This window comes from Adiantum capillus-veneris, chromosome 3 (assembly GCF_014529385.1).
Source record: "Adiantum capillus-veneris isolate H3 chromosome 3, ASM1452938v2, whole genome shotgun sequence".
NCBI classification, from domain to species: Eukaryota; Viridiplantae; Streptophyta; class Polypodiopsida; order Polypodiales; family Pteridaceae; genus Adiantum; species Adiantum capillus-veneris.
The window spans coordinates 82,469,528-82,613,706 of NC_140933.1; the positions used below are offsets into that span (position 1 = coordinate 82,469,528).

At 44.1% G+C, this 144,179-nt stretch overlaps 1 protein-coding gene and 1 pseudogene across 1 annotated transcript; one reads left to right on the top strand and one right to left on the bottom strand.

The window, feature by feature from the left end:
• Positions 1 to 8,688: 8,688 nt before the first annotated feature.
• Positions 8,689 to 120,034, bottom strand: LOC147461195 (importin beta-like SAD2). Its single transcript, XM_086508812.1, has 22 exons — positions 119,798 to 120,034; positions 92,829 to 92,964; positions 92,668 to 92,749; positions 82,334 to 82,492; positions 81,586 to 81,748; positions 81,239 to 81,423; positions 80,951 to 81,124; positions 80,724 to 80,869; positions 80,488 to 80,611; positions 79,592 to 79,772; positions 79,320 to 79,479; positions 58,746 to 58,787; positions 58,547 to 58,665; positions 14,635 to 14,833; positions 14,422 to 14,553; positions 11,695 to 11,798; positions 11,420 to 11,599; positions 11,189 to 11,328; positions 10,945 to 11,093; positions 10,701 to 10,852; positions 10,496 to 10,625; positions 8,689 to 9,207 (listed from the first exon to the last, which is right to left on the bottom strand). Exons 1-22 carry the CDS (start codon positions 119,885 to 119,887, stop codon positions 9,059 to 9,061), a joined length of 3,096 nt encoding a protein of 1,031 aa, XP_086364938.1. The 5' UTR covers positions 119,888 to 120,034; the 3' UTR covers positions 8,689 to 9,058.
• LOC147461196 (uncharacterized) lies at positions 21,721 to 24,396 on the top strand (annotated as a pseudogene).
• Positions 120,035 to 144,179: the final 24,145 nt, after the last annotated feature.

The following is a 144,179-nucleotide window of genomic DNA, read 5'->3' on the forward strand; positions in this document are numbered from 1 at the left end:
TTAAAATTCTCTCAACTGGTGCATTAGTTAACTTTGCAGCAGAGTAATAAAATGTTCCCCTGGTCATATCGAAGGTAATGACGCGAACACATTTCACGGCCCAAAATAGCAGTCCCCTAATTTTTAGGAGATGCTTCTGTTGGGCTCCCACCGGTCTTCTGACCATCTATCCTCATTGGGACCGCATCCAAAAGTGCAATGCGGCCCAAATGTCGGATAATTTCTGTTGGTAGTCCCACCTTGACTTTATGCCTTTATTGAGTTCACTTCCTAGTATCCACCAACTTGCTAAGTGTGACGGGGGGACCTACATGATCTTGAACTGAGCCTAGACATCCTTTTACTTTACGAGTTCCAATGCTGACCAACTTCCCGTATGTGGGTGAAACTACCGTCCAGATTGGCCATACAATGTACCATTGGCAACTTAAAAAAGAGGGTCTCAAAAATTAAACAAAAATCATTGGAAAAAAACCAACAACTGAGGTTAGCAGTTGCACCGTCCTCGTGAAAACTAGCAATTAATAAGTCATCACTCTTGTAGTGAGTGAGCTCGATGTATAAGTGTGCCATCACTCCAGTAGATAGACCAAGTTGGTGTAGTCAAGCATACTATCACTGGCAAATATATGCATATCCACATGTTGAGCTTGATATCTTACCACTCTCATCAAGCTCAATACCATCTCTCCTATGCCAAGTGTCACTCAAAACCACCGCAACTTCTATGCACCAAGGGCCTTCATGAGGATATCTGCAACCTGCTCATCCATTGTCATGTACTCAAGGTCGATGTCGCTAGCCAAGACCCTCTCTCTGATGAAGTGGTAATGCACCTCAATGTTCTTCTTCCTTGCATGAATCATTGGGTTTCAAGCCAATTGTATACTTCTAAGGTTGTCACAATAGATGACAAACAACCTCCATACTACCTGCACTCCAAAGTCCTGAAGTAGAAATCACAGGCATGCTACTTCACATGCAGCCATTGCAGCACCCCTGTACTATGCCTCTATACTTGATAGAGCAATCATAGGTTGCTTTTTGTTGCCCCATGTGATAGCAACACTCCCAAGTAAAAACATGAATCCGTCGATAGACATGTGATCGTATGTTCTATCAACCCAATCTGCATCTTTATAACCATAGAGCTGCAACTCAACATCATCCTATAAAAGAGTGCATAATCCAAAGTAGCACTTAGATAGCACAATGTGCGTCTCACTGCATCCAAGTGTGGTTTCCTAGGAGACTCCATAAACCGACTCACCAATCAAACTGAGTAGCTCAACTCTGGATGTAATATAGTCAAGTACATCAAGCTAACAACCATCTTTTTATACATGCTAGCATTCTTGAGCTCTTGACTTGCATCATTTTCCATTTTCTAATTTTGATCTAAGCGCATTGCAGTTGGCTTACAATCAGCCATACACCCTCTTTTATGCGAACAATTTCAATGCCCAAGAAGCACTGCAAATCTCCCAAGTCTTTCATCTCAAAATACTCCATAAGTAGAGCCTATACACACTCTGCTTTAGCCACATTATCACCTCTAACAATCAAGTCATCCATATAGATGCATATCACCACAATTCCTCCTCCATTGTTTTGCACATACAATGAATGATCTACATCGGACATCTCAAAACCCAAAGAACATTAGGAATGCCACAATCCTCTCATACCAAGCTTTGGGTGCTTGCTTCAACACATAACCTGCATACAAGATCATGTAGCCTCTATTCACATAACCATGTGGCTACACCATATACAAAGCTTCCTCCAGGTCTCTGTTCAAGAAAGAATTCTCTACATCCATCAGTTTCAATACCCATCCTAAAGTTGCTGCCACTGTAATAAACGCATGAATGGTAGCCGTCTTTGCTACACATTTGAATATCTCCTCATAATCAATACCATACGTTTGTGCATAACCTTGTCCACAAGCCTTGCCTTATACATACTCACACTGGCTTCAAAACTGTGCTTTATCTTTTACACCCATTTGAATTCAATTGCATTCTTTCTCTCTCAAGTAATTGAACCGAATGACATGTGCCATGTGTATCAAGGGCAGCCATCTCCTCATCCATAGCTTTTCGCCGTTTTTAATCTTTGATAGCATATTCAAAACAAGTGGCTACCACTTCCTATGTAATCTTCACCATATATGCACAATGATGAGCCACATAACTATCATAAGTCAACCTCTGCCTAGGATTTCTTACTCTCTCATGTCCACATGGGCTAGGATCACTTCCACGTGCCATATTCGTTGCTTACATCCTTCTTGCACCTGGATTATCCATAGAGGGTATGCCAAGTTCTCATCTCTCTTCTCAGAACCATAGTTGTCATGTTCATCATCACAAGCACCAAACTTGGGCAACTTCAAGGCATCATCAAATTTTTCCTTCCCTTTTCTTGATACATTTGACAAGCTAGTATGACCCGTTCTATCATGCAATATGCCACTCTATGGCTTCTCACCATAACCCGCACTGGGTAACCCTTGTGGGGCCGGCGCAAAACTTGTGAGACTGTGCACCTATATTTTTAGCTACCACATTATCTCTTATATTAGCCCCTAAGTCATTCTTCACATCATCATACCAACTCTCCATTTCATAAAAAACGACATCTTTGCTCACTATTACTTTACTTGTAACAGGATTGCATTTATACCCTTTTTGCTCAAAATACTAAAAACCTCAACCCAATAACAATGAGGCATGTTGTTCTCATTCATCAATGCTCTAGCAATTTCTGCTATGTGCCTATTCTTCCACTCAAAAACACCATTTTTCATGCGGAGTATAATGCATGAAAATTGCCTCTGAATTCCTATACTTTTTCAAAAAAATCTTGAACTAATTGGAGGTATTCTCCCCCTCTATGTGACCTCAGACACTTTATATGTTTTCGAGTCTATATTTTGACCAAGTCCTTGAATTTTTGGAAGTGCACAAACGCCTCACTTTTCTGTTTCATGAAATAGACATATACCGTCCTTGTATGGTCATCAACAAATCTCACATAGTATATTTATCCGCCCATAGACATAGTCCTTTCCAGACCCCATACATCTGTATGTAGTAAATTCAATGCATTTCTTCTTACATGCTTGTCATGAGCATGTGATGCTTTTTTTTGCTTCCCAACTCACAAGACTCACAATTTTTTTCATGGAAGAAACTTTAAATCTTGGAAAACCTGCAACCATCTCTTTAGTTTGCATCGTCTTTAGCCTTTGCAAGCTTACATGACCAATATGTTTGTGCCAGATCTCAATATCTAAAATAACTCTTGCACCTTGTGCAAACATGATAGTATTCACCTTGGGCACATTTAGATTTGAAGTAAACCTTCCGCCCACTTTCTTTCCTTGCGCAACCAACTTTACATCCTTCTTATCGTCTTTAGCCTTTGCAAGTACAGATCTCAATATCTGCAACAACTCATGCACCTTGTGCAAACATGATAGGTAACCTTCTGCCCACTTTCGTGCATGTGTAACCAACTTTCCATTCTTCTTATGGTCTTCATCAAAGAGACCATCAAAGTTAAACCTAACTTGCAAACCTTGCTAAACCATCTCTCCACCAACAGAAACCAATTTATTCGTGATATTAGGTACATGTAGTACATTAAGCAGGTACTTAACTTGACCATCTGCAAGTAGTCTAGATGTAGTATCACTGACGAAGATATGTGTATCCACCAAGGTGCACCAATGATTATGGGTGTCAGTGACTACACATTGAGCTCAACATCTCAACATTTACATTATCCACTTCAATCTCATGATTTTCACCAACAATAAATCATCTATATAAATGTATGTCATCAAAAATTTTGAATCATTTGTGATCAAATAGGCTACAATCCTCTCATGCCAAGATCTTGGTTTTTGTTTCAGTCCATAAAGTGCTTTTTTCATCTGTTGTACATAGTTGAATGTCTCACATCCCTATATCCATGTGGTTGCTCCATATAGACCTCTTCTTGCTAGCCACCATGCAAGAATTTATTATGCACATACATTTCATGCAGTACCCAATCTTTTGTTGTAGCCAATGCAATGATGGTACGAACCCACCTGGCCTTTTAACCCTTCAAAATCAATTTGACATGTGAACCATTTATATTTTTCATAATCAAGCAGAAATTGAGCTTCACACAAATGATGTATCCACTTCTTCAAAGCATACTCTTTAGCATAGAGTTCTTGTTCATAGTTCTATTGAGCTTGACCAAGTTTCTTACTGAAAAAATCCACTAGCCTACCATCTTAGAGTAGGCAATGTGCCCCCAACCCAAAAACTAGCATCAGTTTGTAGAAGAAATGGTTTAAGTGGATCAACAATAGCTAGTATAGGTGTTATGCTAAAGATACCTTGACGTTCTAAAAATCTTTCATGTTGATCTCCTCCCATCTTACTCCCTTTCATAGATTTCCTTGGATCAACTATCATGCCCCCTTGCCATGCATGCCTCGTCACATGCACAGCTCCACAATGGCTCCTACCCAAGACTTGTAAAGAGGTGATTTGTTTGAACAAGCATATGTAAAGGCAAGGTTCAACTAGGAGCCACATATACAACATGCATAGCTTGGGGTCTAGTTGACCCAAGAAGCTCTACTCAAAGGAGTTGAATGGGAGGAGATCTGGATGCCAGTACCCCTAGTCTTACATTGCAAAACGTAAAGACTTTCCTTCTTTGACATCATATGGCCAAGGACCTTCTTTTGTCATCCTAGTCTTACATTGCAAAACATAAAGACTTGCCTTCTTTGACATCATATGGCCAAGGACCTTCTTTTGTCATCCTCAGAAATTGATTATTATGAACCCTCATTATCCCTTAAACCATCTATATAACATACATTGGTTTTCAGCACTATCATGTGATTGTTTGTTTATCCTTTCCTTTATGGGTATGATATTGCAGAGATGATGCAACCTATGGTGAATACAACTCACAAGACTATAGGAAATGGCTATTTTCCACTAACAAAAGCATGTTTGATCTATTGCTAACAAGGCAAGGCTCGTATGTTTCTAGTTTTAATATTACTGGATTTGGATGGTAATGGCTTTGTAAGCAATACCTTGTAGTCGCTAGTTCTTATTGGAAGAGTAGCCTTTTTTCAAGAGACCAAGTCTCTCTTACTTTAGTCTGTGTAGATCTACTGGCACCAATTCATGGGGACTCCTATGGATCATGAGGATGAAAGTATTGAGCATGGATGTCTAAATTACTAACATTGTTAGATGATACATATTCCACATGAGTAAATATGAGTTCTCATGGACCAAGATATGGGTTCCTATATTTAATATACACTATCACAAGTCCCATGGTGCTCTTCGTTTTCTTTTGAAAGGACCATTTTAATCACATTTAACGAACCAAATATTATCGGATACAAATGCAAGTAAAAGTTTGTTAATGTAACAAGTTATGATTATGATTGTTTCTGCAAGATAGTGGCGCTTGTATTTTTTATGTGTCATGACCAGTCCCATGGTGCTCGTCTCTTCCCATTTGAAAGAACCATTAAAATCACAAGGTATCTAGAACAATTTAAATGCCCAAAGAGTATAAAAGCATGACAACCTCATGGATGGTTGGTCTAAAAGAATATTAGGATGCAGACAATGCATATCTATAATGCATATAGCAAGCCCTGTTTGATGTGAATAAAATTGTTTTCTTTGTTGATTTTAGGTGTGATCTAAGTTCATATTATGTTTATAGCATAACTATTTTCCAATGATTGTTAAATTTAATCTTAGCACTACTTTTAACTAGTAATCATAGATTACGAAGGTCATACTTGGGAAGTTTTTATTTATTATTTCTTTCAGTAGCTGTTTAAACAATGAAAACCTTTGTTTTTGAGGAGAAAACTCTTCTCCAAGGGAGAAGTAATGCCAATTCAAGTGTTGTGTGATTGCAAGGCCCGAGCATGTGTGGCTAAGGGCCACATGTACAACATTCAATGGCTAGGGGTCCCGATAGTCGAGCCAAGGGCTCTACTCAAGGGAGTTCAATGGGAGGAGATCATCATGCCACTACGCATGGTCTTATAAGTTAGTCACAATAACATTTTTTTGTTGGTATGTTCTTACAATACTTTCCTGTACAAATTTTGGAACATACTTTTGGAACATCTTAAAAAACAATTACTTTTGCAAAGTTGTCTATGCCACCATTTTATGTGCAGGTACATGAGAGAACATCTTGCAGCTCTTGATTTTTTCAAGGCCATCCTCAAACCAATGTTTTATCATTTTTGGTCCTTCTTAGGAAACTAGCTGATCATTTTAAGGCCATAAGAGGTATACCCTATGTTTTTGGGTACGTTGATGGTTGACCTATTCCTAGTCTTGCCTCAAAGGGAACCATGTGTATTTTCATCAATCCTTCCATTCAACATTGTGCAATAAGTAATGTAAAATTGTTTCTTAGGGAAATAAGATGTGGGATGGGCAACGCCAATACATAACTCTTTGTCAAAGAGCTTAGTACAAAATGTCTAGAGATGTGAGTGCGAGAATAATTGGACGGTAAGATATTCAACAGCACCAAGCCAAACCATATAGGCTAGTTACCTCTAAAAATTACAATCGAGGTTTGTGATGCAAGAACTATACAAACTCGTACAACATAGCACACAAATGTGAATGAAGCAAGCATTTTGAAAACTAGTTTCATAAGCTTGATCTTGTTGGAGTGTGTTCCATCACCCAATAGTTGCATATGTTCTTGTAATGCTCTATCATGGAATGGGTACATGGGGCTTATACAAGTTCGACATTAGAAATGCATGCTCTTCACTCAATTCAAGCAAAGGATGCGGTTCCATGAACTCAAAGAAGTGATGAAGTGGCCGAATGGTTGCAGCAAATAACTTTGATCTAAACGTGATCATCATTGCAATCTGTGTTTGGAAGAAAGGATACACAATTCTTTTCTATGATTTTCTCAAAAAAGACCTTTTTAAAAATGGTCTTTGATATTCTCATACTTTATAAAGATTTAGGTTGGAATTTATTATTTTCCTCTCTATCAACATGAATTGCAAAATTTAAGAGCAGCACAATTGTAAATTGAGAGACTTTTCTTGAACACTAGCTACAATAATCTTTCAAGCTTACTTCCATGAATAAACTAAACAAGTCTTTTGCAATTTTTTCGAGTGTGATCATCATTCATTTTCACCTAAAATAGTACAGTACATCAATTAGTCCTTATTTAGTACTTAATCGTGAATTATTGATTGTTCACACCTAAAAGAGTATATTGTGGCACTTGTTTTTCCCGTGGCTTGTGCTTGTTTACACTTTTGTTAACTAAATTATTCAGTACTCACTTCATAGGACTATATCCAACTAAACTTAGTGTCAAAAAGCAATTTGTCCAAACATAGTTTGACCCATCTCTTCTTGTGGCGAAAGTCAAGAGTTACTTTGCCAAGGGGGAAACTTGCTTCCTACCCCCGCCAGCTTGCCAGAAGCTAAAGCCTCGTTTGCCTTACCAGTTTTAGTCCAAAAAAGTATCCAACAACACGGTTCAGCGTTTTAGTGTGGATTGATTCGAGTCCTACTTACCTTACTCCTAACAAACAAGGATATACAAAAACAAACAAAGAACAATGGGCTTGAGCCCAATGAAGATCTATACCTATTTTTTACCAGGAAACCTCAAGCACCGCTCACCCCGTGAACCTGCTAGCAACGAATGGAGACTCATCTCATGGAGCATCAACATTGATAAAATTCCGTGCCTACCAATCGAATGTTACGTATGATCAGCAAATCCTATCCTTGACTATCACACTGCCAAGTAAACATCTCCACAAATCTTGATTAGCCCAATACAACAGACTACAGAGTGCATTTTAGGTCGCTTACGAGGTAAATTTCTATGCTTAAGCACCAAAAGTAGTAAGTTTCACAAGATTAGTGAAATTAGAGAGATTAGTGATCCAAAGAAAGGTTAAATTGGAGACTAACGAATTCACATCAACAACCAAGACACTCGGTACCTGTTGGCTACATCAGGATGCCATAATTAACTTTATTGCTTTCCATCTTGCACCGTAGGCCCCTGAAAACAACTTTTAACCTATGGAGATTAAAAAACTGCTAATGACAACTTACACGCCAAAACCAAAATTGCTCACCATCTGCCTCAAATCTGAAGCCATCAGATATTAAACATCGGTGCCATAATATAGAGGTTTAACAACTTTCTCAATGATTAAACAGGTAAGATCAATGTTACACGTTCTATGCATAATTCGTTAGGCTTTGTCAAGTGGGAACGTCTGCCGCAATCTGATGAACATTTTGCTTTAGAAAGATTCCTTGAGATAGCAGTTTAAAACATTCCTGATGTCTTCAGAAGCATAATCATCCAGCTGACCAGATTGGACGAACAGTACACCGGTTCATTTTCATGCTCTACTAAACTAAAAGCATTTGGCTTAAGGCTTTAATTGTAGAGAAATTAGATGCTAACAGCAACTTGCTCAAGCTTTCTCCTCTTAATGAGGAAACATAAGAAAAGATTCCAAATGGGGAGACAAAATTAAAAAATTCCATGCCCACACTTGCAAGAGCAGAGACAAGAAGAAGAAGGCAGGCGGGGGGGGGGGTTATATACTTAACTGCCTGATTGCAAATTCCTTTATTTTCATGCCCAAAACGGCACCTTCAAGTCTATATTACATGGGTCCCTAAAAACTAGGGAGGCTTAGGGATCCCACCATCATTATACATGTGTGTTTACAAGAAGGCCAGCAGCTCTGCTTGTTGATGTACACAACAAAACCTGTGAGATCAGCATCACTGAGAAGAACCTAGGCTCTTTTCTCCTCTTTTCTAAGACTTTTTCAAACCTCGCTAGTGGGTGTGAAATATATGATGGTGGAAGTACCAAAATGCTTGGCTCATTCAACACAAAGAATAATAGAAAGACCAATCAAAGTCCACCACTTACTCTGCAAAAAATAGCGGCTGATGGCAGCCCTTGATAACACAGCTCAAGCAGAGGCCTTGACACTAGATTCCTTCTCCAGCTCCTTTCTTCTCTCTTCGGCATGTTGTGTAACTCCATGTGCCATAGCCTGATGCTGAAAATCTAACGATTGTGACAAGGCCTGGAATCTCGTCGGGTCTGCCACTGACATACCTGCCCCAAAAATAGTATCATAAATTATAACAGTGAAGCCCTTGCTGCATTGCTGTTATCAATTCATCAAAAGACAAATAGTGCACAACACTTCACTCCAGAAATTATGCAAAGATATGATCCTGCATGCCGGCCCCCCGCATGCCCTATCAAAGTGACTACAACTGTAAGTAATGAACAATAGAACCTGAGTCCCTCACCAATAATGACTGTTCCCAGAAGTAGAGAGAAGAGAAACGGAAAAAAGTTTAAACGTCGTAGAAACAATCACAAGAGACCTCAAAGATCTATCCGACCAGTCTTGGATGCAAGACCTGATACTCCAGTGGGAAACCAATCTACAACACTCAGGTGATAGGAGCATGTTCATAAACGAATGAAAGACATCAAAGAACATCATCATTCATTTCTGCTGTTTGCATCACATAGGCATACTCTAGACCTGCATGTAAGCTAATGAGGACAAAAGGAGGCTCTGTGCATAAAGGAGATGGTCAGACCTGCATGTTAGCTCACAGGAGGCTCTGTGCATGGAGGAAATGCAAGCGTAGGTGATTGCATCGCGAGAGATGCCTCCGCTTTGCATCCGCTGAAAATAGCCCAGAATTTCCTGGCATTGCCCCCGTTCTGCATATCTTGTAATCAAAGAATTCCAAGGGACAACCTCTCGGACTGGTAGGTCCTCAAGCATTTTCTGTGCGTTCTGAAGAACACCAAGTCTTTTTTATCTGCCATTTGTACACTAGTGCGTCCGGGTAATGTCCTTCATTAAGATTAAATCTAGGTAGGATGCAAACACAAATAGGACATAGTTTTCCCACTGATCAGTTCTTATAGCTTGCTCTCAAGTATGCTTATAGTTGATAGTTTTCCCACCGATCAGTTCTTATAGCTTGGTCTCAAGTACGCTTATGGTTGAGGGTCGAGAATTCTTGGAACATATGGAACTCATCATCAAAAAAATTTCAGATGAAGGATAATATAGCATTCACTAATCCAGGTGCATACTAACATGCATATAGACACCAAAAAAGATGGAGATACAAAAGTGGTACAATTATGCTAGATAGAAGACTGAAACAACATCGTTTACGCTGGACAGCTTAATCCTGCAATTTTGAAAGGAAAATACAGAAATGCTAGTTCTACACTTTAACAAATCAGTAGCATATTGGCGAAATAATCTATCTGTCGCATAAACTGAGATTTGTATCTCTATTCTCCATTTAAAAATTTCTAGCCTTGCATATGATAAAAGAAAACGACCAACAGTTGAGCAACTCTTAACCTTTAATTGCATCTGTGAAAAATATGAAGGGGTCAATATCATCAATTGGGGCTTGAAACTCCTCATCATCTGTAAACTCATCTTCGCTGTCATCATCCTCATTCTCCCCTCGAGTGCGAAAAGCACTTGCCTGAGACATGTATCAACAAAACTAAGAAATCCACAATGAACCAGACAAGCTTCACCCAAACCTTTAGATGCCGACCTGTGCGGCAAGCTTCTGAAGCCTACGGCTATTAACTTCCTCCCCTTCCTCATCCTCCTCCCCAGGCTCCCTGGACCAGTCCTCATCTTCATCAGACAATAGGTCTTCAGCTTCTCCATCCTCATCAGAATTTTCACCTTTCCTTGCTGACTCTGTTAGAAAACAGCAGAGAAGGTCACGACATTAACAACGAACTGATGAGTTCAGACAAGATGCACGCTTCATCTCTGAAAAGCAATCCAACCTGCTTTTTGTTCCTTGTAGGCAACAAGCAGTTTAAGAACCACCTTAAACACCTGATCAAAGCCCAGCCGCAGCTCCTGCGGCAAGGCCTCAACTGGTAGTAGAAGCAATGATGCTAATCCGAGTATACATACCTTCTTGTCATGCTCCCTACACTCCAACATGAATGCCACACTTATCATCAAGTTCTGAGACAGAAAACCTACACAATATTTGCCAAATGACTTAAGAGAGGTGATTATAACCTCCGAAAATGCACTGGCTTGCCACTGTTTTTGGTTTTATAAATGAGCTGCAACCAAAGCTGAAAGAATTCTGCTGTAGCTCCCAGTTTCTGTAAGACATTTAAGGTCAATGCCGCATTGTAATAAAGCGCATTGGCAACCTGAACAAGGGCAAGACATTACCATTAATGCATGTCCAGGATCCTAAGGCATTCAACTATTCCTAATTGTAGTACAAATCCAGAAACTCACCACAGCAATAAGGAGGTCTTTCAAATAATTCTTCTGTGTACGACGTAGTCTGTCAACAGTGATTCTTATGTATGGCTCAATCCATTCATCAATCCTGCCTTTACAGTTCTGTAGCACTACTTCAATCAGCTTTGGGGCAGGCTCTACATCACTGTCCTCCAGATTTTGTTCTGATAAAAGCTAAGTCATCATAAAAACTGGCATATGAGAGAAACAATCAAAATAAATCTACCAAAGACAATTTTCACATCATTCACACAATTAGCTGTACTTACACAGGAAATCATTTTGAACAGACTTTTTTGATAGTCTGGAGACTTGCAAGTGAGAAAATGCTCTGTGCTTCGAGAAACATAGTTGTCTAGAGGTGTTAGAATATCTGAAATAACCAGCACCAAATCCAAATGAGAGGGAAGGTATAAGAAGGCCTGTGAAGGTGCCTTTCTGGAACATGACTTATATAAACAAAATCGATGCTGTTTGAAACAACATCAAAGATACATTTAGAAAATGTACAAAACAAAGAGCAGTTTCCTAATCAATCACGGTCAGAAACCTGCTATGTTAAGATACAGCATGCAATCCTGATTCAAGTACATATATCTAGATAAATTCAGGAAAAGCCCACATTCACCTTTTAAGGAAAGCGAAGGATATAGAATGATGTCAGTCAGCCACACCATAATACAATCATCAGCTTCATCACGATAGTATAGACTAGATAGTACAACATCCCCACTAACGCCATCAGAGTCCAATAATGAGTGTAGAACAAAGTATGCTCTCCGACACACGCACCCACATGAGCATCCATCAATACAAAGATCTGTGTACTGAGTTTCTGTCATTGCTAGAGAGAGAAAAGGCAATTGGGCCAGAATAAACTCAAGCATTAATGAATTAAATACAAAAGATCACCTGCATATAACTAGGACAAAAACTTCACAATGTGAAATCTAGATGTCTGCTATACAGCTATAGGATAAACCTAAATGAACCCAGCAAAGACCTAAATGTGAATCTACATGTCTGCTATACAGCTATAGGATAAACCTAAATGAATCCAGTAAAAACCCAGAACTTGAAAGGAAAGTTCAAGTTGTAGACAATGATGGTCACCCACAAGACATTGTAACCATCAGCTTTCTTATGATTAGTATAAACTGATACTATGGCATCCCTAATAATGTAGTCAATGCCAAACAGTGGTTGTAGAACTAGGTATCAACATATGCTCCCAAATCACACACCCACATGAGCACACAAGAATAAAAGATCTGCATACTGGTGAATGTCACACTGGTGCACCCAAGGGCCAGTCATGCCAAGGTGGCGGCCAGCCATTCCCTGCACCAAAAGGTAAACTTGGCCTCGTGCATGTCAGAGGGGGAACCTACCCCCCCACCCACCCCAGGAACATTTCGAACACAGAGACTATCTGCAAAAGGCGTGATAAAGACCGTGCGTCACTATATTTGAGCTCTGGCATGCAGCAAGAAACCGTGAGCTAACAATAACTTGCTGGGAGAACAGGCCAGATTTTTGCTCTAAAACCAGTGTGACAGGAATTGGGTGGCTGCAAGAGAGCAGCTCACTGGGGCACCCCCCAGTGTGACACGTGCCTGAATTTCTGCCACCCCAGCATTAGACATCATCAGCCATGATGAAGCCTAACACTACATGAAGAATTGGAAAAAAAAAAACTAAATTTTTCTACAAAGAAAGTCAGACAAGTTTGTTGGGAAATATGTTCTCTCTTACCATTGCATCAAGTACCAAGGGCATAGCACGTCCACATCCATAAAGATTGCTCAGAAAGCCTATCACATGACTGCAAGGGATTTGCAGAGGTAGAGAGTTTTGATGTTCAACTCACACGAAAGTTGTTGAGTTGGTGTTACTTGTTTTACTTGTTTAACATGTTTGAGTGCATCTGCGCATACCTACGGGCTTCTTACAGCTATCAATGTGGGTTCTTCACAATGGCAACAAGCTTGAGTTGTGTGAAGCAGTCATGGACGTTTGAGAAGGGCTATGAGTTCTAGTCTCATGCAAGCGCTGTGTAAGTCTTTGGGATTAGACTTTCGCATAAGCGTGGAGGAGCGATTGTGGCTTCTTAGGATGGGCATGAGCATCAGCTTGACCAAGCTGCTATGGAGTCTCAAAAAGACTGTCTACATAGCCTTGCCAAGCAATTATACGTTCCTAGGGACCGCCATACGATAGGATCGACATCTAGGAAGGTGGTTTACAGAAGCATGTATGCATTTCAGGCTTAGTTTTGAGTCTGTTGCTTGACACTGATTTGTATTACTAAAGCTGGGCCTTGGGAGTCGTACAAGATGGCCATACAAGGCGTGAATGCGGCATGCCAATATAGTGGATGCTTGCAAGTTTAGATGCAGCGAACCCTCTTGAATGCCATTGGCAGAAGCCATGAGTAGAAGGCCTGAGAGCAGTCCTTTGACTATTAGAGTCCCTAAAACATCTTGAGGTGCACAAGCACATGGCATGTATGGGGTGCTGCGTGTGTATTTTTAGTTCCTGAACTTTTGTTTCAGAGATGGTAAAGGAATTATGAAAAAGTTGAAGATGACTTCTGAAATATACAGAGTGGTACAGCAGGTCTGCATTCACTCCGAGGGTCCTGGATGTTAAATTATACCTTTTTTTTTTTGCATGAAAACAGGGCTGTACTACTGTGGACTGATGCTCAGACTCTGGAGTCTTCAATCTGCATGTGCTTCCAGGTGATGGCTAGAGATACAGTTCAAAAGATTAAAAACCCTCCATGGCTTTATTTTACGAGGCCAGAGTTTTTTCAGAGGCTTTTAGATTTCGGAAAGAGCATTTAGGCTGTTTTGTAAACACCCAAGGGGGCAGTTGAATGCAGAACATGACACACAAGTGAATAGGGAAGCACTCAAGTTGGAAAATCTCAGAAAGAGTTTGATGTAAGCCATACAAGCACATGGCCAAAAGCTAAAACAAGGTCCACTCACTTTCAAAAAAGTCTATTGCCCACTCCTCTGCCGCAGAAACAATAAGTGGCCAGAGGCTCCACATCTCCATGGAAATGGTAGGAGAAAAATAAGTCATGTATGACACAATCTCCAAAATCTCTTCAAAGACATCTGCACCAAGTCAGGTACATTATTGAAGTTATGTTCATAGCACAAATTGAAATACAACGGATACATTAAGCAAAGATTTACCTTGCCCATCTTTTGTTAACATTTTCTGCATTATAGGAAGTAATATAGGTTCAATTTGAGGAAACAAATGTGCCAGGCTGCTAATGGACTCCAGAATAGTACTGATGGCCCGTAAGCATCCAACAGCAGCTAAAGCACCCGATTCATCCTCATCTTCGTCTGCTTCCGAGGACTGTAGGCACTTCCAAAATGCAGCTGCCTGCAATCAAGGCCAATACCCTCAACGTCAGGAAGAACATTACTGGAGACAATAAGCAAAAATTTCATGCTTTAAATTTTAAGCCAAGATTGGCATCCTATAAGCAACAAAAATTGCAGGTAAAAGCAACAAGAAGTTGCAAAAAGTCCATCCTACAAATTTGGGAGCGGTATGGCAACATCTTAGATGACTGCAAATTTGCACTCTTGGTGGATACTTTCATCCCTACTTATTTAGGACACGATTTAACTTGGAATCGCTTGAATGTTTCGAATTATAATTTATTCCTACTACATGTTTAAGAATCTTTGTGTACCCTTTCTGCTCTCTGCAACCCAACAGTAATACATTTCTAACCCTCACATGTTTTGGCCCAATAAGCTCACACTTTGACTAAAGTAAGAGCACTTTGGAGGCACAGCCTAGGGGTTTCACGGTTCCTTGGCTTTTGTGAGCTGCTACGGGAGGTTCTTACAGTGAATGCTTTATATCAGTCGGATGCAGAGCACTGGACATTGTGGATTTCGATTTATTGCCTGAAGTGGACAGAGCATTGGGCAGATTTCTGTAGGCTTATCACAAGCTTTATAGGTACATTTCACTACTGATTAGAGTATCCGTATCCCAGATGTATCCTGTGGTTTGTTCCCCATGATCTCACTGTATATCTTTCAAGGTTTTTTCCCATGTCTCTCGTATACCTATGGTCGATATCATGTGATGCGAAGGGTGAAAAGCCCCACTATTTTGCTTCAAACTCTCCCTCTCTCTCTCTCTCTCTCTCTCTCTCTCTCTCTCTCTCTCTCTCTCTCTCTCTCTCTCTCTCTCTCTCTCTCTCTCTCTCTCTCTCTCATCAGAGATAGCCTGATGAGAGGAGAGGCTAGCCAGTCTCAGAGACGGATCACATATTTAGAGCAGACACTTGACAGCCGGAGGAGCTACTCCCACAACAGAGCTCACATTTGTCTCACACCAGAGGCAAACTGATCGACCGAGCGATTGAGCTGGAGAGATCCAAACGCCCACGAACTGCGGAGGACTACACAGCATCGACGGAGGCTGCATCAGAAGATTTGGATCACTCTAGCCACGCATGCACGACGCCCGGTCAGACTACTGACAATGGAGGAGATTGATGAGATCCGCCAGCGACCGATGCTGGATCTCCTGTGATTTAGCTATTTAGCTATCCCAGCCAGCTGCTTGCTTTGCTTAGTTCACATCGAGCAGCTTAGGATTCCATAGTATTTTTGTTTTGTTATGTTGTTATTTTGTTACTCTGACTTTGTATCAGATCCACCACATTGTAACTTTCTGATCTCATGCGTCACTTTGGCCTTTTGCAGACATTAATATAACATTTCATTTCATATCTATCTATCTGTGTGTGTGTGTGTGTGTGTGTGTGTGTGTGTGTGTGTGTGTGTGTGTGTGTGTGTGTGTGTGTGTGTGCGCGTGCGTGCGCGCGCTCCCGGTGCACTATGAGATCCGTGGCCGCTTTCACTGCTTGTTCAGAGAGAGTTTTGGATCACTTTCTACAGACATGAGATACCCAGACCAAAGATGCCTAGGTTTGTTTTTACTCGAGCTGCACAGACACAGGGAGAGCTTGCTGAGGACATCGTGGGAGAGCCAGTCTCAGAGGCACATCACAGTTTTCTTTACACCAGACAATGAGAAGCCACAGGAACCACAACAGAGCTCAGCTTCAGATCACACCCACACCAGAGGTATGTTGATCCATCGGGCGATTGAGCTAGGGAGATCCAGACTCCCAATACCACGAAGGGCTTCACAATATTGGAGGAGGCTGCAGCAGAGGATCCGGATAACCCTAGCTCGACGTGCGAGGCGCCCAGTCAAAGTACTTACTATGGAGGATATTGATGAGATTTGCCACCAACCAATGGGGGATCTCCTCTGACCCCCCCCCCCCCCCCCCCAAACACCCGTCCCCCCGTTTAAGTTGTACTCAAACATTGTACTAGATTCACCACTTGTAACTTTTTTGGTACTCAAACTTTGTATCAGATCCACCACATTGTAACTTTTTGGTCTCATAGGTCACTTTAGACTTTTTGAAGACGTTAATACATAACATTTCATTTCGTTTCGTTCTCTCTCTCTCTCTCTCTCTCTCTCCCCCACCCCTACAAAAAAAAAACATGATACATGAGGAAAGAAACATGGTTGTACATCTTTTTTCTTTTTATGGAAAGCATGGGTGATACATGGTTGTAACAGTAAGCTCATGACCATGGAGCTCTAAGCTACTTAGGTTGTTTTATTCTTTTTTTTTGTTGAGCTGGAAGAAAATGTAAAAGGCGTACTTTGATATGTCCCATAGGTCGGTTTCGGCCTCCAGTGGATGTTAATATATCTTTCTTTCTTTCTTTCTCTCTCATGGGAAGCATTGGTGAAGTGTCAATCCCCACATGTACGAAGACGCATACCTCACCAGCTGCCCACAAAGCCTCTTTCATGCGGAAAGAGAAGAGGATGTCGGCACCAGAGGTATGTTGATCCATCGGGCGATTGAGCTAGGGAGATCCAGACTCCCACGACCACGAAGGGCTTCACAGTATCGGAGGAGGCTGGAGCAGAGGATCCGGATTACCCTAGCTCGACGTGCGAGGCGCCCAGTCAAAGTACTTACTATGGAGGATATTGATGAGATTCGCCACCAAACGATGGGGGATCTCCTCTGACCCCCCATCCCACCGTTTTAGTTGTACTCAAACATTGTACTAGATTCACCACTTGTAACTTTTTTGGTACTCCAACTTTGTATCAGATCCACCACATTGTAACTTTTTGGTCTCGTAGGTCACTTTAGCCTTTTTGAAGACGTTAATATATAACATTTCATTTTGTTACTCTGACTTTGTATCAGATTCACCACATTGTAACGCTTTGGTCTCAAAGGTCATTTTGGGCTTTTGAAGACGTTAATATAACATTTCATTTTCATTTTCTCTCTCTCTCTCTCTCTCTCTCTCTCTCTCTCTCTCTCTCTCTCTCTCTCCCCCCTCCTCACACACAAAAAAACATGATACATGAGGAAAGAAACATGGTTGTACATCTTTTTTCTTTTTATGGAAAGCATGGGTGATACATGGTTGTAACTGTAAGCTCATGACCATGGAGCTCTGAGCTACTTAGGTTGTTGAGCTGGAAGACAATGTAAAAGGCATACTTTGATATGTCTCATAAGTCGGTTTCGGCCTCCAGTGGACGTTAATATATCTTTATTTCTTTCTTTCTCTCTCATGGGAAGCATTGGAGAAGTGTCAATGGCTTCCCCCACATGTAAGAAGATGCATACCTCACCGACTGCCCACAAAGCCTCTTTCATGCGAAAAGAGAAAGAAAGATGAGGTTTCAAACTACATTGATGGAGATGGTCATAGAGGTGCCCAGTTGGCAGGGACATGGATTCCACTATTGTTATATGCTAATAATATTGCGTTGATTTCTAACTCTTCAGAGGGGATGCAACGTCATTTGGATGCATTGCACAGGTTTGGTCATGATAGTGGTTTGTCTGTCAACCTTGGCAAAACCAAGGTTATGGTGTTTAACACCCCACAATGGCTTAGGAGATCAGCAGCGGAATTCACATATGGTCATGAGACAGTGGCGTATACAGATGCTTACACTTATCTAGGGGTGAACTTTATTGGGCCTATATTTTTGTAGCAGGCTACAGTGTCACTTTCACAGGACACACAATTAGTACAGTTGGTCTAGGCTGGTTCATAGTAGACGGACTCTCTTGGCTGGGCAGTGACACGTGGCAGCAGGGATACGGACGGTGGTCTAGTGGACATCGTGGCCAGGTCACCACCACTCAACTCAGTTTGGGGATAGATTTAGATGGCTGACAATTATGAGCCATTGGTGGCTCTTTATGGTTGAACATATGAGTAGTAGTTGTTGGGTCATCGGATTATCTTCTAGATATATGATCCAGCGTCGTCGTTTTGAGTAGCGAGTCTATACACACAGCACGTCTTCACCATCCCTGCACATTTGAGCCTCGACACCCCATTGTACCTGTGAGCCAGGACTGGAGCTGAGTGTGCTGCCACGCTAGAGTCTGTATCAGTTCTTTCAGATAGTCGAGTAATATGTTGTGGTTTGTTGTTGTTGTGTCTCTGTGAGCTCAGTTGTTGTCTATTGTTCCTTTGTTTTCAATCAGTTTTGAGTGAGATTGTCACACACATTGCACTGCGGAGCACCCACAGTAGAGAGCATGACACACTATCCGCGCTACAGGTGCTCTCATTTTGGCGATCGCGGTGGGACCTCAACTAAAGTCTCACTCTCTGTTGAGATACAAACAGTGAAGCTAGTTGGTTTTTACTCGCCTACCTTGCCTTGCACTGTGTCGTCTGCTAGTCTGTTCTCCTCTCGCCCTGGTCGAACTGGTCTAGTCCTCTCTCGCCCTTGTCCAACTAGCCCTCGTCCCTGGACTAGTCCTTCCTCGACCCTAGTCTAGTCCTCCTCGTCCCTGGTCCAGTCTATTCACTTGCCTGGTCTAGTAGAGTCTGGACCTGTCTTCAGCCAATTAAAGCAATTAAAGGTCTTCTTGCCCAAAGCTGTGTTTGGTTGAGCTTTGGTTGAATTTGTGGTTGCTGGATGACACATACACGGCGGTCATTCGAGCGTCAAAGCGCACTACTGAGTCCTCTGAAGTACTACAATAGAAGACGACCCTTGGTACCTAATAGAAGTCCATCAACCTCATGACCCATACCTCCACATACGACATCACCCATTCCTTCATCCGGTTCCACATCTTCCACGTCACCTTCCCTAGTAAAGCTCTCTCCTATTTTGTTACAACAGGCTATTGAGCAACGGGCTCCTGAGCAAGAGGCCATGGAGGCGTTGGCGTTTGTTTTGGCCAAGGTAAACATCAACTTTCCTACCTTCAAGGGACTCTCTTCAAAAGATGCAGACAACCATGCAAGAAGGTTTGTCTCTCTGTGTAGGAGTCGTGGGTCGTGGTCTTAATAGAGAAGATGCTTATATGGTACTCTTTCCATCTACCTTGGATGGCGTACCAGACAAATGGTACAGTCATTTTGCAAAGAACCATTTTGCAACTTGGGCAGCTTTGAGACAACAGTTCTGTGCAGCATTCAGGCCAGGTGACTACTAGGAGAAGGTTTTGGATGAGTTGGCCAACATGGTGCTCCAGTCAGAGGAGACTTTTGCAGAACTTATGACTAAAACCATGTCTCTGGTTGCCAAGGTTCCCCAGCAACCCGGTGAATTTATGGTTAAGAAGTGCATGGAGAAGGCTCTTCCCAAAACTTCTCACCAAAAACTCCGAGAGAGTCTCCGACCCGACGCCACTCTGGAGGAGTTCGTCGCAGCTGTTACTAGGATAGAGGGGGCTAGGAAGCTGTTCACCAACTCCCCTCACATAGAGACCCCTTGTGTGTTTTCGGAAAGTCGTGCTGATCCATTGACTTCTTTTCGTAGGGAACTTGAAGCCCTAAAACTACAACGCACTCTTCAAGAGAAGAAATCAATCTCTCTTCGACAGGAGAAACCACCACATCTTGAGGTTTTGGATCAAACCAAGAGAGAGCTAGAAGAGCTTCGTCTCAACAGGAGACTAAGGCTATGATATGGTGCAGCTCGTGTCGCTCTCCAGGACATCCTCCACAGGATTGTCCCCTTCGGGCTTATTGCCACTTCTACGAAAAGTCGGGGCATGAAGACAAGGATTGCTACTATATCAAGGGATTGCAACAAATACAACAAAGTCTAGGTCCTTCTCTCCAACAAGGGATAGCACCTGCATCCAACATGGTTTCACCCTATGGCCATCAAAACCCGATGCCACCTCTACTGACAACACCTCCTATGCAAGGTATGCACAACAACTTTGCATCCCCAAGCTTTTATCATGCTAGCACTCCTTCAATTCCCCAAAGATTCTACATGTCAGCATCTGATCCCATGCAGCAAGGATCGAGACCACCTCGCCCCTCCAATAGGCCAATTTTGTGCTACGGGTGCGGGGAGTATGGACTTTATCAGAGCAAATGTCCATTGCCAGAAGAGCCCCTCCTTGCGAACACTACCCTGAAGCTAAGGATCACTATAGTAAGGACTACCCAAAACAACGTGTATCCACATCTGCAAGCACAAGCCATAAAAAGCAGGAGATTACATTCCCAAAGGTTAACCTCATCACAGTAAGCACCATAGTTTTTTTGAGACGCGTCCGATTGCCCGATCGGGCTTCCTCACGCGTGCGCGCATGGTTGCCGCATGGTTGTTGTTTTCGGACGCGAGCAAGGCAGTTTTTGACGCGCTGGCAAAAAACCCCCAATTTCTCAAATGTGGCCCAAAACGCCTCTGCGCGATTTATTAAAAACCTGCAGCCATCCCGTTTCTGCACACAGAGTCCCCATCGAAGCTTGAGAGTCGAAAGGACTCGAGACCGCGAGCCGGGAGCCCTACCCAATGCCCACACTCTGCTGATTCTTCACCTACACCGTCCGTTACTCGTGAGGCCTCCACTTTGTCAAGGTTTGCAATGTGCACCTTGCAAGTTTGCAGAATCCATATGGGCCGAGTGAAGCGTCCCGAATGGCAGTATGTAGAACAATTGAAGCCTCAAAAGAAAGGGAAATTTACATGTAAATGCAAGTATTGTGGGCATACTTGAGACGGCGGTCCCTCCCGTATTCGTGCACATTTATTGTCCCTCTCTGGCTATGGTGTAGGCCCATGTGGACTAGTGCCAGAGGACGTCAAAGAGGTGGTCACAAGATTGCATGTAGATGTACAAAATGATGGGAAGGACCCAAATGCATTTGTAGATGCCTTGGTGGATGATTTGGGAGCTCTCTGCCTCAGGCTCAATGAGTACACATGCATCAAGGAGTGCTTATGTAAGTGCCACTGGGACTTTGGCTTCCAAATCAAATGTGGGGTCCTCGAGCAAGAAGAGGAAGGTTGCACAAGGGCCCTTGGTAAGTGCATTTAGCTTGCAAGCACGCAAGCAAGCAGATCAAGCCTTGCGCAGGTTTTTTTATGCAGAGGACATTCCTGAATGGGAAGTGCGGTGTCCTTTCTTTTTGGAAATAGTCAAGGCAATTGGACAAGTTGGTCCATCTTATGTGCCTCCCACATACAATGCTTTGCGCACCACAGAGTTAAATGATGAGGTCAAATGCATTGGTCATGAGATCATGGGTGTGCGCGAGAAATGGAAAAAACATGGATGCACAATTGTATGTGATGGATGGTCTGACACTAGACGCAGGTCTATCGTTAACTTTCTTGCATGCTCTATACATGGTTCTGTGTTTTTGAAATCTGTGGACACATCTGGGGAGACAAAGACATCAGAATTTATTTTCAAGCAGCTTAAGGATGTGATTATTGGGGTAGGACCCTCCAATGTTGTGCAGGTATGCATGGACACTGCAACTAATTGTGTTGGGGCCGGGCAAATGGTGGAAGAGAAATGGAAACACATTTTTTTCACGAGGTGTGCATGCCATTGCTTGGACCTCTTGTTTGAGGATATTGGGAAGCTCCCTTGGATTGCAAAAATTCTTGAAGATGCAACAAAGGTTGTCACATTTGTCACAAGGAAGTCCACTGTCTTGGCATTGTTTCGAATGCTTAGCAAGAAGGAATTGTTGAAGCCATCGGCCACTCGATTTGCCTACTACTTCATCATGTTGGCTAGCCTTGTGGATGAGAGATGTATGCAAGGTGTGCGTAGGCTTATGATTGATGCAAAATTTGTGAAAATGAAGGCATCTAGGACTGCAAAGGCCATAGTGGTCTCGGACATTGTGTTTAATGCTTCCTTTTGGCAAGAGGCCAAGTTGATTTTGAAGATTTGTGCTCCCATCTTGAAGATACTTCGTTTGGCTGATAGGAAAGGAGTCACTATGGGGCTTGTGTATGAGCTTACGGATTGCATGGTTGAGCAAATTCAAAAAATGCAAGGTATTGATGCGGCAAGGATGCAAGAGATCAAGGACGTATGCGTTGATAGATGGAATATAATGCACACACCATTGCATGTTGTGGGATACTTGTTGCATCCTATATGGCGAGGAAGAGGGCAATTCAATGACAGTGAGGTTCATGACGGGTGGATGACATTTTTGGACAGGTATACCAAGGGTGATTTGACCATGCAGGGTACCCTCATTGATGAGTTGGACACTTTCCTCACTGAAAGAAAGTCATTTGCTCATCCTATTGCAAAGGATCCAAAGAGAATGCAAGAGGGTGTAAAATGGTGGGAGACTTTTGGGACTTGCACGCCCACATTGCAGACTCTTGCACTTAAGGTGCTTTCTCAAGGGATATGTGCCTCTCCATGTGAGAGAAATTGGAGCACCTTCTCTCTCATTCACACCAAGAGAAGAAATAGGTTACTTGCTGCTCATACCGAGAAGCTTGTCTACATACACACCAACTTGAGGCTCTTATGCAAGATCAAAGAGCGTGGCTATGAGAGAATGGAGGTGACATTGGAGATGCTTAACAAAGAGAAGGATGAGGAGCGCTTGCTTGAGTTGCAGGAGATTCAGGAGGCTATTGCACAGAGCACTGATGATGTTATGGAGTCTCTTCCGATTAGCATGCCCAGTGATATTGCGACTTCATGCTCCGTTGTTGAGGATGAGGCTTGGGATGAGGATGAGGATGACGATGAGGATGATGAGGGTGATGATGATGAGGAGGAGGAGGTGGCCTTTGATGAGAGTTAGAGCTCATTGCATTTTGCTCTAGCCTCGGTCCTGACTCCTCTTAGCTCTATTTATGTTTTGGATTCACTATTTAGCATCGAGCGGCTGGACTCCACCCTCTAGGCTCTATTTATGTTTTGTCATTTGAATTTTGGAGTACTCAGTACTCAGTACACAGTCTTGTTGGTTTTGGAGGCTCCATATTTTTCCATCTAGTACGATCATGATTCATTGATGTATCTATTGATCAGAAATCTTGATCTGTTTCTCGGCTCCCGACTCCTTGATTTAGCTAGATTCTACATTTTCTATGATGTTTTAATGCATTAGGTGGCTTTGGGCTACTCTCTAGAGTCTAGTGTTTTAATTTTAATTGCTATTTGTTATGAGATATATATATATACACTAATTTTTTAGTGCCGTATGGTATTCCACGTATGGAATCTTCGGGGGTCTAAATCGGGCTTATATCGGGCTTCCATACCCGCCCGAGTGAGACGCATGGTTGCCGCAAAAAAAACTATGGTAAACACCATTCCACAGGCCCCGCCTTCCACTCTTGTAGTTGCCTCTCGAGAAGGGTTGAAGCAGGTGGAAGAGCCGGTTGGTGTGCTCACACGGGCACAGAGAGCTGCTCTTGGTCTCAGCCTCCCTGGCGGTCCAATTTTTTCGTCTCCAATTCCACAAATGAGTCAAACTCCCTTAGTAGCTGAAAAACCAGCAGGTAGTGCCAAGTGCCAACCCACCTCTTTTCTATCAGATATTGATGGTGATTTCATGAAAGCAGTTGAGGACTTGCAGAAGCTTAAGATACCGGAGTAAGATCTGATCAAAAGAGACAATCCTACAGCAGAGTCTATCTTGAAAAACACCTTTCAGCAAGCGTCACTGTACGACATGCTTCGACTTGATGCAAATTTTCGAAGTGACACCCTTTCCATCATCCAGTCTCCGTATCCTGATGCAGGGCCTAGTGGCGGGCACCTACCTGTGCAGCCCTTAAGGTCCTACATGATTTCTTATCCAGCTGCTCCCCTCACCGACTACAAAAGTCCTTGTCTCACTGTGTCTATTCTTGGGCATCATTTCTCAGGAGTCATAGGGGATGGTGGATCTGGGATACACCTGATGCCAGAATTTACTATGTTGGCCTTAGGTCTGCAGCCTACCCGCCCTGCTCCATTCACTGTTACATTGGCGGACCAGAGGACAGTCTACCCTGTGGGCATAGTAGAGAAGGAGCCTCTGAAGGTACAAGACTTCACATTTAGCTGGGATTTTGTGGTGGTCAGTCTTCCTCACGTGCAGGGAGGATTTCCTTTGCTTATTGGTAGACCATGGTTGCGGCATACTAAGGCACTTCATGATTGGGAAAACGACACCATGTGGATACATACTCTTGGCTCCCCCAAGCAACCAATTCGGCTCGAAGGAGGTGTGGATCCAGTGGTTCATCACAGCTCATTGTTAGTACAATCGAACCCCGACCTGAGCAGCCCATCCCACCTGACAGGTCTGATAAAGACATACTGCAGTGGTTGGAAGCTACCACCTCGATGCCATGCTATGCGGTCTCTATTCAAACCTCACCTGTGCCGGTAACACTCTCTCTCCCAGCTCCTCAGGCGGACACCAGTGTCCCAAGCCCTACAGCAGAAAGTGTGTCAGTCGAAGAAGTAAGTGTGTTAGTCCCTGATTCCCATGATTCAAGCGTTCCTCTGATGGTACCCGTCGGCCTTGGTGAACCTATAACACATCACCGAAGGAGGAAGAAATCTCCTCTGCATGAACTCGCCAATGATTTCCCCCTTCCTCTAACATCTCCCAGGTCGGACGCCCCGCCCCCTCAAAAGCACTCTGCTATGTCTATGTCTGAAGATTTACCCTTCGAGGAGCTTCCACCAGGATGGTTGCAAGAAGAGTATGCAGAGTTTCCAATCGATCAAACACCAGCCCATGATGTCTCGAAGCACCCTCAACTTCCGAAATACCCTCCACAGTTACACCTCCTAACCCGATCAAAAAAGTCAACCTCGGCAACCCTGACAACTCTCAGCACGTCCTCTTAGCAGCTTGGTTATGGGAGCATCCCACATTACTTGATCAGGTAGTTTCTTTTATACACTCTTTTAAAGATGTTTTTGCTTGGTCCTACAAGGATTTGGAAGGGATCCCACCAGAATGGGGTGTCCACACTATCCCTTTGGTTGAAGGGTCTGAGCCTGTCAGAGACCGAGCTTACAAGCTCAACCCAAAGTATGCAGAGGCTGTAAAGTCAAAGCTTGAAAAAATGCAAGAGGCGGGGATCATTGTACCTGTGGAGCACTCTGAGTGGTTATCACCCATGGTGATAGCGCCTAAGAAGCAGTCCACTAAAATCCATGTGCGCGTAGATTACCGCACTCTGAACAAGGTAACTATCCCAAATGGTTTTCCCAAACCTTTCACTGAGCGTGTGCTCGAAGATGTAGCAAGGCATGTATTGTACAGTTTCATGGATGGGTTCAGTGGATACAATCAGTTGGGCATCCATCTAGGTGATCAGCTTAAAACAGCCTTTGTGACTCCCTGAAGTATTTTTATCTACACTAGGATGTCATTTGGGTTGAAAACACTCCACCTTCCTTCAATCGAGCAGTATATCTTATATTATGTCCTTTACTTACGGATCATCTTCGCATCTTCATGGACAATTTTTGGACCTTCTCAGATGCCCAATGTTCAACCCCTTTGGAAAATCTAGAGGAGCACCTCGTACAGCTCTCTACTGTCTTCTCGCGTGCAAAGAGGCACGCCTAAAGCTCAATCATAACAAATGTCATTTTTTGGTCACTGAGGACACACTTCTAGGCCATGTGGTGTCTACCAAAGGTTTAGCGCCTGACCCAAAGAAGATCGTGGCCATCTTGAAGTTACCACCTCCCATCAACCCGAAAGGTGTTCAAAGCTTTGTAGGCCACACAGGCTATCATTGCAGGTTTATACGAATGTATGCACAGGTGGCTCAACCATTGACCCGACCACTAGTGCTACTGTACCCTTCCAATGGTCAAAACCTAAGGCTGAAGCATTTGCATACCTCAAAAAACGCCTCACTGAAGCACCTAATCTAGTGGCTCCAGATTGGTCTCTACCTTTTCATGTGCATACTGATGCTAGTCAACTGGCTGTGGAGGCTGTGCTGACTCAGCCTAGTAAGGAGTACAACCTAGATCGCCATGTTCACTATGCTAGTCGCCTGCTCACCAAAGCAGAGCGCAACTACACCACCACAGAAAGGGAAGGTTTGGCTATGGTATTCTTTACAGATGTTTCGTCATTACCTGTTAGGGGTTCACTTCACTATCATCACGGATCATCATGCGCTACGCTATCTTTTGAATAAACCCCAAGTTGCAGGAAGAGTCTAGAGCTGGCTACTCATATTCCAAGAATTCGATTTCGAAGTAGTTCTTAGTCCAGGCAAGAGGCATGTCATGGCCGACTATCTCTCTCGCATACATACAGGTGAGCCCGATACTAAGATTGATGATGACGTTCCGGATAGTCATCTCTTTAAGATCGACAGGGCCCAGAATGGTATGGAGATGTGTTACATCTGCCCTCTACTAGCCTATATCTTGAGAATGCTTCTCCCTTGCAAAAAAGAAGACTCTTGTTGAAGTCTAGACCATTTTCTATGATTGGTGGACAGCTCTACAAATCTGGGACAAATGGTGTGCTGTGCAGGTGCGTCTCCCGTCATGAAGTAGACCACATTTTGGAGGATGCACACAGTGATTCTACAGGTGGCCACTACCCTGGTCACATCACGGCGCAAAAAATCTTACAAACCGGCTTATGGTGGCCCTATATATTTAGAGATGCTATTGCTCATGTCAAGATTTGTGATGTCTGTCAGCGATGTGCGCCCAAGCCTAGCAAGCAATCCAATCACCCTCTGCAGGTATCTATGGCGTGGTTGCCCTTTGAGCGATGGGGCTTAAACTTTATTGGTCCAGTTACTCCACCTGCTCAACCCGGCAATCGTAAGTATCTCCTGGTAGCAACGGATTATGCAAACAAAGTGGGCCGAAGTGGTGGCTACCATCGACCATACAGCCGCCACTGTCGCAAAATTTTTGTATGAAAATAGTTTTTGCAAGTTTGGGTGCCCTCTGGAAATCACCAGTGATCGAGGTAGTCATTGAGTCAACGACCTGAACTCCACACTTTTCACGAACTACAAGATTTTTCATCCCAAATCTTGCTCTTACTATCCTAGAGCAAATGGGCAAGCTGAGAGCACTAACAAAGTGCTGATCACACTTCTCAGAAAAGCTTGTCACCTGCATCCAACGTCTTGGGCTCAGGCTATCCTCGGCACAGTTTGGGCTTATCGCACCTCCTTCAAGGCAACCACTAACTACACCCCCTTCCAACTAGCTTTCGGTCTAGAAGCAATTTGCACCATATGAGTTCAACTGAGGTTTAGCAAGAGTGGGAAGTGTTCGTTGTCACAACGGGGATTGCTTCCGCAAACCTCTCTCGTCTCTCAATGTTAGAAGAAAACAGGATATTAGCTTCACATGCTCTCCAAGCCGAGCAACTTCGTCGCAAATTGTGGCATGATCGCTATCTCAGAAAACCGAAAATAACGCACGGAACACTGGCGCTACTCTATCAAGCTAAATATCTAAAAAAAACTACGAAAATGGTTCCAGCCTGGCAAGGGCCATTCATGGTACAAGAGATTTTGCCACAGGGGGCTGTCCAGTTAGTCACTCTGGCAAGCGTTCCTTTGCCACTCGTAAATGGATCAAGAATTAAGTGCTATCACTCACTTCCCTAACTCTTTAGAAATCTGGGTATTTTATCCCTCCCACCAACAACCTTATGACTGTCCCGTCCTCAGCTCTCTCCGGTTTTCCCTTTCCCCTATTCTCAAGTCTTCCGCATGTCAGTCGCATCTCAGTTGTAATCGGTGTTATCTTTAAAATTCTCCTCGTTTGATTGAGTGCATCAATTTTTCTCTCCTCTCATTGGTAGAATTGGGCTTTTTGGAGTCCTGCTACGATCCAACGTTATTGCTCTGTTTGTTTCTACTGCCTCTCTCTCCTCATGGATTTGTTGAATGTCCCAATTTCAGCTCTCGTCGAATAGATCTTTGATTTTGGTATTATTCCTAACACGTTCAAAGCTGCTCTGTTGTATCTCCCTTCCCCTCTCTCTTGTGGTAAGCTCTCACACACATCTAGTTCCTTGCCTTTCTAGTGCGACCTCTTTCGTAGCTTCACTCCTGCTGCCATACTAGTTCATTGCTCTTCCCCTCTCTCTCACACTTACATTCAAGTTTGCTAGAAGTTGGGAATGGTTTCTCTAGCCTTTCTGATTGTCGGATCCTAGTTATAGGAAACATGCAAATCTTTATGCTGGCAGCACTTTCCAACTTCTTTTCTCTCCCTTTCTCCTTTCTCTTCTTCACATTACAACTTCCTTTCTCTCCTTTCTCTCTGGTGCACTATGCCATTGCTGCTAATCACCCTACCCTCCAATTCCATCTAATTTCTCCCTCGCCCCTACTCTCTAATTCTCTCTCGCCCCTACCCTCTAAACCCCCTCTCGTCCCTACCCACTAAAAGCCCCCCCTCGCCCCTACCCTCTACTGCCCTCGTCCCTACCTCTAAAAAACCCCCTCGTCCCTACCCTCTAAAAAACCCCCTCGCCCCTACCCTCTAAAAAACCCCCTCGCCCCTACCCTCTAAATCTCCTCTCACCCTACCCACTAAAACCCCCCCTCGCCCGTACCCTCTAAACCCCCTCTCGCCCCTATCCACTAAAAAACCCCCCTCGCCCCTACCCACTAAAAAACCCTCTCGCCCCTGCCCATTAAAAACCCTCACGCCACCCTCTTAGTCCCTCACCCCTACCCAACAAGCAATTCCCTCGCCCCTGCCCTCTAATTTCCTCGCCCTCACAAATCAACAGCCCTACGCTCTAATTCCCTAGCCCCTCAACCAATCTCCCACCTGCTCCTACCCAATTTTCCCCTCTCGCTCCCTTATTGAATACCCGTCGCCCCTACCTAACCCCACCCCCCGCCCTCCTGCACTCTATCCGTCTATCCCACTACGTTGCAGGTTGCAATGCATCCCAATCAAGTGCAGAGCTGTTCACGATTTTCAACCAGGTCCTATTTCATCAATCTCGACACACATTTTCAGTACGTTTTCAGTTTTGCACGTGTTTGAGGAACAACACAACGAGTTCAAGCAGAGGCCAAAAACAATCCACTATGGCGCGTACAAGCAAGAACGCTAGGAAGTCTCCCAAGAACCCATTGAAACATCTAGAATTTCTACAGAAGAAGAAGAAGTGGAAACGTCCACCCATGGCCTCACCGATCTGTCATCCACTGATCACAGTGATGAGAGTTACAAAGCGTCTGACTCCGGCTCTGCCTCTAACTCTGACTCAGAGTCTTCTAGCCAACAGGAAGATAATGAACAGGAAGATGATGTGAAAAAGAAAAAGAGGAAGGCCATCACGCAGTTGCTGAGCCATCAAATTCCTCGGCTTCCTTCTTCCAAAATTCAAACCAAATTCACTTTGAACTTCCATCTGCAGCAGCCTCATCCGTCTCTTCAAGAAGTTTTATCAAAAGATCAGTTGCATACGCTAGGTATGTCAAGCAGAGGCCGATCTGCCTTCTAATATTCCCATGGATATGGTGCATGAGGTTCTCAAGCTTTTTCCCAAAATAAGAGGGCACCCACTGACTGCTACACGCATTGGTCACGCTTTGGGGATGACAACCTTTCGTGCAGTAAAACCGGCTATGAGAACCTACTCACAACTTTCGAAAGATGCGACCATTGAGGCATGCAAAGAGTTACTTAGTACTAGTCGTGCTGACTATGCAAGAAATAAAAAGCTCTGGGCCATTTTCAAGTACTACTTTCTGGTCAGAGCCGCTAAAATAAGCAAGGGCAGATGTGAAGTACCTACTACGTTCTCTCACTGCGATGGCCTATACTGCCTCATCAACACCATCCCATGTGGTTTTCATCAAATTCTCTTTACCTCTTTACAGTCGCAAAAAAATTCAGAGCTCAGGTGCAATCTGTGCAATCAATGCTTTGCAGCTCCCATGTTGGCCTGGGTCATTAACATACATGTTAGCCCCATGGATGTGGATGTGGATGTGGATGTGGATGTGGATGTGGATATGGATGTGGATGTGGATGCGGATAAGCGGCGTAAAAACTCTAAGGCAAAAGAGAAAGCTATTGAACAGACAAAGGATCTATCTAAGAAACCAAAGAAAAAGAGGACGAAAGTAGTGAAGGACACAATAGAATCTTTAGTATCACTGTCAGTTTCTGAAAGCCAACAGCTTCGAGTGAAGCAACCTATTTGACGTTCTTCGCATACTCCAACTACTTGTTCGATGGTAAGTTCGGGCGCTGCAGATAAGACTATGCATGTCACAGCTGTGGCTTCTGCAATGTGTGTTTCTCTCGCTACTGCTGCTATTTTTACTCCTACCACAGTGACTAGCTCCTGAGAACCAGTTGGAGTTGCTTCTTCTCCTATGCCTAGTCCTGCTACAGCCACTCCAACCGTCTCTACTCCACCAGAGAGGCATGCTCCCAGTCCACCACGAGCAGTGCTACTTGCCACCCCAGTGCCACCAGCAATACCACTTGCCATCCCTCTTCCGCATGACACTGTTACAGGACCTTCCACAGCTTCGGACTCTACACTTTTTCGCCTATCTGAGGATATACTGCAGGTGCCCAGGCAAGCCATTGCCACCATTGAGCTTGGAGCAGAGCGGTTGGCAGTTACACACTAGCATCACGCAGCTACTTACGCAGCTATGAAGGGATCTCTACGAGTTGCTGAGAGCGCCATCGTCAAACGAAATGCTACTATTTTCGCACTCCAACAAGCCTTGAAGTTAAAGTCTCAAGTGATTAATGACCTTCAAAATCACGTACAAGGATTTAGAGAAATGCTCTTACATGAAAATAGGGCAACCCAGCCTACGATGATGGGTATGGGGTATGGATGGACTGGTGAAACCGGCCCGTAGAGCGGTAGACTATCAATAGCTTTCACCCGATTCTTCAACACTTGACTTTACAACACAAAGCAATGACTTAAAAGGAACCTGTAACTGAGACTGAATTACACTTCAAGACAAATAACACGGCCAGAAAGCTAGAATGCTTCCAAGCAGACGACGACACCTGTAGGCCCCAAAGGTTGGCGCCCCTTTCGGTATTTCTTTATTCTTTAACAGAGGGAATAAAACCTGTGATTCCCTACGAGCTGCCCCGCACAATCTGGGCTGAATTCCGTCTGTTTTGGCCCGATTGCGGCAACATAATTGTACTAGGACCCTTCACAGTCAGTATTCCATGCATTAGATAACTTTCCCGACGCATACGGACACTTTGCAAAACCTGGCAAGAATCTGCAGCACGCTGAATTCTCTGTTTACTGCCCCGAAAATGTGCCAAATCACCTATACAGCGGTCCCCTCGCGTCCCCGAACCTCCTGGGAGTATTAGGGACCGTTTGAGGCCGAAACCCTAAACCTGCAAAAATATACAGCAGGTTTCGGGCTCCGTTTCGCGTGCCGGTCGTATCCGTAGCAAGTCCTGGAGCTCCCGCACCTGTAGGGCTACTTGCCCTATGAATCGGACAAGATTTCTCACGTGAAACCTCTCCAAATTCACATGTACTTGCGGGGTATTAGCCACTAGCTAATCTAGTGCCCATTGCCTGTGCAAGAGGCTCTTGCCTCAGTAATCGCGCATGAACTCACACAACTGTACATAGCTCAAATCAGAAGCCCACTAGTGGGGCATAACATAACTGCTCGTAGGGGGGAGAGAGGGCAGTGCGTAGCGTGCAGGGCATCACTCCTGGCACCATACTGTACATAAGAGGGAAAGGAAGCACTCCATAGCTCTTAACCTGTTGCAATCCGCCTGTGGCTGAAAATGGCGCCCCTTTTGCTCATAAACAACTCGCCCAGCTCTCCCAAAGTGGCAGAATTGCTCATGAGCTGACACCTCGCCCAGTTTCCGACTTTGGCCAACTTGGCTAAAAATATCTCAACTGGTGCATCAATTGACTTCGCAGCAGAGCAATAAAATGTTCCCCTTGTCATTCCAGAGCTAATGACGCGAACACATTGCACGGCCCAAAATAGCAGTTCCCTAAATTTTAGAAGATGCTTCCACGGCACTCACACTGGTCGTCTGACCATCAATCACCACTGGAACCACATCGGAAAATGCAATGTCGGCCAACTATCACGTGATTTACACTCGTAGCCCACCGTGGCTAACCTTAGTCCATTTGCTCAGCTTCAGTGCTCACTGGCCGTCCGGCCTAGACTCTCACTGTCCGCCTCACACCATGCAACTCAGGCATTGGCATTTCGAGAGGGGTGCTTTAAAACAAGTCAAATAAAATTCCCCCAAAAAGAAATCAACAAGTAAAGTTGCCACAGACTCGTGACATACCCCCCTCTTGAAATCGCGAACGTCCTCGTTTGCATGAATATCAATCTATTAGTGTGTACAGCACTTCATGGACACAGTATCACGACTGTCAACCTTTCCGTGTGTACACACCTGGTCGACATGGTACAAGACATACATGCTGATAGTTAACACTCCTGTGTAATCAACACTTGATAACTCATGTATGGTCTACCTATGAGACTGTTCCATTGACATAGTGGATAGCTTTCACACTGTGCCATTGGTTTTAATAGAGTCCATAACTTTTAGTATACTTTGAATCCTTTCACGCATAATAAACCAACAGTTTAAACATGCATCAACCTATACTCATTAGAAGCAATTACTGTACTCTTGACAACTAACAAGACACACTTACTTCTTTTTTTTTTGTGGAAAAATGAGGGCTGTATATTACTGAGTACAATATAATCCCCAGCGGATGCCAAAATAGCCTATCACGTGGGGTGTACAAGCTGAATGTAAGGGTGAGAGCCACTATAGAGACAACTCGACTAGAACAATCTCATGGTGGTCTGTGTGATGAGTGGAGGAGAAACCACTGAGGGGGGGCATAATGCCATGTAATCTGGCCACCTGTAAGTGTGAAGAAGAGAGGAGATCGGGCCCAACGCCCAAGGAAGGCAAATCGACGAGCCTCGACTGCTGTAGATGTACCTGAGGAAGAATCCCACTGCCAAATCAGGGTGTGAATGATGTCCAGCCAAATGGCAGTGAGGGTATCCTGAAGGAGTTGTGGAGCCGCACTGAGAATGTGAAGACAACGAGCTCTCCAAACATTCCATAGTGTAATGCTAGTGATGACTGAAAAAACTTCATCACGTGTCTGAGGATCCCCCTGCCAAGCGATCTGTGGTAACATAGCCAGCGTCCCTCGCCGATAACCAATCGAGGTAAGCATAAGAGCTGGATCTGTGTCTGAGCCCTCGTAGAAAAGATGCGGTCCGGGCATCGGCATCAACCATGAGACAGAGACCCAAGTGAGAAATCCATGCTAAACACCGGCTCTGCTAAGTAAAAAGCAAACTGCTAGCCACACTATATGAGAAGAGAAGCATGACCAAAGAGAGTGTGCAGGTGACTCATGTAGTCGCGAAGGACAACGAGGGCATAACGGATCATGACCCATAGTAGCTAGCCAAGTCCCAACTGGAAGTCCTGCATGTGCAATCATCCACATGAAAAAAGAAATACGACGAGCCGCATGTAAATCCCATATGGCTGACCAAAACTGTTGTAGATAGGCATGGGAGAGACCTGAATATAACCAGAAACGTATACGAGTGGGCTACTCTGGGTGTTGTCTCATCAATGCTAATCTTCCAATTCTGACAGTGTACTCAAAGAATGATATAGGTGCACTGGTGGGGTTAGAGTGAGGCCAATGCCACTCTCTTGAGTCCCAATAAAGCTGAGATAGGGCACGACCCTCCCACACCCAAAGCCTCCAAAGGGCGGCGTCAGCGGAAGCAAAACGGGGGTCCACACAATGACGCTTCCCGTGGGAGCCAACTACTCGTATGGCCTCCCATCGAGCGCCGGGGTAGACAAGGAGCGGAGAGGTGGTATCATATGTCAATCTAGCATGAATCCCCTGAGAGTAGTCTGTATCAATTGTGAACAGCATGGTGTCTAAACGAACTAATAAGAGAGTGCTCTGAGCAAAGAGACCTTCCCAGCCACTATGTGGAGGCATCTGAACCGTGCCTCGCATGACTGCGTCCCACTGTGAAGGAACGGCGGAGTCAATCTCAAGCAGTCTGTCTGTCACCCCGCGACCAATGTCATAATGTTCTGCCACAAAATCTGCATCCAACATACGTGTCTCATGAAACAACCGCATAGAGGCAGCAGGGCCAGTGTCCCAAGCAGCCCAATCAATGTGAGTCCTCTCTCCAAGCTGACGGGGTGGGTTAACCGAAGAATCAAGAACTGCATCATTCCAAATGAGAGGCTGGCGCTCAATCTCCTCACGACATGAGGGAGGTGAGCATATGATAGCCCGTCGCATGGAAACCCAAATCTAAAGGAGTGATCGGATGAAGGGTGAGAGAGTGTTGGTGAACAAGGGGGCATCCGTAAAGAGAAAACGATACCCTGTATGCCAAGTATGACCATCTCTAGTGCCGAGGCGTGGAGTTGTTGTGCAAAGAGTAGCCTGAAGAAGCAACTTCCAAGGTTCTTGGCCAAGAAAAAGACCCCGAACAATAAGCTTGGTAAGAAGGGCGCGACTCTGTAATTCTAGATCAATAATGCCAAGGCCTCCCTCTGACCTAGGTCGAATAATCGTGGACCAGCGAACTCGAGCACGAGTATCAGTAGTCCCATCTGTGCCACTCCATAAAAAGTTCCTCACTAGTCTGCGGAGCTGAGCTATCACTCTAGAATGTAGCATCCAACAAGAGGCCGTATACCATACTGTAGCCAGAATGACCTGGTTGACGACCAATGCACGGCCAGCCAACGACAGATGACGTGAAGACCAATGACATAGCTTCCTGCAAATAGACTATAGTACGGGTGCAAACAGTTGCTGTGAGGAAACGTCAAATCCAACCTGAAAGCCCAGATATCTGCATGTCTGGCCCGGCTACAGCCATGTGAAACCATCACCTACCCCCCAAGTAGGTATGTCATCACTGCCAACCAGTAACCCATAGGATTTATGCCAGTTAATGCGTGCACCACTGGCAATGCAAAAAACCTCCAGGGCCTCCCGCATGGCATCAAGAGCTGCTAGCAAATAGCGCAACATCAGCATAGTGTCATCAGCAAACTCCTCATCGATAAGATCCGAAGCTGAAGGTACTGGCATGGTCAAGCCACGAAATGCATGACTCTGAGTGTGACATTTAATGGTCTAAAAACATATGTGTAGCGGAAATTAGCATGAACATAGTGGGCATTTCATTAGCATAGATTCCTAATGAGAATTACAAGAGTGCTTGGGTGGAGAGAGCAACAAAAAGCATAACACCTAGTCAGATAGCATCGACAATACTTTCAAAAGAGAGAGAAATTAAGCTAATGACAACAATTGAGGACCGGATTTGCATGGAGCCGGTCCCCCCTCCAAAAGGCTTTGTATTATGGTTTCTCCCATCAAGAGAGACATTGTACAATACAATTCTTTGTGTTCCTTCAAGACTAGCTAGTGCAATGAAGATGAAAGCTTCATGCACTAAGCAAAACACTTAGCAAACACAACTTGAATTATCCCCATTCTCAGACCCAAGACCTCACACACCTTCGAAGATGGTGAGAGCTAGCAGGGTATGAGAGTAGATTGAGAGGAGGAGGGAGTATCTTACGAGAAAGATGTACATCTCCTCACATAATCACTCATATTAGCATAGCTTTAGCTTAGTAATTAGCTTGGTAGAGGAGATGAGCATGCATTGAAGCTTGGCTCTTGGTTGAATTTGCATCCACAAGCCAAGAGTGTGTCGATGTAGGCTTCTATCTCACAAGCTTGGAGTAGGTGATGAGCTCTCCATTAAAGCTTGGGAAGAGATAGTCTTCTCTTTCTTCACACATGAGATTGTGTGAGTGTGTGTGTGATAATGCCTTGCAAAAATTAGCCCCCTCTCTCTCTTGGGCGAGCCCTCTTGCTATTTGCTCTTGTTGAGCCCTCATTGGCTCTCCCCAAGTCAAGCCAATGATTATTAAGCAACATAAGTGATAGCCTTCTGACATGTGTCCCCCTTTCCCCTTTTGTGACAGCTTTAGATAATTAAATAATTAAACTAAACTCTCATTGGACCCCTTTGCCTCCTGGCCAATAGGAATCATGCAAGCCATTGCATAGTTACCCGGAACGCGGAACGGGAACGGCGACGGGATCCCCGCGGAACGAGGGAACGGCTAGGGATTTGGAACGGGAACGGCGCGGAACGGGAGGTATAAGAAACACCCAAATAGTGCATTTTTTAGCTCCTTGTGTTTAAATACAAGGAGTATTAGACTGCTTTGACTCTAATACTCACAAAAAACTCGTTTTGAAGACCATTCAACCTTGCTATGACTAGATGATGAATGAGAGAGAGAGAGAGAGAGAGAGAGAGAGAGAGAGAGTGAGAGGGAGAGATTTGAGAGAGTGAGAGGGAGAGGGAGAGATTTGAGAGAGTGGGAGGGAGAGGAAGAGACCTTGAAGGCTTGAAGCCTTGAGCCTTGAGAGAGTGAGTCTTGAGAGGGAGAGAGCTTGAGCCTTGAGGATTAGCTTGTGGAGAGAAAGGGGGAGGGGGGTGCATTTTATGAGTCCTTGAGGCCTTGCACACTTCAAAAAGAAGCCCAAACATTTACTTCAACTTTTTCAATTTTTTGCCAAATTTGTTTGTAGCCGTTGAACGTTCCGGGGGCATTCTGGAACGTTCCGGAACGGCCGTTCCGGTTTGCACTGGCCACCCGGAACGTCAGACGTTCCGGGACGTTTCGGAACGTTCGGGAAGGGAACTGCCCCCCGGAACGCCGGAACGGGGGCTAGGGGACGTTCCCCGGTAACTCTGAGCCATTGGGCTCCTGAATGCTCATTGGACCCCTTGTGAGACTGCCCAATAGTCTTCTAGGAGACTTAATTCTCATTAGTTTCTTTTATTAAATGTTTTTAGATTGATTAAACTAGATTTACTCTAGCCTAATTCTCATTGGTCCACCTCCAAGGCCATCCAATAGGAATTGGGCACACCTTGTGGGCATCTGGGCTAGGGAGCTGACATGTGTCCCTAATTCCCTTTGTGTAAAGGGAGGCTCTGTGTGTGTGTGTGTGTGTGTGACTTTCTCTCTCATCCCCTAGAAGAAGGGCTTGCCCCCTCCCATGTAGGGATATGCAAAGACTTTTTAGTCACACACAAAGCATCCAATTTCCCCTAGGGTTGACCTTTGGACACAACCTTTGAATTTTGGAACCTTAGCATTTTGGAAGTCTTAATGGGCTGAACCTTAGGGTCTTTTTAGCCCATTGTTGCACATGGCTCTTTTGCAGATGGCCCCCCCTTTAAATCCCTATTTTCCCTTCTTTGGATCCCTACTGTGGCCGGTCTGCTAGCTTAACCAATATTCTAACTTTTTCTCCCTTGGCACTTCCCTACATTAAATGATCAGTTTAATATGAGAAAATCATTTAGGAGAATTAGATATTGATTATTATGACATTACCTCTCTCTTGAAATCATAGTCGTCCTCGACTATGGTGTAGAGAAGATAAAGCATATTCATGAGTCCTTTTCTTAGCGGGTAGAGGATCCCTATGTTACCCTACGACATCATTCTACAATGGATGACTAGTCCATTTGGCGCTTGAGAGCCTGAGGCTGCCGCAAGCATGTCTGCACATTAGTCCTATCAATCTTCCATAGTAGAGTGACAAGCTCTACTTGGTGTTTGGGAGACGTCGTCTCCGCAAACTTTATCTAAGCATGCATACTACTTTATTTTTGTGCACAATAAAGAAAAAGAGAGTCATATAAGACAAAAACTTTGTTCATTTTTAACATTTTGTACATTTGCTTACTCATTGGGAAGCATTGTAAGCATTGACAAGGTTTAGGTTATCCTTTACCTTGCATCCATCTAGCATCTTCAAAAGGATAATTCTTAAACTTAATAAGATATCGTCGGATAGTCTTACCGCCTCTTAATACCTTGTCTTCATGTCGGAGAATAGACTCGGGCTGCAGCACCTCCTCTTGGTCCTCGATCTCCGGTGGGTCTTCAATAGTTGGTTCTTGAGGTGGCTCTCCTTTGTAAAGCTTTAATAGGCTCACATGGAAAGCATTGTGTATGAGCCAATGATTGGGCAACTTGAGTTGATAGGCCATCTCATTGATTGGCCTAAGAATCTGGAAGGGACCATAGTACCTTTATGCTAGTTTAACATAGTACTTTTGGTGGCCCGTAGGATTCTTGCCCGTCGTGTGCCTTAATCGAACCTTGGGAAACTTTAATAAGACCCAATCGTTTTCTTTAAAGGCTTGGGCTCTTCTGTGCTTGTCAACAGCAGCCTTTTGCCTTTGCTGTGAGATAGAGATAGCATCCTTAATCTTTTGAAAAGATTCTTGTAGGTCTCGGCTATACTCATCTGCAGCGAAGATCTTCCCATGTACCTTAAGTAGAAAGGGACTTTTTGATCTTCCCTCAATTACCTCAAAAGGTGCTTTTCCCGTGGAAGTATGTACAGTGTTATTGTAAGCATACTCTACTAAGGGTAAGTACTTCTCCCATTGGGATCTTTGATCTACTTCCGTTACATAGGCTTTTAGTAGATCGAGAATTGTTAGGTTAGCTATTTCACTTTGGCCATCCGTTTGTGGATGATAGGCCGAAGAGAAGTTTAGCCTTGTTCCTAAATTCTCAAAGAGACCCTCTCAGAAATTACTGGTCATTCTAGGATCTCTTTCCGACACTATGGACATTGGCAAGCCATGGTACTTGAAAATTTGTGAAATGAAGAGGGTTGCCATTTGATGGGCTTTGATAGTCTTTTTGACAAGTATAAAATGAGCTTGTTTACTGAACCTGTCTACTGTTGTCCATATTCTCGTATTCCCATGGACAGACTTAGGCAATCCAAAGATAAAATCCATGGATATGCTCTCCCATGGTGAATTAGGGATTGGCAAGGGTTGAAGCAATCCAAGTTGCTTCCCTCTATCAAATTTTGTCTTTTGGCATACCACACATTTAGAAACATACTCTTGTATGTTCACTTTCATGGTAGGCCAATAGAAATATGTTTCAATTCCCTTTAAGGTAGACTGGATCCCTCTATGCCCCGCATAAGGTGGAGCATGAGATTCATACATTACTTTCTCACGTAGTGAGTTAGTAACGCATAGTCTATTGCCATAGAGAAGATAACCATCTTGTAAGGTAAATGGTTCTTCTTTCTTCCCTAATGCAAGGGCTGAAATCACATCTCTAAAATCGGGATCAATAGCGTACTCATCTATCATTGAAGATAGATCATTGTGAGTTGCTATGGAAACCGCATTCACTCTCCGCCGTCTTGAGAGTGCATCAGCTACTTGATTATGCTTGCCAGCAATGTGAGCAATATGAAAATGAAATTGCGAAAGGAAATTTGCCCACCTCATTTGTTTGTCGGAGAGCTTGGTCTGCGTCATGAAGTACTTAAGACTTTGGTGATCCATTCGCAAAATGAAAGGAGTCCCCCATAAATAGTGCTTCCATGAGTCTAAGGCATGTAGAGCTACAAGGAGTTCCTTTTCGTATATGCCTAGAGCTTGCTCAACAGGGTCGAGCCTTCGACTCTCATAGCCTATGGCATGCCCTTCTTGGAGCAAAACAGCTCCAAGGCAATCACCACAAGCATCACATTGGACCTCAAATGGCTTTGAGAGATCCGGTACTGTAAGCACAGGTTGAGAGATAAGCTTTTCGAAAGCATTGTTCTCCTTAGCAGACCATGTATACCTAACGCTTTTCTTTGTTAAGTCATGTAATGGTCCCGCGATTTGTGAGAACTTTTCTATGAAGCCTCTATAGTATGCACACATACCTATAAAGCTTCTTAGTTCATGAAGATTCCTTGGTTTAGGTCATCCTTTTATTACCTCCAACTTTGATGGATCCATTTGGATGCCATCTTGAGAGATAATGTGACCTAAATACGGAATCTCTTGCAAGAAAAATTCACTTTTCTTTCGATTAACATAAAGTTTATTCTCTCTTAAAACTTGAAATATTACCTGGAGGTGTTGCTTGTGTTCCTCCAATGAATTAGAGTAGATGATAATATCATCAAAAAACACTCTAGTGAAGGTTCGATGAGGCCTGAACAGCTTCTCCATCAAGTGGTTGAATGTGGCCGGTGCATTGGTCAAGCCAAAAGGCATGACAATGTAGTCGTAAAGACCAAATGTGGTGCGAAATGCGGTCTTTACAATGTCTTGATCAACTATCCTTATTTGATGATAGCCACTTTTTAGGTCAATCCTACTGAAGTAGGTCGATCCTTGTAGCTTATCAAATAGGTCTTCTACCCGTGGAACGGGAAACCTATTCTTGATAGTGATCCTACTTAGTGCTCTATAGTCGACACACATACGATATGTGCCGTCTTTCTTTTGCACTAATAGCACAGGTGAGCAAAATGGAGATAAGCTTGGCCTAACCATACCCTTCTCAACTAACTCATCCACTTGCCGCATAATCTCCTCTTGTTGAGCTTGAGAAACTCTATAAGGAGGTTTGTTAGGCGGTGAACTTCCTGGAATAAGTTCGATTGCATGGTCATCATTACCTCGTTTAGGAGGTAGCTCACAAGGGATGTCGTCAATAAAAACATCTTGAAACCCCTTGAGAAAATTGGATAACTCTAATTCCTTTTGGTTGCTTTTATTTTCTTTTGCTAAAGCATTAGGTTCATTTTGAGAGTCTTTAACAAAAATCATGTACACGGAAATAGAGCTCTTTATTGACTTGTTGAAAGCTGGTGTATGTACAATGGGGATAGTGTTACACATTTCCTTAGCATCTATATACATGTCTTTTTCCCTGAACTTAAAGGAGATTCTCCTTTTAAGAAATTTAACATCGGCAGCCAGGCGGTCAAACCATGGTGCCCCTAGGATTACATACTCATGCTTGAGAGGAGAGATAAAGAAGTCCTCTTTGTCCACATAGCCTTGGACATGAAGCCTCAATTTCCCAATTAAGGGAGTGATTGAAGCTTCTTGTCCCTTGAAGGCACTGTCTGCGGGTAGGACATCTCCCATCTCGTAGGATTGTATGCCTAGCTTGGTGGCTAACTCCATAGATATAAAATTGTGAGTAGAACCAGGGTCAAAGAGAATAAAAGCATCATGTTCTCTTACCTTTCCCCAAGCATGGCATAGAGGAGATCCTTTGTGGTGAGTTTGGTGAGTCTCCTCCTCTTGGATTTCAACCAAGGAAGCTCTAGGAGAATCTTGGCAGTTGTTCTTTTGGGGACAAGCGTGGTACGCATGCCCTTGTTCACTGCACTTGAAACACCGGTTATCTTTACGATAACGCTCAAGCTCTTCAGGAGAGAGTTTATTCTTACCTTTGTAAACTCCCTTCTCTTTAGCTTTGTTGGAGTTGCCCTTAAGAGACTTTTGGACATTGTCCTTCCCCTTAGGCTCATTGAAATCCTTGTTTTCCGGGGGCTTATTATTTCTTTTAGCCCCCGTTTGGAAATTGATTCGAGAGGCCACCATAGTATGGTGTATTACCGCCGATATAGTACGTGGCCTTTGGGAGTTGACATACTCCGCCATTTCTTCGGTCAAGCCCGCACAAAATTGTTGCTTTTGCTCTCCAAAATCCAACTTTTTGAAGACAGTGGCTTTGAGTTGTAGGTCCCAAAACTTGTCTACATATTTGTGGATGGATTCATTGGGAGAGAGCTTTAAGCTTCGCCATTCGGTGAGTACTTTGTCCTTTGCATCGGTGGCCAAAAACTGCTTCATAATGGAAGCTCTTAAAGCTTTCCATGTTCGTGGAGCTTCACCGTTGGCTCGTAGCCTAGACCACCATTGTCTGGCGGACTTTTGAAAGTGCATAGCTAAATGGCGTAGCTTAGAGGACTCCGTGAAGCCTTCATCTCCAAACGCCGCATCAAATTGCTGGATAAAGGCCAAGACTTTGTCCGTAGCACCAAAGGTATCATCATAGATAAGGAAAGAGATGCTCTTCCCTCCCTCTTTGAATTTCTTCAGCTTGGACGACCTCTTCCATGCGGCATAGGATTTCCTATGGCCTCTTCTTTTTGATGGTTCAAAGGATGCACCATCACTTTCTTCAGAAGGTGAAGAATTGAAGAAGGTGGAGAAGAGGGTGACCTCTTTCTCGCCTTTTTCTTGTCTTGATCTTCGTCGTCTTCACCATAACTTTCATAAGAGGAAGAGGACGAAGAAGATGGAGAAGAGGGTGTCCTCTTTCTCGCCTTTTCTTCTCTTGCTTTTTATCATCCCTCTTTGAATTATGGCGTGGAGAAGATTGTGATGGTCTTCTCCGCTTTGGTGGTGATGGAGAGCGTTTAGCCCGCCGTCTTCGTGGAGCCATCTCTGCCGAGGTGGCAGGAGACTCGCTTCTTTTTCGTTTCTTCGGTAGAGGCTCTTGAGTTCTCCTTTGGGAAGGAGATGCATCATCAAGAAGTAAATTCTTGAGCCCTTCATATGGATTCTCTTCTTCTTCCCGAATCGGAGAGAGACCTCTTTTGGTAGTATCACAAGGAGGCTTCCTAGGTGTTCTCTCGTCATGGTGATGAGCTTGGAGAATCCCGTGAGCACGGAGCTGCCGTTGCACTTCACTTTGGAGAGATGGATTGCCCATGGCTTGTTGAAGCTTAATAACAAGATAGTTAACAAGCATTGGAGCATCATTAGTAGCTTGCTCATGAGCAAAATCAAAGTTATCAACATTAATTTCACTCTCTTTACTATTATCAGCCATTCTAACAACCTTTAGGTGTAAACTTTTTAGGTGTACTTTGGCACTTCAAGCCTTAGTTGCTACTCCTCTTTACCCCTTTAGAAAAAGCACTCAAGCTATTGTACCCGCGGCTCGAATACCATTAATTGCAAGGAATAGAAGAGAGGGTCTTTCGACACCAAAACAGCACCGGCTCCTGTCAAGCTTCTAATAGCTCAATAGTGGTTAAGCCATAGGCAAGCCCCGTAGGACTCCACTATTAAAACCATAGCTCTCGACAGTGAAGCCTCGTTAACTGCACGAATACAAGCGCACTACAAGGCTGAAAAATCCCTATTCTACTTACTCACAGGCAATTAATAATACCAACCATTTGTAGCTAGCTTGAGGACCTCCCTTCTTGAGCAAGAAAAGAGAAACCTTGAGCTCTGATACCAATGTAACATTTAATGGTCTAAAAACTTATGTGTAGCGGAAATTAGCATGAACATAGTGGGCATTTCATTAGCATAGATTCCTAATGAGAATTACAAGAGTGCTTGGGTGGAGAGAGCAACAAAAAGCATAACACCTAGTTAGATAGCATCGACAATACTTTCAAAAGAGAGAAATTAAGCTAATGACAACAATTGAGGACCGGATTTGCATGGAGCCGGTCCCCCCTCCAAAAGGCTTTGTATTATGGTTTCTCCCATCAAGAGAGACATTGTACAATACAATTCTTTGTGTTCCTTCAAGACTAGCTAGTGCAATGAAGATGAAAGCTTTATGCACTAAGCAAAACACTTAGCAAACACAACTTGAATTATCCCCGTTCTCAGACCCAAGACCTCACACACCTTCGAAGATGGTGAGAGCTAGCAGGGTATGAGAGTAGATTGAGAGGAAGAAGGAGTATCTTACGAGAAAGATGTACATCTCCTCACATAATCACTCATATTAGCATAGCTTTAGCTTAGTAATTAGCTTGGTAGAGGAGATGAGCATGCATTGAAGCTTGGCTCTTGGTTGGATTTGCATCCACAAGCCAAGAGTGTGTAGATGTAGGCTTCTATCTCACAAGCTTGGAGTAGGTGATGAGCTCTCCATTAAAGCTTGGGAAGAGATAGTCTTCTCTTTCTTCACACATGAGATTGTGTGAGTGTGTGTGTGTGTGATAATGCCTTGCAAAAATCAACCCCCTCTCTCTCTTGGGCGAGCCCTCTTGCTATTTGCTCTTGCTGAGCCCTCATTGACTCTCCCCAAGTCAAGCCAATGACTATTAAGCAACATCAGTGATAGCCTTCTGACATGTGTCCCCCTTTCCCCTTTTGTGAGAGCTTTAGATAATTAAATAATTAAACTAAACTCTCATTGGACCCCTTTGCCTCTTGGCCAATAGGAATCAGGCAAGCCATTGGGCTCCTGAATGCTCATTGGACCCCTTGTGAGACTGCCCAATAGTCTTCTAGGAGACTTAATTCTCATTGGTTTCTTTTATTAAATGTTTTTAAATTAATTAAACTAGATTTACTCTAGCCTAATTCTCATTGGTCCACCTCCAAGGCCATCCAATAGGAATTGGGCACACCTTGTGGGCATCTGGGCTAGGGAGCTGACATGTGTCCCTAATTCCCTTTGTGTAAAGGGAGCCTGTGTGTGTGTGTGTGTGTGTGTGTGTGTGAGACTTTCTCTCTCATCCTCTAGAAGAAGGGCTCGCCCCCTCCCATGTAGGGATATGCAAAGACTTTTTAGTCACACACAAAGCATCCAATTTCCCCTAGGGTTGACCTTTGGACACATTCCTTGAATTTTGGAACCTTAGCATTTTGGAAGTCTTAATGGTCTGAACCTTAGGGTCTTTTTAGCCCATTGTTGCACATGGCTCTTTTGCAGATGGCCCCCCCTTTGGATCCCTATTTTCCCTTCTTTGGATCCCTACTGTGGCCGGTCTGCTAGCTTAACCAATATTCTAGCTTTTTCTCCCCTGGCACTTCCCCACATTAAATGATCAGTTTAATATGAGAAAATCATTTAGGAGAATTAGATATTGATTATTATGACACTGAGCACGAAGAAAATCGGACATAGTCTCTCTGACAAACAGATACAGATATGCTGCTAAAGGACAACCCTGATGGACAGATCGAGAAAGCTCAAAACTGCAACTGACACGACCACCAATAGTAATAGCACTGCTGACAGTCCTGAAGAGAGCGGAAATGCCTGTGATCCATCTCGAGGGGAAATCCATCCTGGCTAATGATCCTTCAAGAAAGTCCCACTCAACACGATCGTATGCTTTCTCGAAGTCAAGAAGGAAAAAAGCGAGAGGTTCAGAAGATGATCTGGGCCACTGTATTGCCTCATAAAAAGTGAAGATATTATCCAGTATGCATCGATCCATGACAAAGCGTGTCTGAGAAGTATGAATAATATCTGGTAAGAACGGTCGCAAGCGATGGCTGATCGGTAACACTAATATCTTATAGACCGATGGGAGTAGGGTAATAGGTCTCCACTGGCGGAGCTGAGTGGTGTCACCCCCTTTCGGAATAAGAGATATGAGACCTGAGCAAAGATCCGGATGCATATATCTTGATGCAAAGATGTCCTAACAACCGTGAAGTAGTGGTATATACTATACATCCCAAGAAGTCAAAAAGAAAGCTCTAGTGAGGCCATCCTCTCCTCGACAGGAGGATGGATCTAGACTCTCGAAGGCAGCATGAAGCTTTGCAAGACACACTTACTTCTATAGCACTGAATAGACTTTTGGACAACTTTTATTCCCCAAGGGCAATTGCCAAGCAGGGTACAGTTCTATTGCACTAAATCCATAGATACATGAGAAGTGCTAGCTCCAGGATCACCCCCCTCTAGATCATGTCTCTTTCCTTTAGACCTTTGCTCTACTTCAGTTGGAGAATACGTAGGTGGTAAATCAAAGGCTTCAAGGTATAGCTGCAATATATTTGGTGACTCTAACAGTTCACTCTCTTCCATCCAGTTTGCATCCATAGGTGGATAATTCTTGAACTTCACCAAATACCGCCTTGTAACCTTGCCTTTGACTTTTCTTTCCTTGTGTACCATGATCTGTTCTGGGACCAAAATTTCATTAAGCGCTTCAACTTCTCGCTGCTCTTCAACTGGCATATCCTCTGGCACATCAGCAATAAATGGTCTGAGAAGACTCACGTGAAAAGCATTGTGGATCTTCCACTTCTCACGAAATTTCAGCCTATAACTGACGTCACTGATCTTCTCTGTTACTTGAAAAGGCCCATAGTAACGCATACTAAGTTTTGTAAAGAGAATTTCTTTACCTTTTCGCTTCTTTAAGCGTGCCTTTTCAAACCGCAACAGTACCCAATCACCAAGTGAAAACAACAATTCACGACAGTGGAGATCAGCAGCTTTCTTTTGCTTTGCCTGTGTCCTTTCAAGAGCATGCTTTATCTTCTGGTACATTTCATCCATATTCTGTACATATTGATATGCCTGAAAGATCTTTTCTTTGGTATGCAAAATCGGAAGAACTTTTGCATGACCTTCAACAATTTCAAAAGGTGCTTTGCCTATTGAAGAATGCACTGTATTATTGTACGCATACTCAACCAACGGCAAATACTGCTCCCACTTCGCCTTGTGCTCTTGACACATAACACTTAAGCAAATACAAGAAAGTAGAATTTGCCTCTTCTGACTACCCATCTGTCTGTGGATGAAACGACGATGAGAACTTAAGCGTAGTGCCCATATTCTCAAATATGCCTCTCCAGAATAGACTTGTCATCCGTGGGTCACGGTCACCGACAATCGACTGTGGCATACCATGGTACTTAAAGATATTGTACATAAAGAGATGTGCCATCTGATCTGGTTTTATCTTCTTCCTAACAGGAATGAAATGAGCTTGCTTGCTGAATCTGCAAATAATGGTCCAGATTCCACCATTCCCTGTCTGTGTTCTTGGAAGATCAAAGATAAAATCCATAGCTATGCTTTCCCATAGTTTATCTCGAATCGGCAATGCTGTAACAGCCCTGATGCCTTTTGCTTGTCAAACTTGACCTTTTGGCAAATCACGCATGCTCGCACAAAGACATCCACATCTCTCCTCAAGGTAGGCCAATAAAAGAATGTCTCAACCGCTTTCACTCTAGCATCTATACCATGATGCCGTGTATACGGTGGGATACGACTCTCTACCATGACTTTATGTCGCAATGGCCTAGTGAGACAGAGTCTGCCATGCATCATCATAAAACCATCTCTGAGGAGGTAGTGCTCATGACGTTGTCCTTCATGTAACTGTTTGAAGATGCTTGCAAAATCTTCATCACTCACATACTATTCCTTCATGTCATCAAGCTCATGATGATAAGGAATTGACACAGTTGAAATTTGTGGCTTTCTTGATAACGCATCAGCCACAACATTCTTCTTGACTTCCACATGCACAATCTAGAAATGAAACATGGAAAGAATGTTTGCCCATCGCATATGCTTTCCCGATAGCTTTGACTGTGTCAAAAAGTATCGCAAGGTCTGATGATCCGTTTGGACAACAAAATCAGCACCTAGCAGATAGTGTTTCCAACTTAAGAGCGCATGAATCACAGCCGGGCTCCGTTTCGCATGCCGGTCGCATCTGTAGCAAGTCCTCGAGCTCCCGCATCTGTAGGGCTACTTGTTCTATGAATCGGACAAGATTTCTCACGTGAAACCTCTCCCAATTCACATGTACCTGCGGGGGATTAGCCACTAGCTAATCCAGTACCTGTGCAAGAGGCTCTTGCCTCGACAATCGCGCATGAACTCACACAACTGTACATTGGTCAAATGAGAAGCCTACTAGTGGGGCATAACATAACTGCTCATAGGGGAGAGAGAGGGCAGTGTGTAGCGAGCAGGGCATCACTCCTGGCACCGCACTGTACATACGAGGGAAAGGAAACACTCCATAGCTCTTAACCTGTTGCAATCCACCTGTGGCTGAAAATGGCGCCCCTTTTGCTGATAAACAACTCGCCCAGCTCTCCCAAAGTGGCAGAATTGCTCACGAGCTGACACCTCGCCCAGTTTCAGACTTTGGCCAACTTGGCTAAAAATATCTCAACTGATGCGTCAGTTGACTTGGCAACAGAGTAATAAAATGTTCCCCTTGTCATTCCAAAGCCAATGACGCGAACACATTTCACGGCCCAAAATAGCAATTCCCAAAATTTTAGGAGATGCTTCCACGACACTCATATTGGTCGTCTAACCATCAATCACCACTAGAACCACATCGGAAAATGCAATGTCGGCCAGCTATCAGGTGATTTACACTCATAGCCCCACCGTGGCTAACCTTAGTCCATTTGCTCAACTTCAGTGCTCACTGGCCGTCCGGCCTAGACTCAAATTGTCCGCCTCACACCATGCAACTCGGGCATTGGCATTTCCAAAGGGGTGCTTTATAACAAGTCAAATAAAATTCCCCCAAAAAAGAAATCAACAAGTAAAGTTGCCACAGACTCGTGACAACTGGAGAAGGTACACCAGTGCAGAATGCAGCAACGGGTCCTTCTCACCAATTTATGGGACTCTACCCACAGACTCCAATTCAGTACTACAATCAACAACAGTATCCTCAAGGGTTTCAATCGACACCATTGCCTCAGCTGCAGAACGTTACTTGCTACGACGGTATTGCAGGAGCACACCACCATGGATGTGTTACTCGACGTCCTCAGTACACTACACGACAGGTGCTACCATTTGCCCAACAGCAAGTGGCTATCCCTTCCCAGGCGGCCCAGTTACGGACAGGAGAGCTCACATACAGCAGGGCCCCACCATTGATTTGATGGCTCCATCTTCAGAGACTGATGCTTCGGGTGGTGTGGGGACTCATCTTTCTCTTGGGTGACTGGGCAATTTTTTATAATGACAGTGATGTGCAGTACTGGTTTCTTTGCGGTCGATTAGCAGTTTCAGTTGTTTTTCTCATCGAGACAGTGAGCGGTCTTGTGGCGGGCAACCTGTAGCAGACTACAGTGTCACTTTCACAAGACACACACTTAGTACAGTTGCTCTAGGTTGGTTCACACTAGACGGACTCTCTTGGCTGGGCAGTGACACGTGGCAGCAGGCATATGGACGGTTGTCTAGTGGACATCGTGGCCAGGTCACCACCACTCAACTCAGTTTGGGGATAGATTTAGATGGATGACAATTATGAGCCGTTGGTGGCTCTTTATGGTTGTACATATGAGTAGTAGCTGTTGGGTCATCAAATTATCTTCTAGATATATACTCCAGCGTCGTTGTTTGGAGTAGCGAGTCTATACACACAACACGTCTTCACCATCCCTGCACATCTGAGCCTCGACACCCCATTGTACCTGTGAGTCTTGGGCTAGAGCTGAGTGTGCTGCCACGCCAAAGTCTATATCAATTCTTTGAGAGTCGAGTCATATGTTGTGGTCTACTGCTGTTGTGTCTCTGTGAGCTCAGTTGTTGTCTATTGTTCCTTTGTTTTCAGTCTGTTTTGAGTGAGATTGTCACGCACATTGCACTGAGGAGCACCCACTGTAGAGAGCACGGCACACTATCCACGCTACAATTTTCATTCAGGAAAGCAACAGAGACTAGATTGACCAGAGCCTATGCAGCATTGGGTGGATTGGAGAGGATGTGTTCACAGATCCAGTTTCAGGGGCCTCGGAAGAAGCTCTGGCTTTTTGACACTCTAGTGGTTTCCACATTGTTATACGAAGTTCAGATATGGGGGCCTTCTGTGGACCACCACGGGAGGAAAGGTCGCTCTGATAGATAGGGAGGTATGGAAAGCCTCTGGTCTCTATGATTGCATGGCTTATTAGAGCCAAGGATTCAGTACCACATGACATTATTCGAGCAGAGCTAGCTACCCCCCCCCATAGCCGTTGACGCGTTTACCAGACTAGTCTCCTTTATACACCGTCTGTGGGACCTTCCTAGAGAAAAATATGCCCATTTAGCACTTGAGTCCTCTCGACAGTTAGCTTTGCAGGGAGACACGACATGCTGGTATGGAGAAATGACATCAAGGTTTGAGCTACATGGATTCAGCATGGACAGACTACCTCCCTTCCAGTTTTCATTGGATGCCCCCTCTTTGACTCTTACACAGTCCGACGGGAATTAACACTTAAGACACACACGGCTCAGAAGCTAGAATGCTCCGAGCAGACGCCGACAACCTGTAGGCCCCAAAATTGGCGCCCCTTTCAGTATTTCTTTATTCTTTAGGAGGGTACATTACAAAGAAGAGCCCTAGGAATCCTTTAAGTTTATCCAACTAGATACCATATGTTTTGGTAAAATTTCGGTAACATAACAGCCCCAAAACTTGCCCGAAACCAATTTTCCATCTGGAACTCGCTTCTACTGGCATAAACCCTCTGATTCGTGCCCAAAAACAGTAAATTCAGCACGCTGTATTTACTGGTTTTTCGTCTGTTTTCAGCCCTAAACAGTCCCGGAACTGTCGTCTAACAGTGGGGCACGGTTCCCAATGATTCTCGCTTCATTGCGGCTGCAAAACAATCCAAAAACAGCGCGTACACAGTGCTGAAAACGCACCTGTTTTGTGAGGTTATGACCCTCACCGTTGCCTACTTTGGAGTAGCAATTAGCTACTCCTGTTCCTCCTCAAGGAGGCTCTTGCCTCAGCACTAAAGCATGAAACCACACAGTTGTACATCAGTCAAATGAAGAGCCCTCTTGTGGGGCATCACATAACTGCACGTAGGGGGAAGAGAGAGAGAGAGAAAGCATAGTGTAGTGTGCAGGTCATCACTCCTAGCACCACATTGTACATAGAGAGGAAAGCAAGCACTCAATAGGTCTTAACCTGTGACGGGAAACTTGCAAATGAGCCTCCCAGCTATAAATTCAGCGCCACTTCTTCTTGCATGAGAAAAGTGCACAGAAATGAGCCATTTGGTGCGTTTTTACAGGCCATGTCCCGTTTCGGGGTTGCCGCCTAAAAATCTCCCGACTGGTTGCCCAGTTGACTTTGCGGCAGAGTTGTAAAATGTTCCCATTATCATAATGACACGAACATATTTCATGGCCCAAAATAGCAGTTCCCTTATCTTTAGGGGATGCTTCCGTTGGGCTCCCACTGGTCATCTGAACATTTATCCTCATTGGGACCACATCCAAAAATGCAATGTGGCCCAACAGTAGGGTACTTTCCCTCGGGGATCCTACCTTGGCTTTGTGCCTTTATTAAGTTCACTTCCTAGTATCCACCAACTTACTAAGTGCGACGGGGGGGACCTACATGATCTTGAACTGAGCCTAGACATCCTCTTACTATACTAATTCCAGTGCCGACCAACTTCCCATCCACGAGTGAAACTACCATCCACATTGGCTATACAATGTTCGACCATTTGCAACTTCAAAAAGGGGGTCTCACAAATAAAACAAAAATCATTGGAAAGAAACCAACAACTAAGGTTAGCAGTTGCCACGTCCTCGTGACATAGTTAACAGTTGTCACGTCCTCGTGACAGCCCCCACAGCATAACAACACCAGAGGCATACTGCTTGATTGGGTGATAGAGTTGGGGCGGTCCCGTCGCCCACGGATGAGGGGGCCCTCTCAACATTGACGCAGATTGTGAGAGAGGATCCATACCATATTGGTGCGACATAGGAGCCATTCGACAGAGTGCCTACCTTAGAGAACATTGAATCTCTATAGCCTTTTGGATATTGATGTATATGTATATGATGCCTCGACTGTCAGAGAGCTCCATTGTATCAGCTCACCCTTTGTATTCCCTTTGTATGAGCGTTCACCCCACCCCTACCCACTATTTTCTTTTCAGTTCTTTGTACTTTTTGTACCCAGACCTGGTATTAGATTCACCACATGTAACCTTTTCGTCTCATAGGTCATTTTGGCCTTTTGAAGACGTTAATATTACATTTCGTTTCGTTTCATTTCATTTTGTTTCATCTCCATCTCCATCTCCCCCTCCCTCTCTCTCTCTGTAGCAGCATTTCCGAAGTGAACAAGTTCAACAAAATTGATTCTCATCTCCTATTTTACATACAATGTCTTCCGGCACTCGCAAGGGTTGTTCTTCTTCAACAAGGTCCACAACCATTGTGGAAAATGATCCAAAATCTCCTAGTGTGGAGATAGCAACACAACCACCCAACCAACGACATCGGAAACCATGATTATGGCGTACTTGGTATCATTGCAAGAGACCGTAAACAAGCAAGGCGAAGACTTACGAGCACTTGCAATGGAGAATGGCACACTAAGGGTACTTGTGGTTGAGAATGAGAATTTCAAGAGGACACTTGAGATGCAAACAACACATTTGATGCAACTTGAAGAGGAAGTCAAGGAATGTAAACGCTCTCTTGTGGACTTGAATGCTTTGAAGGAGCGGATGAGCAAAGTAGAGCATGACCATGTATTGAAAGAGGAGAAATTTGACACTATGAGCTGGGATGTATGCGACATGAAAAATGTATGCACAAACAAGTCTTGGGCTGATGTATGTGGTAGCAATGTGGTTTCTAATTCCTCACTCATGCAAGCTATGGTTCAAACAAAGAATGTTGAGAATGTGGATGTGGAGGAGTTGAAGGAACGGGAGCGACGTTCCAAGAACATTGTTATTCGTGGAATTCCCGAAGAGAAGTTAGAGACACCTCCTTCTCTTGCCATTGTTATTGAAGATTTCTTCAAAACCCACTTTGGCATGTCCGGAGTTATGGTCTATGGAGCACATAGAGTGGGGAAGCAAGGAGCTCCTCGCTCGGGAGAACGGCCAATTGTATGCACCATGCCGGATGAGACCAAGCGAAAGATTATCCTTGATAATAGTTGGATCTATTTGAGGGATACAAAATGTTTTGTATGTGAAGATCGCACTATTTAGCAACAAAATATGCGTCGCAAGGCATATGAGGAAAAGAATAATAAAAACAAAGAGATCTCTCATGAAGAAAATGCGCCCAAGGAGGAGCCAAGTCTCTCAAGCAAATAGGGATGCGTGACCTATGAGACCGAGTTACAATTGAAAATATGCTTTTGGAATTGTAATGGATACCCATGGAATGCGGGGGTTGGCATTGATGAACTAACAAGCAAAGCCGATGTTGTACTTCGTGTTGAAACTTGGGAGCATGATACACAAAGGATTAACGGCTTGGAGGATTACACTGTACATTCATTGATGTGGTCAAAGAATCTCAAGCAACGAAGAGGACAAGGAGGGTTAGCATGTATGGTTAAGAAAGGATTGGAAGATTTTGTATCAATTGTGAAAGATGACAAGTACAAACGTTATGTATGGCTGAAAATTATGACACCAAAAAGAGCACCCATTTTTGTAGCCGGTTGCTACATTCTTCATCATGATTCTCCCTTTTATGCTTGCATGGATAGAGATCAACCATTTTCTGATTTGGAAGAGGACATTGCTTATTTCAAAGGTGAAGGTGATGTTATTGTATTTGGGGATATGAATGCTCGCACAAAAACATTGCAACATGATACTCAACAATTTGATATGCCATACATTTCAAGGGAGTTGGAGGAAGTTCACTTGTATGATCGTACTTCAATGGATGAGAAAGAGCCGGATCACTATGGAAAGTTACTTTTACACGTGTGTAATAGCACGGGTATGCTCATTGCCAATGGTGTATCTTTGTGGAGTGGAACCAATGGATTTACATGTAGGAGACATAATGGGGATAGTGTGATTGACTATATGCTACTCTCTGAAGCCATCATGTATCGCATAAAGAGTTTTATGTTTGGTCAATGGACCCCGGAATCCGACCATCGCACCTTATGTATTGACCTTTCATGTGGAGAAGCAACTAAGCTTGATAATCTCAGCCAAAGGAAAGAGAAGTTATCACTATGTATGGATTTCAAACGGGCACCAATGTACATTGACATGGTTGAGCAAAAATTATGGATGACAAAGCTTCAATGTGATGCACCATTGGAAACTAAATGGGAAGCTTTCAAGAAAGCTATTTGTTCTTGTGCGGAAGAATGCTTTGCCATAAAGCATCTCCATGGTATCAACAAAGATAGATCACGCAAAAGGTGGTTTGATAAAGAATGTCAAGATGCTCGAAAGTCCTTGATAAAGCTTGATGCAACTATGGACAAAGACAACTATCAAAGTCATTTGCATACATACAAGGCATTGATTCAAAAGAAGAGAAGAAGATGGGAAGTAAAGTAACAAGAATTTCAAGTCCAAGAAAAGGCACATGCATGTGGAAGATTTTGGAGAAACTTGAGAGGCAAGCGGATTGAGAATTTTGGTAACTTGAGTCTAGTGGATATGTACACACATTGTAGGCAATTATATGAGCAAGCAAATACTGAAAAAATTGCCATTTTATGGTTCACTCCCATGTATGCCAACTTTTTTTACTATTGTGGATGTATGCGGTGGGCTTGAAAAGTTGGCCACTCGCAAAGCGGGAGATCTTCAAGGTATCAAGCCGGAGATGATCAAATGGACGGGAGATTTTACCCATGAGTGGATGTGTGATATGTTCAACCTTGCACTTCAACATGGTATGCCTTATGATTGGAGTACTAATTGGGTTAAGCCTTTGCATAAAGGAGGGGATGTAAAGAATGTAAGCAACTACCGGACTATAATGATTGGGTCTCTTATGGCAAAGTTGTTTGGGTGCATAATGGAGATGAAATTGAGTGATTGGGCTGAAGAGAATGACAAGCGTGCAAAGGGACAAGCGGGTTTTCGTCGATGCCATAGCACCATTGATCATCTTGTCACTCTTCGTATTCTCATGGAGGAAAGTCGGTTGAAAGGCAAGCAATTGTATTGTTGTTTTGTGGACTTTAAGAAAGCCTTTGATATGATTCCATGTAACAATTTGTGGAGAAGGATGGAAGAACTCCAAGTGCCAAGTGAGTTTATGCTTGCGGTTTCTCGAATCTATGAGAAGGTGATTTGTCAATTGCGCATGGGAAGAGAAATTTCAGAAATTTTTGTAAGCACTATTGGGGTTAAACAAGGATGTCCATTGTCACCAACTCTCTTTGGTCTATGCATCCATCAATTGGAACAAATGGTACTTGACTTTATGCAAGAAGAAGGCATTGAAGAGGTCACTATTTGCAATGCGGTAATCATGCTTTTGTTGTATGCGGATGATGTAGTGCTTCTAGCACACACTTTAGAAGATGCACAAAAGCTTATGGTTGTCCTTGAGAACTTTTGCTTGCATAGTAGGTTGATTGTGAATGAATCCAAAACAAAGGTTATGCTTGTGAAAACCAACCATAAGGAGAAGCCATGCATTGTGTACAACAACGAGACACTTGAAGTTGTTGAGAGCTTTAAGTACCTTGGCCTTGAGGTTAAATCCAATCACAAGTGGCATGAATGTGCTATGCGTCGTTTGGAAGCGGGAAAGAGAGCATATTACGCATTTGAGAACATGTGTAATGCGGGAAACATCAAGTGTTGGGTTCTCAAGAAGTATCTTTTTGATGCATTGGTGACACCGGTTCTTCTTTATGGAGTTGAAGTGTGGGGAGGGAGCATCTCAAAGTCTACTTGGAAAGATTTTGAGAATGTCCAAAAGCGTTTTCTTACAAACTTTCTCCAAGTTAAGACACAAACACCATATATGCTCCTACTTCTTGAGTCGGGATCTCTTCCAATTGAGGTTATGGGCATGGAAAGGGTTGTGGAGTACATGATAAAGATGCGTCAAAACCCCTCACATCGACTTCCTACAATTGCATGGGAAGCAAGCAAAAAAGTTCAAAAGACGCATAAAAGCAAGATGTTGAGCACGGGATGGATGCAAGACATAAAGAAGTGGTTTGGGAGATGGGATGCATTACACTTGCTACATGATGCTTCAATTGACTCTCAAGTGAATGAAGCTTTTCTACAACGCCAATGTATTACGGCTTGGGAGAAATCCGGTGGGTCACGCTTCATACATTACACCACCTATATTGCCCCCAACTACAAAACCATGTTCTTCGCTGAGAGAGGAAACCGTACTCACACTTACATGCTTGAGCCTATTCCCTTGTCCGCGATACGCACTATCGCAGCAATTCGGCTTAGCTCCCATTTCCTTCGATGCGAGATAGGGCGTTGGGGCGATGGAGAAGAGTCAAATCGATTGTGCACATTATGCTCACTGCAAGTTCGAGAGTCTGAGTACCACACACTACTAGAGTGCTCAGCTTTTGATCACATCCGAACTTGCTTCTCTCACATTTTCAGCCATAACTTAGACCTACACACTTTCCTCTCCCAACCAAAGTGTGGGCTCTCCATTGCGACTCTCATCACTACAATTTTGGAGCATCGAGAGTCACTCATCATCCATACACATACTACATCACATGTAACTTTGGTCCCATAGGTCATATTTGACCTCCGAAGACGATAATAAAATCTCTCTCTCTCTCTCTCTCTCTCTCTCTCTCTCTCTCTCTCTCTCTCTCTCTCTCTCTCTCTCTCTCTCTCTCTCTCTCTCTCTCTCTCTTTTTCTGCCTGCATACATGGATACACACTTATCTCATGGAATAAGATACGCTATTGGACAGATATGCACATTTCTCACCATATGGAGACTGGCCGATTTCGAGGGATGCCGGCAAGGACCAAGATATGTCACCTATGTAACTTAGAGCCAGAGACAGAGCTGCACTACACATGTCACTGCCCGGCATACTATGAGATAGGCGGCCGCTTCCATTGCCTGTTCAGAGAAGGCTTCGGACCTTTTTCTAGAGTCACGAGATACAAGGATCGGAGGTGTCTCGGATTGTTCCTGCTAGAACTGCGCAAACTTAGGGAGAGCTTGCTAAGGACATCAGGGGAAAGACGGTCTTAGAGACGAATCACATATTTTTTTGCACCCGCCAGAGGAGAGTCAACGGAGCAGTCATTACAGCAAATCTCAGAGCCTACTCATACTAGAGGTACACTGCTTGACCGAGCCACTGAGCTTGGCAGATCCAGACGTCCACAGGGGGGGGGGGGGGTTCCCACTACCGACGAAGGCTGCAACAGAAGATACAGATCACTCTAGCTCGACATGCAAGACGCCCAACCAGAGTACTGACCATGGAGGAGGTCGATGAGATCCGACAGCGACCGATGAGAGATTTCATATGAACCCACAATAACCCACCCCCCCCCCCCCCCCCCCCCCTAATTTCCTTTCTCCTTAGTGTTTTAGTGTTGATTCTTTGTAACTATGTAATTTCCGTACTCAGACATGGTATCAGATTCACCAATTGTAACTTTTTGGTCTCATAGGTCATTTTGGCCTTTTGAAGACGTTATATTAACATTTCATTTCATTTCTATCTCTCTCGCGCGCGTGGGGTAAATCACACACACACACTTCTTTTGATACATCTCAGACACACTCACACTCACGCGCACAGATTATTTTCAGGCCTGAACGTTGAAGCATGCAGTCGATGAAAAAAACACTGTAAGTGGCTCAGTGAATAAACAGAAACTTTGTGCCTTAATTATGGATGCCTGCTTTATGAGCAGCGATAACAGACTCTAGGAGCAGGATACGTTCTTGACTTATTTGGCAAGCAATGTTAGTGAAATAACTTTGTAAGAAGATGTGATTGCCTGTTAGCAGATATCAAAAACAATCCTTGCAAGCCACATACACTGTGATTATGGACATAATAGGGTCCAACTTCCAAGGCTCTATGAACTAAAGATTTCATAGAGCCTATGAACTGAAACCTTCAAGGCTCTTGACTATAAGGGAGAAATAAAAAATTTATTCAACTTTTTGTGAGTGATGGAAGCGAGAGAAATGGTTGGACGCATTCATAGCTAGCGTGCCATGTTACTGCTCTATAGCTCATGAATCCAACTGACAATTTATTCTTCCAAACAATTACAACGAAGTCAACAATGTGTATATGGGTCACACAATTTTTCGGTCTCTAGGAGTAAGAAAGTAATCACCAGGTTTTGGCAAAGTCCCAAGGCAAACGGAGCCATTTCTTCGCCAAATTTGTCAACGATAGTTTCCAGAGTGAAAACCAAATCCTCATTTTCCACTTCATTCATCAATTTAAAAAACTCTGCAGTGGCAATAAAACATCAAGTTGCTATACCAAGTATCCTTGAAATGGACACGCTGCAAGCATACTAGCAACTATACCATCAAGAAGTTGTGGTAAGATGGGACGAAGCTCATTGAGATCTGCAGCATAGAAAGCGAAAAACCAGTCAGATCCACCTTCAAAATGACGACACAAGAGCACATAAAATGGCAGGAGTTGCCGTGTAAATAGCATTCATTTCTTGATTTTATGAAATATAGGATGGGTCATGAGAGCAGATCACAGGGAAGGAAGTCGAACAATTTAACTACAGTAACAAACTTCTTGCCAACAATTCGACAATGAATAGCCACATCCAGTGGTCTCATTCGATAACTCTGCAAAATTCAGCTGCATGCCCTCTCAAGACCAAATCTGACCAGGCCACCTTCAGCTGCTATAAAGAAGGCCCAAGAATTTCTCATAACTTACATCCACTCAGAGAAACGAATCACGACACATTTCGCAAAATAACCCTTGCTAAAGAAGATAATGCCTTGCTCCCTCATGTACAGACAGGAAAAGTCTCCGTAAAAATTAATCAAATTTTCAGATATCTCCCGCATGGACTAATTAATCATACCTAGAGAGAGCATCAGGGAAAACAAAATGCCGCAAAATGAACTAAGCTAAGTAAGTAAACATCAAAGAAGAGGATTTTGGATGCTAAATTTAAAGAGGTGATATTTTGTGGGCATGCTTCTCACTCCAAAGGATTTCAGTTTTGGGATCCTTCATCCAGTGGCATTGTTCTATCCCCATGATGTCGGTTTAAAGAGACTAGATTTGGTCTTGCCTCTAGCGGAGCTTCTTCAATTCATAGAAATATTGATCAATTTCTACATGTGGACGTCATAGAGTCTCTTATAGCACCTGCACCCCCTTACATCACTCTCACTGCTCCTACCCCTCTTATTGGTTCCTCTTCACCTTATCCATCGGAGTCCATGGAGCTCACGATATACTCCCCCCACCCCAACCCCCACACCCCCAACCCGGGAATAAGAGGCTGATTCTATCACTTGGAAGTCCCTCAGAACGCCACAATGATGCCTATTCTGAGGGCAAGTAGATCACTCTTTGAATGGCAGGCATGAAGGCATCAAACGGGCAACTGTAAAATCTAGATACAACTAGCCAAACTGAATGCCACACTAAAAAACCTCTCCAAAAGCTAGTAAAAAGTGCCCAGACAAGCTAAGGGGAGAGAGGATGACAGCAATCTCTGAAGGATAGGCACTTCCACCAAAAGCCCTATCAGCGACCATAGACCAAGAAACTGATCCACCAAAAGCCACAAGCAGTGAAGAGTGGCAATAAGCAACTGCAAGAGCTCGGCATCGGGCACATGCCCACCAACTGGAAGAGGCTTCCAAGGTTAGGAAAGCTGCCACTTTCTTGAAAGGCATTGCCTTACATGGTGGACGACACTATTGATGCAAGGACAGGCACCCGCCACATGCGTGCACATGAGGTGTCTGAACACTATGCCTTTTGCAAAAATCTTGTCAGGCCAAGGGCCAGGACGCACACACACACACACACACACACACACACACACACACACACGTGCTAACATTCTATTCTTTATTTTCCTTTCTTTATCTACCCCTTTTGCTATATCCTACAAGAGAGGACAATCACTTCGATTTTAGAAAGCGGTATGTGACGGGCTTTAAGGTTATGGTTTCTACCTTCAGATTGGAGACAGCTGATCACTGCGCATTTCTGACCGGTCACACACTCTCTCTCGATAGAAAGATGGTCCATGTCAATCTCTAGTCAAAGAAAGAATCCTCCTAGACAGTGGACTGACAGTTAGCTTTGCAAGGAGACACGACATGCTGGTATGGAGAGATGACATCATGGTTTGAGCTACATGGATTCAGCATGGACAGACTACCCCCCTTCCACCAGTACTCATTGGATGCTGCCTCTTTGACTCTTACACAGTCCGAGATCACCAGGTTCATTTGCCAGGACATGACTCAGCTGCATACCAGGAGGACTTGGATTCAGCCGACACATGAGTTGGGCACGAAGATGGCTTTCTATAGGGAGCATCTTCTCCAGCTCACTGAGGATGGTTTTGTGGTGAGGCCCAGATACATGGACACCCACTTATCTCACGGGATACGGTGTGCTATTGGCCAGATACGCACATCTTCACACAAGCTTCGGGCGGAGACTGGCAGATACATCGGATTGTCAGCACAGGCCAGGACATGTCCTCTATGTCATACGGAGACTGAGACAGAGTTGCATTATGTATGCCATCGCCTAGTTCACTATGAGATACAAGGTTGCTTCCATTGCTTGTTCAGATGGACCGCTTTCTAGAGTCATGGGGTATGAGGACCAGAGATGTCTAGGATTGTTCTTGCTGGAGCTATGAAGACACAGAGAGCTAGTTGAGAGGAGAGGCTAGCCAGTCTCAAAGACGGATCACAGGTGACAGACCTCTTCTATAGAGCAGATATTGTGCAGCCAGAGGTGCAACAACCACAGCAGAGCTCATACTCTCCTCATGCCAAAGCCACGCTAATCGATCGAGCGACTGAGCTCGGGAGATCCAGGCTCCCACGGCTGAGGAGGGCTACACAACATTGGCGGAGACTACATCAGCAAATTCCGGTCACCTTGGCCCGATATGCACGACGCCCAGTCAGACCTACTGACCATGGAGGAGATTGATGAGATCCGCCAGCGATCGATGGACTCCTGTGATCTTGATCAAGATTGTATATCGTACTAACTCTTGTATCTTCCCTTGTACCACTTTTGTCTCAGCCTTGTATCAGATATTGTATGAGCGCCCCCCCAACCCACCCACTTACCATCTAGTAGGTAGGGATTTTGTGTCACGATTGCGACTGTTGCAATATTACATACACTCCTAGTTGCAGATACGCAAAGTGCCATGCCAAGGAGAACCCCTACGCTTGGATGCTCACGACTCTTCGCTCAAGAGACATGCCTCTTCGCCAAAAGCCACACTCCTTTGACAACTGGTCACACCCCTTCGCTCTACGATTGCGACTCTTCACCGAAAGGATATGTCTTTACGTCTAAAGTCGCCTCTCTTCACCATAAGGCGTGCCTTTTCATTTGTGTCTCTTCGTCTCCTATATAAGGAGCCTATTGTACTCAGTTTTCAAGCATTCATTCATTCAATCAATCAAACACACATTCAGTCTCCAGTCTCAGTTCAATCTTAAGTATGAAGTTTTAAGTCTTAATTATAGGATAAGCACCACTAATCCTCACATTTTGGATATTTTTTATTTGTAACTTTGTGGTCGCATAGGTCATTTTGGCCTTCTGAAGACGTTAATATAGCATTTCATTTCATCATCTCTCTCTCTCTCTCTCTCTCTCTCTCTCTCTCTCTCTCTCTCTCTCTCTCTCTCTCTCTCTGCTACTCCCGCCCCTCCTCCCCTCCCGCTCGCTGCTCCCTCTCTCCAGCTCCCGCCCACTGCCCCTGCTCCCGCACGCGCTCCCCTCCCCCCCCCCTCCGCGCTGTTGCTCTCTGCTACCCTTGCCTCCGCGCCCCTGCCTAGCCCCCTGCTCCCTCCCGCTGCCCCTGTTGCTCCCACGTGCTATCCCTGCAATCCCCCCAACCTAGCGCGTAGAAAGAGAAAGAGGGGGGAAAATTGCGTAGAGAGAGAAAGAGGGGAGAAAAATAGAGTAGAGAGAAAGAGAGGGAAAATCGCGTAGAGAGAGAGGGAAAAAAAACGACATATAAATAGCGTAGAGAGAGAAAGAGGGGAAAATCGCGTATAGAGAGAGAAAGACAGAAAAAAAGAGTAGTGTAGAGAGAGAGAGAGAGAGAGAGAGAGAGAGAGAGAGAGAGAGAGACCTCTTCTTCACTTATATACCCCTCTCCCTCTCCTGTTGCGGCCTTCCAATCATGAGAAAACAGAATGGCAAGGATGACCCGGTGGAGGATGCCATCTAAAAATGCAAAGAAGAATTGAGCGAGTCCCGCAACAAGATCAACCGCCACCTCCTAGGTACTATTAACGTACTCGACGCGCGCGCGGCAGCACAGGAAAGCACGATACATACACTCAAGGATCGCGTGAAGGCCCAGGATGAGAAAATCGCACTACTCAAGAAAGAGCTTGCAGAGGTGCGATCGTAGAATGTCCTTGAAGAGGGAGAGCTTCAACCCTCAGTAATTGAAGAGCTTAACACGATTAAGGAACAAGTGCGGGCCATCAAATAAGGTGGGGAGCAACAAAAAGAAATGACGACCTCGTGGGTAGATGTCATCACAAAGACCCAACAAAAACCAGAAGAGGCAGAAAAATGGATCGAGATTGTCAAGAAAGGAAACAAAGCTCTCCCACCAAAATAGAGGCTTCACCAAGGATTGCCGCTTCCAACACAAGTTGGAAGTAAATGCGGTGCCTCGTTGGTCGCTATAGTTGATTACCTCTTGGAGAAATGCTCCAATGTCCTCTTCTTTTAGCACCTTAAAGAGGTAATTGTTGCACTCCTCAATAAGCTCTTGATTTGCAAGGAGTTCCGGCTTCTTGTAAGTCGGATGCAAGAGAGCCGTAAAGTAATGGATAGGTCTCTTCATCCAATCCCACCGCTTTTTGATTAGGAGGAGAATGTCGTCTCTCTTGGGAGAGTCCTCGAGGTAATCACTACAAGAAGAGAGAGGAAATGTACTAAGTAGAGAAACAAGCATGTAGAATCTTGATATATAGAGAATGTATTATGTAATAATATATATGTAGTTATACCGTGTTCCATCGGGAGCCCCATCTAGGATTGTTGTAACAAACTACTGAAGTGTCAAAGCCTAAAGAATGGAGCCAACGTACAGATGACGTGACTGCCCGAGAGCAGAAACCCTAGCCCTAATTTTTGCCAAAAACCCTAACCTAATTCTGGAAACCCTAACCCTAAAACCTGCAAACCCTAATTCTAGAAATCCTAAGAAGAACAAGTAACAGAAAAAGAAGTCCTACCAACTTATGGGGACCCCGTCCGATGAGGCCCCAAGTGATATAAAGGCATTAAACATAAAGCAGAATACGCTCAAAAGACTTTGCACATCAAAATATGATGATGTGGCACCTGTACGGACGTTCCGGAATTCGCGGCGGATTTTTAGGAAAATCCTGAAATTTTAGGAAAGTGATTTTTTGGGGTCAGCTTTTCATATTTGATGCTTTTAGGCTTTCGGCCTTTAAATATGAGCCTTGGGGGCCCTCTCTGGCACTTTTTAGCGCGCAGATTGCAGAACAAGTGCTCCTCGACTGTTGTACTTTGCGAATCAACAGTAATATAAAGATATACCGAAAGGGACGCCAAGGTTTGGAGCCAATACTCTCTGGGGTGGATTCCGCCACTCCGTGTCACGTGTCGTCTCTCTTTCTCTCAGTTCAGTTGTTATTGAAGTGCTAAAAGTCTGTTCAGTCTGTTCTTTTCTATTGGCACGTAGTGCCCGCCTTCTAAAAGTATGTTCAGTCTGTTCTTTTCTATTGGCACGTAGTGCCCACCTTGTGACAATTGTAGACTTCTCAATCTCCTTGTAAGCTTCCTCCATGAAGTGCCATAGAAGCCCAATAGTTGCCCCCTCCATGTCGGTCATGCGCAGAGCCTTGTACAAGGGGAAGATCGCAATGACAAGACCCTTAATTTCTTGCCAAAACTCCTCCCGCAAGCAAAGCCGTTGGATGGCTTTTACATCTTGTTGTGAAGCGGCAGACTATCCATTCATCCATTCCTTAAACTCATCGGAGACCATGGTCTTTTGTATTTTGTTTTGCACATCATAGAGCTGCTCTAGAAGTAGCCACATAGTGGCAAAGCGAGTGGCCGATGGCTTCTTCAACTCAAGGTCGGAGTAGGTGCGGTAAATTGCAAGCACCCTCACTTTGCCATTGATGAAGTTGATGATGGAGAGTGCTTGGTTGAGGATATCTTTCACCCAACCTAGCTCCCCTATGTCTTCAAAGAGAAGGTCAAGGCAATGAGAGGCACATGGAGTCCATACTATGGATGGAAATTTCTTCCCTAGCCTCTTACTCATTGCCTTGCAATTTGAAGCATTGTCGGTAATCACTTGCACGACATGCTCAGCACCAACCTACATAAGAAGCATTTGCGACAAAAAGAGTTAAAACTTAAAAGTTAAAACATAGGACTCACTGGCAATTGCTCAAGACATAAAGGCTCGATTTAAGATTTTACCTCAAGAATGGCTTGACGGATGTGCTTCCAAATGAATGCCCCGATCATTTTCTTCCCTCTCGAACCCGCATCCACCACCCGCAAGAAGTACGTGCCAAGAGGACAAGAAGCAAGAATGTTGATGATGGCCCTCTTCTTGCGGTCGCCACATCCGTCGAAGAGAATAGAGCATCCATACTTTGCCCAACCCGCACGTACGGGCTCAAGTGACTTGTCAATCTTTGCCGTCTCTTCATCAAGCTTCTTTGTTCTCATGTCGTGGTATGACACACCCGTCCACCCTTCGCATGGACCAACCGCCGCAGTTGCTATGATAATCCTCTTTCATCGCTCCCACCGAAGAATGTTGAAGGAGAGATTGCATTCAATCACCGTGCGGACAATCTCTATTTCCGCGATTCTATCTCTCCTTGAGGAGAGACAAGGGGCCAGAGCATCCACCCACCGATTTAGCAAGAGAAGCTTGCTTTGCCATCTTCGGAGGCCGGCCACCATCACTTGAAGACCCCTTGGACTTCTTGGAGATGGCACCACCATCACATGAGACCGCCGTGGCACCGGTAGCCATGGACAAAGTCGGAGAGGCCTCTTCCTCCGAATCGGAGCTATCAACATCCGGCGACACGAACTCAACCGAGGTGACTCTACCCTTGCGTGTCTTCAATGGAAGATACTTTCTCTTGCATTCCGCAAGGATATCTTCCGGGATATTAGGACATGGGCCCGCTTGTCCTTCCATCTTTGTCAAGTGGATGATGAGAAGGGTGACGGAAAAGGTCATACCTTTTGGGCAATATTTGCACCACTACTTGCAAGTGTTTTGCTTGCCCCCCACCCGTTCAAAATATCGGCAATGCTTCTCAAAGGCTTCATGAAGAGGAGGCGGCATTATGTAGTATGTAGCTACTAGCTACTAGCTACTAGTATGATGTATGATGTATCAATAGATTAGAGAGAGAGAGAGAGAGAGAGAGAGAGGATGGGGTGGGGGTGGGAGAAGGAGAGACCCAAGGGAGCTTGAGGGGGAGAGACCCAAGGGAGAGAAGATGGAGACTCGAGAGCTTGAGCCTTGTCACTTGAGAGCTTCAATGGAAGCACATGGATGATGAGAGCATTGAGAGGCTTAGCGCTAGAGCTTGTACAATGTAACTTGTAGGTTGTGTTGGAGAACAAGGGGGAGGAGTTGCTTAAATAGGAAGAGGAAGAGCATGGGAGAGGGAGAGCAATGAGCATGAGGCATTATGCACATTGCATATAATGCATGTGAGAGGGAGAGCATGGCAATCGGCCATGGGCATTGGCACATGGTTGCAAAACGGCTCTAAAACGGCTACTTGTAAACGTTCAAAAACTGCCAACGGTCATAAAAGGTTGTAAAATTTTGCCATACGGAACGTATGAAACGGACAGTACGCGACGGGACCGGCCGAACGGAACGAACGTTCCGTACGACGTACAAAAACTACCCTGCCCTGGAGTCATCTCGACAACTAGCTCTACGCGGCGATACAACATGTTGGTATGGACAGATGACAGCATGGTTTCAGTCGCATGGTTTCAACATGGATAGATTGCCTCCGTTTCAATACTCCCTGGATGCACCCTCCCTGTCTCTCACACAGACAGAGATCACCAGACTCATACGCCAGGATCTTATTCAGCTAGATACTAGGAGCACATGGATACAGCCGACATGGGAGTCGGGCACGAAGATGGCCTTCTACAGAGAGCATCTTCTCCAACTCACGGAGGACGGCTTTGTGACTAGGCCTACATACATGGATACGCAGTTATCTCATGGGATAAGATGCGCTATCGGGTAAATACGCACATCCTCACATCAACTCCAAATCGAGACTGGCCGACTTCAAGGGGTGCCAGCAGGGGCCAGGATATGTACCTATGTAACTTAGAACCAGAGACAGAGTTGCACTACACATGTCATTGCCCGGTGTACTATGAGATACGTAGCCGCTTCCACTGCCTGTTTAGAGAAGGTTTCGGACCTGTTTCTAGAGTCATGAGATACAAGGATCAGAGATGTCTCGGATTGTTTTTGCTAGAGCTGCGCAGACTTAGGGAGAGCTTGCTGAAGACATCAGGGGAAAGCCAGTCTCAGAGACGAATCACAAATTTCTTTACACCAGCCAGGGGAGCAATCATTACAACAGACCTCAGAGCTCACCCACACTAGAGGTACGCTGCTTGACCGAGCCATTGAGCTAGGCAAATCTAGACGCTCACGACCTTGGGGGGTCTCCCACCACCGACGAAGGCTGCAACAGAAGATACAGATCACTCTAGCTCGACATGCAAGACACCCAACCAGAGTACTGACCATGGAAGAGGTTGATGAGATCCAACAGCGACCAATGAGAGATTTCATTTGAACCCACCAAACCCCCCACCCCCACCTCGTCTCAATCCCGAATCAACCTCATATTTATTTCCTTTCGCCTTAGTGTTTTAGTGTTCTAGTGTTAGTTCTTTGTAGCTTTCTATTTTCCGTACTCAGACATGATATCAGATTCACCAATTGTAACTTTTTGGTCTCATAGGTCATTTTGGCCTTTCAAAGACGTTAATATAACATTTCATTTCATTTCAATTCTCTCTCACGGTTTTGTGAGGAGGCCCAGATACATGGACACCCACTTGTCTCGTGGGATAGGGTGTGCTATTGGCCAGATACGCACATCTTCACACCAACTGCAGATCGAGACTAGGAAATACAACGGAGTACCAGCAGAGGCTAGGACATGCTCCCCTGTGTGACATGGAGACTGAGACAGAGTTACACTACACATGCCACTACCCTGTCTACTACAAGATACGAGGCCGCTTCCACTGCTTGTTCAGAGAGGGCTTTGGACCACTCTCCAAAGTCATGAGGTATGAAGATCAGAGATACCTAGGTTTGTTTTTGCTAGAGCTGCGCAGACACAGAGAGAGCCTGACGAGAGGAGAGGTCAGCCAGTCTCAGAGACACATCACAGACTTCTTTAGAGCCGACACTGGACACCCGGAGGAGCTACTACCACAGCAGATCTTGTCGCCTCACACCAGAGGTGCACTGATCGACCGAGCGATTGAGCTAGGGAGATCCAGATGCCCATGACGGCAGAGGACTACACACCATGGACGGAGGCTACATCAAAGGATTCGGATCACTTTGGTCCGACATGCACGACGCCCGGTCAGACTGCTGACCATGGAGGAGATTGATGAGATCCGCAAGCGATCGATGCTGGATCTCTTGTGACCTGTGATTTAGCTATTGTAACAAATTGATAACGTATCGACCTATTGAAGAACAGAGCTACCGGCCGAGGGCCCTAAACCCTAAGAAGAACAAGTAACAGAAGAAGTGTCACAGAGTGATGACGTGGTCGCCCGAGAGCAAAAACCCTAACCCTAATTTCTACCAAAAACCCTAATTGTTGAAACCCTAATTCTGGAAACCCTAACCCTAAAGCCCTAATTCTGGAAACCCTAACCCTAAAACCTGCAAACCCTCATTTTGTTGCCAAAAACCCTAGAACTGCAAAAACCCTAACCCTAACCCTAAGGGCAGATTTCCGTGTTTTGCATTGGCTGATGACGTGGCAGGCTATACGGATTTCCGTGATTTACGCTGGCCTCTTTTGGCATTGCTTTTTCGACGAGAAGCTTTTCAGTTTTAAAAGCCTTTTTCTATAACTACTTTTCAGGCCAAGGGCCTTTAAATATGAGGTTAGGGCTCATTCTCTGGCATGCTTCTTGGAGAAGGTGCAAAGTCTGGAGTACCGGATTGTACTTGAATGATGCAATATAAAAAATACCGAAAGGGGCGCCAAGGTTTGGGGCCAATACTCTCTGGGGTGGAATTCCGCCACTCCGTGTCGCGTGTCGTCTCTCTCTATTTCAGTTCAATTGTTATTTGAAGTGCTTAAAGTTGTTCAGTCTGTTCTTTTCTATTGGCACGTGGTGCTCGCCTTGTGACAGCTATTCCAGCTAGCTGCTTACTTCACACCACCCATTTTAGGATTCTGTAGTTTATTTTATCATTTTTCATTTCATTTGTTACTCTGACTTTGTGTGAGATCCACCACATTGTAACGCTCTGGTCTCATAGGTTATTTTGGCCTTTTGAATTTCAATTCATTTCTTCTCTCTCTCTCTCTCTCTCTCTCTCTCTCTCTCTCTCTCTCTCTCTCTCTCTCTCTCTCTCTCTCTCTCTCTCTCTCTGCACCCCTGCCCTGCTCGCATAGCCCCGCAGCCCTGCGCTGCTCTGCCCTACTCGCGCACCCCCGCTGCCCCCAGCCCTGCTCGCGCAACCCCGCAGCCCTGCGATGCTCTGCCCTGCGCTGCACCCTCGCGCCCGCTGACCTGCCCTGCTCGCGCGCTCTCGCACCCTCTCTCCCCCCCCCCCCCCCCCCCCCCCACGCCCGCTGCCGCTGCCCTAGCCCCGCCCCCCCCCCCCCCCCCCCCCCCCCCCCCCTCCTACGCGTAGATTATATCTTACCCACCCCCCTACCCCCCCTCTTTCCCTTTCACGCGTAGGATGTCCATCCTCTACGCGTAGGGAGTTAAATTAATTTTTATTTTTATTTTTTTTTATTTTTTTATTTTTGAACCCCGCCCCCGCCCCCGCCCCCGCCCCCACCACTTTGTAACTTTCGGGCCCCATAGGTCATTATGGCCTTTTGAGGACTTTCGTATAACATTTCATTTCATTTCTACCAACCTTTACCCCCCCCCCCCCCCCCCCCCCTCCTCCTTCACTTCTGTTTTCGAGGCGCGCGCGCGCGCGCACACACACAGCTGAACATATTGAGGGCACCTGGCCACACTGCCTCGCGCTCCGCCACTCATCGCGATCGCCGCCAGTGTGGGTGCACACGTACATCCAGTGCCGCGCCCGTTGCTAGGGTGGGTGCACACGCGCATCTAACCCCCTTGCGGACGACGATCAAACATGAGGAAGACGAACGAAAAAGCCGACCCCCTAGAGGATGCCATTCGAAAATGCAAAGAGGAAATGACGGAGACCATCACGAAGATGAACCGCAATCTCTGGGGCACAATAAACATTCTCGAAGGACGTGTGCTAATCCAAGAGAGCAAGATAAGCACGCTGGAAGACCGAGTGACGACCCAAGAGGAAGAGATCACGTCACTCAAGAAAGAACTCGCCGAAGCCCGATCAAGAAACACACTGGAAGAGGGCGAACTGCAACCCTCAGTAATTGAAGAAATCAACACGATCAAGGAACAAGTACGGACCATCAAAGAGGGAGAAGAACAGCACAAAGAAATGACGACTTTTTGGGTGGATGTTCTTACCAAAACCCAACAGAAGGCGGACGAAACCGAGAAATGGATCAAGGTGGCCAAGAAAGGAAAAGACGAGGAGATAACGCCCACGTCCACACCCAACAACATCATTAACCAGACACTAGAGGAGGAGCAGAGGAGAAGGGTGCGCGCTTTACATGTGAGAATTTGCGGTCTTAAAGATAAAGGCAACGTGGACGAAGAAGTAAAAGAACTCACAGCCTTGATGGGGATTCATGAGCCGACACACACAAGGGCATGGAGGGTGGGCAACATAAAGAAAAATGGAGGCAGTGGAGAAACCTCAAAAGAAAGAGCACTCATCCTCCGTTTTCCCTCCATGGAAGCAAAGAAGTCTTTCTTGAAGAAAAGACCAACTCTTAAGGAGACTAGCATCTTTCTCGGGGATGATCTCACCCTCTCGCAGATCGCCCATATGCAGGAAGAAATGCCGGAGATTAGAGCGCCAAGGAGGAAAGGCAAGATCACTTTCTACCGAGACGGAAAAGTAGTAATACTGGACCGACGCTCCACATGACAGTGCGAGACTTATGGAACCACACTCAAAGTAGCTGCCTGGAATTGCAATGGATCTATGCGTCTTGATGTGGGTGCTTTTGAGGATAGCTTTACTGGAAGAGACGTCATCTTCTACTCTGAGACACACCAGGCCCTGGGGCAATCCATGCCTCACATCAGTGGATATAGGTGGGAGACAGCCTACAGACAAGAGACACGCTCAAATCACAGAGGGCGGGGCTCGGGGGGAGTGGCAATGTTATTTAGAGAGGATCTGCAACCACTGATACATATAGCCCGGAGGGACGAGCAGGCCAGGTACATGTGGGTGAGACTGAAAGCAGAGACAGGCAGATACCTCTATCTAGCTATTTGTTACTTTCCCCCGAGTACATCAGTTTATGCACCACCTAGGGGACAATCCCCTTTCTCTATTTTGGATGATGACATATGGGAGTTCTCTAGGGACGGTGACATTATCATCCTCGGGGACTTCAATGCTAGGACTGCCCATCACTAGGCAGTGTTCTATGATACTTCAGAGGAGATGCTAAGAGAGATAGATGTGGCAGATACAGGCCTTTCCAGACTATCACACGATATGGAATATACTGAGTATGCGCGACACCTGATAGACATGGGCACTGCACATGGATTGGCCATCTTGAACGGCCTACAGAGATTTCCTGCTGCGGGAGGTTTCACATGCTTCCCACACAGACATGGAGTTAGCACGGTGGACTATGTCATGGCACAACCGAATCTCATCTCTAGTATCCAGGATCTCACAATTGGGCCCAGACCGGTCGGGGTGGCAGTAGATCATGCTCTCGTGTCAATGACTATCTCTTTCCAATTCAGTGTAGCACACAGGCCACGAGTAGCAGCCCCTACTCGCTACACATTCACAAGGGAGACGGACTCTGTATACATGGACGGAATCTACAGACGCCTATGCACTGAGGACCCGGGGCGACCTCTGGAGGAGCTAACTACTATACTGACACAGACATTACATGAGGCAGCAGAAGAAGCATACCCACACACCCAGCCTGAGCAGAGCCGCCGATCTGGGAGCATGCCTCAGAACAGCTGGTATGATGAGGAGTGCCGCCAGACTAGAGCCAGACTTCAGAGGGAGGTGTTGTTGGGGGACGTCACTCACAGACAGTCACAGATGGACTTTCGACGCCTGGTGCGGCGGAAGAAGAGGGCTTTTTTGGCCCGACTCGAGCAAGATCTCTATCGGCTATTCATGAGTCAAGACTCGCGTGAGGCGTGGCGGCTCTTTCATGAGCAAGCCCCGAGGCAATCCATGCCTCACATCAATGGATATAGGTGGGAGACAGCCTACAGACAGAAGACACGCTCAGAGCACAGAGGACGGGGCTCGGGAGGAGTGGCAGTGTTAATTAGAGAGGATCTGCAGCCACTGATACATATAGCCCACAGGGACGAGCAGGCTAGGTACATGTGGGTGAGATTGAAAGCAGAGACAGGCAGATACCTCTATCTAGCTATTTGTTACTTTCCCCCGAGTACATCAGTTTATGCACCACCCAGAGGACAGTCCCATTTCTCTGTTTTGGATGATGACATATGGAAGTTCTCTAGGGACGGTGACATTATCATCCTCGGGGACTTCAATGCTAGGACTGCCCATCACCAGGCAATGTTTTATGATACTTCAGAGGAGATGCTAAGAGAGATAGATGTGGCAGAGACGGGCCTTTCCAGACTATCACACGATATGGAATATACTGAGTATGGGCGACACCTGATAGACATGGGCATTGCACATGGATTGGCCATCTTGAACAGCCTACAGAGATTTCCTGCTGCGGGAGGCTTTACACGCTTCCCACACGGACATGGAGCCAACACGATGGACTATGTCATGGCACAACCGAATCTCATCTCTAGTATCGAGGATCTCACAGTTGGGCCCAGACCGGTTGGGGTGGCGGTGGATCATGCTCTAGTGTCAATGACCATCTCCTTCCATTTCAGTGCAGCACACTGGCCACGAGTAGCAGCCCCTACTCGCTACACATTCACAAGGGAGACGGACTTTGTATACATGGACGGAATCTACAGACGCCTATGCATTGAGGACCCAGGGCGACCTCTGGAGGAGCTAACTACTATACTGACACAAACATTACATGAGGCAGCAGCTGAAGCATACCCACACACCCAGCCTGAGCAGAGCCGCCGATTTGGGAGCATGCCTCAGAACAGCTGGTACGATGAGGAGTGCCGCCAGACTAGAGCCAGACTTCAGAGGGAGGTGTTGTTGGGGGACGTCACTCACACAGTCACAGATGGACTTCCGACGCCTCGTGCGGCGGAAGAAGAGGGCTTTTTTGGCTAGACTCGAGCAAGATCTATATCAGCTATTCTTGAGTCAAGACTCGCGTAAGGCGTGGCGGCTCTTTCATGAGCAATCCCCCCCCCCCCCCCCCCCCCCCCGCTATTTCCTCCACAGAGACCTGGGGTCAGTACGCATCATCTTTGTACACAGTACCTAGACAGCCGCCCCTCCCCAACCCCCCCGACCCATGCCCACATACATGTGTCTTTTTCACTGCTGAGATGGTGAAGAAAGCCATTGACAGGATGACGACTGAGAGAGCATATGATCATGAGGGCCTAGTAGCTGAGCATTTCATGCACGCCAAAGACCTACTAGCAGAGCTTCTAGCAGTTATGTTTAACCATGCCCTGTGTGAGGGCCTACCGGACACTTGGAGCCTATCTACAATCGTACCTAACTTCAAATCAGGAGACCCCATGGAGCCTGGGAATTATCGCACTATTATGATTGGGCACACACTCGCACGCTTGTATGCATCCATTCTTGAGCAACAGCTGAGTAGATGGGGGAAGAGGGAAGGAATACGTGCAACTGGGCAGGCAGGATTCAGAAGGGGCTTCTCTACTCTTGACCATATCCTAACACTCAGGGCCATCATCGAGGAAGGCAGATCTCATGGGAGACAGATCTATTGTAGCTTGTGGACTTCCGCAAAGCTTTCGAGACGGTACCCAGAGCTAGACTGATGCGCAGATTACAGGAAATGGGAGTACCCACAGAACTCATTTGGGGGATCATGGCATTGTACAGATCAGTAGTAGGGCATGCACGCACCCTAGAGGGACTTTCTACACCGGTTTACTCCACTATTGGGGTGAAGCAGGGCTGCCCGCTCTCTCCCACTCTTTTCGGTATGTATGTCGATGAGATTTCTGACTACATTGACAGCGATGGGGATAAAGGTGCTCAGTTGGCAGGGACATGGATTCCACTTTTGTTATATGCTGATGACATAGTGTTGATCTTCGAATCCCCAAAGGGAATGCAACGTCAATTGGATGCTCTGCATACGTTTGCCCACGAAAGTGGTTTGTCTGTCAACCTGGGTAAAACCAAGGTTATGGTGTTTAATACCACCCCACAGTGGATCAGGAGGTCAGCACCTACACTCACATACGGCCAGGAGACTGTGGAGTACACAAACGCTTACACTTACCTTGGAGTGGTTTTTAGCGGACCTACATTCTCACTCAGAAGAGCAGCAGAAACCACACTTACTAGAGCCCACGCAGCATTGGGTAGATTGGAGAGGATGTGTTCGCAGGTTCAGTTTCAGGAGCCCCGGACGAAGCTATGGCTCTTTGACACCTTGGTGGCTTCAGCATTGCTCTATGGAACCGAGATATGGGGACCTTCACTCGATCACCACGGGAGGACGGGTCGCTCAGACGGATGGGGGAACCTCTCGTCTCTATGATCTCGCGGCTCATTAGAGCCAAGGCATCAGTACCACGGGCCATTATCCGAGAAGAGCTAGTGGCCCCCCCACTTGTGGTGGAGGCGCTCACCAGATCAATCTCCTTCATAAACCGCACATGGGCACTTCCTAGAGACAGATATGCTCGCATAGAACTTGAATCCTCTCGACGGTTAGCCATACAAGGAGATACAACATGCTGGTATGGGGAGATGACATCATGGTTTCAGGCACATGGGTTCAGCATAGACCGGCTGCCACCATTCCATTACTCATTGGATGCACCATCTCTCACCCTTACACAGTCAGAGATCACCAAGCTCATACGCCAAGACCTGACCCAGCTAGACACCAGAAGGACATGGATACAGCCAGCACAAGAATTGGGCACGAAGATGGCTTTTTACAAAGACCACCTTCTCCAGCTTACGGAAGATGGTTTTGTGGCGAGACCCAGATACATGGATACCCACTTGTCTCATGGGATACGATGTGCTATTGGCCAGTTACGCACATCTTCTCACCAGTTGCGGATTGAGACTGGGAGATACAGCGGACTACCAACAGAGAACATGACATGCCCCTTGTGTAACATGGAAACTGAGACAGAGCTACACTATACATGTCGCTGCCCCATCGAGGCCCCTTCCATTGCTTGTTCAGAGAAGGTTTTGGACCACTCTCAAGAGTCATGGGATACGAAGATCAAAGATGTCTGGGTTTGTTCTTGCTCGAGCTGCGCAGACACAGAGATAGCCTGATGAATGGCGAGGCTAGCCAGTCTCAAAGACGGATCACAGACTTCTTCAGAGCAGACACGGGACAGCCGCAAGAGCTACTCCCACAGCAGAGCTCCCCCTCGTCTCACACCAGAGGCACACTGATTGACCGAGCGATTGAACTGGGGAAATCTAGGCGCCCGCGACTGCGAAGAACTACACAGCATTGACGGAGGCTACGACAGAAAATTCGGAGCACGTTGGCCAGGCATGCACGACTCCCGGTCAGACTACTAACCATGGAGGAAAATGATGAGATTCGCCAACGACCGATGCTAGATCTCTTGTGATTCAGCTATCCCAACAAGCCGCCCATTTTTTGCTTAGTCTTTTGCTTGGTTCACATCGATCAACTTAGGACCCCATAGTATATATCTTTGTTTTGTACTGTTGTTAGGTTATTTTGTTACTCTGACTTTGTATTAGATCCACCACTTTGTAACTTTCGGGTCTCATATATCATTATGGCCTTTTGAAGACGTTAATATAACATTTCATTTCAACATTTCATCTCTCTCTCTCTCTCTCTCTCTCTCTCTCTCTCTCTCTCTCTCTCTCTCTCTCTCTCTCTCTCTCTCTCTCTCTCTCTCTCTCTCTCTCTCTCTCTCTCTCTCTCTCTCTCTCTCTCTCTCTCTCTCTCTCTCTCTCTCTCTCTCTCTCTCTCTCTCTCTCTCTCTCTCTCTCTCTCTCTCTCTCTCTCTCTCTCTCTCTCTCTCTCTCTCTCTCTCTCTCTCTCTCTCTCTCAGGCACCCTTGAGGTCTCTGACACAGGTAGAGATTAATAGACTCATCCGTCAGGATTCGATCCAGCTGGACACGAGAAGGACATGGATAGAGCCGTCACGAGAAGGACATGGATAGAGCAGTTACAAGAGTTGGGCACAAAGATGGCTTTCTATAGAGAGCATCTTCTCCACCTCACGGGGGATGGGTTTGTGATTCGACCTAGCTATATGGACATGCATCTTTCGCATGGTTTGCGTTGTGCCATTGGCCAGATACGCACGTCCTCACATGAGCTCGAGATTGAGATTGGCAGATTCAGAGGGACACCGGCAGATAACAGAATATGCCGCTTATGCCATCTAGAGCCAGAGACAGAAGTACATTACATATGTCATTGCACAGTATACTATGAGATACGAGGTCGTTTTCACTGTCTATTCAGAGAAGGTTTTGGGCCTCTATCTAGGGTCATGAGTTACGAGGATCAAAGATGTCTTGGGCTTTATCTACTTGAGTTACACAAGCATAGAGGAACCTTACTGAGGAGAGGTGAAGAGAGACATCCCCAGAGACAGATCACAGATTTCTTTACACTAGATACTGTACACCCAGAAGAACAGACAGAGGAACAACCAGCGACGGTGGAGAGGTCTACCCGCACTACTGGCATTCTCATAGACCGAGCATTGGAGCTAGGGAGATCTAGACGACCCCGAGGGAGGAGAGGAGCTACACAATTTCGAAGGAGGCTACGGCAAAGGATTCAAGCCATACTCTTTCGTCGTCCAGAGTGCAGATGAAGATGGATCTCTACTCCCCTCCCATATTGTCTTCACATTGTACTGCTTAGTTTAGGATCCCTCAGTATTTATATTTTGTTATCCTAGTTTAATTTATTTTGTTAATCTGACTTTGTATCAGATACACCGCATTGTAACTTTCTGGTCTCATAGGTCACTTTGGCCTTTTGAAGACGTTAATATAACATTTCATTTCATTTCATTTCTCTCTCTGCCTGGGTTTGTTTTTGCTCGAGCTTTGCAGACACAGAGAGAGCTTGATGAGAGGAAAGACCAGCCAGTCTCAGAGACAGATTACAGACTTCTTTAGAGCTGCCACTGGACACCCGGAGGAGTTACTACCACAGCAGAGCTCGTCGCTTTACACCAGAGGCATACTGATCGACCGAGCGACTGAGCTAGGGAGATCCAGACGCCCACGACTGCGGAGGACTACACAACATCGACAGAGGCTGCATCACAGGATCCAGGTTACTTTGGCTCGACATGCACGACGCCCGGTTAGACTACTGACCATGGAGGAGATTGATGAGATCCGCCAGCGACCAATGCTGGATCTCCTGTGATCTAGCTATCCCAGCTAGCTGTTTTAGCTGCTTAGTCCACACCCAACAGTCTAGGATTCCATAGTATTTTATTTTGTCATTTTGTCATCTTGTTACTTGTTACTCTGACTTTGTATCAGATCCACCACATTGTAACTTTCTGGTCTCATAGGTCACTTTGGCCTTTTGAAGACGTTAATATAACATTTCATTTCATTTCATCTCTCTCTGTTTTGGAAAAAGTCAAGGCTGTATATTACCGAGTACAATATAATCCCCAGCGGATGCCAAAATAGCCTATCACGTGAGGTGTACAAGCTGAATGTAAGGAGGAGAGCCACTATAGTGACAACTCAACTAAAACAATCTCATGGTGGTCGGTGTGACGAGTGGAGGAGAAACCACCGAGGAGGGGCATAATGCCACGTAATCTGGCCACCTGTAAGTGTGAAGAAGAGTGGGGATCGTGCCCAACGCCGAAGGAAGGCAAATCGGCTGCTCGAGATGCACATGAGGAAGAATCCCACTGCCAAATCAGGGTGTGAATGATGTCCAGCCAAATGGCAGTGAGGGTATCCTGAAGGAGCTGTGGAGCCGCACTTAGAATGTGGAGACAACGAGCTCTCCAAACATTCCATAGTGTAATACTAGTGATGACTCAAAAAACCTCATCACGTGTCTGAGAATCCCCCTGCCAAGCAATCTCTCTCTCTCTCTCTCTCTCTCTCTCTCTCTCTCTCTCTCTCTCTCTCTCTCTCTCTCTCTCTCTCTCTCTAGATTCTCTCTCCTCTCTACAGAGACTGCTGATTCCCTCTCTTAACCTGAATTTCTGATTTTCTCTACTGTAGATTTTCTCTCTCTAAAATCTGCTGATTCTTTCTCCTCTAGAAAAGTGCAGAATTTACTCTCTAAAAAGAGAAATTTTCATCTCTCTAACTGAATTTTCAAATCAGTTGAGGGTTGGCTTTAGAATAAGGGGAGGGTTGCTTTTTCTGGGCCCAAGCATTCCAAAAGGGGAATTTTGAAAGCACCCTCTGCCGGCTCTTTTCCACACAAATTGAGAACACTTCACCATGTGACTTGCTAGAGCACTTCCTCTTGGATTTCAGTCCCCCCCACAAATGGATCAAAAGAGAAGCAATTGAATAATGAAATAAACGACCAGCATTGAAAGTGGCGGTTTAGGGCAACAGACTGAAGCACAATGATCTTCTCTTTATCTCCCTTTACTCTCAGTATCGGTTCAGTTGTCCCAAGTTGCTTTTGGTGATAAATTGTCCTGTAGTTTTGCAGATTGTATTCATCTCTGTGTTTCCGTCAGGTCACTCGCCATATGTGATTACACCTCCTGGTATTATACATTCTCCCTCTATGTCGAATGATATTGGTAGTCCTACTCCCATATCTTCTATCACACATGCAAATCTCAAGATTCCTCTCTGATATTCTCACACACTACTTCAAAATTCTGGTTTATCGGTTTATACACTAGATGAGCAGGTATCTACTCATCATGTCACTTGTAGTTCATGGCAGATGAATTATGCTTTATCATCATACGTTTTTAAGCCAGGACCGCCAAGTTCTGTAGAAGAGGCTATGTCTCACTCTCATTAGCCTGAGTCCATGATAGTTGAAATGCCTTCTATTGATGACAATGATACTTGGGAGCCACACAGAAAAGCAGAGAAAAAAGAGACTGCAAATAAAACCACAATAAACCAAAAGCACAGCTCTTATGGACACACACAGCCTATGTGATGACTTCAATTGGAAATACATAATCGGAAATTGAAAATAAACAACAAAACTGTAAATGCAAAGCTGGTACAGTCACTCAGCAACTTTTGCGAACACTCTTACAAACACCTTAACCTTACCGTAATATAGCTCGAGAATATACATTGAAAGAAATTCGACCCAAGAAAGCTTGTTAAAGACAAACCTTTGCATGCTTCCACAAAGGAGCGAAGTGTGACAACAGAATCCACTCTAACTGGTAGCTCTGAATCTTTCAGTGCAGAAACAATACTGTGCATAGCTGAGCTAAAATGTCTTTGATCGGTAAAAGAAATATTTGCATATTGACCTGAAACCCATGCTGCCTGCAGACCTAGGCAGATATTAATGATTGGATCTAATCACTAAAGAAAAAATAAATGCTGTTCACCGAATTCTGTCGCAAGAAAACTTAAGATTTTCACAAAGAGCACGTACTTTTGCCCTAAGATGGCCCACAGGACTATTGAATTCTGGAAAAACATGTTGCACAAGCATCTGTTCCAACTGAGACTTGTAGGGTTCTGTTTGTTTCAGCTTATCACTGAGTGCACCAACTGCTAATAAGCCACCATCTTTTTGCCTGTACAATTTCTGACCAGGTGGAGCTTCATCATACCTATGAACACAAGTTTAATGTAAAACGTCTGTGAGCCCCATGCTTGTTGAAAACAGAAATCACCTATGCACTAAGCATAGGCACTAATCGAGATACTTTGGATACTTCAAGTGACCAAATAAAAGTACCATGGATGCTAACATCAGAAAAATGACAAGTAGCACCTCAGAAATACTCTGAGATTGATTTTGAAGGAGTAGCGCTTATCCTACAGCTGGGAGCCATGCCCTCTCAGAGTATTAAAGGAAGCTTTGCTAATCCTCCTTATATTTAGAAATCTTTATTCTTAGTACAAAACCTAGCACAAAGCTTCCAACAAAGCTTATTGAATCAGTGTAGACATTAGCCGTTTCAAAGCATCTCTTTCCGTAACCATGTTCCCAGGGCCTTCAGGATAATAAACAGGACTACAATGAGACGCTGGTACCCACAGTCTCCCAAGAAACCACTTATTATGTTATACACCTGCAACCACTACCTGTATATTTGCTGAATCTGGTTAGACACGTGAAATACCCCCTTGAGACTTGTTCCCATAAAATCACAAACTCAGGACCTTAATGAAAAAGTGATCGGAAATTAAAAACACATAAACCATTAGCATGGCAATTGAAAGGTTTCAAATTTCAGTTAACACAAAAACTCTAAAACCCACTCCTGCACCAACAGGCACAAAATGCAAAGCATTACAGAACCACTAGCAAAGAGGACTTGCCTTCTGAAAATTTCTACTATGAATGCTAAGAACTTTTGCAAGTTCTCCTTTCCCCTCTTTCTAACAAGCTCTGATATAAAATTTATGGCAGCTGTGCGTGGACTGTACATATCCTCGATAATGTCTGCAAGTTGCACCCAAAACCAAGAATGTTAGAAGATGGGATATCGTGACGAATGTTAGAATGAGCGATTACTTCAGTCTTGTACGCAATTAGCCCATCTTAAAATTCTTACCATAACCTTTTCTGACATATTCATGGGGGTCCTCATGCCACAATCTATCATCCATGTCATTGAAGCACATAAGTGGAAAGATAATTTCGAAAAGAACAATGTCAAGTCGGGGTTTCAGAAGCTGGTATGTTGTTGACTTGGAAATGCTGACATGCCAAGAAAAATTTACAATCATGGTGATTCAGATGAATTTTCATAAAGGCAATCACTTCACTTGAAAGCCTTACCTGGTGCTCAAGTATTGAAGCACAAGGTTGATAACCCTATCCGGTAAATAACCACCCTGCTGTATCACGCCTAACAATGTTAGATGAGACTCCAAAAACTTTCCAGCAAACTGACTCTGAAACAGTTGCGCAAAGGCACGGTTCTCAGGTTTGGCATTCTTGGGGTCTCCAAATCTGCACATATACCTACAGTCAGAATGGAGAATGCCACACACATTTCTAAAAGCAATAAAGAAGGCCAGGCAGTTAAGGAAACATGGAGACATCAAACAGAACTACATTGACGACCTGTTGAAGAGTCGATTCATGATATGTACTGTCCACTTCTTAACTTTCCACCATCCCCAAGCTTTTCGTTGCTCAGGATCAACTGGCTGACCTTCTTGAGGAACTGGCCTTTCAAGAAGATTATGGAAACAGGCCATCCAAGCAGTAAAGACTTGTGTATCATGGAGCTGTCTCGGAATCTCTAACTAGCATACAACAATCCCATAAGTTAATCGATAAAACTTAACTTCAAGCAAGGGAAGTTCTCGAAAAATAACATCAACAACCAAGTAAATGAAAAATGTTCCAAAGACCATATCCATAAGAAATGCCTAAAAGGGAAATATTGATTTGCAAGCCACACTTACATACGTCGAAGACCAAAAGATCTTGCATATGAGCTTCACAAGATCTGCAACCTCGATAGGTGGATTGGCCATAGAAAGAAGGTATTTAAAAATTTCAAGCAAGGTAGGAAAGGTCGTGTCAATAATCTGATAAACTGGAGTTCGTTCATCATCATCCTTGAATCTGCAACACAATCCAGCTCACAATTAGAACCTATGAGTCATACAACCCAAAAAGCCATCAAGAGTAAAGTTGCTCATACACCGGTAAGAAAAACTCGCAATTTTTCTTTTTCTCTATAACAAGACCTAGAAGCAACATGAAAAAACAGAGGAAACGAAAGGCCTGAACGAGTTACTTTAGGAGATTCTAGCAGGGGTAGCCTTAAAAATGAACGTAAAAGACAATCCTCTATATATACAGCATATCTTTTCATGCTGTGTAAGCTTAAATCACCATCAATTTTCCTCATATCAGAGCCAACATCAAACGACGATGACAACTCTCTTCAAGGAAGAGATTTTACAAGCTACCAGAGCACCTTTGTCCTGGGTTCAAAACATGCACACCCAGTCATCACAGTCTATCAGAATCCAGACATACGTATTGTGTTGTCTTCCAGAGACAATCGCAAGAGCCTCAATAACGTATTAAGAATTATCACACCATAAAATGCTTAAAACAAAAATTACAATCAACAATAAATTGCTGAAACAATATTTGGTTAAACTAAATACTCACAGAAGTTTTTTTCGTAATGCTACTTACTCATATTTCCTTGTGAGAATCCTCAATGCGAAAAGCGCACCATAAACACGTTGTTGATCTTGCGCTCTAAGATTTGCATTGATACTCGAAAGAAGTGAGGGCCAACGCTCTGAGTAGTCACAATGGATAAGAGTTTTCAGCGCATCTCCAAGCTGGACCCTGAACAGAGCACATCAAATGAACAACATTGCAATACACAGATATAACCCATAGTAACATATACATAACAATACATCATGAATGACTCCACCCCTCCCCTTTTCCCTCATCTTCACACCCCCCAAAAAAAGAAAACGTTTCTCCTGCATTAAGTTACCGATTATAAATAGAGATGAATTTGTACTATTTTGATGATGCCTTGGCCCTTGGTAATGTATCTTGTGTAATAGCTGCCCGTTCTTGCTTCTCTTATTTTGGCTAATTCTGATGATCAGTTCTTTAATTGGAGTGGTGTGAGCTCTTCCGCTACTATCTCTATAATGTGATCATCATTTGCTTCATCCTGTCCACCTTTCTCCTACCTATTGAGGAGGCATTCTACTCTGATGTATTTTTGCAAATTTTAGCTTTTCCTTTCTCTTCTTAGGTGCTGTTGAAACTTCCTTAATTACACACTTGATCTTTGAGACTAACTCTGATCCTGTATTAGCAGCTGTAAAGCCGGTTCGTACGTGATAGCAAATGTCTCTCTTGTAAGAAGCATGGAACACTCGTAAAACGACAGCTCACTCTAATGCTGAGCATTTTGACTTATTTTCATTTTGTTTGTTTTAGTGTTAATCATGGCACTGTCAAAGGTGCAGCGGAAAAGGGTCAATCGGGTGATGATCACGTCTGCAGCCGCAAGCAAACCTCCTCTCAAGACAAGGCAGCCAATGGATCTCAATAGATCTCCTCATACACAAGCTCCTAGTGTGAACCGCCCACCGTGCAAGCACGGCAACAACCTGCAGGCAATCACGCATCGTGTAGGGTGTCTACACGATAAGGAGAGGGAGAGCTAGAGAGAGGGAGAGATCGTAGGCCAAAAACACCACACAGCAAGAGAGAGAGAGAGAGAGAGAGAGTGATTGAAAAACGCTAGGAGAGAGTGTGCGCCCAAACGGTGGAAGTCTACACTAAACAATGTGCAAAAAGTACAAGGAGGGGGCCCTACCTACTCAAAAACCCCACGATTATAATAAATAGCCTAAATCTGCTAATAAATATGTAAACTCATTAAACGTGACCTGGGACACATTTAGTAGCGGAACTGCAGAACATTGGAGACACTGACCCGGGTAACCATAGGAACATGGGTCCCGCCTCATGCTAGCCTACCAGGTGGGCAACACACTGAAGTGCATCACCACGAAAAGGTACATCTACCTCATATACGGCCGGGCGCAGCCACAAAACAGCCCTCACTCCCTAATCTGCTCTTGGGAGATATTGGAGCCACCATCGGACAAAGTCTGAACTCTAACAGGCACCCCAAAATGGAACATGTACAATTGGTGATGTTATAGGCTTGGACACGCCAAGCGAGAAATCAATAGCAACACACGAACAGAAACTGCAAAATTACTAAACTTAGAAAGAGAGAGAGAGAGAGAGAGAGAGAAGAGGAGTCAACACGACACGACAAAGTTCTAGGCCAAGACGCGCTTGCCCCAAAGACTGGCATTTCTTTCAGTATTTCTTTATCATAACTCTTCGCAAACTACAACTCCTGAGGGTCCAACTCTCTCCGAGACTCTGCGTACAGATGCCTGCAAAAGAGTGGCCCCGAGGGCACTTATAAACTTGCAAGGGTTGCACAAAAGCAGAGTCCCAAAGCACTTGATCCAAAAGCATCTCCTCAAAAACTCAACACAAAGGCTGCCAAAAAGCCGAAAGCATGAAACGCAGAAATTTGTAAAGCCTTCCACGTCAGCATTGCAACGCAAATTACGAAAAGCCGTACAACTTTGCCACGTCAACGGTCAACGCAAATTACTGCAGCAAGAGTTCAATCTTTTCAATTTTAGCGTTTAGGCCCCTCGGCCAATGCTCCATAAGTTGGTTAGTGTCACGTGACACATCCAACCCTATGTGTCCGTGGACAAGCAACAGCATGATCAGGGTTTAGTCAGTCCAGTCAATCTAGATAGAAGTGATCTGGCACTTTTGTGAGTCTATTCGTAGACAGTGCATGCGCAGTCACTTAGTATAGATGCATATCCTTTGGTTGCACACAGCATGATCATCAGTATTCCCTTCAGAATCCATCAGATTCAGTCAGGGGAATTTTCCAGTGCATTTAGCCTATTTTCCCTATTTTGGTATTTTTCACTTATTAATTTTAAGTGACTTTCCAACAAAAGTAGGTAGGGCAATTTTGCTAAGAAAATATATAAGCAAACCCAAGTTAGCACTAAATGGAAGAAGAGGCAGCAGGAGCTCCCCGCACAACAGGCATCTCTCAGCCAGAACCCGTAGTAACCCCCCAACCTTGGCGCTACGTCTCCCTGCAGCTAGCGTTTTTGGTCTCCAGCAGTACCTCTCCAAGCTCTGGCGTTTTCAGCATTGCATGTGTCGCCACAGTCCCAGATTTGCCTAGCGTTTTCATTAACGATCCAGATCTGCCAGCGTTTGTGATTTTCAGCCTTGACAGTAGCCCAGACTCCTAGTGTTTTCAGCCCTAGCGACCACCTTCAGATCAGCGTTTTTTCCAGCAGTAAGACAGCGTTTTTGCAGCAGATTTTCAGCATCAAGTACGGCGGTCAAATCAGCCCTCAGTACTTGCAGATATCCCCATTCCCAGCCTCTCAGAAACGCAGCCAAAACAGTCATTTTCAGCCACCGAAAACAGTCCTAGATTTCAGCCCCTAGCGTTTTTGGACAGCAGTAGCAAGACCGCAGATTTCAGCCCTAAGGTCGTCGTCGTCGTCCCCGTCGTCGTCATCGACTTAGTCTGAAACCCGCCCATGGGGCGGTAGGCGCTGGCTTTCACCCGAAATTCTTTACTTTAGACATACACACAGAGCACTTTGCAAAGAGAACCTGCGACGGGAATTAACACTTGAATATGCACCCGGCTCGGAAGCTAGAATGCTCCAAGCAGACGACGACAACCTGTAGCCCCAAAATTGGCACCCCTTTCCGTATTTCTTTATACTTTGAGAGGGTAAATTTACAAAGTAGAGTCCTGGGAATCCTTTGTCTATATCCAACTAGATACCACTTGATTTGGCCAAATTACGACAACATAACAGCCCCAAAACTTGCACGAAACCAATTCCCCTGCTGGAACTCACTTCCACTGGCATAAACCCTCTGATTCCTGCCCAAAAACAGTAAATTCAGCACGCTGTATTTACTAGTTTTTGCCCTATTTTCAGCCCCAACAGTCCCATAACTGTCCTCTGCCAATGGGGCACTATTCCCAATGGTTCTGGCGTTCGTATGGCTGAAAAACAGTCAATTTACAGCGCATCCACAGCGCTGAAAACGCACCTGTACGATGAGGTTATGACCCTCACCGATGCTTGCTTTGGAGTAGCAGTTAGCTACCCATGTTCCTGCTCAAGGAGGCTCTTGCCTCAGCACAAAACCATGTACCCACACAGCTGTACATCAGTCAAATGAAGAGCCCTCTTGTGGGGCATCACATAATTGCACGTAGGGGGGAGAGAGAGCAGTGTGTAGCGTGCAGGACATCACTCCTAGCACCACATTGTACATGAGAGGGAAAGAAAGCACTCCATAGCTCTTATCCTGTGTGACAGGTTCTCAATGAAGCATTCCCCCAGCATAAATTGAGCGCCCCCTCTGTTGCCCTTGACATCTAATGCATATGTGAACAAATAGATGCAAAAAGGGGAAGATTTCCATGGCTGCCAAAACCTGCATATCGCTGAAAACGCAGCAAAACAGCCCTGTAAACACGCATTGATGCCTTCCAATGCTGAAAATGAGCTCCTTGGACCTAGGCAAAGTCATGGGAAGCTCAAAAATGGCGAGAAATGGCTGAAAATCAGAGTTATCAGCCTCCAAAACTGCTGCAAGAAGTCAATTACGAGTTCTCTTCTCCCAAACTTGGTAAATTGGCCAAAAAGTGCCACTTGGCACTCATACATGCAATTTCTCCGCATTGGGCTTCCTGCTTAAAAATCTCTCAACTGGTGCATGAGTTGACTTTGCAACAGAGTAATAAAATGTTCCCATGGTCATACCGAAGGTAATGGCGCGAACAGATTTCACGACCCAAAATAGCAGTTCCCTAATTTTTAGAAGATGCTTCTGTTGGGCTCCCACTGGTCATCTGACGATCTATCGTCATTGGGACTGCATCCAAAAGTGCAATGTGGCCCAACTTTTAAATACTTTCTGTTGGTGATCCCACCTTGACTTTATGCCTTTATTGAGTTCACTTCCTAGTATCCACCAACTTGCTAAGTGCGACGGGGAGACCTACATGACCTTGAACTAAGCCTAGACATCCTTTTACTTTACGAATTCCAGTGCCGACCAACTTCCCCTCTGCGGGTGAAACTACCGTTCACATTGGCCATACAATGTCTGACCATTTGCAACTTCAAAAAGAGGGTCTCAAAAATAAAACAAAAATCATTGGAAAGAAACCAACAACTAAGGTTAGCAATTGCCACGTCCTCGTGACATAGTCCCAAGTTAGATCAGTCCATTGCATTTGCATCGTACCACTTTGTGCAATCATAAGTAGACCACTCTCGCCGACGAGAGTGGGGCCTTCGGAGGAGGGTTTTACAACGTCTTTGGTGTCGTATCTCTGTTCTCTCTATCTCTCAGTCTCATACACTTGCACCACAATGTTCATTCACTTTGGTTGTGATCATAGCACTTTCCATTAAGAACGGAAGGCTCTCCCTTCCATAAGAACTAAAAGGAACCTTGAGCACAGTTCGAAGCACTCATCTTGAGCAGAGCGCAAACAATCATTCCGCTGCACCTAACATTAGTATCAGAGCTTTGGCAGTGTTCTGTATCACTCAAGGAAAGAATCACAAGAATTTTATTTTTGCTTGTTGAGGTGGCACGAACCCAAGTTCGCTTGGGCGTGTCGATTCCTAATCGTGTTTTTGAAGAGTAACGGGAATCCCAAGAAAGAAGGGCTTGTCCAGCCTCCCCTTGTGTCTCTTTTCACTCATTGAGAGCGGACCGTGCAATTAGCGGCCAGCTAATCGACGTGAGGTGGGAAAAAGCAACCTTGGTGTGAGCGCAAGGCCGCCAAGGGGTGCGCCCGCGGAAAAGAGTAGAACTCGGGTGAAGAGAAGATCCTTCTCAAACGCAGTTTGCGAGCGAAAGAAAACCTCAAGAACGTCAAGACCCTCAAGAACCCAAGAACCCAAGTTCCTCGTGAACTTAAGAACCCAAGACCACAAGAACCCACAACTTCAAAATGGTCATCACTCGAAGCGGAATGGATACTTCGCTTGGAGGTGATGAGCATGACAGAGGCGAAGAAGAATTTTCCCCACCAGGAGGTTTTTCCGACCCTCCCCTTTCCACATCTACGTCAAGGATTGCACTAACTCCTATGGAGGCTTTGGAGCAATTGTTTTCGAAACAGAATTTTGAACGCGAAGCAAGAAATGCAAAAAGAATGGCAGAAATGAAAAGCAGACACGCAGAAGACAAAGCAGAAAGAGAAGCCGAAAGAAAGGCAAGACAAGAACGACGCGACCGACACATGCAAGAGTTCTTGCGACTCTTGTCTCAAGTGCCGGCACACATGCAAGAGATTCAGGAGTCGGAGACTCTCACAATCTCTTCTTCTCCAAAGCATGATACACAAGATTTGCATGATTGTGAACAGCATGATGATTTGCATGATAATGATTTGATTAACAATGATCAACATGATGATTTGGATGCCAATGACAAGCATGATGATTTGCATGATCAAGATGGGATTTCGCACAAGTATGATGAGGTGCATGAAGAAGATGTGATTGTTCACAAGGATGATGTGTTAGTTGATGCTTTTTCTAGCGAAGCTAACCTCGTTGCAGATTCGCTCAATCACCTTTTTTTGCTATTTTTCACTTATTATTTTTAAGTGACTTTCCAACAAAAGTAGGTAGGGCAATTTTGCTAAGAAAATATATCAGCAAACCCAAGTTAGCACTAAATGGCAGAAGAGGCAACAGGAGCTCCCCGCTCAAAGGCATCTTCTCAGCAAGAACCCGCAATAACCCCCCAACCTTGGCGCTATCTCTCCCTGCAACTAGCGTTTTTGGTCTCCAGCAATACCTCTCCAAGCTCTGGCGTTTTCAGTATTGCATGTGTCGCCACAGTCCCAGATTTGCCTAGCGTTTTCATTAACGATCCAAATCTGCCAGCGTTTGTGATTTTCAGCCTTGACAGCAGCCCAGACTCCTAGCCTTTTCAGCCCTAGCGACCACCTTCAGATCAGCGTTTTTTCCAGCAGTAAGACAGCGTTTTTGCAGCAGATTTCCAGCATCAAGTACAGCAGTCAAATCAGCCCTAAGTACTTGCAGATACCCCCATTTCCAGCCTCTCAGAAACGCAGCCAAAACAGTCATTTTCAGCCACCGAAAACAGTCCCAGATTTCAGGCCCTAGCGTTTTTGGACAGCAGTAGCAAGACCGCAGATTTCAGCCCTAAGGTCGTCATCGTCGTCCCCGTCGTTGGCATCGGCATAGTCCCAAGTTGCATCAGTCCATTGTATCCGCATTGTACCACTTTGTAATCATAAGTAGACCACTCTCGCCGACAAGAGTGGGGCCTTTGAAGGAGGGTTTTACAACGTCTCTAGTGTCGTATCTCTCTTCTCTCTGTCTCTCAGTCTCATACACTTGCACGCACAGTGTCCATTCACTTTGTTTGTGATCATAGCACTTTCCATTAAGAACGGAAGGCTCTCCCTTCCATAAGAACTAAAAGGAACCTTGAGCACAGTTCGGAGCACTCATTTTGAGCAAAGCGCAAACATTCATTCTGCAGCACCTAGAATTTAGAGTTAGGTTTTTTTTTTTAAAGTCAACTCCTAGCTTAGGTCCTTCGGCCACACTTTTTGGGTTCAGTTCCTCTTGTCCACCTTGCCATTTCTCTTCCAATTGGACATGTCAAGTCATCACTTCGTGACATTCCCCCCTCTTGAAAGAATTATAATCGCCCTCGATTACGCTTGATAAAACAATCGAAGGACAGAAACTTTCTTCAATAGACACTGACTCTATGCACCCAACTCCGCCAATCCAACACTTTTGCACGGACATCAATCACTGATCAATCACATTTTTGTCCAGTGTCTCATATACAAATCATGATCATTGTAACCTATTTAGCAATCTCAGCTAGACCGCGTTGATCTTTTCAAGGATGTCTTGATCTACTAAATCTTGTTACTATCAAATCATATCCTTTCTTTTCACATTTCAATCGAGCAAACCATGAGTATGACCATCCCCACAAGACAGTATATCCACATAGCATGTAATTCACAAATTCAAACACTTAGTTCTTATTAAACACCATGTTTCAATCATTCAATCTAGCCATCTCATTCCGTCCAGAACTCTTGATGCACCTAGATCATTGTGCAGCCATATCAAACTTCCGGAACTCTTGATGCACTCACAATAGTATCCAGTCATCTCATCTAGATAGACATCTCGATGCACTAGAATCACATTCAGTTCACATTCACTTAGCTATCACATGCAAATCTCGTTGATCTCTAACAAATGTCTAGATGCACTAAGTTCAAACCATTCATCAGACAAAATACTGCAAACATTTCATCTTTCTCTACATGTCTCTAACAATACACACATGAAAGAGAACATGTCTTCAGTTCAATCAAGGAAACTTCCAATTCAATGTATATTTGTTCATAAAGTCATTCTAGAAAATACTGTCAGCCTATCAGTATCCCTAAAATCTCAAAGAAATTCAGATTCAACATGTTGATTCATTGGTAACTTTTGGCATAGACACTGCTAATAATCAAAAAAGCATCAAGATATAGCTCTCTCGGAAGAGAATTTGCAACGTTCTCCTCCTCCATCCACTTTTCATCGAGGGCCATAACATACCCTTGACCAAATTATCCGATGGACCTAGCTCACCTTTCCATTCTTTTCTTGTGCCATGTGACCCATTCGTTGGTAGCTCCACTGGCCTCCCCTATCTACTGGCTCTCAATCAGAATCGTCGGAATTCTTTGACGAACCATCGACTAATTCCCTTGCTTCATCAAAATCCTCGGATGCACTATCATAAGATTCCCTTCCTTCTCCGGACTTATCTAATGAACTTGCACACCCTCAGATGCACTATCATCAAGTGGTTGTCGAATCAACACAGATTGTAGAGTCATTCATATCCTAAGCAAGCATCGCATAAAGGAGACAAATCCAAGAGTGCATCTGTAAAAAATGAAACGGATCGTCGTGCGCCAAAGGCCATCACTGTTCATAGACCCAAAACAAGGAGAGGCACATGACAAGAATGGTATAAAAATTTCTTCCAAGGCTCAATCCCAACAACAAACCGATGACCATGAGCTTCACAAGCACTTTGCACCTCTGGATCAATAATAACCCAAACCTCCCTCCTCCCAAGGCAAGATAACAATGCGCCAATGACCTTGAGGGCGTGTGTCTCTAGAGTCGTCTAAGTCACTGCACACGACACTACGCACTAAATAGTGCAAACGTGACATGAGTCTCGGGTGAAGCCTCATGCAAAACGTAGTGAAACACGTTTGTTGTAGTTTACAATGAGAGCCCTACACGTCAAAGATAGATGCAAGGAGCACCAATGGTAAAGCTTCCTCCTAATAGACTGTAGAACTTGCTCGAACTAATGCCCATGAGACACATCAATGCCAACATGAAAGCCCAAATAATTGCAGGAGTCTATTGGTTGGAATGGTCCTCTCTCTCTTCCTACTCTCCCTGGATATAAGCTCCTCACGGCCTACGACGCCTCGCATCCGTACAGTCAGTCATCCATATTGTCTGCCACATTAGCAGTCCACAGTTCATACACATTGCCACGTCAACACTTCTGTAACGTCCAACCGGTTACAAAAAACTGGGAACTAGTAAGTGATAACGGAAACTTTGTTACCAAAATCGCAAGCAATGGATATGAATTTGATAAAGATACAACTATTACGCCTCCTCTTTTGCTTGGTTCCATTGTAGTAAAGAAAGGGTGCCTCTCTTTAAGAGAGGCAAAATGGACATATTCAAGAGATGAAGTAAAATAGGGGGAGGAGAGAGAAAGAGAGACAACCACATAATAATGGGATCTAACCCACCCTCTAAAGGGTCTTCCTCTGTTATGGGAGCGATATTTGATTATTACTGCAAACAATGATGGTACAAAGATATATCTAGACGCTCATACAATAAAAAAATCTCTTTTCGAGGAAATAATCTCAACAATAAGAGTTAGACGACAACATCTCCTCTGCAACAGCCAAGTGACTACAATGACAAGACGACACTCTGAGCAAATTTGTGTCTGCAAATGATCGATGACCTACCCACTCCCTGCAAAAACAATATGGTTGCAAGTAAGCTGCCCTCCGCGATGCCTCCAGTGTCCTCTCTATGGTTGCCCCAAAGTTCCAAGTCTTTTAACTCTAGATAGTAGCTCCCAATTGGCCAAGCAAACGCAGTTCGTGCTTGCCAAGGATGCAGACACGACAATGGATGCAGTTGGAGGCTAATCCAGCAATGGATCTAAGGGAGGACGTAGTTGACATGATGAAGACGACAGATGGCTACAAAAATGCACCCACTAGGGGCAGATTATGGCCTAACTAGGGCGTTGATAAAAGGGTGAATAACTGCTAATGGAAGGGCTGATTTCGGGTCGCCTATGAATGACAGAAGTTGCTCTGCTGAAGTCAAACTCCCACGATGGTATAGGAACATGCTTGTAGTAGGGTGACTTAAGATGGCTCAGCTTAAAGCTGCAGAACGCAAGCCTATTGAGCAAGGGGTGGTGTATATGGGCTGATCACCCTATGGTGAGAAAAGGGCAGATGGACAATGAAACTCCTCCAAAACATAGTTGCTTTCCCTTCTCCAATCCAACACTCGTTGCTTTGATATTGCACACACACTAGCTTTGCATGCCATGCGAACATGCTATTACACCTTCAAAGCCAAGGTTAAGTCTAGGAAGCCTAAAGTTTAAATCCAAGAAGTTTATAAATCAAAGACAAGCCATAAAAGAGTTGACGACAGCAGGAGATCCACTAGGGAAAAGCAATTACTTAATTCAGCCAAGGAGCCACACAAGCTGTTTGCAAGGTACAAAAAAAGCCCCAAGAATTTTCAGAATACTACCTGATAATGGGGGGAGCATGAACAAGAGCTTCTAGAATGTTCTCTCGAATTGTTCTTTTATCAGCTTCAGATATTTGCTCACCTAGAAAATCAAACGAAGACCACGATGAGATATGTGAAACATAATAATCTCAAAGCTACTACTAAAACTTATCACATACCTACTTCGCTTGATTTCCAATGTCTTGCTATAAGGTTTTTGAAATGAATGCTTGCAACTTGGCGGACTGCAATATCTAATGTAGGTTGCACCATGATTTGCAACAAGCCGACTAAATGCCCTGGTACAGTGTGAAGCTGACAATCAACAAAAAAAAAAACCAAAGAAATTAGCTTTTACATTAATTGCTTAACATTTTGCCCCCATGACGCCCATCCGACTAAAACATCATGCTCTACAAACAAAGACACTATCAACATTCAAAACCCCAAAAATAATATGAGCTATATATAGTTCACAAAGTTATCAAACCTTATAATTGATACAAATGTTAGCTTAGAGCTTTAGGGTTTGATTTCAAATAACCAACATAACCAATCAAATATCGGACAATATGCATCGCAAATCAAAATAACAAGATTGTATGAACAATGAGATCTTCCTCTAGTTTGATGATAAGGATAATACGCAATACTCATCATGAGCAAAGGATTGAACTCTGACTTATCTAAAATGCTAAGATACCCAAGCACAGATCGTACTTATCTGCTTGACCGAAGCTGAAGTTTGTAGAAAGGCAAAGCCTTGGCAGCGCTAGAGAACAAGAAGTTAGGGATGGGACAGGAAGGTACCAGCATCCAGCCCCTAGCTGATTGCCCATCCATCAGTACCTGACATTGGTATCACAGCTCTGTGCGTACTCCGGCTTCGCGAACTCAAGGGAAGAACCTAAAGAACCCAAGTAGAACCATCAAGAACCCAAGCAGAACCTCTCTCAGTTAGAATCTTCGAGTCCCGATCTCGGACTTGTTAGCTCTCGTCTTCATCGCTCTCTTTGAACAAAGATCGACATCGGATCCACGAAAATCCAGACCTTGAGTAGCAAGATCTACTTACCTTGAATGCGAATATGGAAGGAGTTGGTGAAAGGATCCCTAACCCTCTTCTGCATTAGCGTTCGCATGTAGCGTGCATCCACTTTCGTCGACATGGAACCACTGGAAATACCTCCGAGCACCCTTACCTTTCAGCTTCACCCGCAATGTTTTCATGATAGAACTATTCGAGTGGCAGTACTTGCTCGCAAGGCAGAGTCAGCACCAAGGCTGGTATTCTGCAACAATAGAAAGGCTACCTAGCAACTAATATGGTCGGTGTTTACATCGCAACAGTACCTACATCCGCACTATCCACAAGTTTAGAGGAATGTTCATCGGTTTCTACCTCCAAAAGCATCAGAAGCAGCCATCATCAGAAGTCTAGAGAGCATCCAACGTAGAAGTTCGACAGTTGTGCCTCACCTTTAAAAAGGGGGGATGTCACGTGCGCACTTCGCTTGTGCTACGTGGACATGCTTTTGCTACAGTCTAGTGTCAATCTTAGCTTAGGACCTAGTCTAGCACCTTTGTGAGCCTCCACCAGGACGTGCATGCCCAAGACGGTCATAGTTGCATACCCTCTCTTGCACAGTACCACATTTAAGCACATAGACACTTACAGCATATGAACCACATCTTATGACTCACTTCAATAAAAGTGACATTGGGACAAATTAAAGAGGTCGTGTGATGATCGTACGTATCTACTCGACCAAAGTTGAAGTTTGTAGAAAGGCAAAGCCTTCGCAACGCTGGAGAACAGGAAGTCAGCGAGGGGACAGGAAGGTACCAAAGATCAGCCCCTAGCTAATCGCCCATTCATCAGCGTCTGATCGCCCATCCATCATCACCTGACACCACCTCTCCCTCACTCTCCACCTCTCCATCTATCCCTCTCCCTCAACTTTCAAGTTTCAAGACTCTCTCCCCCTCTCTCCATCTCCCTCAACTTTTAAAGTTTCAAGGCTCTCTCCCTCTCCCTCTCCCTCGGACATCAAGGCTCAAACCCGCAACACACCTGGCAATCAATGGGGAGAAAGAAGTGATTCCACCCCCTGCTTTTTTCTCAGGATTTTGGGACAACCGGGACGCAATTGCCAGAAGCCAACACGGAAAAACCGGACATGGCGCCTCTCGATAAGAGAGAAGTGGAGGATATGATTGTAAGGGCGGTCACACAAGCCAAGAAGGAGGCCGACAAGGCATTGAATGCCGAGGTACGCAAGATGGTGGAGAAGATAAAGCAAATGGAGGAAGAGCGGAAGCAACTAGAGGAGCAAATCACGGGACTCAAAGAGGAGGTCAACGTCTTGAAGGGAGAAGTGGCGGCATCAAAAGACTTCAAGGAAGAAGGGGACATACATGAGGCCGATAAGGAAGCCATCAAGGAGGAAATCACCAAGGAGCTCACCAAAGCCATGGAGGTCAAGATGGAGGCCACCAAGGAAGGATGGGTGGATGTCGTGCGTAAAAAAACCACAAAGGAAGTAAAGGAAGAGAAGCGGCATGAAGGACACTATGGATGCATGCCACCCTCGAGGAGAAGAAGATGAGAGAAGCCCGTATGCTCAATGTAAGGGTAAATGGTATCAAAGAGGAGCATGGATCATCACCGGAAAGTGACCGGAGAACATTGTGTGCCAAACTTGGGTACACCAACACCCCTTTCACCAAAGCATGGAGGGTAGGGAAAGACCCTCAAAAGAGGGTGCTCATGCTACAATTCAAAGACATCATGGACAAAATCACCTTCCTAAAGAAGAGGATTGCATTGAGAGGATTAGGAGGAGCCCCCATTTACATTGATGAGGATCTCACCAAGACACAAGTGGAGCATCGAAAGCTTTGTATGCCCAAAATCATGCAAGCAAGGAAAGAGGGCAAGAAGGCTTTCCATAGAGATGGGCGAATCTTCATAGATGGATAACCCATCGCATAGGGATTTGCTGCCTATGAGACTACGGAGACCACTACGGAGGCGACACGACCAGGATCACACTCGGAGTATGGAATTGTGATGGATGCCTATGGACTCAGCCAGGCAGACTAAAGGAAGTGATGGAGGGGAGAGACATTGTGATGCTGACAGAGACACATGAGAGCCAAGAGAGAGGTCTACCACACGTCCGGGGCTACCACTGGGAGTCCACATATAGGCGATACACAGGGAGGCAAGGGACATCACGAGGATCAGGGGGGATTGCTCTTTTAGTGAGGAGAGAGCTACAGGACAGGGTCACAGTAGTGAGCAGAGATGTAGAGGCCCGCTTCATGTGGGTGAGGATACAGCTAGTCCCAGACAGAGCCATACATGTTGCACTGTGCTACTTCCCCCCACGCAGGTCACATTTCGCAGACCATACAGAGATACGACGAGCATCTATGACAGGAGCCACCAGAGGAGGATGCCGATGAGAGTATGGTAGAGGAGGAGGAGGAGGGACCACAGTCATAGTCACCTTTTTCGGTTCTCTCGGAGGACCTCCTACACTACGCGGCATTGGGAGAGATCCTACTTGTAGGTGATTTCAATGCCCGCACACAGAGCCGACAGTGCGAGATGTATGACTTTGATGATTCTACCCTACTCCATACCATAGCGGCGGAGGATGTGGGACTAGGGAGGACATCAGAGGACAGAGAGAGTGACTCTACTAGATACGGATCACACTTATTGGCACTAGGATCAGCACACCACCTCCTGATCTACAGCGGGATGTCCCGTTGGCCAATGTCAGGTGGATACACTTGCTTCCAGAAGGGAGGCAAAACAGGACAGAGAGGCAGGAAAGGCCAGAGCACAATGGACTACATCTTAGGCTCCACAGGCGCCATGGATATTGTATCATAGTTACACGGAACAGGAACGGGGAACGGGAACGGAGGCCTCCGGAACGGGGGGGGCGCCTCGAAACAACGGAACGGGAACGGGGGCCAAAACAATAAACCTAAAATATGCCATGGGGGGGGGGCTGTTTTTGACTCTTGAGAGCTTGAGGCTTGAGGGAGAAGGTTTGGATTATCTAGGAGAGGATGGGAAGGATACTCACCTTCCCTCCCAAAAACATTGCTCAATTGTCTTTTTTTCTTCAAAAAAGGATTAATTTTTTCAACTTTTAACAATCTGCCGTTCCGGATCCACGTTCTGCGTTCCGCGACCCGTTCCGCGACCCGTTCCGGTTTTGCCTGGGGACGGAACGGCGTTCCGTCCCCGTTTCCGTTTCGAGGGAGCCCGAGCCTTGGGAATGCGTTCCGGGAACCGGAGGCCCCGTTCCGCCCGTTCCCTGTTACTATGTATTGTATGCTCCTTTACCATACCATCACGGCCCATCGGCGCGGATCATACATATCTCAGCCTCTCTCTCAGGACCAGTTTACCGTCACCACCTCCCCAATCTCCCATGCAGCATACGACTATACACTTCAGTGAGGAGCTTGCCGAGATTTACAGATACCATGTGTACGCAAGGATCGGCCAGCTAGACCCTAACGCCCCACTCTCCACACTCACCTTTGAGCTCACCTCCATACTCCACTCAGCAACGCTCGAGAGCTTTCCCTCGACCATGCACTCCAGCGACACATCACGATCTGGGACGATGCCCCAGAATAGATGGTATGATGATGAGTGCAGACAACTATATCAGAGGGTTAGGGCACAGCATATTACTCGACAGATATCTGAGAGACAGATGCACCGACAAATGGGTACTCTTACTAGACGTAAGAGGAGAGCCTTTGAGGAGACAGTGGTGGGATGTGTACCATACACTTTAGAATCGAGAGGCAACGATCTCTTGGAGAGATATGAGACAGCGGACCCCACCCACGCCTATAGAGGACCCAGGGGTATGGCATGCATATGCAGAGACACTCTATCAGGTGCCAGCTCAGCCCCCCCTTCCACACCCGGTGGCTCCCCGACCTACAGCTCCCACTCTCTTTACCATAGACATGGTGAGACGAGGCATTCAAATTCTGCAACACCGCCGAGCCGCGGACCACTCCGAACTTCAAGGTGAGCATTTTATATACGCTACACACACTTTGGCTCCATTGATTGCACACCTGTTCAACAGGGCATTGGCAGAGGCATTTCCAGAGAGCTGGACTATGCATACTATTGTGCTTTTACATAAGGCTGGAGACCGCATGGATCCAACCAACTACACGACTATCATTATTGGTCATATGATGGCCAAGATTTATGGAGCAGTTTAGAGTCAGAGTTGAGCAGATATGCAGAAACCGAGGGCTACGCGCCTCCGGACAAGCAGGCTTCAGACGCACATTCTCTATTGTGGACCACATCTTCACTCTCAGATGCCTGATAGAGCAGCCACAAAGCCGAGGGAGACGCCTCTACTGTTGCTTTGTGGACTTCCGCAAAGCCTTTGACACAGTCCCCAAAGAGAGACTACTACAGCGACTCAATCTCTTGGGATACCCCCGGACATGATATGGGCCATATATGCTTTGTATGATAGAGTGTCAGGCACGGTCAGATGCCCAGGAGGACTATCAGATAGCATCACTAGCACCATCGGGGTTACACAGGGGTGTCCACTCTCCCCTACTCTATTTGGTTTGTACATAGATGAGATGGAGGCCTACATCCGACAGAGAGGAGGAGCAAGCGCCGACCTATCAGGCACTCAGGTACATATTATGCTATATGCTGATGAAATTATTTTACTCACAGAGTCACAAGAGAATCTCCAACTCCACATACAGGCTCCATACTTATTTCGTACACAGAGAGGAGTGACAGTGAACCTTGGCAAGACCAAGGTTTTGATATTCCACACATCAGGCATTGTTCGGAGGAGATCAGTTTTTCCTTTTGAGGGCAGCCAGATTGAGGTAGTAGAGTCATATGTATACTTGGGCATCACCTTTACAACCAGGACTGGCCGCTTCTCTATGGCACAAGTAGCCCGAGATCGCACGAGACGAGCGTATGCAGCTCTAGCCATACTTGAGAGGGGATGTCATCAGACACATTTCCAGGAGCCCCGCACGAAGAGCTGGCTATTTGACACTTTGGTGACACCAGCTCTTCTATACGCTGCCCCAATGTGGACCCCAGGATAATCAGAGCAGGCTTGGAGCAGACTCGAGAGGCCACAGATATTGCTGCTTGCCCGGATGATCCGGAGCAAGCCATCAGCCCCACATGATATTGTGAGAGCAGAGTTCGGTGCCCCTCCATGGTAGTGGAGGCGCTATTTCAGACAGTGGGATACCTCCACAGGCTGCGAGACATGAGGGGAGATGGACTACCTCGCCTTGCTCTTGAGGCCTCCCGCGGGCTAGCAGACTCTGGGGATGAGAGATCATGATACGCGAGTGTGACTAGATGGCTTCAGACATACGGCTACTCTATGGACAGATTGCCTCTCTCACAGTATGATCCAGATGCACCACGCCAGGCCCTCTCACACACTAAGAGGAACACAGTTGTCAGATATGAGCTCATACAGAGGCATGTAGAGCAGACTTGGCTCACACCTTCGTGGCCATTGGCCATGAAGATGGCATATTATAGAGATCATTTCCTTATGCTCACAGAGGACAGGTTCATACAGAGGCCCCACTACATTGATATATATCTACCACATGGCATGAGGGTAGCCATCGGACAGCTCAGAGTATCATCCCACCAGCTTGAGATTGAGAGCGGCAGAGCAGCACGGGTCCCACGCGAGGCCAGGATATGCAAATTATGCAGGCAGGAGGTAGAGTGTGAGAGCCACTTCTTATGCAGATGCCCTCACTATGCGGAGATCAGATCACGGTACCCCACTCTATTTGACAAGCCATTACAGACAATGATGACATCATTAGATTAGAGACTACTTGGGAGACTCTTGGTGGAGATGCACCAGCATAGAGAGGGAGCCCTCCAGACGGGGGAAGGTGGAGGATCGGACAGGCAGACACAGCTTATAGACTACTTCCATGCTAGAGTACCCATGCAACCAAAGCCATCCACACATCAGGGGATGACTTTGATACGAGCTGAGGAGGCCAGAGCTAGGCGACGACCACGACTACCAGGATATCGCTCCAGGGCCTCTCAGAGACACAGACGAGAGGTCCATGCCATCAGGGATCGACATACAGCATATATTCAGAGGAGGGCAGAGCAGACACTAGACATGGCAAGCATAGCCAGAGTCCTCACATCAGGCTCACGGATGTACCAGACACTACACCCTGCAGCTCCATCACTACTGGATGGAGCTGATGTACCACACCACCCCCCTCCCTCCTCCCCTCACTCTCACTACACACATACATGCCTCTTTATGTACACCGGATGTTTTGTTATTACCTGGTCACCCCCACATCTGCACACCGGATGCTTTGTTATTACCCGATCACTTACCACACTACACTTTGTACATCGGATGCTATTATTACCCGGTCATTTTGCACATACCAGATATCCAGAGGATATTCACATTTTTGTACATGGATCTGTCTCATAGGCCAATTTTCTTTGGCCTTTTGAAGAAAGTTTGTTGAGACATCCCATGCAACTACAGCCACAGGGATCATTTGCTAAGACATCCCATGCAGCTACAGCCACAGGGATCATTTTGTACATGGATTTGTCTCATAGGCCAGTTTTCTTTGGCCTCACTTACTTATCCCCTTGAAGAACTTACGTGCTCTCTCTGTCCTTCTTTCGATCTGCTAGCACCCTCCTTCTTGCTGGTCTTCGCCACCACTCCCTGCACACACCCCGCACAGTCTCACGTGCTCTTTCACTTGCACACACCGCAGCACGCTCATCAACTGGTATCAGAGCCCGATTAGGGTTTGCCCCAAACCTGCAAACACTGAATTTCAGCCAAGAAGGTCAACTTTCACGCGAGATTTTGCAATTTCGTCGCCAAAAGACTTGTCCCCAGACACTAGAGAGCTCCCGGCAACCAAAAATGACCTAAAACGGGCTGAAAGTAGGTCAAAAACAGGAAATTACAGGTTATGACAACAAAATACAGGTTTTGCAAATGATGCATTAAGGTGTGGGAATACTTTTGCTAAGTCCCAGATACTCGAAAACCATGAAATTGCTGAAAAACAAGACCTAAAACAGGTCTTTTAAGCAAATTTCAGATTTACGCAGGTTTTTTGCAAGTGTTTTTATGGTGCGATTACATTGGGGAAAGTGCAAATTGATACAATCTACGCACATTTGACAAATTTTGTCGATGTATGACTATTTATGGCTCAATTTCATGCAATTTTGATGCTACAAATTGGGGCTTTTGTGCTTACATGCTTCTAAATGCTGTGTATTAGCCTTCTATATGTCTTCTGAGGCTAAAAACAACTAAATTTGTTGTTTTCGAGTACAAATTCGCTCGCTGAAATTTCCTGCGCATAAATTTCAGAAATTGAATTTTGTGCCCAAATCGTCCTATTTTGCCCCAAATTGCTCTTGTGACCATTTGGAGCTGTAGTGCACATCTCTGTGAGGCTATACTCCAATTTTTGCGCATTTTGCCCAAAAATTCACCGTATTATCCCTCTTATTTCGTGCAACTATGGCCTCATCTACTTCGGATGTGAAGAACCTCTTCGAGATTAGGAGGTTCGATGATAAGGTTTTGATCTTTAGAAAGACAGGATTCAGGGAATCCTATTTCTTAAGGATTGCGAAGGGATACTTGAACAGGTGAAGCCACAGAATATGACAGATGAAGCATGGATTAGCATGAACCGGAAAGCCGTTACATACATTAAAATGGCCATGACAGATGAGACCGTCATTAATGTGAAAGGTCTCACGATTCTTTTGATATGTGGGAGAAGTTAAAGGGAATGTATGAAAATACAACACCTGTCAACCAGGTGCACTTGATACAAAAACTTGTTGCCATGCAACTAGATGAGTCCAAGAGCACGGCAGAGCACTTGTCATTGTTCGCAGGTACTTTGTCACAGTTACAGGATTCTGGCTTGCCCCCTTTTGATGATAAGCTGAAAGCTATCTTCTTGCTTATGACCTTACCTGAGTCATGGGAAACTTTGGTGGTTTCGTTGTCCAATAATCCCAATTTGACCTTTGATGGTGTTAGGGGTTCTATCTTGAATGAAGAAATCAAGAGGAAAGCAAGTGGAGAGGGAGGCAGCTCTGCCAACATGATTAGAGGCAGGACAGAAAAGAAGAATGCTTATGCACAAAGGAGTAAGAGTAAAGAAAGGGGAAATGCAAGCAAAGGCAAGGGTGATGTGGCTTGCTATCAATGTGGCAGGAAAGGTCACAAGAAACCCAATTGCAGGTACTATAAAGCTGAGTTAGAAAGGAAAAAGAATAGTGGAGACAAAAAGAAAGAGAAGAAGGAAGTCAAGGCAGATGCACAGGATAGCTCAAAGGACAAAGAGAAGGCCAATGTGGCTTCTAGTGTCGTGATTGAGGAGCTGTCAGATGTAGAGGACATCTTGTGTGCCACTTTGTCAGATGATGATGCTTACGACTTTGATGCCTCTCTAAATGTTCATTCACAGGACATGCAGATCACCAAGAATGATCTTATTGATGCTTTGTTAACTGTCAATGATGCATTGTCCCAGACTTGGATTGTTGATTCCGGTGCTTCATTTCATGTGACTCCTATCAAGGAGTGTTTCTCCACTTTTCATGCGGGCAAGCGTGGCCATGTATACCTTGGAAACAATCATGCATGTTCCATTGAGGGTATTATGAAACCGGCCCGTAGGGCGGTAGGCGTTGGCTTTCACCCGAAATTCTTTACTTTATACACACACGGAGCACTTTGCAAAGGAGACCTGTAACGGGAGTTAACACTTAAACACACACACGGCTCGGAAGCTAGAATGCTCCGAGCAGATGCCGACAACCTGTAGGCCCCAAAATTGGGGCCCCTTTCGGTATTTCTTTATTCTTTAGGAGGGTAAATTACAAGGTAAGGTCCTGGGAATCTTCACGTGTATCCACCTAGATACCATTTGATTTGGCCAAATTTCGGCAACATAACAACCCCAAAACTTGAGCGAAACCAATTCCCCTGCTAGAACTCGCTTGCACTGTCGTATACCCTCTGATTCCTGTCCAAAAACAGTAAATTCAGCACGCTGTATTTACTGGTTTTTGCCCTGTTTTCAACCCCAAACAGTCCCCTAACTGTCCTTTGCCAGTGGGGCACGATTCCCAATGATCCTGGCGTCCGTATGGCTGAAAAACAGTGAATTTACAGCGCATACACAGCGCTGATTTTGCACCTGTACGGTGAGGTTATGACCCTAACCAGTGCCTGCTTTGGAGCAGCAGTTAGCTACCCCTGTTCCTGCTCAAGGAGGCTCTTGCCTCAGCACAAAAGCATGAACCCACACAACTGTACATCAGTCAAATGAGGAGCCCTCTTGTGGGGCATCACATAACTGCATGTAGGGGAGAGAGAGAGCAGTGTGTAGTGTGCAGGGCATCACTCCTAGCACCACACTGTACATGAAAGGGAAAGGAAGCACTCCATAGCTCTTAACCTGTGACAAATGAAAAAGGAGGCTCATCCCAGCTTAAAAATCAGCGCCCATTTTTCTGCAAGAGGAAAGTTCACGAAAATGTGACACTTGGCGCATTTTCAAGCATTTCCCCGTTTCGGGTTCGTCGCTTAAAAATATCCCAACCGACGCGTCAGTTGACTTCGCGGCAGAGATATAAAATGTTCCCCTAGTCATACCGGAGGTAATGACGCGAACACATTTCACGGCCCAAAATAGCAATTCCCTAAATTTTAGGAGATGCTTCCGTTGAGCTCCCACTGGTCTTCTGACCATCTATCCTCATTGGGACCGCATCCAAAAATGCAATGTGGCCCAACTGTTGGATACTTTTTGTTGGTAGTCCCACCTTGACTTTACGCCTTAATTGAGTTCACTTCCTAGTATCCACCAACTTGCTAAGTGCGACGGGGGACCTATATGATCTTGCTCTGAGCCTAGACATCCTCTTACCATACGAATTCCAGTGCCGACCACTTCCAGTCTGCGGGTGAATCTACCGTTCACATTGGCTATACAATGTCCGACCGTTTGCTATTTCAAAAAGAGGGTCTCAAAACAAATAAAATAAACCCCATTGGAAAGAAACCAACAACCAAGGTTAGCAGTTGCCACATCTCTGTGACATGGTTAATAACTGCCACGTCCTCGTGACAGTATTGGCACTATGCATCTCTCCATAGATGGCACAAATGAGCTTGTCTTGCATGATGTTCGATATGTGCCGGGAATCAAGAAGAGTCTGCTTTCTGTTGGTCATATGGATATGCATGGTTACAGCATCTTGTTTGAGAGAGGGTCATGGAAAATGACTAAAGGCTCAAGGCTGATTGTAAAGGGCACAAAGAAAGGGACACTTTACTGCATGCATGGAAAGGCCGTGTTGGGCAAGTTTATTGCATTGGCTGAAATTAACTCTCACATGGAGTTGTGGCACAAGAGACTTGGCCATATGAGCCAAAAGGGCCTTTCTAAGCTTTGTACTTTGAACAAGCTTGATGCTAAAGGCACAAAGCTCGACTTTTGTAATGAATGTCAATATGGCAAGCAAGTAAAGCGTCCTTATTACTCTGGTGTCTCTCGTAAATCTTGTGTGCGTGATCTTGTACATTCCGATGTATGTAGCATGCCTACTAAGTCTATGGGTGGTGCATGTTATTTTGTCTCCTTTGTTGATGATCATTCTAGGAAAATTTGGGTTTATTTGCTTAAGTCTAAGATGAAGCCTGTGCCGCATTTAAGAGATTTCATGCATTTGTGACCACCCAAACAGGTAGAAAGCTAAAATGCTTGCGTACAGACAATGGGGGGGAGTACACAAGTGCTGAATTTAACAAGTTTTGTGAAAATTTGGGCATTAAGAGAGAGCTTATTGTGCCATACAACCCCTCTTCTAATGGTGTAGCTGAAAGATTCAATAGGACACTTTGTGAGAGGGTGAGATGCATGTTGTCCACAACTAATCTCTCTCATGGAAGCTTTGAAAACTGCAGTGCATATATGCAATCGATCCCCTCACATGTCGTTGAAAGGTGACATCCCTGAAGAGGTTTGGTCTGGCTGCTTCATATGATCACTTACGCATTTTTGGTTGCGAGGCTTTTGTGCATGTTAGACCTGAGTTGAGGAGTAAACTAGGTGCCAAGTCCATTAAAGGCCTCTTCATGGGATATGGTGAAGAAGGCGAAATGGGTTACAGGATTTGGTTACCTCAACTCAAAAGGGTTATACGCAGCCGGGATGTTGTTTTTAATGAGGCAATGCTGCCTTAAAACAATTGTGCTTCAAAGCATGACCATAAAAGGGTGAAATTTCAGCATGACTAGCCACCTGTTAGGCCTAATTTTGACCCTCATGATGCACCACAAATGGCTGAAAATGTAGATGATCCAGTGGTGTTTGAGCCAGATGATTTTGGACAATAAATTGAGGCTCCTGAAGGGCATTTGCAGCCAAGAAACAATGCTGAAAATGGTGCTGAAAATGATGTACAGCAGCCCATTGTTGATGATTTTGTAGTGCCACCTGATGTAAACCCATTGCCGAATAATGTGGATCATTGGGTGAGGCGGTCTACTCGTCAAAGACGGCCTGTGAGTCGATATGACCCCTCTTTGCATTACATTATGTTGACAGATGAGGGAGAGCCTCTTACGTATAAAGAGGCAAAGACACGTGAGCACAGCGACAAGTGGGAGCTTGCTATGCAGGAAGAGATTAAAGCTTTGCATGCTAATCATACTTGGGATTTGGTTGAATTGCCCAAAGGAAGGAAGGCTATTCCTAACAAATGGGTGTATAAAATCAAAACTGTTGATGCAAAACCCAAGTATAAGGCAAGGCTTGTGGCAAAGGGATATGTTCAAAACAAGGGCATAGACTTTCAGGAGGTGTTCTCTCCTGTTGTGAAGATGACCACTTTGCGTGTATTGTTTGCCATTGTGGCTGCTCTTGATTTGGAAATGGACCGAATGGATGTACATACCGCTTTCTTGAATGGTGATGTGGAAGAAGAGCTTTACATGAAGCAACCCGAGGGTTTTGTTATCCCTGGCAAGGAACATTTGGTATGTATGCTCAATAGAAGCTTGTATGGGCTGAAACAATCATGTAGACAGTGGTATAAGAAGTTTGATCGCTTCATGCTTAAACATGGTTACAAAAGAAGCCATGCAGACCATTGTTTGTATACCAAACGTGATGAGGATGGCAGCCCTATCATTCTTGTGCTCTATGTAGACGATATGTTGATAGCTGCAAAGAAAAGAAGCACTGTTGATGCTCTTAAAGGGAAGCTGAAATCTGCGTTTTCAATGAAAAACCTTGGGGCAGCTGAACATATACTTGGAGTGCGTGTTACACGGCAAAGAGACAAGCGCCTATTGTATTTGTCGCAAGAAAGTACATTGAAAAGATGCTGGACAGATTTAACATGGCTGAAGCAAAGCCTCTTCGTGTGCCATTACAGCCATATGTCAAAATCTCCAAGGATGATTGTCCCAAGTCAAAGGAAGAAGCCAATGACATGTAAAGTGTGCCTTATGCTTCAGCTTGTGGTTCACTTATGTATGCTATGGTTGCTACTAGGCCAGACATAGCCCATGCAGTGGGAGTTGTGAGCCGATTTATGGCTAATCCAGGCAGGTTGCATTGGGATGCAGTGAAGTCCATTATGAGGTACTTGAAAGGGACTAAAAACAAATGCCTCTGCTATGGTAAAGGACCAATGGAGTTGAAGGGATTTTGTGAATCTAACATGGCTGGTGATGTAGATACATGGAAATCCACAAGTGGCTATGTATTTACTCTTGCGGGAGGTGTTGTTCCATGGTGTTCTAGATTGCAAAAGATTGTTGCATTGTCTACGACAGAGGCTGAATATATTTCAACCACTGAGGCTTCCAAAGAAGCTATTTGGTTAGCACGCCTATGCAGTGAGTTTGGTTTGCCTGCCAAGGCACCTATGCTTGGTTGTGATAGCCAGAGTGCCATATGTCTGGCAAAGAACGCCATGTTTCATGCACGCACAAAGCATATTAATGTGCGGTATCACTTCATACGAGAAGTGCTTGAGAATGGCCTTATTACATTGGTTAAGGTCCATAAATCACAAAATCCAGTCGATGCTCTTACTAAGTGCTTACCCAAAGCACAACATCATCTATGCATAGAGATGGTGGGAGTCATGTAGCTTAAAGGCGCCATTTATGCCTTTAAGTGGGAGGTTGTTGGGTTAAAGGCCCAAATGGCCCCCTTTTAATGTATATTTTAAAGGTTACTAACCTTTGGCCAAGTTCACATTGAACTTGGCCACTAACTTATTAAATTGGTCCTATACAAATAATAAAGGGAAAGTGAGTTTTAACTAACTCACTCACTTATTCCCTGCAGCAATAGCGTGCCCTCTCTCTCTCCTATCGTTCTGCTAGCGCTTCCTCACCTACTGGCCTTCGCCACCCCTCTCTGCACACACTGCACTTCCTCGCGTGCTCTATCACTTGCACACACCGCAACGCGCTCATCAGCCACCACAAGCAAAACCCAAGTATAAGGCAAGGCTTGTTGCAAAGGGATATGTTCAAACCAAGGGCATAGACTTTCAGGAAGTGTTCTCTCTTGTTGTGAAGATGACCACTTTGCGTGTATTGTTTGCCATTGTGGCTGCTCTTGATTTGGAAATGGACCGAATGGATGTACATACCGCTTTCTTGCATGGTGATGTGGAAGAAGAGCTTTACATGAAGCAACCCGAGGGTTTTGTTATCCCTGGCAAGGAACATTTGGTATGTATGCTCAATAGAAGCTTGTATGGGCTGAAACAATCATGGAGATAGTGGTACAAGAAGTTTGATCGCTTCATGCCTAAACATGGTTACAAAAGAAGCCATGCAGACCATTGTTTGTATACCAAACGTGATGAGGATGGCAGCCCTATCATTCTTGTGCTCTATGTAGACAATATGTTGATAGCTGCAAAGAAAAGAAGCATTGTTGATGCTCTTAAAGGGCAGCTGAAATCTGCGTTTTCGATGAAAGACCTTGGGGCAGCTTAACATATACTTGGGAGTGCGTGTTACACGGCAAAGAGACAAGCGCCTATTGTATTTGTCGCAAGAAAAGTACATTGAAAAGGTGCTGGACAGATTTAACATGGCTGAAGCAAAGCCTCTTCGTGTGCCATTACAACCATGTGTCAAAATCTCCAAGGTTGATTGTCCCAAGTCAAAGGAAGAAGCCAATGACATGCAAAGTGTGCCTCATGCTTCAGCTTGTGGTTCACTTATGTATGCTATGGTTGCTACTAGGCCTGACAGAGCCCATGCAATGGGAGTTGCGAGCCGGTTTATGGCTAATCCAAGCAGGTTACATTGGGATGCAGTGAAGTCCATTATGGGGTACTTGAAAGGGACTACAAACAAATGCCTCTGCTATGGTAAAGGACCAATGGAGTTGAAGGGATTTTGTGACTCTGACATGGCTGGTGATGTGGATACACAGAAATCCACAAGTGGCTATGTATTTACTCTTGCGGGAGGTGCTGTTTCATGGTGTTCTAGATTGCAAAAGATTGTTGCATTGTCTACGACAGAGGCTGAATATATTTCAGCCACGTAGGCTTCCAAAGAAGCTATTTGGTTAGCACGCCTATGCAGTGAGTTTGGTTTGCCTGCCAAGGCACCTATGCTTGGTTGTGATAGCCAGAGTGCCATATGTCTGGCAAAGAACGCCATGTTTCATGCACGCACAAAGCATATTAATGTGCGGTATCACTTCATACGAGAAGTGCTTGAGGATGGCCTTATTACATTGGTTAAGGTCCATAAATCACAAAATCCAATCGATGCTCTCACTAAGTGCTTACCCAAAGCACATCATCATCTATGCATAGAGATGGTGGGAGTCATGTAGCTTAAAGGCGCCATTTATGCCTTTAAGTGGGAGGTTGTTGGGTTAAAGGCCCAAAATGGCCCCCTTTAATGTACATTTTAAAGGTTACTAACCTTTGGCCAAGTTCACATTGAACTTGGCCACTAACTTATTAAATTGGTCCTTATACAATAAAAGGGATAGTGAGTTTACAAACTCACTTACTTATTCCCTTGAAGAACTTACGTGCTCTCTCTCTCCTCCTTCCGATCTACTAGCGTCCTCCTCCTTGCTGGTCTTCGCCATCACTCCCTGCACACACCCCGCACAGTCTCTGCGTTTTCAATGAAAGACCTTGAGGCAGCTGAACATATACTTGGAGTAAAGTAATGAAAGATTTAACATGGCTGAAGTAAAGCCTCTTGGTGTGCCATTACAGCCATATGTCACACCAAGGGATAGTGAGTTTACAAACTCACTTACTTATCCCCTTGAAGAACTTACGTGCTCTCTCTCTCTCCTTCTTTCGATCTCATAGCGCCCTCCTTCTTGCTAGTCTTCGCCACCACTCCCTGCACACACCCCGCACAGTCTCACATGCTCTTTCACTTGCACACACCGCCGCACACTCATCATCCATTTGGGCCTCTAACCCAACAGTGGCAAGGAAATGGTTCAAATGGTCCTGATCTTTAGCAACTTGCCATTCGCATTTTCAGCCAAGCGGTTAGCTCCTCTTGCTTGGAGCAAGAGTGGAGTGTGTATAGCCACATTGCATCTAAAAACAGGAACCGACTTGGAGTGGAGAAAGCAAACGACCTTGTTTTTGTCAGTGCAAACTTAAGAATGCTTTGCAAGTCAGTATCCAAAGTGACAAACCCTTTTCTACAATGGGAGATGGAGGCAAAGGAAGAGGTGCTTAGAAAGACACGAGGATCTACGCATGAGGATGATCCTATGCAGGAGGATTGGGATGATATTCATGACATCGAGAACACCACTACAGTTTGGGAGGCAGAATGCTCTTCTGCCCTCTACCCAAGGGTGAACATCACGCATGAGTCATGACTCATTGCTCATTGGTTTTTGACATTTGTTTCCTTTGCAGCCACCAGCATTGCCACCTTTTTGTATTGCACCACCACATGAGTGATTGAGTCTTGAAATGTCATCTAGTGACTCTTAAGAGTCGTTATTTTGCACTCTTGCCTCTACATATCTTTTAGTAGTTGCTTGTAGTGCCTTGCTGGCCTTGTAAGCCATCTTCATAATCTATCATCTTTTTAATCCAAGTTTTATGTGGGGTATGGACTTCATTCAACTTTAAGTTAATGTTCTTTCTATGAGAAATCAAGATGCTTTTGTACAGGATGATCCCAGTTCATGTGTTGTGTAGTGCGTTTTGTAACCAATTATTGCATCGGCGGGATTCTACTTGGACTAATGGGTGTGTCTCTCAACTAACATATTGGTTGAATCCAACCCAATTTAAGCATATTTGAAGCTTATCATTCCCGTCCCCGTTCTTGTTCCGCTTTTCAAGGGGGACCCGCTCCGGAAACGTTCCGGAGGCCCCGTTCCTGTTCCCCGTTCTCGTTCAGTGTAACTTTGTAATAGGGATCATCGGCGCCCCTTGGCCATTGACATTCTAAGTCACTGGTGTTATTTTTGCCAGTTGGTCGGAAACACCAGCCATGCCAAAGTTGCCATGTGGCACCCCAAACTAGCCCTCATTTCATTGAAACCCTTGATGCATGCTAAATGGGCATATATTGTTTATTCTAGCCGCATAGCCAGCCATGCTTTGAAACACAATACCCAGAATGTACCGTGGTGGTGGAAGACCCTTTTGCGTAAGTTGGAAACTGGTTCCCTCTCCATTTAATACCACATTTGGACTCTAAAAGGTGGCTAGCTGCACTGGCGAAACCTGTGGAACTGGCGCCCTAACAGCCTGTTCATGGCAGAAGGAATTTGTCTTGGAGCCCTAATTGACTCCGCAACATGCGAGTGCTCCCTGCCCAACTGAGACGCACAAGGGACTTGGGCTTGAGCCTCAACGGGCTCTCCTGCACAAGAAAGTTACCTTATCTGTTGTGACACTCGTGGCGCTTGCAAAAATTCCATAAACTAGGATTCTGCATCAACTCACAAAACACATTCATAGCAGCAAGCAAGTGTGTCCTGAATGCATCCTCATCCAATTACCCAGTCAAAAAGCCTTGACCTCGCGGAGCATTCACATCAACAAAAGGTAGAGACAGGGGAGGAACAGCCAGCCTGTCTTGTGAAGAGGACCCTTGTAAGGTGCAGCAAAAGTGAATGTTGAACTTTGCTCAAGATGAGTGCTCCGAACTGTGCTCAAGGTTCCTTTTACTTACAAAAGGGAGAGCCTTCCGTTCCTTTAGTGAGAGAGTGCCGATGATCACAAATAAAGTGGATAAACACTGTGAATGAAGGTACTGAGACTGAGAGATAGAGAGAGAAGAATACGACACCAGAATGCTGTCAAACCCTCCTGCGAAGGCCCCACTATCTATGGCAAGAGCGATCTACTATTGATTGCACGAATCTCTACAATGCAATGGACTTGCCGACAATATCGATGACGATGAGAACGACGACGAGACCAGCTGAAATCTGCAAACGCTAATGGCTGAAATCTGCAAATCTTGTATCTATTGAATTCTGACTCTATGTCGGTGACGACGGCGATGATGACGATGCGACGACGGGCTGAAAACGCAGATGCTGAAATCTACGAATAGAGAGCCAAATCTGCAAACTATGGCGGATATGACCGTGCGGCAAGGATCTGCTGCGGGAAGGTGAGATCTACGAGGTTTGGGGGCTATTCTGCAGATGCTGACTGCTGAAAACTGAAAACGCTACTGCTAGGGCTGAATCTGTCGCCGGGAATCTGCAAAACGCTGAGATAAATCTGCAATGCAAAAACGCTGGGCTGATCTGCTTCTTGATGCAAAAACGTTAGGGAGTCTGCAAAGATCTTGATGCTAGGGCTGATCTACAACTGCAAAACGCCAGGGCTGAATCTTGATGAAAAACGCTAGGCTGGTCTTTGGTCTGTTGGCTGGAAAACGCTAGGTTGGCACGTTTTCTGGTTATAGAGATGCTTCGAAGGCTTTGTCTTTTGTACAGCAGTTTGACATCGCTTTCGCGGGAGGGCGTTACTCATAGCACTCTAAGATTCGGAGCGCTACCTCTTACTCTAAAGGGAATGCTCGAACTTGGTGGTCTACACTTCTATTAAACAAGACTACGCCAGTTAAATGGCTGAAATTCAAGAGGCTTTTTATTTCTTCATGGCTGACTCGAGAGTATGAACACGATATACGAACTGCTTGGAACCATCTTCGGATGACCAAGAAGGATACAGTGGACGCTTATTGCAAAAGATTCTGGAGCTCTTTGCTACCCGCCTCTTCATTTAAGAAGATCTCATTCAAGGAACAGATTGAGCGATTTACCTTGGGTCTTCCTACAGAGATTCGAGATCACAACTTAGAACAAAAGTCAGCTTCTATTCAAGAGTTGGTAGGTCATGCGAAACAGGGTTTTGCCATTTACTTTGGCAGTTTGACCTACCCCACCGATGAGATCATGACGCAAAGAGCCGAACAAACTTCGACAAATGAAAGTAGAAAGAGGAAGAGCAACCCAGAACAGAAAGAAAAGGATGCACGACCCAAGCTTACTCCTCAAGAGAAGGCTCTCTACATAAAGGAGGGGAAGTGCTTTGAATGCGGGAAAATTGGGCATATCTCCGCGAAGTGCCCTTACAAGGCACCGAATGAACACGATGAAGAAAGGCCAGAAAGTTCCAAAGCAACTGAGGGACGTGGCAGAAAAGGCAGATAAAAAGCAGAACCGGTACCACATTGCGTGGGACCCGAACCGAATTACATAAAGGAAAGTTCAAACTTTGCCGTTTTCAGGGCAAAGCGAAAGATCAAGAAGCTCTTTTGAAGGAGCCAAGGCCAACTTCTTTTGAATTGGCGGCTCGAATTGGAATAATGCCCGACAGGCTAAGGCCACAGGTGGAGGTAGTTCGAGTGGCACCCGGACGAGATATTACCATTACACCTAGCATTGGCAAACTTCGTTTGCAATGACAGGGGTGTTTAGGGCACGAGGAGTTTTACGTAATTTCCTTGGAAGGTTGTGACGTTCTACTCAAAATCCCTTGGTACCACAAGAACAATGCCGTGGTTGACTACCGGGCCGAGAAAGCGACTTGGACAAATGAAGGGCTCAAAGATTGTACTTGATGAACTTCAGTTTCTTTACTTACTTTTTTGGGAGAGAACTGAACGATGGATGAAGGTCGAATATGTTTTGGCCTGAACAAAAGAACGCCAAGATTTTCTCCACACTCATGCCGATTGCTTTTCTGAGGGCCTGCTAGGCGAGTTGCCACCAGTTCGTCCTGAGGATCATTCCATTGATCTGATACTTGGAAGCACACCGACGAACCGGCCACCTTACCGTGCAAGCCGAGCCCAGAACGAAGAGATTATGAACCAAGTGAAAGACCTCTTGCAAAAGGGTCTTGTCCAGCCTAGTACTTCACCGTATTGCTCTCCAGTGTTGTTGGTTTTGAAGAAAGACGGATCTTGGAGAATGTGCCTCGATTATAGAGCTCTCAACAAAATCACCATCAATAACAGATTTCCGATTCCTAGAATTGATGATATACTTGACCGACTTCACGGATCCTCGTGCTTTAGCAGGATCGACTTGAAAAGTGGATATCATCATATCCGAATCGCGCCGGGAGATGTCTTCAAGACAGCCTTTCGGACGACTTTTGGGTTAATTGAGTTTTTGGTGATGCCTTTTGGCTTAACCAATGCTACTCCGACATTTAACCGGATGATGGACATGATTTTTTTTTCAAGAGTACAGGCTATTTGTTGGCACTTTCTTTGACGACATCATTGTCTTGTCCAAGGATGAGGCAAAACATAGAGTCTAGAGATCATCTGCTTCAAGTCTTACAGGCTTTACGAGATCACAAGTTAGTGATTAATGCGAAGAAAAGTGAATTTTTCCTACTAGAGATACACTTTTTGGGACACATTGTGTCAGGAGTAGGAGTGCAGATAGATCCCGCCAAGATAGAGACTATCCGTGATTGGCTCGATTTGAAGAATGTCCATGAAGTTGGAAGCTTCTTAGGATTGTGTTTGTACTACAGGCGGTTCATTCAAAAATTTGCACAGGTTGCTTCCCCTTTGCATATCTTGACACAGAAAGGAGTCCCTTTCTCATGGGGACCCACAGAGGTGACTGCTTTTCAGACATTGAAAGAGAAATTGACTACGGGACCAGTTTTGGCTTTGCCGGATTTGCAGAAGTCATTTGAAGTATATTGTGATGCTCGTGCTCGTAGTCTGGGTTCGGTCTTAATGCAAGAAGGCCATGTCATTGTTCTCAAGGCCGGAATTGACAGCACAGATTTATAAGAAAGAGCTTTTGGCCGCTATCCATGCTCTTATTCAGTGGCAACATTACCTACTCGGAGCCGATTTTACGGTTTTCACACATGATGGGAGTTTACGCTACTTCTTGTCACAGAAGCAGCTATCGGAAAAGCAGATGTGGTGGGCAAACATCTAATTGGTGGCAAATACTTTGTTCCGAAAGCCGTTGGTTCTCGCTATTTCCGCGATACATCATAGAAACTCGAGGATATGGTCGGTCAGTTCGCCACAGATACAGATTTTGCAGATGTGTTCAGTTGAATACAGAAAGGGGAGATAGTAGCGGACTATTCCATTCGGGATGGCTACTTGATGAGGAAAACCATGTTGTGCGTTACACAACCGTTGAGGGAAAGGGTTATGCCACTATCCACCTTTTACGGGTCACCGCGGCATTGCTACCACCTTGAAAGGGGTAGAGAGATACTTCTTTTGGCCGAGACTCACGAAGGATGTGGACGAGTTTGTGCGCAATTGCTTGGTATGCCAGAAGGTCAAGTTCGACATGCATACCCACCCGCCCTTGTGAAAGTATTGCAATGGATTTCATTTTTGACCTCGCGAGAACACAGTGTGGACACGATTGTTTATTGCCCAGATCTACAAATTACATGGCATGCCTGAGACGATTGTCTTCGACAAGGACCCCAGTTTCACAAGTTTGTTTCGGATGGCTATTTGGAAGAACATAGGCACGCAATTGCAGTTCTCGTCATCGTTACACCCACAGACTGACGGGCAATCAGAGATTGCTAATTCAGTGAAACACGATTAACTCTTTGATGGGGAAGGTGCCATTTGGGATTCTTGAATTTGCTACAAAGGTTCCACCCTTCCTTAGCACGAAAGGTAAGATTTTTGAAGCTGATGAGTATACGCGCGACTTAGACACTGCTTTTGCCAAAGTCCGCAAGGCTTTGCAGAAATCTCACGAAAGACAAAAAAAAGGCAGCGGATCACCGTCGTCGCAATTTGAAATTGAAGGACGACGATTGGGTGCTCTTACGTTTTGAGAAGGCATGCTTGAGAAAGAAAAAGGGAAAGGAGAGGCTTTTTCCAAAGCTTAATGTCTCTTTGAGCTTCAGGGATACTGAGAGCTGACAGTATTCTGTTGGATGACTTTATGAAATGGAATTCCGGAAAATATGAAACTGACTTGTTCTTAACTTGCTTAAGTGCAGGAATTGATAGACAAAATGACTGCAGCATTTTGGTCTAAATGATCTCGAATAGACATGGTTGCAATAGGGGTTAGTCAATCGGGCATCTATGAGGTCTTGAGTGGATCTAGATGCGATTGCTAATTGCATTGCTGATAAATCATGGTCTAAGATCCGAATGAATGTTGAATGTGATTTATCATGTGATGTCCTCTGATGTCAAGTGATGTGATTGTCGATTGGTACATGTGCTAGATGTGTGTTCCTAGTGCGTCGGTACTAACAGTCAGTGTTTGCTAAGACAGTTTATGGCTTCTGTCCGTTTTGCAGGCGTTATCGAGGGCGATTACAATGCTTTCAAGAGGGGGGTATGTCACAAACTGGTGACGTGGCTTCCCGGTACACACATATATTCCCTTCAGGCTTGGGATAGTCCCGGTGGACAGTACAAAGTTGACATGCATGATTGTACTACAGCCCCCGCAAAATGCGGCACAGAACCCGGAAATGGCGGAAAGGATGACACGTGGCAGTTTGTACGGACGCACGCTTTTTGCAAAACTGAGGCCTACTTTTTGGTCCACGCGATGCTGGCTGAAAAGTCCCACGTTGACGCTTTTTGGGGCTTGCTTTATTTGTCCACTAAGCGAGAGAGAGAGAGAGAGAGAGAGAGAGAGAGAGAGAGAGAGAGAGAGAGAGAGAGAGAGCTTTATATTTTAAAGTGCTTTTGAAAGCCTTTAGTTTTCAGCTTTAGGGGCACTGTTTTTAGCATCCCATTGTACTCTTTAAATAAGCGGGTATGCCACTCACAACTCAGAGCATCTGGACGCAGAGTCTGAGTGTGAGCGTTTGCCCGCACTCTTGTACTTTGAACTCAGATTAATACAAAAAGAAATACCGAAAGGGACACCAGTCTTTGGGGCCAATATCTCTAGGCACGGAACTCCGTCGGGCCAGTGTCGAATTAAATTGTGAACTGTGAACTGTTTTTGAAGTGGTTATTTGGTGCTGTCGCGGTAGATTCTTGACTTGGAGTATCCAAGTCTGTAACAATGGTATCAGAGCTTCATGTGTGTGCTTTTCTCAAGGCATATCAGTCATGCTGTCACAAATTGTTGACATGTCAAAGCCCTAAAGAAGGGAGCCAACTTGCAGATGTCGCCCGAGGGGCCTAAACCCTAAGAAGAACAAGTAACAGAAGAAGAAGTCCTACCAACCTATGGGGACCCCGTTTGATGGGGCCCCAGTGACATAAAGGAATTAAAATAAAGCAGGACCACGCAAAAGCTGATGACATGGCAACTGCACGGACGCTCCGGAATTTCCGCTGACATGATGACATGGCACTGTACGGATTTTCGCGTTTTGCGCTGACTGTTGACGTGACAGTTGTACGAAATTCCGTGATTTAAGGTGGCAGCTTTTTGGCATTGCTTTTGGACCAAAAGCTTTTGAGTTTGAAGGCTTTTCATGTAAAACTGCTTTTGGGGCCTAGGGCCTTTACATATGAGGCTAGGGCTCATTCTCTGGTATGCTTCTTGGAGAAGGTGCAAAGTCTGGAGTACCGGCTTGTACTGTTTTGATACAATATAAAGAAACACGAAAAGGGGCGCCAAGGTTTGGGGCCAATACTCTCTGGGGTGGAATTCCGCCACTCCGTGTTGCGTGTCATCTCAGTTCAATTGTTATTGAAGTGCTAAAAGTCTGTTCAGTCTGATCTTTTCTATTGGCACATGGTGCCCGTCTTGTGGCACCTACCACACAGCAAGTAGAGCACTTTGGCGCATCATTGCGCATCGGGCGTGCTCCCATGAGCCATAAGAAATTCAAGATCACTTGCAAGAGAAAAAAGAGTTCGTTTTTGCCCTAAACAGCTCTAAGAACATGGTTTCTGACGCTTTTATGTGTTGCAAAGACTTTTAAAAATCTCTTCAACTGTTGAGAATTTGGATATGCTACAGAAGGCAAAGTTGATCCTCTCAACAAGCTCTACGCATTGACATGAACAGATTTGATATTCAACAACTATGGAAAATTAGGGTTTCTGCTGAAAATTTCAGCATGTGTCGAATTAATGTTTTTGGAAAATACGAAATAGGAGCGAGGAATTCGCATCTGTAAGCATTGGGAAGCATGGAGCTGGACATCCACTCTTTTGCAACGAGGTGAGCCATCTCCTTGAAATTTTGTCTATTTTGCAGGTGAAATCGAGGATGAGATGGTGAGGAATTTGCATATGAAGCAATTAGAAGCAATGACGACTCAAGAATGAACCCGATCACGATTTAAGATAAGAATCATGAATTTTGTTTGAAATTTGAAGGAGTGATGATTCTGAATGATGAAATAAGACTCTAGTACATCCAGATTCCCATATGAATGAGATGATTGGATAATGTGGTGAGCGCATCAAGAGTTCCCAAGGGATGAGATGGCTACACACGGATCTAGGTGCATCAAGACTTCTGGATGGATGAGATGACTACACTGAATGATTGAAACACTTTTTTCAGTACGAACTAAGTGTGTGATATGTGAACTCGAGTCTCGAATTCTCGTAAATAAACCTGATTTTTTAGTACTCACTCATGTGATTGTGTTTGAGTGCAAGATTAAAAGGCGAAATGACTGTAGCATTTCGGTATTGAGAATCTATGGACCCGATCACAATAAGAATTAGTTAATCCGACATCAGTGAGGTTGGGTGTGGATCTAGATGCGATTGCTAAACACATTGCCAGGAATCATCGTCCTAGATCTAGATGAATTTTATGTGATATGATCTGAATGTGATGTGAATGTTCAGTGACTATTGTCTTTGTGCAAGTGTTGGATTTGTGTTGTCTAGTACGTCGATACTTACTGAAGTAGTTTATTGTCTTGTGTTTGATTTTGCAGGTGAAATCGAGGGCGATAATTCTTTTAAGAGAAGGGTATGTCACAAACTAATGACGTGGCAGAACTGTACAGAAAGACCCAAAAATTGCGCTTGCATGTTGACGTGGCAACAATACAATTTTTTGCATTTTGAGTTGTGCCACGTGGCAAGCTATACGGATTTTCGCGATTCACGCTGGATGCTTATTGGGCCAGTAGCTTTTGAGTTTGGAGTTTTTCATGTACTGCTTTTAAGAGCCCAAAGGGCCTTTAAATAAGAACCCAAGGCCACTCTTTCCCCTCAGTTGCATTAATATAAAAGTAAATACCAAAAGGAGAACCAAATTTTGGGAAAAAAGCCTCTGGGCACGGAATTACGCCGGGCCATGTCGACTCTGTTTTTAAAGTGTGATACAGTTGACGTATTTTAAGTGATTCTCTCGTGTGTCGTACCAAGATTTCCGACTTGGGGTGCCCAAGTTTGTAACACTTAAAAGACAACAATCACTATTTGTGGTACAATTAAGTTCACAAAACTCCTTAGGAAAAATTCCTTAACCTACAGAACTTGAATTCAAGTACATTAAATCTAAAAATGTCAAGAACAAAAAGATAATCTACAAAGCGTCTTACATTGCATAACTTGTGCAAAAATATTGCACAAATGTCAACAAGGACAAGATGCTCCATAAAATCAAACTCATAAGTAAAAATATAGAGATTAGCAAGTAAAACAGCACAATTGGTAGCCATAGGGATACCAATTGCTTGCTTGAAATGAGAGTCAACGACAATTATATGATGTCAATGTCATCTACAATCTTGGTGAATCTCTTTCTCCCTTTGTCTATGTCTACATTCTTACTTTTTAACCATAAGAAGTCAAAGTTCAACGCTGACTTTTCTTTAAGCGATGCCTTATACCTATCCTTCTCAAGCTTGAATACAAAAACTTTTGAAATAAGAGACTTGATTCTGAATTTTAGGTCCTCCAAATTTCGCTTCGTATACAGCCTTGTAAAGTCAAAAGTTTGGAGACATAAAGCTCATTATGTAGATATTTGAAATCTCTTCGAATTGTTCCTACGACGTTTTCCTAGATCCTTCATGGATAACTCCATCTGAGTTACTCAGGTCTTTTGAATAGGGAATTTACGACAAAACCTACCTAAGACATTTGATTATGAGCAAAGCCAAACAAATAGAAAGATAAAGCAATGGGAAGATAGGTCAATTTAAAAAATGTGATAGGGAAATTTACGACAAAACCTTCCTAAGACAATTGATTATGAGCAAAGCCAAACAAATAGAAAGATAAAGCATTGGGAAGATAGATCAATTTAAAAATGTCTCTCTATCTCTTTCTCTCTCCATTGGTCGTCTGCCTATCTGTCTACCTATCTATCGACCAATCTAAATGTCTCTATCAATATCTCTATCTATCTATGCAATGCCTGATGAGAAAGCTTCAATTCTCGCAAAAAATCCAAATGGTGGGTGTCATCAATTGATAACACGAAGGTTCTGTAAATGCAAATGCACAATTTAAATCACGATCAATAAAACAACAAGATCAGGATCGTGTTATCAAGCGAAAAAGAGAAGACAAACACAGAGAACAGGCCAAAAACTATGAGCCCAAGGAACCTGATTGAGCCGTTCTTCGCCAGCCTTGCGCTCATCAGGATTGGTGCTAAGAGCAAGCTGCAAGATGGAAGCGAGGGTAGGTAGATCCATGAGGAAGCTTCTCAAGAATTAAAGCAAGCCTTGATGGCGAGCTGGAGGATGGACAGGCTGCTTGACGGGAGTGAATATTAGGGTGGGCAGTCCGCAGCTGCTCCCACGAAGTGCAACCCGCCTTAACTTCACCCCGCGACTCTGGTTAAACGTACCCCTCTCCACAGCCATCGGATCGAAATTTCATCGAACGGCTCCATCCCTGTCCACCCTGGCAGGCCTTTATGCTGACGTGTCTGCACTTTTGGAGTTTAAGTCACGCAAAGAATGGCACATACCGAAAATAAAGTGTTATCATTACAGATAGCTCATACCCGTTCATTTTTATTGCAAAAACACTCTGCTTCAAAATGCTAATTTTGATCACAATAATGCAATCTCTCCCTCCAAACACATGGAGTCTAGCGCTCTCTCTCTCTCTCTCTCTCTCTCTCTCTCTCTCTCTCTCTCTCAACCATTTTTGACCTGGTAGATAGCAATTTACTCTTTTGATCATAACTTCTTTATCCAAACTTCAATTTGGATGATCAATCTAAGAGCACGAGCCCTTTACGCATTGATGTAAAAATTTAAAAAAAAATAAGCAATGGAAGACTTTTCTATAGTAGCATTTTTAAATTGAACAAGTTTGGGAAAGTTGACTATCATATCTTATTTTACATACAATGTCTTCTAGTACTCACAAGGGTTCTTCTTTCTTAACAAAGTCCACAACCATTGTAGAAAATGATCCAAAATCTCTTAACTATGGAGATAGCAACACAATCACTCCACCAACCACGTCGAAAACCATGATTATGGTATACTTAATATCATTAAAAGAGAGCGTAAACAAGCAAGGTGAAGACTCACATGCTCTTGCAATGGAGAATGGCACACTAAGGGTTCTTGTTGTTGAGAATGAGCATCTCAAGAGGATACTTGAGATGCAAACAACAAGTTTGATGCAACTTGAAAAGGAAGTCAAAGAATAAAAACGTTCTATTGTGGATTTGAATGCTTTGAAGAAGCGCATGAGAAAAGTGAAGTATGACCATGTACTAAAACAGGACAAATTTGATGCCATCAGTCGTGATGTATGCGAAATGAAATATATATGCACAAACAAGCTTTGGTCTGATGTATGTGGTAGCAATGTGGTTCTTAATTCCTCTCTCATACAAGATATGACCCAAAGAAAGAATGTTGACGAGTTGAAGGAACGAAAATGATGTTCCAAGAACATTGTTATTCCTGAAATTGGCGAAGAGAAGTTAGAGACACCTCCTTCTCTTGCAATTGTTATTGAAGATTTCTTCAAAGCCCACTTTGGTATGTCAGGAGTTATTGTTTATGGAGTATATAGAGTGGGTGAGCAAGGAGCTCCTCACTCGTGACAAGGGGCAATTGTATGCACCATACTAGATGAAACCAAACAAAAGAGTATCTTGATATTGTGGAAGATTTTGGAGAAACTTGAAGGGCAAGCGGATTGAGAGCTTTGGTAGCTTGAGTGTTATGGATATGTACATGCATTGTAGGCAACTATATTAGCAACCAAATGCTGGAAAGATGCCATTTGATGGTTCATTCCCATGTATGCCCTCTTCTTTTTGTCTTGAGGATGTGTGCGGCGGGCTCAAAAAGTTGGCCATTCACAATGCGGGAGATCTTCAAAGTATCAAGCCAAAAATAATTAAATGGATGAGAGATTTTACACATGATTGGATGTGTGACATGTTCAACCTTGCATTTCAAGCATGGTATGCCTTGTGATTAGAGCACTAATTGGGTCAAGCCTTTTTATAAAGGAGGAGAATGTAAATAACTATCGAACTGTATTGATTGGGTCTCTTATGGCAAAGTTGTTTGGATGCATAATGTAGATAAAACTGAGTGATTTGGAAGAAAAGGATAGCAAGCATGCAAAAGGACAAGCGGGTTTTTGTCGATGCCACAGCACCGTTGAACATCTTGTCACTCTTCATGTTCTCATGGAGGAAAGTCGGCTAAAAGGCAAGCAATTGTATTGTTTTTGTGTGGACTTCAAGAAAGCCTTTGATTTGATTCCACATAACAAATTGTGGAGAAGAATGGAAGAAATCCAAGTGCCATGTGAGTTTGTGCTTGTAGTTTCCCCAATCTATGAGAAGGTGATATGTTAATTGCGCATGGAAAGAGGAATTTCAGAATTTTTTGCAAGCAATATTGGGGCTAAACAATGATTCTTGTGTCATCAACTCTCTTTGATCTATACATCGAAATCAATTGGAACCAATGGTACTTAACTTCATGCAAGAAGAAGGCAATGAAAGGATACTATTTGCGATGCAGTAAACATGCTTTTGTTGTATGCACATGATGTAATGCTTCTAGCACACGCTTTAGAGGATGCACACAAGATTATGGTTGTCCTTGAGAACGTTTGCTTGCATAGTGAACTAATTATGATTAAATCCAAAACAAAGGTTAAAACCAACCATAAGGAGAAGTGATTCATTGTGTACAACAATGAAACACTTAAAGTTATTAAGAGCTTTAAGTACATTGACCTTGAGGTTCTTGCCAATCAAAAGTAGCATTGATGTGCTATGCATCTTTTGGATGCTGGGAAAAGATCACTGTCAGATTGTGCGATTCTTGGGGTTTACCGAGAAAGCCCCGTGCTTTTGGCTATGAGAGAATTGACAAAGGAGAGAAGTAGAAATAGAAATAATTGTATCTAGGAGATATTGAAGAGTTATATGAGAGTATGAGTGCCATTAGAGGTCAATTTGCATGAGATAGCATAGATTTGGTAGATATTGCAAGATTAATAGCACAACATGAAACAATGCAATAAGAGCCTAATCCAATACTGAAATTATTGAATCTGAAACAAATTCTACATAGTATAGTCGAATGGACCTATAATAATCACCAAGATGTTCAGCAACTCTGGGTAAAGCCTTAAACATAAGCTCCAACACTAGCAGTCAATCAAAATCATTGCTTGGCTTCCAGTCAATCACATTCTTGGGATCTTCTCAATGCATGTCCTTGCTCTCATAGCCACGTACACTCGAGCCCCTTCAGTGAATGTAGATAGGCACTTACCTCAAACATCCGCCATTGTCCTTGTGCTGTCACAAGTTCACCCTTCCTTTTCCCAAGCCCTTAAACAAATACCTTCCCTTTGTCTTCTCTTAGTCCCAATCGTGAGGAAAACATTAGCAGATAACAACACTTGAACAAATAATCGTCCTTTGTCTTCTCTTAATTCCAATTGCGAGGAAAACATTAGCAGATAACAACCCATGGTTTCCTCTTCATCTTCAACTTCATTCTCTTCTCTTCTGTTCACATCACTTCTCTTGCACAAATTCTAAGAGAGAAAGCTCAATCAAGAAGAAGAATAAAACCCCGTCTTCCTCTACTTCCCCTTCTCCCTTCCTCTTCTCCTATTTCTTCCTACAACTCTCCTGAAAAACGATAGAGTACAAAAACTTCAATATCTCCCAATTGATGCAGAATTGGCCCATGTGTGTGAGACACAAAAAGCTACAACGTGCACTATCCTTGTCCTTGGTGGCCCGTTTCACAAAAAATGACTTTTTAAAATCTTATAGAATAGGACTTTTTAGACTCCCTCATGCAATACACTTGGTCTCTCACTCACTTTTCTTTCTATCACTAACCACATGGCCTCCACCTACCCAACATGCCTTGCATGCTTTGAGAGGCATTTCCCATACAACCCTTTCTTGTAAGCATCAAATCCGTACACTTGGGGTGCGTACTTGTCTTAACATTCTGACATACATTCACCATTGCACTTGCATGTCATTGTGTCTCGTCATTGCCGAATTAACATATACACTTCAATCAAGTAAGATCTTCATCTTTTAACCATGTTTCATATCGTGGAAGCAGAGCCACACGACAATGTACTATGCATTTGAGAACATGTGTAATGCGAGAATGTCAAATGTTGGATTCTCAATAAGTACCTTTTTGGCACATTGGTGACATTGGTTCTTCTTTGTGGAGTTAGAAGTGTGGGACATGAGCATCTTAAAGTCTACTTGAAAAGAGTTTGAGAATGTCCAAAAGTGTAAGACAGGGGAGACTAAAGCCTGAGAGTCCACCACCCAGCCACCCTTTATATAGGCAAGCCCCCGGCCCTTTGCCCTAGTTGGACTTCCCGTTCTACACCGCCTAGCCGGTGTCCTGACATTACTCCCCCCTTAAGAAGAGTTTTTGTCCTCGAAAACAAAAGTGGGAAACTTCTTCTTAAGAACACTAATGTTTTCCCAAGTGGCACCTTCTTCAGGTCGGTCTTTCCACTTGATTAAGGCTTGTTGACGTATGTGATGACGTGTACGCAACTCATGATAATGAAGAACACGTTCAGGTTCATGCGGTAAAGTAGGAGGTTCAATGTAATCAACCAAAACCTGTTGGTCAATGACATTGTTGTCCCCATGTAACCACTTACGTAGACGGCTTACATGAAACAACAGATGAATGCGAGAATGTGAAGGTAGTAATAGTTTGTAGGCACGATCACCTACTCGCTTGAGTATTTTGAAAGGCCCACAATATCGGGGAGATAATTTAGGCATCGGCCCAGTTTTCAGACTTTCTGAATGTTCTGGCACACGTAAAAATATTTATTCTCCTTCTTTGAAGGTAACTTGCCAACGTTTCTCATCAGCGTACTTCTTATACCGATCCCATGCTTGTCGGACATTCTGACGAGCAAGTTTCAGCATATCCATGTGGTCTTGGAGAAAATCCTTAATTTGTTGGAGTTTTTCGGTTGCCAACCCCACCGTAACTCGTGACCTAGGTTGAAACCCGTACATGAGCATGAGAGGATTAAACCTGTTGTGACATGCTTAGCACAGTTGTAGGCAAACTCGAGAATAGGTAAGTATTTTTCCCAGTCTGACTGTTTTTTGCTGACGTATGCTCTTAGCATATCCTCTAGCACCTGGTTAACCTATTTCGTTTGACCATCCATTTCTGGATGATCAGCTGTACTGAGGTTTAGTTGTGTACCCCATTGTTTAAATATAGCTCTCCAAAAGTGGCTGTTAAACTTGGGATCACGGTCACTAACAATGTTACTTGGCAAACCATACAATTTGTATAGATTGTCCACAAATAACTTGGCTAGTTCTGGCATCTTAACCGTTGATTTGGTCGGAATAAACTTACATAGTTTAGTCAACCTGTCTACGACCACCTATACTGAGTCATGACCTCGTATAGTGGTTGGTAAACCTACAATGAAATCCATAGAGATACTTTCCCATTTTCCATTGGGAATCTCCAAAGGACGTAAGAGTCCACCTGCTTTCAGGTGCTCTGCCTTGTTAACCTGACATTTTTGGCAGTGCAAGATATAAGCTTGAACAAAGCCATGTAGACGTGGCCAGTAAAACTGTCGTCGTACGAGAGAATAAGTTTTTCTAATCCCCGAGTGCCCTGCACTTGGACTATCATGACATTCATAAAGAATTTGACGCCGAATGTCTGTGTCCGTCGTTACACAAACTCTCCTTTGTGGAGTAGGTACCCATTGTCGATGGTAAAATGCTTCCATCTCTATAGTTCATCACTTGATAAAGGAGAACTAGGTGTGGAGGTTAATTGTACACTACCGTCATTGGAGTAAGAAGGATCCCTCTTTTGAACATGGCTCCACACTTTGGAATATGCTTCATCATGCTCATATTTTCCCTTGAGAGAATCTAAAAATTCACTATGAAGTTCCGTGAACAAGAGCGAATTGATCTTTGGCATTCGACTTAGAGCGTCTCCCACTACATTGTATCAGCCTTTGTGATACCTTAGCTTGGCGTCATATTCCTGAAGGATCTCGGCCCACCTGGCTTTTCGACCCTTTAAATCTGTTTGTTGTGTAAACCATTTGATGCTTTCATTGTCAAACACAATCTCAAACGGAGCACCATACAGATAATGCCGCCATGTTTTTAAGGCAGACACTATTGCATAGAGTTCGCGTTCATAAGCAGATTAGTTCTGTTGAGCTTCATCAAGCTTCTTACTTTCAAATGCAATCGACCGTCCGTCTTGTAACAGGACTGCTCCAATAGCACGATCACTGGCATCCGTTTCCAAAACGAATGGTTTCAAAGGATCTACAATAGCCAGTATAGGAGCTGTAGCTAATGCATCCTTGAGCATATCAAAACTGTGCTGTTGAGCGGATCCCCACTGAAAAGCTTTACCTTTGCCTTTTAGTTGATCCGTCATTATATGAACATCAATTTGAGCATAGTTTTTAATGAACCTTCGGTAAAAACCTGCAAATCCTAAAAATATCTATAATTCTTTCAGATTTTTAGGAGGAAGCCATTTCCTGATGGTATCCACTTTGGATTGATCCATGTATAGGCCGTGAGCTGAAATGACATGCCCTAAATAATGAATTTCATCTTTTAGAAAATCACATTTAGATTCCTTGGCATATAGCTTGTTTGTGCGCAACAACTCAAACACATGCCTGAGATGTTGTAAGTGTTCTTCTTCAGAAGCACTATAGACTAGTATGTCATCGAGGAAAAAAATGACAAGTTTGCCCAAATATGGATTCAAGACACTATCCATAAGTGTCATGAAGGTTGCGGGTGCATTGGTTAACCCAAAGGGCATCACCAAAAACTCGTAATGTCCAAACTGTGTTCGGAATGCAATTTTAGGTATATCGGCAAGCTGAATACGAACTTGGTGATATCCTGACCGCAAGTCGATTTTCGTAAAAATGTGAGCATGAGTTAGCTTATCAAATAACTCATCTACTCTTGGCAATGGGTATTTGTTCTTAACTGTAACCGCATTTAAGTCCCGTTAGTCTACGCACATGCGCATACTGCCGTCCTTTTTCTTCACTAAAAGGATAGGCGAAGCCCATGGTGAAGAACTGGGTTGTATAAACCCTCTGCTAAGGTAGTCAGCAAGCTGACTTCCACCTCAACAGCCTCTGAATAACTCATACGGTAAGGTGGTTTACTAACAGGTTTACAGCCTGCAGCCACGTCAATGCTATGTTGTACTGATCGTGTCGGCGATAATCTTGATGGCAAATCATTAGGAAATACATCTTTAAATTCCTTTAATATTTTTTGTAATTGACTTGCAACGTTTGCTTGTTTAAAATTAGCAATTGGTGGAATAGATGAGAGAGAAGCATGCGGCGTTGAGAATGTTCAACAGACGCAATGTTAGAAAGAAAATGAGATAGTGAGTAACACAAGAAAATCTGACCTATTTCATTATGAGAAACGAGCTGCATAAGCTCAGCGGTACAAATCAGTGGTGATGAAGGTATATCTTTTTCTCCTAACAACAACACATGTGCGCCGTGGGATTCAAACATCAAGCTCTTGTGCTCATAGCTACGCTTCAGTGATGGTCCTAGGCTATGCAACCACTCCCTACCAAGAACCACATTAGCCCTTTCCATGTTCATAACCTGAAAATCCAAACAAGTAGAGTACCCTTGTACTTCCAATGGAACAGCTCAACATTGAGTATCCCATATTTTAGTATCATGTCCATTCATCATTGCTACCTTGTAGTGGTGGGTACTCCGAGTTTGAGGCAGTTTGAGCTTTTTCACCAATCCATAATTGATGAAATTGTGAGTAGCACTGTCATCTGCTAAGATGCGCACCTCTTGCCCTCACAGATATCCGTGCATACGTACTAACTCATGTAGGTTTGTTGCCACATGGAAGCTGTGAGACAGCATTTATGCACCACCGCAGTGTGTGTTACTTCCACTGTGAAGAATCTTGAGGAAGACTCAAGAGGCAGCAGTTGCATCGTGTGCACTGTTTTCTCCTTTCCTTGAGCAGCAGATTTCCCCTAGGGACAATCCTTTTTGCCATGACCTCTTCTTAAACATTAAAAACATACCTTTTCTTTCTTGGCTTTATCAAAATCCTCAGGAGAGAGAGGACCCCTGGACCCCTTGGGTTTTTTAGATGCATCTGAATTAGCAATTAGAAATTTTCTTTTATTGTGCCCATACTGAGTGCATGTACTACCATGTATAATAGCAGGCACGTGATTATTATGTGTTTTCTTCTCATCAGGGTCATCATGAATATGTGCTTTCACTATGGCTTCCTCAAGGGTTTTAGGGTCTTGACATACTTCTTAAGCTTGGGTGTCAGACCTCGTATGAACCCTCGTACTTGTTGAAAGGTATCCAAGCCTTCCAACTTGAGGATAACGTCCCGATAGTGAGAGATATATTCAAGGAGTGATGGGTATTGGCAAATGGAACACGTGTTCCAAGCAGTTCAATTTCGATCGGCTTCGTTTGTAGGCAAAAATTCCTTGCTAAACATTGCTTCAAAAGCTGCCCAACTCTGTGGTATGATGTTCTTCTCCTTGAGAGACATCCACCATTTGTAGGCCTTGCCTTCCAGAGTTAAGGTCGTCTGAAGAGCTCTGACTGCATCCGGAGTACGCCGCAAGGCGTGAATTCCATCCCACTTACTGAGAAAGATATTCACTACATTCTTATTGCGATCTCGGTCTTCTCCCTTAAAAATTGGTGGTTTAGTGTTCTTTAACAATTCATCCACCTCTTTGCCAGTGAGAGTATGCAACGTATCATCAGTTGGACCTTGCCCTAGATTAGGAATGCCCCGTCCTTGTGTGGCAACGTGCTCATTCATGTGGGTGTCAGCAGGACTCTTAGACTGTTGATGCATTAATTGGATTACTAATGTGGATAGTTTAGTAACATTTTCATTTAAAGCTTTAAAATTTGCATCCATGACTGTCATGCGTGTTTGAAGTGCACAAAATTCTTGAATATCGAGCAATTCATAAGTATCCTCTCTTGCCGTAGCGTCGCGGGTACTCTCCTTGAGAGGATCCGGCCGCAGGCCATCATTGGTAGTACTTTGCTCAAAATCGAGCTACACAGTGTGGTGAAAGAAGTACTCAGAAAAAATACATGATATTGAGAACATTCGCAAAGTATAGCAGCCTTGCTAACTCCGTCAAAATCGAGAGTAGTCCGCCGTATATGGAATTCCACGAGCTCTTGATAGTTGAATCAATTAGGCTTTGAAGATGCCAACAAAAACTTGTACTGCTTGAGACGTAATTGTTCGCTTTGAAACGTCATAGACGACTTAATCTTCCCAAAGGAAGAAGTTGCAATAGATACTTGTTCGAAAATCTCAAATCCGTCAAAATTTAACCGCTACCAATTTCTTCAATTTCTGAAATTCTGATAGTTTGCGAAGAAGTGACGGCTTACCGAAGAACTTCGTGGCCCCTTGCCAATGCTTATGTCGAATCTCGGCCGACAACTGTTGAAAGTCTTGTGTATGGGGTGTGTGCCCGGGTGGGCATGCACCCTTGCTTGAGTTAATTGAGGAAATTGCCCAAGGCCAAAGGCCTTAGGGCGTTTTGAGTGTGAAATAGAAGCGCTGCAGTCGACTATGGCGACCACACAACACCACGAGGGCGAGAGAGAGAGAGAGAGAGAGAGAGAGAGAGAGAGAGAGAGAGAGAGAGAGAGAGAGAGAGAGAGAGAGAGAGAGATGCTTGTGCAATTCTCCTCGAGCGTCGCTACAGTGACGGGTTTGGCTCCTTGTTGCAGCGCGAGTCTGCCAAGCCGGGCCACACACAATATGGCAGAGGTCGAGGGTCTCTCCCTCCTCGACCAAGCGGCTCTACACACGCTGTGTGTTTTCGGCTCCTCCCTTAGCAGACGGCTTTTCACGCCCTCAAGGAGAAGAACATGCAAAAAACCTCAGTGGCTCCACGTCCTCTTGCCCAAAATAGACCATGCTCTGATACCAATGTAAGACAGGGGAGACTAGAGCCTGAGAGTCCACCACCCAACCACCCTTTATATAGGCAAGCCCCTGCCCCTTTGCCCTAGTTGGACTTCCCGTTCCACACCACCTAGCCCAGCCCTGCCTTGTCTAGTCCGGCCTTGCCGGTGTCCTGACAAAAAGAGCTTTTTTCTTATAAAATTTTTGACAGAAACACCATATGTGCTACTACTTCTTGACTCGGGATCTCTTACAATTGAAGTTGTGGGTATATAAAGGTTTATGGAGTACATGATAAAGATGCGTCGAAACCCCTCACATGGAGTTCCTAATTGCATGGGAAGCAAGCAAAAAAAATCAAAAGATGCATTAAAGCAAGATCTTGAGCACGATATGGATGCAAGACATGAATAAGTAGTTTGGGAGATGGGATGTATTAAGTTTGCTTCATGATGCCTCTATAGGCTCCCAAGTGAATGAAGCTTTTCTAAAATGCCAATGTGTAACGACTTGGGAGGAATTCGATGGGTCATGCTTCATACAATACACCACCCGTATTACTCCCAACTACTGTTACCATATACATGTGGTAGTGATGTATGTGAACACACTAGGACCGTCGGGGCATTTTTTCCCTCTTTAGGAGGTTTTTTCCCCCGAGCATTGTATATACGCCCATCACTCTAGGGCTATCTATCTTTCCATTGTACACTAAGTAACACACTCTCTATTGTGTGCCTTGAGATTCATTCCTCTTCTCCAAGCTGTGTGCGTTTCTCTGCAACCCTAATTCCAACAATTGGTATTAGAGCAGGTTACCTCCTCCCGTGCTTAGTCGCCAGCTGCTCCAACACACGCCTGCTCACTTTCTCCTATTTCAGTGAGCTTTGGCGAGCGTTCGCAGGTCGAAAAATATTTCGGGAATGCTCGTAGAGCTCGGTCTGCTCAGAATTTTGATTTGGGATCATTTCAGCCTTTGTTTTCACTACAGGCAGTACTGCACATGCTATTTCGTCATTTTGTGCAGAGTTTCTGTCAGTGCCATTTTTTGCATAATAGGTACCTTACAGTCTTCTAGGTTTGTGCTATATAGCAGGTGTTGTTCCCGCTCCATTTCTCCTATTTTCGAGCAGTTTTCACATTAGGTGCAGCATTTACCATGGCTGACAACAACAACATAGATGTGTTCAAGATGTTTGCTGCTGCGGCTTCCTTTAGCTTTTTTATCTCTTCTTTGATCTTTCTGGAAAATCTCTCTTTATATGTGTATGGCCTTTGTCAGCTTGGTTTTGCATCATCCCTCATAGGTATGGTATGTTGACAGACTTCTGGATCAACACCCTTGAGATCCTTATAGGACCAAGCAAAGAAATCTCGATATTCTTTCAGTACGCTTAATAAAATCTCTTCTTCTTCTTCCGTCACATCGTTTGCAATGTAGGCAGGTCTAGGCTCTTCTCTTGGTTCTATCTTTTTTGCGTTTTCAGGTCCTTCGTAGGACTCACCCTGTTTTTGTAGTTCCCCTAACAGGTTGTTCGACTATGATTTTTCAGTCTTGGAGAGTATATTTCTTGTAATGGGATGGAACACTCATTACATCTTTACCTTCCTCCTCAGTGGTTTCCATTTCAGTGGTATATATCTCCTTTAGAGGTTTCTTCAACTCTTGATACTTCTTTTTCCGTTCAACTCGTGTCATGGTTGAATCCTTGTCCTAGTATTTAGGTTTCGCTTGAGTTTCCTTTCTCATTTTTAAAAGAGTTTTTGATAGTTCCTACTTTTCATTTAAAGGATATCTACTAGTGATTTTGTCTTTGACACAATCATGTGCATCTATATGCATCAGAAACTGTGTTCTACTAGAGATTGATGGCATAGGTCTAGATTTCAAGTTTCTTGTGTCTCTTTCTCTTTTATACCATTTCTGTCTTCTCGGTTTCTGGTTTGGAAAGTCAAAAAACTTTTCCTCCCCTCCTTTCATGAGTATTTTAGCTCTCACATGTTCTTTTTCCAACCCCAAATCATCTGAGGTAGTTGAATGTTCTTCTAACTCATCTGTTGCATCATAGTAGAGGTCTGAAAGGACTTGTTGAGCTTTCATTAAGTCCTTGGATTCTTGAATTTCCTTTTCAATGTAAAGGGTTGAGATCATTTGTATGGGAATTATGTCATAGCCGTCCTCGTTGCAAAATTGAGTAGGCATAGACGTATTTACACACACATCCATTGTTGCAAAAATTTGAGTCCACTCAAATGGCTCAAACAAATACTCCGGAAAGGGTTCAGGTACATAGGCTTCATTTGTGCAATCCCTTTCTAAGATACATTCTTCTCGTTTTAAGCTCCCGTTTTCTGAGGCTCTGCACATCCAAATAGGTATGTCTTTGTTCAACCAAGATGGAAGCTTAGTTTCAGCCGAAGAGACTGAGTCAAATTCTTGTATTGGCATTTTCATGATATCTCTATAAGTGTGATTATTTAGATTAACCCTTGTTATTTCCCACTTGCTTCAAGTACAAATAATTGTTTCTCCAATCCTGTATGAGTTGTACTTGTCTCATCAAAGGTCTTCCCAAGATGATTTCATAATTGAGTTTCTTCCCAAAGTCCACTATTGCAAAAGCGTGTTCATAATCAATCCCACAGGAATTAACTATCACTTTTTCAAGCAGTCCTAAGGGTCTTTCAATGTGTCCATCAACCAATTGCAATTTCATTCGAGTTTGCCTAATGGCTGGTTTTCCCATGATTCCCATACTGCTTTCGTGGTTATGGCTATGGCTGCCCCACTATCTAATATTGCCATGGTTTCTATATCATTATATCTCACTAGAAGGGTTGTGTTTCCTTCTTCCTCTTTGTAGTATTCTTCAACTTTGTTCATTGGGATGGATCTAATCTCTTTGTTATCCACTTCGTGTTTCAATTTTCTCAAATTTTTTGCGGTTAGCCCTGTTATCTCCACCTTCTCTAAAGTTTTTTGTAGATAAATATGACCTAATTTTTAATAGTTCTCCTAAAGTAAGAGTGCATTGAATGGATGTAGACATGATTGAGTGGATGTTGTCTACCCCTAGGGTCCGTTTCGCTCTTTTTATTTGAGTGGTTTTACACACTATGGATTCAGTTTTGTGTCTGCAGATTGACTTTACAAATTTGGCCACAATTTTCACTCGAATGATCCAAATCTTACCAAATTTGTTTTGTGGGCTTAATATAACATGCTAAAACTAGGGGTATGCTGGGTTGGTCAAAAAAGTTGAAAAATGAATTGAAACTAAATAATTGTGATTATTTACTTCTGGTAAATTTTTACATCTTTTTGGTCAACTAAGCATGTACACTTATTTAACACTTCAATATAAGCCTATGAGTCAAGTTTCACTGAGTTTGAACAAAATTTTCCCAATTTACACTTAGGTTCTCGACAATCAATACTGATTTTAGTTTTTATCAAGTTTTTGGTCAGTTTGGGATCCAAATCCTATGGGCCTTTACAAAAGATGTTTGTACACATGCATAGAGTCTCTGGTATCAACCTTGGTCACTTTTGAGATGAAAGTAAATAATCATGATTATTTACTTTTGGCCTAAAATGATGATTTTTTTCAACTTTTTCAGTGGACAGTCTTTTATGATCTATTTTAAGCCTCTGAGTCAAGTCAAAACTTAATTTGGCTTAAAATGTCAAGAAAAAGTAAATAATCTGAGTTTTTGCAAACTCTTGAAATTTTACCTCCAATATGTCCTTAAGCTTACCCATTAGTTCACACAACTTTTAAAGCATAATCTCCAGCCGGATTCAGTGGTTGACAATCTTTTGGTGCTATTTCTAGCCGTAGACATAAAATTCTGCAACTTCACATAAACAATTCACAATTGATTCTTTTGGAGTGAGCAATGTTCTGAGATCCCACCTCGGATTCTACTTACTCTACTCCTAGGTTCTATTGCAATGGGTTTGTGGAAAGTGTCCACAAACACTCGTTTTCTTGTTTCTTATGGTTTTTTGAGCCTTGATCTCAAGACTTGTCTCGTCCATCAATCATTCTCAAAATCCTAATCTAATCCTACAGTCCAACAATCCTAAAAGGTACTTAGCAAGTACAATCTATTTCCAAGCTACCTTTACATAGCAAAAGATGACAATCTTAAGCTATGAGGTTTTAGAAAGAAAGTTTTGACTCTAGGTGATCCTAGAGGAAGTTAAAGGACAACTTCAAAAGACGCTCGTGTTTTTTCCTAGTATAGCTCTCTTTGATCACTGACAGTGGCGCCAAATGTGGGACGGGTGTCTAACCTCACTTGTATTTTATTGCAGACATAGCTAGAACCACGAATATAATTGTCAATCCATGGGATGAAGCTGACTCGACTAGTGCATAGAGACTACAAGAGGCCGTCAATCTCTTGGAAAACAACGAACAACTCGCGTCTAACTGAAGCTACACTCAAATGACAGAAATCACCAAAAGCTAGTCGCTAATCGGCAAACAAATCACAAACGTTACAGCATCAACCACATCCAATTGTTACGAACTTCTAGGCCATGTTTATAAGACCTAATCACACATGCTTGTGGTGTCAAATCTCACTTCAGGTCAAGTGCAAAAATCGTGAATATTAACAACTGTGAGTTTTTGACCTAGTTGTTTTCGACCCAGAATGTATCTAAATGCTTAGCAATGATGCCCCTACTTATTTATGATTTGAAGCTTAAATTTCTACTTATGATGAAATTAGGTTGCAGGTCGACGACGCCAAAAGCTACGGATTACCATGAATTTCTTATGTCAATGCGTAGAGCTCTTACCTGCGATTGCAACGCAACAAACGACACTGCAATCTGACAATCGGCAAGGGACTAGGAAGCACGAGAAGGAGAGAAGTGAGCGCCATTAGCTCACATTGTGTTTCTATTATCCAAAACTTACAAAATACTTACAAAAATTGGCTTTAATACCTTAGCCAAGGTTTTTATGGTCAAAACTAATAATCTGGGAGCTCTAACTAAAGATAGGTTGATACAATCTAGAAGCTTGTAGCCCCGGCTCATCAACTACACTGTTTATCTAGAAAGTAGGAGTTACAACATTCTTGATTCATCAAAGTAATACATGTTTTTACAATGAAAGCTCCAAAAAATGTTATCCGAGTTATCAGAATTAGCTTGCTGCTAACAGCATCAAATGTACACAAAGTGGTCACATGAGTGAGAGTCCACGTTGTCTAAGAAACCTTCCCTTTACTTTTTTTTAAAAGGCCAACTATGCTAGTTGGAAGACATTGTGCCCTTCTCCCATGCATGCCTCAAGCCAACTACCCGTATCCCCTCCCTTCCACGTGTGCCACTTGCACAGAGCCTGCCTCCCCTACCTACCTCACATGCCACTTGCTTGGATCCTTTTTCTTTGCTCTTTACTCACAAGGCATCTCTCCTTGATCCTCCTTTATTACAATTTTTGAAAATTGTGTGGACTTTCTCCAGCCAACAAAAATGAATTTTGAATGGAATCTTGGGAGATTCTCCAAGGTGACCCCGAATCGAAAAATAAATGCATGAGAGCCAAACTAGCATATAGGAGAGTTTTTAGGAAGTCAATGACAAATAGCCATTCTAATAGTCAAGGTTGTAGGTAGTCCACAACAAACTCTCCATGCAAACAACCTATCCACTCTCTATGCAAACAATTAGCCTTGTGGGACGATTGTGCATGGATGCCTTATGTGAAGATGTGCATTAAGTGGTGGTGGTGCTTGTCATTGAGCAAGGTGTTTTTGTTTGTTGTTTTTTTAGGCACATAATCTTCAACGGCAATAGGCTACCCAAAGGAAGGAGGAATCTCAAAGATCATGCAAGATTTTTAAAGCGACTCAAAAACCGAGAAAAGGTTACAAATTAGAAGAGGAGCTTATGTAGCCTTATTTTTCCAACACATAAGAAAGCTCAAGAGTTGATGAGGGATGTCATTTAAAGTGCACTTTCATATAAGGTATTTGGAAAATTATGTGTCTAAAAAGAGAATACAAACATTGTTCACTTACACAAAACTTCATTGTTTTGTACTACAAAAACATTCAAGGTAGTCTTTTGATAAGCAATTTATCTTTACTTTTGGACATAAAAATAGAGAATAATAACACTTACACCTTATAGTGATTTATGAGTAGCACTATTAAACCTTTGTGAGGTCGGACATGAACAATGTCATAAGTTGATTGTCAAACACAAATTCAACTAGTTCCAATTCAAGGCCAAAGCTTGTCAAAAGACCAAGGTTATTACATCCTCATCAACAAACAATTAGATCCTATGGTGTTTGAATGACCTAGAGTAGTGGATTATGGGTCATGAGAGGTGTTGATTCTTCATCCTTTGTGTGTGTGTGTGTGTGTGTGTGTGTGTGTGTGTGTGAATCCTCATTTGTAATCCTGTTTTGATTCTAGAGATGTACATGTAGAAAACAGACTGGGGATAGTGTGATTGATTGTAAGCTACTCTCAAAAACCATCATGTATCGCATAAAGGGTTTTACACTTGGCCAATGGGCCCCAGAAACAACCATTGTACCTTATGTATTGATCTTACATGTGGAGAAACAACTAAGCATGTAAATCTCAACCAAAGTGAAGAAAAGTTATCTCTTTGTATGGATTGCAAATGGGCACGAATATATATTGAAATGTTTGAGAAAAACTATGGATGATAGAGCTTCAATCTCATGCACAATTGAAAATCAAATTGGAAGCTTTCAAGAAAGTTATTTGTTTGTGTGCCGAAGAATGCTTTGCCATATAGCATGTCCATGGTATCGACAAAGGTAGATCATGAAAAAGGTCATTCGATAGAGTGTCAAGATGCTTAAAAGTCCTTGATAAAGCTACATGCAATTGTGCACAAAGATAACTAGCAAAGTCAGCTGCATACATATAGGCATTTGATTCAAAAGAAGAGAAGAACATGGGAAATCAAAGCATCAAGCCGAAAGGGCATGTGCATGTGGAAGATTTTGGAGAAACTTGAAGGGCAAGCGGGTTGAGAGTTTTGGTAACTTGAGTCTTATTGATGTGCGCATTGTTGGCAACTATATGAGAACCCAAATGCTGGAAAGATGCCATTTTACGGTTTACTTCCATGTATGCCCTTTTTCTATACTATTGAGGATGTGTACGACGCACTTAAAAACTTGGCCACTTGCGTGTTGGAATTAGGGTTGTAGGAAAACACACACAGTTTGGAGAAGACGAAGAAAGCTCAAGGCACACAACAAAGAGTGTTTTACTTAGTGTGCAATGGAAAGATAGTTAGCCTAGAGTGATGGGCGTATATACAATGCACGGGGGAAAAAACCTCCTAAAGAGGGAAAAAATACCCCGACGGTCCTATTGTGTTCACACACATCACTACCATATGTATATGGTTAACAAATCCCCCCTGGAGTGATGCGGTGAACGAGAGTTGGCACAAGAGTAAAGGAAAGTGCCATGCCCTGAGGACATGATGAGTCCACAAAGGGGAGTAAGCCCAGAGCTTTGTGGAAAGCTTCAAACTTCTCACGAGACAATGCCTTTGTGAAAAGATCTACAAGGTTGTCCTGTGTTGGCACATCAGCCAACCTAATCTCTACTGCTGAGAGCCTCTCCTTGACATAGTGGTAATGCACCTCAATGTGATTTGTGCGAGCATGAAAAATTGGGTTCCTTGCAACTGCCAATGTGCTCTGACTATCAGTATAGATAGTGTTGGCAATGTCCTGTCCAACACCCAAATTAGCCATAAGGCGTCTAAGCCCTACACACTCAACTGTAGTTGTGAAGACTGCCCTGTACTCATCCTCACAACTAGAATTGGCCACAATAGGTTACTTCTTGCTCAACCATGATATACATGAACCACCAAGCATGAAACAAAAACCACTTGTGGACGCTCGTCTGTCAAAACAACCAGCCCAATATGAGTCCAAAAAAGCATGTAAGCCTGGCAACAATGATCCCTTCTTGGGATAAAACAAGCCAAGATGTAAAGTGCCACTAAGGTAGCGGAAAATCCTCTTGACAGCCTGCCAATGCTTAGACCCTGGGCTATGCATAAATCTGCTGACCTTTGAGACTACAAACTGAATATCTGGCCTCGTGTTGCATACATAAATGAGGCATCCAACAGCAGTTTGGTAAAGAGTGACATCAGCAGGATCGCCAACATCATGTAGACTCAACTTCCAACCTGTTTCCATGGGAGTGGCAATATGTTTGCAATCCTCAAGTCCAAACTTACATAGCAATGTCTCTATGTAACTTTTTGACACAAGGCAATACCACCATCACACCGCTTAAACTGTATACCCAAGTAATGATGCAACAGCCCCAAATTTTTCATCTTGAAAGTTGCATTCAAATCAGCCTTAAATTCAACAATATGTCCCTCATTTGGTCCAGTGATCAGCAAATCATCTACATAAAGAACCACAATGAGAACTGCTTTCTTGAAAGGTGACATATTTGAGGAAGTTTATGTAACACAGCCTCACGGTTTTGTCAAGAAAGGACAAGAGGACAAAGTGTGCAGATGTAAGAAGGCTTTGTATGGGTTGAAGCAATTTCCTCGTGCTTGGTATGAGAAAGCTGACACTCACTTGGTCAAACAAGGCTTTCGTAACAATCCAACAGAAAGCACATTGTATGTAAAGCGTGAGGGTGATGTACATCCCAACCAAAATGAGACGCCAATGCACAATAGTCATACGACAAGTGAGAGCAAAAGTCTCTTCATAATCTATGCCTTTTGCTGTGCATAAACCTTTGCAACAAGTCGAGCCTTATTGCGATCGATCTCACCATCCGGCTTGTGTTTCAATTTGTAAACCCAGTTCATACCAATAGCCCTTTTTCCAGGAGGCAAATCACATAAAGTCCATGTGTCATTGGTCTATAAGTGCATCATATTTTGATTGCATGGTAGCCATCCAATTTTTGAATTTTGTGCTTCATCAAAAGACAGAGGTTCCTCAACATCATGTAAGCTAGATACAGCCAAAGCATAACAATCTGATGCATAAGATGCATGGCGAGAGCTCGAACGAGCACGACTAGACAAAGGTACATCCAATTTACTGTCACATAGTGTATGCACCAGCCATTTTGGCATACCTCTAGCCAGCTCATTTTCAGCCCTTTCCTCTTCAAGTACATCATGTACATCTACAACAGTAATAGACTGATCTGTAACATTTTTAGAAACCCCCATCAACTGTACATTTGTCTCATTGGAATTTACATTCAAACTTACACCACTGATGAAAAGAGGCAACAAAGTATCATAAATGTCATGTGAGCTTACATTATTGTCTCTAGTACATGACAATAAGGGCTAAACAAAATTTTCCACAAACACTACATCCCATGAAATCAGAATATGCTTTGTTTGCGGATGATACAACATGTAACCTTTGCTTTCAACACTATAACCAACAAAAATAAATTTGACAGCCTTATCATGCAATTTTTTGCGCTGTGTTTGTGGCACCAAAGCATATGCCAAACAATCAAAACCACGCATGTGCTCGATAGAAGGCTTTCTACCATGCCATGCTTCATATGGAGTAATAGACTGCAAAGCTTTCGTAGGACACCTGTTAAGTACATAAGTGGCACACATGATGGCCTCAAGCCAAGAAGAATGCGGCAAAGCTTGACTTTTGACCATACATCGTGCCATTTCTGTAAGTGACTTGTTTTTCCTCTCAGCAACACCATTTTGCTGAGGCCTATAAGGCATATCCCAAGACTAGCCATAAATGCATTAAATTCATGAGACATATACTCCCCCCCCTTGATCGAAACGGAGGGTACCCATAGTACATTCTGAGACATTCTCAGCCATAGCTAGAAATTGTTTGATGCACATAAAAACTTTGGACCACACTTTAAGTGAAAATATCCATGCATGCCTGGAGTAATCATCAAGGATAGGTAATTTCCCAAGGACGGAGTTTGCATGGGCCCACAAACATCACTATGCACAAGCTACAACCTGCATGTGGCCCTAATCGAACCAACCTTTGGAAACTTAGAACACTGCATTTTACCCAAAATACAACCTTCACAAACATGTTTGACATGTGCTTCAAGAGGCCGCAAAGAAGCAACCATATCAAATTTCTGCAAATGCAGCAAATTGGTAAAATTCAGATGACCAAAACATGCATGCCAAAGTTTTGTATCTGAAATAGCCCTTGAATCTGCAACTATAGTTGCAAACTTTTGTCCACACTTATCATACAAAGTGAGATTATAAAGCCCACGACACAAAAGACCAGATGCAACAATTTCATCACCAAAACTGAGATCATAAACTGTACATCTGTCATCCACAAATTTGACTACAAGTCCAAGTCTAGCAAGTGCAGATACAGAAAAAATATTCTTCTTGATCCCAAGTACATAAAGTGCACCAACAAGTGTGAAAGAACTACCATTTGTAGCAGTAAGCACAGTCTTTCCAACTCCCTGAACCAGATAAGAGGCATTATTGGCATAAGTGACTGAATTCCCATGAGGGATAGACTTGAGAGAGGTGAACAGTTCACGATGTGAAGTAATGTGCTTTGTAGCACCACTATCGAAATACCACACATGTGAATCTGCAGCAAGTGACATGCATTTATCATGGACAACAGGATTGTAAGTGCACTCTGCACTAAAAGCCCATTCTACATCAACATCAGCATCACAGTCTCCTTTCACATAAGACCCAACAATGGCTGCATTTGTAGTGGAACCAGCATTTGCAGTGGAACCACCCTCTTTCTTCTTAGCCTCTTTGGCCTTCAACTTAGAACACTGCTTGATCAAGTGATCATTAGCTTTAGAATAATGGCAACGCATCTTCTTTTTGCCCTTATCACCAGAATTACTAAACGAAGTGCTGCCCCATCAGAAGCATTGGGAACAGAAGTTTTGCCACTCTTAGCAGAACCATAAGAATTGGTTGCATTGCTGTTACCACTCTTTCTTTAAGAAGCAATAAAAGCATGTTCAACTGCACGCTGTCTAGTCCTATTCTTTCTGGAAAGTGACTCTTGCAACAACAATGTACACAATGCATCAAACTTGACAACTTCAAGATTTCCTTGGGTCATAAGTCTCTAAGTACTAACAAAAGTCTAGTAAGAATATGACAAGGCATCGAGGACAGTCTACACAAGGGAACTGTCTAAAATGACTTCACCTACAGAAATAAGTTGCTCATTGATATCCTTGACACCAGCAAGGAAAGTTTCCATATCATCTTCCTCATGCATAATCTTCGATTCTAGCTCTTTATGCAGCAAAGCAATTTTTGCCTCATTGCGGCTTGTATAAAGACCAGCCAGAATATCCTAAGCCTATTTTGCAGATTTCATTGAACAAATGTGAGGAGTAATGGTCGCTTCACAGACAGCGCAATCAATGCATGAGCCTGCGCATCCTTTACATCCCAACGAGCTTGTTCTGCCGTAGGCAAAACAACTCTAATAAGAGCAATCCTTCCAGTAAGACCTGCCACATCCTCAACATCGTCTACATCCTCAGAACCAGGATGTCTGCACAATATTCCAGATGCCCTTTGACACAAGAACATGTTGCATCATGTAAGCCCACATAGGGTAACTGTCCCCATCCAATCTGTTCTCAACAACAAACATCTTGAACGCATCTGTGTTGTTGTCAGCCATGGAAAATGCCTGCACCTGATGTGAAAACTGCCCAAAATGAGGAGAAACTGAGTGAGACCAGCATGTGCTATATAGCACAACCTACAGTAGACTGTATGGCACCTGTTATGCAGTATTTGGCACTGAAAAAAATTCTGCACAAAATGACAAAATTGCCTGTGCAAAGGCTGTAGTAGAAACGGAGGCTGAAATGAGCTCAAATAAAAAATCTAAGCAGATTGAGCTCTACGAGCACACCCAAAATTTTTGTCGACCTGTGAATGCTCGCCAAAGCTCGCTGAAATTGAAGAAAATGAGCAGGCGTGTGCTGGAGCTGCTGGCGACTAACCCCGAGAGGATGCAACCTGCTCTGATACCAATTTTTGGAATTAGGGTTGCAGGAAAACACACATAGCTTGGAGAAGATGAAGGAAGCTCAAGGCACACAACAGAGAGTGTTTTACTTAGTGTGGAATCGAAAGATAGATAGCCCTCAGTGATGGGCATAGGCGTATATACAATGCACGGAGGAAAAAACCTCCTAAAGATAGAAAAAATGCCCCGATGGTCCTAATGTGTTCACACACATCACTACCACATATTTATGTAACATTTCAAAGCGAGAGATCTTCAAGGTATCAAACCCAAAATAATTAAATGGATGCAAGATTTTACACATGATTGGATATGTGACATGTTAAACCTTGCACTTCAACATGGTATGCTTTGTGGTTGGAGCACTAATTGGGTCAAGTCTTTGCATAAAGGAGGGATGCAAAGAATGCAAATAACTACTGGACTATAATCATTTGTCTTATGGAAATGTTGTTTGGTGCATAATGGAGATAAAATTGAGTGATTGGGTTGAAAAGAATGGAAAGTGTGTAGAAGTTGATGCCATAGCACCATTGTCCATCTTGTCCCTCTTTGCGTTCTCATGGAGGAAAGTTGGCTGGAAGATAAGCGATTGTATTGTTGATTTGTGGACTTCAAGGTAAGAATTTGTGGAGAAGGATGGAAAAACTTCAAGTGCCAAGTGAGTTTATGCTTGCAATTTCTTGAATCTATAAGAAGGTGATATGTAAATTGTGCATGGGAAAAGGCATTTTAGAATTTTTTGCAAGCACTATTGGGATTAAACAAGAATGTCTATTGTCACCAACTCTCTTTGGGTTCTTCTTTGATCAGTCGAAACAAATGGTACTTGACTTTATGAAAAAAGAAGGCATAAAAGAGGTTATTATTTTCAATGCGGTGATCATACTTTAGTTGTATGTGGATGATGTAATGCTTCTACTACACAATTTAGAGGAAGACAAAAGATTGTGGTTGTCCTTGAGAACTTTTGCTTGCATAGTGGGTTGATCATGAATGAAAAAAACAAAGGTTATGCTTGTGAAATCCAACCATAAGAAGAAGCCATGCATTGTACCATGGCCTTAAGGTTCAGGCTAGTCACAAGTAGCATGGATGTGCTATGCATCATTTGGAAGCTCGGAAGAGATAGCAATATGCATTTGAGAACATGTGTAATGTAGGGATGTTAAACGTTGGGTTCTTAAGAAGTATCTTTTTGACGCAATAGTGACACCCATTCATCTTTATGGAGTTGAAATGTGGGGCAGAAGCATAACAAAATTTACTTGGAAAGAGTTTGAGAATGTCCAAAAGAGCTTTCTCATAAACTTCTTCAAGTTAAGACATAGATCATGTATATGCTCCTACTTCTTGAGTTGGGAATTCTTCCAATTGAGGTTATAGGCATGGAAAGGGTTGTGCAGTACATGATAAAGATGTGTCAAAACACCTCACATCGACTTTCAATAATTGCATGAGAAGCAAGCAAAAAAGGTCAAAAGATGCAAACAAGCAAGATCTTGAGCACGAGATGGATGCAAGACAAAAATAAGTGGTTTGGGAGATGGGATGCATTACACTTGTTACATGATGCCTTAATAGACTCCCAAGTGAATGAAGATTTTCTGAACACCAATGTATTACGGCTTGGGAGGAATCGGGTGGTTGTGCTTCATATATTAAACCACCCATGTTTCCCTCAACTACAAAACCATGTTCTTTGTTGAAAGAGGAAACCATAGTCACCTTTATATGCTTGAATGAGGCTTAAGCATATCCCCTTATCGGTGATATGCACTATGGTAGCCATTCGTCTTAGCTCCCACTCACTTTGATGTGAGATAGGGCACTAGGTCAACAGAGAAGAGTCAAAACAACTTTGAAAATTATGCTCACTACAAGTTGGAGAGTTTGAGTACCATGCACTACTAGACTGCTCAGCTTTTTCTCACATTTGGACTTGCTTCCCTCACATTTTTAGCCATGACGTAGACCTAAAGACTTTCCTTTCGCAGCCACAATGTGGGCTTTCCATTGTAACTCTCATCACCACAATTCTAGAGCATCAAGAATCACTTATCAGCCCCATACATACTACATCACGTGTATCTTTGGTCCATAGGTCATATTTGACCTCCAAGGATGATAAGAATCTCTCTCTCTCTCTCTCTCTCTCTCTCTCTCTCCCCCCCCCCCCCCCCCCCCCCCCCCCCCCCCCCCCCCCCCCCCTTCAACAAAGGAGAGTACTACTTAAAAAGTCCCTCAGGACACCCAAATGGTGAAAATTTGAGGGCACGTATTTCTTTGATACAAAGTAGACCCAAAGGCAATAATGTCCAAATTGTAAAAACTAGAAATAACTAGCCACATTGCAACTGTAAAGATTGAAAGCCAGGGTAAAAAGTGCCTTAATAAGCTAAGTGGAGAGAGGATGATAGTTGTCTCTAA

Coding starts and splice junctions, on each gene's coding strand:
- LOC147461195 (XM_086508812.1), bottom strand. CDS start 119,887: ATGGATCTACCTACCCTCGCTTCCATCTTGCAGCTTGCTCTTAGCACC. Junction 81,125..81,238: donor ATGAATCGACTCTTCAACAG/GTCGTCAATGTA, acceptor GTATATGTGCAG/ATTTGGAGACCCCAAGAATG. Junction 11,799..14,421: donor GGCAATAGACTTTTTTGAAA/GTGAGTGGACCT, acceptor TGGTTATTTCAG/ATATTCTAACACCTCTAGAC.